This window comes from Salvelinus namaycush, chromosome 13 (assembly GCF_016432855.1).
Source record: "Salvelinus namaycush isolate Seneca chromosome 13, SaNama_1.0, whole genome shotgun sequence".
NCBI classification, from domain to species: domain Eukaryota; kingdom Metazoa; phylum Chordata; class Actinopteri; order Salmoniformes; family Salmonidae; genus Salvelinus; species Salvelinus namaycush.
In genome coordinates, this window is record NC_052319.1 from 17,564,980 (window position 1) to 17,709,158 (window position 144,179).

General features: G+C 43.1%; 2 protein-coding genes across 7 annotated transcripts; both read right to left on the minus strand.

Annotated features, from left to right (window-relative positions):
- Positions 1 to 5,701: 5,701 nt before the first annotated feature.
- On the minus strand, positions 5,702 to 15,060 carry LOC120058304 (UBX domain-containing protein 4-like). 2 transcript variants are annotated; one of them, XM_039006863.1, is made up of 13 exons: positions 14,904 to 15,060; positions 14,270 to 14,372; positions 14,111 to 14,139; positions 11,571 to 11,689; positions 11,188 to 11,356; positions 10,845 to 10,983; positions 10,703 to 10,757; positions 9,282 to 9,446; positions 8,976 to 9,103; positions 8,700 to 8,802; positions 8,430 to 8,561; positions 6,960 to 7,180; positions 5,702 to 6,490 (listed from the first exon to the last, which is right to left on the minus strand). In XM_039006863.1, the coding sequence occupies exons 1-13, from the start codon at positions 14,983 to 14,985 to the stop codon at positions 6,352 to 6,354; spliced, it is 1,584 nt and encodes a 527-aa protein (XP_038862791.1). In that variant the 5' UTR covers positions 14,986 to 15,060; the 3' UTR covers positions 5,702 to 6,351. The 2 variants fall into 2 exon arrangements, with proteins under 2 accessions (XP_038862791.1, XP_038862790.1); XM_039006862.1 differs by having other exon boundaries at positions 11,188 to 11,371.
- A 6,268-nt stretch (positions 15,061 to 21,328) lies between these two features.
- LOC120058305 (R3H domain-containing protein 1-like) lies at positions 21,329 to 100,890 on the minus strand. Of its 5 annotated transcripts, none has more exons than XM_039006868.1 (22): positions 100,790 to 100,890; positions 49,064 to 49,319; positions 47,925 to 48,131; positions 43,626 to 43,758; positions 43,172 to 43,250; positions 42,874 to 42,933; positions 42,347 to 42,487; positions 41,910 to 42,018; positions 40,927 to 41,022; positions 40,731 to 40,813; positions 40,362 to 40,579; positions 36,333 to 36,520; positions 33,331 to 33,588; positions 32,857 to 32,980; positions 29,054 to 29,205; positions 28,667 to 28,827; positions 27,610 to 27,719; positions 24,226 to 24,395; positions 23,807 to 23,960; positions 23,435 to 23,529; positions 23,036 to 23,129; positions 21,329 to 22,745 (listed from the first exon to the last, which is right to left on the minus strand). In XM_039006868.1, the coding sequence occupies exons 3-22, from the start codon at positions 48,114 to 48,116 to the stop codon at positions 22,594 to 22,596; spliced, it is 2,769 nt and encodes a 922-aa protein (XP_038862796.1). In that variant the 5' UTR covers positions 48,117 to 48,131; positions 49,064 to 49,319; positions 100,790 to 100,890; the 3' UTR covers positions 21,329 to 22,593. The 5 variants fall into 5 exon arrangements, with proteins under 5 accessions (XP_038862796.1, XP_038862795.1, XP_038862792.1 ...); XM_039006867.1 differs by having other exon boundaries at positions 42,347 to 42,484; positions 47,925 to 48,204; XM_039006864.1 differs by having other exon boundaries at positions 47,925 to 48,204.
- Between the last annotated feature and the right edge of the window lie 43,289 nt (positions 100,891 to 144,179).

Genomic DNA, 144,179 nt, shown 5'->3' on the forward strand with positions numbered 1-144,179 from the left:
CTGACAGAGCTGGTGTAACAGTCAGATTTGTAGGCCTCCTTGCTCGCACACGCTTTTTCAGTTCTGCCCACACATTTTCTATAGGATTGAGGTCAGGGCTTTGTGATGGCCACTCCAATACCTTGACTTTGTTGTACTTAAGCCATTTCGCCACAACTTTGGAAGTATGCTTGGGGTCATTGTCCATTTGGAAGACACATTTGCGACCAAGCTTTAACTTCCTGACTGATGTCTTGAGATGTTGCTTCAATATATCCACATCATTTTTCTTTCTCATGATGCCATCTATTTTGTGAAGTGCACCCGTCCCTTTTGAAGCAAAGCACCCTCACAACATGATGCTGCCACCCCCGTGCTTCACGGTTGGGATGGTGTTCTTTGGCTTGCAGGCCTTACCCCTTTTTCATCCAAACATAACGATGGTCATTATGGCCAAACAGTTCTATTTTTGTAAGTACGATCTTTGTCCCCATGTGCAGTTGCAAACCGTAGTCTGGCTTTTTTATGGTGGTTTTGGAGCAGTGGCGTCTTCCTTGCTGAGCGGCCTTTCAGGTTATGTCGATATAGGACCTGTTTTACTGTGGATATAGATACTTTTGTACCGGTTTCCTCCAGCATCTTAACAAGGTCCTTTGCTGTTGTTCTGGGATTGATTTGCACTTTTCGCACCAAAGTACGTTCATCTCTAGGAGACAGAACACGTCTCCTTCCTGAGCGGTATGACAGCTGCGTGGTCCCATGGTGTTTATACTTGCGTACTATTGTTTGTACAGATGAACGTGGTACCTTCAGGCGTTTGGAAATTGCTCCCAAGGATGAACCAGCCTAGCTAGCTAACATCAATATATTTAGTGCGTAAAGGCTCTCCAGGCTGTTTTTTTATGATTCATACTTTCCTAACTCTAAAATGTGCCTAGATAATCTACAAAATTGGAGTGTTGTAATCTACTAGTTGGCGCTGAAATGGAGACGAAGGTGCGTAGATAGCATTCTTTCATTGGTCCCTATTTTCTGAACCCCTTCTCTCAATGTATTCTAGTCTGTCGACAAACATCTAATTTAAGGTACACCGTATTTAAAGGAATGATAAGATAAATGTAATAAACTCCATGAGCAAAATCTGTTGGCCAGCAAGTAGGAGGGTTCAACAGTTGAATTCCATGTATGCGTGCACAAGGGACCCACACCTGCAAAGCCCATTATGCACCTTCAAAGGTGATTCTAACATGTATTGACTCAGGGTGTGAATACTTATGTAAATTAGATATTTCTGTATTGAATTTCCAATACATTTGCAAAAATCACTAAAAACATGTTTTCACTGTCATTATGGGGTATTGTGTATCGATGAGTGAGAAAAATAAATTTAAGAAATTTTGAATTCAGGCTGTAACAAAACGTGGAATAAGTCAAGGGGTATGGGCATTTGGGAAGTATTCAGACCCCCTTGACCTTTTCAACATTTTGTACGTTAGCCTTATTCTAAGATTGATGAAAGAAAAACAATTTAATCAATCTACACACAACCCATAATGACAAAGCAAAAAACTTATTGTAGCAAATGTATTATAAACTCACAAGTATTCAGACCCTTTACTCAGTACTTTGTTGAAGAACCTTTGGTATGACGCTGCAAGCTTGCCACACATGTATTTGGGGAGTTTCTCGCAGATCCTCTCAAGCTCTGTCAAGTTGGATGGGGAGCGGCGCTGCACAGCTATTTTCAGGTCTCCTCAGAGATGTTAGATCGGTTTCAAGTCCGGGCTCTGGCAGGGCCACTCAAGGACAATCAGAGTCTTGTCCCAAAGCCACTCCTGTGTTGTGTGCTTGGGGTTTTAGTCCTGTTGGAAGGTGAACCTTCTCCCCAGTCTGAGGTCCTGAGCAGGATTTCATCAATGATCTCTCTGTACTTTGCTCTGATCACCTTTCCCTCGATCCTGACTAATCTCCCACTCCCTGCCGCTGAATAATATTTCCACTGTAACGGTCGTCTTTCGGTGAGAGAGTGGACCAAGGCGCAGCGGGTGATGAATACATAATGATTTATTAGACAAGACGAACACTGACACGAAATACACTTGATAATTACAAAATAACAAACGCACGTAGACAGACCTGAACTAACGAACTTACATATACACGAAGAACGCATGAAACAGGAACAGACTACATAAACCGAACGAACGAACAAACAAACCGAAACAGTCCCGTGTGGCGTAACATACAGACACTGGAGACAATCACCCACAAACAAACAGTGAGAACAACCTACCTTAATATGACTCTCAATCAGAGGAAACGTCAAACACCTGCCTCTAATTGAGAGCCATACCAGGCAACCCAAAACCGACATAGAAACAGAAAACATAGACTGCCCACCCAAAACTCACGCCCTGACCAATAAACACATACCAAACAACAGAAAACAGGTCAGGAACGTGACAGAACCCCCCCCTCAAGGTGCGAACTCCGGGCGCACCCCTACAACTCAAGGGGAGGGTCTGGGTGGGCATCTGTCCGCGGTGGCGGCTCCGGCGGTGGACGAGGACACCACTCCACCACTGTCTTTGTCCCCCTCCTTAGCGTCCTTTGAGTGGCGACCCTCGCCCCCGACCATGGTCCAGGAACCTTCACTAAGGCCCCTCCTACATAGAGGAGACAGCTCAGGACAGAGAGGTAGCTCAGGACAGAGAGGTAGCTCAGGACAGAGAGGTAGCTCAGGACAGAGAGGTAGCTTAGGACAGAGGGACAACTCTGTACTAATGGCAGCTCCGGACTGGGTGGCAGCTCCGGACTGGGTGGCAGCTCCGGACTGGGTGGCAGCTCCGGACTGAGTGGCAGCTCATGACTGTAGGGCAGCTCATGACTGGAGGGCAGCTCATGACTGGAGGGCAGCTCATGACTGGAGGGCAGCTCATGACTGGAGGGCAGCTCATGACTGGAGGGCAGCTCATGACTGGAGGGCAGCTCATGACTGGAGGGCAGCTCATGACTGAAGGGCAGCTCATGACTGAAGGGCAGCTCATGACTGTAGGGCAGCTCATGACTGAAGGGCAGCTCATGACTGTAGGGCAGCTCATGACTGGAGGGCAGCTCATGACTGGAGGGCAGCTCATGACTGGAGGGCAGCTCATGACTGGAGGGCAGCTCATGACTGTAGGGCAGCTCATGACTGGCTGGCGGCTCTGGCAGCTCCTGACTGGCTGGCGGCTCTGGCAGCTCCTGACTGGCTGGCGGCTCTGGCAGCTCCTGACTGGCTGGCGGCTCTGGCAGCTCCTGACTGGCTGGCGGCTCTGGCAGCTCCTGACTGGCTGGCGGCTCTGGCAGCTCCTGACTGGCTGGCGGCTCTGGCAGCTCCTGACTGTCTGGCGGTTCTGGCAGCTCCTGACTGGCTGGCGGCTCTGGCAGCTCCTGACTGGCTGGCGGCTCTGGCGGCTCCTGACTGACGGACGGCTCTAGCGGCTCCTGACTGACGGACGGCTCTAATGGCTCGGGACAGACGGGCGGCTCTAATGGCTCGTGGCAGACGGATGGCTCAGAAGGCGCTGGGCAGACGGATGGCTCAGAAGGCGCTGGGCAGACGGATGGCTCAGAAGGCGCTGGGCAGACGGATGGCTCAGAAGGCGCTGGGCAGACGGATGGCTCAGAAGGCGCTGGGCAGACGGATGGCTCAGAAGGCGCTGGGCAGACGGATGGCTCAGAAGGCGCTGGGCAGACGGATGGCTCAGAAGGCGCTGGGCAGACGGATGGCTCAGAAGGCGCTGGGCAGACAGATGGCTCAGATGGCACTGGGCAGACGGATGGCTCAGACGGAGCTGGGCAGACGGATGGCTCAGAAGGCGCTGGGCAGACGGATGGCTCAGAAGGCGCTGGGCAGACGGATGGCTCAGAAGGCGCTGGGCAGACAGATGGCTCAGATGGCACTGGGCAGACGGATCTCTCTGACCCGCTGAGGCGCACAGTAGGCCTGGTGCGTGGTGCCGAAACTGGAGGCACTGAGCTTGAGACACGCACCACAGGAAGAGTGCGTGGAGGAGGAACAGGACTCTGGAGACGCACTGGAAGCCTGGTGCGTGGTGTAGGCACTGGTGGTACTGAGCTGGGGCGGGAAGGTGGCGCCGGATATACCGGACCGTGTAGGCGTACTGGCTCCCTTGAGCACTGAGCCTGCCCAACCTTACCTGGTTGCATGCTCCCCGTAGCCCGTCCAGTGCGGGGAGGTGGAATAACCCGCACTGGGCTGTGTTGGCGAACCGGGGACACCATGCGTAAGGCTGGTGCCATGTACACCGGCCCGAGGAGACGTACTGGAGGCCAGATATGTTGAGCCGGCTTCATGGCACTTGGCTCAATGCTCACTCTAGCCCGGCTAGTGCGGGGAGGTGGAATAACCCGCACCGGGCTATGAACACGTACAGGAGACACCATGCGCTCTACTGCGTAACACGGTGTCTGCCCGTACTCTCGCTCTCCACGGTAAGCCCGGGAAGTTGGAGCAGGTCTCCTACCTGACTTCGCCACACTACCCTTTAGCCCCCCCCCAAGAAATTTTTGGGTTGTACTTGCGGGCTTCCAGCCTTGCTTCCGTGCTGCCTCCTCATATCGTCGCCTCTCCGCTTTAGATGCCTCCAGCTCCGCCTTGGGACGGCGACACTCCTCTGGCTCTGCCCAGGGTCCTTCTCCGTCTAGAATCTCTTCCCATGTCCAATCCTCCTTGACCCACTGCTGCTGTCGTTGCTGTCCGTTAACCCGCTGCTTGATCTGGGTTAGTTGGGTGATTCTGTAACGGCATTCCTCTTCGTATGAAGAGGAGGAGTAGTGATTTGACCAACGTGCAGCGGGTTGTGAATACATAATGAACTTTATTAACAAGACGAAACTAAACACACGAAGAACACTTGATAATTTTACAAAACAACAAAACGACGTAGACAGACCTGAACGAGAGAACTTAGATAAAACATGAAGAACGCACGAACAGGAACAGACTACATATACTAACGACAACGAAACAGTCCCGTGTGGTGCGAACATACACTGACACGGAAGACAATCACCCACAAACAAACAGTGAGAACAACCTACCTTAATATGACTCTCAATCAGAGGAAACGTCAAACACCTGCCTCTAATTGAGAGCCATACCAGGCAACCCAAAACCAACATAGAAACAGAAAACATAGACTGCCCACCCAAAACTCACGCCCTGACCAATAAACACATACCAAACAACAGAAAACAGGTCAGGAACGTGACATCCACACATGATAATGCCATCACCATGCTTCACTGTAGGGATGGTGCCAGGTTTCCTCCAGACATGACGCTTGGCATTCAGGCCAGAGTTCAATCTTAATTTCATCAGAGCAGAGAATGTTGTTTCTGAGTCTTTAGGTGCCTTTTACTGAGGAGTAGCTTCCGTCTGGCCACTAACAGGATGCACCTGAGTTCAAGTTCGAGTCTCAGAGCAAAGGGTCTGAATACTTATGTAAATAAGATATTTCATTTTTGTATATTTGCAAACATTTCTAAAACCTGTTTTTGCTTTGTCATTATGCGGTGTTGTGTGTAAATTGTTTATTCCATTTTTTCTTTCTTAATGCACTGCAGGAGTACTTACTAATGTACAAGCAACAAAGATCTTTGGTTCACTGTGATATCACATAAAAGACCTGGCTTCCACTTAAGGCACAAAATGGTATAGAGCCAGCCAAAAGCTTGTTTATTGAAAAACATGTATTTTTATTCCCATAGTTAAATGAGAGCGGTACAGTGGTTTCCCATGTTCAACTAGTAGTAGAAACAACCCATTCTACTGCCAAAGGAGGCAGTTTATGCCAAGGGGGCCACAGCCTTGGTATAAAAACACACAGCTACACACATAGCCCCTTCCACCAGACCAGAGAGAGCCCTCATACATTTTCATTAAGTAGAGTTCTGTCATCTGGGTTACTGACTGTTAAATAAAACACAAAAAGGTTGTTAATAATGCAGCTGACAACATATCCTTTAGACAAGGACTTCAATCAACACCTCCGTCTCAACCCTTCAACACAGTACAGTAGACATGTTAGAATACTGAAGGAACCCCTGGCTGGTCGTATTCTAAGAGGCTGAATTAATCAAATAACAGTTTCAACACAAATCACCTCTGTTCCAAGCCCAACGGTCAGGAGGTTAACTTGATTACATCTACCCATGCAAGGGAGGAGCAGAGTACAGGCTTAGACAAGAGAAACATAACAGAAACATCATAGCCCTAATATCAGCATTATCCTCCGTTAGACCGACACGCACTCAGGAAACTCACCAGGTCAGATAGGGAGGACAGAGTGAGACAGTGTTATTGCACTACATCTGCTGGGTAGAGTTGCCGTTCCAAGTGTTATTCTCATCCTCACTGTCCTCGTGATTCCGTAGCCTGTGGATTTTTCCGTCTTGTTTGAAGTCTGCTGGTTGCTTCTCCAGTGTGCGTTTGCGAAGGGTTTCTCTGAGAAAGTGGAAATGGATGTGAAATAACCCAACTAGGCCTTAAAAATGTTTTACTGGTATGTAACTGTTATGAAAGTTGTATTGTCAATTTTGTTTTGTATTTAAACGCCACTTTAAACGTGTACATGACACTGCAACAAAATTTCCCCATGGGGACAATAAAGTCAGTAAGTAGGCTTTAGAGCACCCAGCACACAACCACACTGCTCAATCAAACCCCTAGATTCATTCTCCAAATTCTTTGCACTCTGGTTACAACAAATCATGTTAAAGGTGGCTGTTATGACCCCTGACAACAATTAACCTGGACCAGTATACCAGCTTAACCATTCAATTATATTGTAACAATCTGGCAACATTTTGTCACTAACTCCTAACCATAATGTACCACCACAACAATCTCAGCTACTCTTAAAAATATGCCTGTACACCATGAGTACATAGAAGACTGCTGGATGGGGCCTCACCTCTTTGGTTCACCAGATGAGGATGAGGAGCCAGAGGCAGTGTTTGGCCGCTGGGCTGGGCCTCTGGGGCCTGCTGCTCCAGGAATAGGGGGGCTGGTGAACAGGAAGCCACTCAGGAACCTCCACACAGCCAGCAGAGGGTAGATGATGGTACCCAGCACAGCCCAGATACCCCCTCCAGAGGTCGACTGGACTACCATGTTGCTAGGCCGTCCCGTTTGCTGGAAGGATTTAGAAGGATATGAAACACTTTATTCTCAATGATATCATTCTACTGGGGAAACAAGCAAAAAGTCCCCAAAACAAACATTGGGAGCTAGATAACATTTTGAAAGTATTCAGACCCCTTCCCTTTTTCCACATTTTGTTATGTTAGAGGCTTATTCTGAAATAGATTAAATTATTTTCTTCCCCTCAAATCTACACACAATACCCCATAATGACAAACCGAAAACAGGTTTAGAAAAAAAATTATTAAAAAAAGAACTTATTTACATAAGTATCGAGACCCTTTGCTATGAGACTTGAAAGTGAGCTCAGGTGCATCCTGTTTCCATTGATCATCCTTGACATGTTTCTGCAACTTGACTGGAGTCCACCTGTAGTAAATTCAATTTATTGGACATGATTTGGAAAGGCACACACCTGTCTATATAAAGTCCCACAGTTGACAATGCATGTCAGAGCAAAAAAAGAGCTAGAGCTCAGAGACAGGATTGTGTCAAGGCACAGATCTGGGGAAGGGTAACAAACAATGTCTGCAGCATTGAAGGTCCAAGAACACAGTGGCCTCCATCATTCTTAAATGGAAGAAGTTGTGAACATCAAAGACTCTTCCTAGAGCTGACCGCTCGGCCAAAACTGAGCAATAGGGGGAGAATGGCCTTGGTCAGGGAGGTGACCAAGAACACAATGGTCACTCTGACAAGGCTCCAGAGTTCCTCTGTGGAGATGGTTGTCCTTCAGGAAGTTTCTCCCATCTCTGCAGCACTCCACCAATCAGGCTTTTATGGTAGTGGCCAGGCGGAAGCCACTCCTCGGTAAAAGGCACGACAGCCCACTTGGAGTTTGCCAAAAGCACCTAAAGGACTCTCAGACCATGAGAAACAAGATTCTCTGGTCTGATGAAACCAAGATTGAACTCTTTGGCCTTGCTAAAATTTCAACACAACTGTTTTTGCTTTGTCATTATGGGATATTGTTTGTAGGTTGATGAGGGGGAAAAAACTATTTCATGCATTTTAGAATAAAGCTGTAACGTAACAAAATGTGGAAAAAGTCAAGGGCTCTGAATACTTTCCGAATGGACTGTACACAAAGAAACCTAAGAGGCGTAAATATAACTGTGCAGCGATTCTATGACACTGTCTTGTTGTGAATTCTCAAAATGGGAGATGTAGCTATGGACGCTAGATACCAGTAGTCATCAATATTAGCAGAAGTTTAGAGAGAAATAGGGAGCTCACTCACAGGCAGCAGCACTATTGAGGCACTGGGGGCCAGCTCAAGCGCCAGAAGAGTCTTGTCCAGGTCGTCAGCGGTAAACTCTCTGCGAGGGAACACGGTTGCCAGGGAGAAGTTGCCATACCTATTTCCTACTTCCTGAGAGGAGAAATAAACTCTTAAGTGACAGCCAGCGTTATGATATTTAATATCATATTCCACCAAAGAGGATAAACATGTTCTTAATAGTCACTTGTCCAACTCATGAATTATATTGAGTTAGAAAAAGTATCTTACATTGACAGCAAACTGCCGAGCTTCCTGCAGTCTGGCCTCTGAGGGGAACTGGTTGGTGAAGAATGAACCATCTGGTAGACGGAACTGTATTCTGGCTATGGCGCTGGAGGACAGTAACACACAGTTTGATGACAATCTAGAATTACATTAGTAGTGACATACAATATAAAACTTATTGAATAGTTTAAACTTTTTTTATTTAAAGTGACTACTTTAAAACTTCCTCATGGATATATAACTTCCCCCCAGCCCTGTGACTGTAGAATAGCTCCATACCTCCTCTCCCTTTGTGCATTCTCCTTCTTGGCCTCTGTCTCTGCCTGTCTGGCCTGCAGTGCTGCCAGCCGGGCTGCCTCCACCTCATCCTTGTTGTTGGCATAGCGGGCAGCTCTGTCAGCGCGGTCCTGTGGGGATAAAGGTGCATCAGCCAGCCACTACCCTCCTCCCACAACAAGCAATGGCTATTTCATCAAACCCTGCAGCGCTCATTTAGGCCACTAGAGGGAGTTATGGGGGAAAGTTAAATTAGAGAGGCCCAACCAGGGATTAGTTATGAGGAGTGAAAGTGTGATGTTTGTTTACCAGGGCGATCTGTGCTTTGACACGCTCCCTGGCAGCCTTCTCCTCTGCCTTATCCCTGTTCCGCTCATCCATAATGCGTTTGGTCTTCTCATCCTCATTCTTCCTCTTGAAGTCAAGCATCTCCTTCCCCATCTTCCTTCTCTCCATCTCCTTCTTTATTTCACCCTGACCATCATCACACAGAAATAGATACAGGTGCACACAAGCATTAACACCAGAATCGCCATAGGCGTTTGATTTCGTAAGTAAAAGGAATCGGCCCAAAAAATAAGCAACGTCCTGCTCCTTGACTTTTCTTAAAATGTTTGTCTTTTACATTGCTCAGTTGTCAGAATTTTCTAATCCCCCCACCTATTCCCACCTTAATTACATAGGCTAAATTGATGAATGGTTGATAGAAACTGATAATTGTGCACATTACAAATTAATTTAAATTAGGCCTAACTGAATGATGAGGGTGATTTAATTGTGTGTAATGATGGAGAATTGTGGCCATTGTGACTGAAATCGAGAGCATAGAGAAGAGAAGACGAGACTGATTCATGCGTAAAGGCACGGTTGGGGAACAATAGTCCGATACAATCAGAAACTAATTTCACACATAAGAGTTAGCCTAAAGACAAGATTAAACTGACAATAGTATGAGTTGTCAAATTGTACATGAAGATGGGCACATCTTGGAATTGACAGAGAAAGGAGCACCATTTTATCAAATTCTCCTTCAGAGTCACATTCAGGTAAAACTCTGATTGTATCAGCAATAGCATATTCTGCAGTTTCTAAGACACTTTTGTCAAATAACTCAATTCAAGAGCTGCAGCTCTATTTCCAAATATTACTTTTTCAAAGCATAACCGCGCTGTCCATGGGGCAGCATTGCTCAGGTTGCTAAGCAAAGACTAGTAACATAATAAACGTAAAATATGCTATTCTGTCTATTTTTATATAAATGTTATTATTTCCACAATGTTTTTTTTAGGCCTGCCCCCCCCAAAAAAAAGGTTTTCTTTGTGATGGATTTAACTCTTGAACTTGTGGTTTTTAATTTTTACTTATAGCCTAGAGTAACAAACTAATGAAAATGTCATTATGTTCTTTGAAATAGGTAACATTAGAATATGTAAAAAACTAAGACCTTCATAAACACAACCAAATGATTATTCTTCCCATAGCATATATGAAATGTATTTATTAGACTGTTAGAATGTTGACCCATCATTGGTTGGGAGGGGGTTCCAACAAGGCCGGGTGTATGGTTATGGAGCCGCCCGACAACGTTCTCTAGTGGATACTTATAGGCTGAAAGGCCCGGCGATTCTATTATTAATAGGCAGTTCTTACTATGTATACAAATTGAGATTAGGCTAAATTTGCATTACTGCGGTGTCAATATTGGACACCAATGTCTAGTTATTCTTTACCTCCTCCTCTCCTTTCTTTTTCTGCTCCCGTCTTTCCTCCAGTTTCTTTGTTAACCTACAGAAGGAAAGGTTTCAGTTTGAAAAGATAAAGCAAGTTTCAACCTTTTATCCCACCTCCGTTGTGTGTGTATATAGGTCCTACCTCTCCACCTTGGCATCGAGACCTTCGTCAGGCTGAGAGCTGGTTGACACGTCCTCTGATGATGCGCTCCTGTCATCCCCAAGGGTCACAACCTCTGAGGCCAAGGGTCCACCTTCTTCTGCTGGCCTGGACAGGGATTCTGGGTTGGACCACATCAACGCAATCATTATCAGCAATCATGACAGTGTCTCAACTTCAATCTCTCAATCAACAGGACACATATCAAATAACACGCACAGACATGCATTTAAATATAGCGCAAGTACTTGTAATTTTGTTACATTGCTTTTCAGGAAAATTACTTTTCATCAACATTCCAAAGTGACCCCTCACACAAACACACCTTTAGACATTGCTGGTGCTGCTGCACTGTCTGTGTCTGCTGGTGGTGTGTGGCTGGGCTGGAGCTCCTGTGAGGTTGAGGGGGAATGTGCTGGGGCTGGCTCTGAGGCTACCGTGGCTCGTGGGAGCCCCTCCATGGGAGCCCCTGCATCCGCTCCCTCACCTGCCATCTGCTGAGCGTGCATCTGTTAGGCACAAGAAATGCGTGTGACACGCTCTAGGCTGGCTGATGCGCAACGCACATGACTACACAGCGAGCTGGAGACTTCGAGAGCAGTTGTCAGCCAAACTAGATACCCTCTACCTTACATCTATCTCAGTGATCTTGGAGACCATTTACTGATGTTGTTTAAGTGTTTTCTGTGTTATAATTGGCTACCATACCTGTTTGACTTTGTTGATTCTTTTCATGAGTTCCTCTGCAGAGACACTCCCGGCAACAACTTCCAGGGGGATTCCATTCTCTCCGATAAAGAAACTGGACGGGATGCACACCACTGGGTCTTTTTCAGAAAGTTAAAGGCAAACCAACCATGCTCATAAAAATAATTTAAAAAATGGGATTGGACTTAATTGCATGATGTAGAACAGGTATTCCCAAACTGGGGTAGGCCAAATAAAAATGTGATTCACGTTTAAAAAAAATAAAATACAAATTTTTCTTCACATTTCCAACAGTACATTTATATTTTCCAATGGGGCTATACATTTGAGTGGGTTTTTTCCCCCTCGCCTGATTAGCCTCATTTCACTGCCAAAAATGTAACTAAACTGCCAAAAATGTAATTAAACCATCTAATGTTCATCGAAATAACAACACAATGTCAAATACAGGTAGCCTAGTCAAATAATTAACATCCAATCACATTAAACGTTACTCTCTCGCGGGACACCACTCTTGCACAGACATTTAGAAACATGACAATTTGAAAAATAAGCCACAGGAGTTTTTTGAGCAAGAATAAAGATGACTTTCGAGAAGTAATATGTATAAAAGCAACAGATACCATTAATAAGGGGCTAGAAGCATCTTATATGGTGAGCTACCAAGTGGGTAGGACAGGCAAGCCCCATACTATTGTGGAGGACTTAACTCTTCCTGCTGCCAGATATGTGTGGGACAATGCTGGGGGAAAAGGCAAAAAAAAACGACACAGACAACGCCTTCATCAAACAACACTGTTTCATGACGCATCAGTGACACGGCAGGAGATGTTTTGAAACAATTACTGCTTCGCATACAAGACAGTGAATTACATGCGTTACAGCTGGATGAGTCAACAGACGTGGCGGGCTTGGCACAGCTCCTGGTATATGTCTGTTACGTTTATGTGGGGTCAATTAAGGAAGACATCCTCTTTTGCAAACCAATGGAAACCAGGACAACATGAGAGGATATTTTTAAAGTACTGAACAGCTTTGTGACATCAAATGGACTTTGGTGGTGAAGATGTATTGGTATCTGTGCTGAAGCCGCAAAAGCCATGACAGGGAGACATAGTGGAGTGGTAACGCGCTTGCAAGCAGTTGCTTGCTCTGAGGCCACTTGGGTACACTGCAGCATCTACCGAGAGGCTCTTGCTGCCAAGGGAATGTCTGACATCTTGAAAGACGTTTTGGACACTACAGTGAAAATTGTTAACTTTGTTAAAGCAAGGCCCCTGAACTCTCGTGTATTTTCTGCATTATGAAATGATATGGGCAGTGACCATGTAACACTTTTACAACATACAGAAGTGCGCTGGCAATCAAGAGGCAAAGTATTGACATGTTTTTTATTTTTTATTGAGAGACGAGCTTAAAGTTTTCTTGACTGACCATAATTTTCACTTGTCTGACCGCTTGCATGATGACGAGTTTCTCATACAACTGGCCTATCTGGGTGATGTTTTTTCTCGCCTGAATGATCTGAATCTAGGGTTACAGGGACTCTTCGCAACTATATTCAATGTGCGGGACAAAATTGAGGCTATGATTAAGAAGTTGGAGATCTTTTGTGTCTGCATTAACAAGGACAACAGGTTTTTCCATCATTGTATGATTTTTTGTGTACAAATTAACTCAAGCTTACGAACAATGTCAAATGTGATATAGCGAAGTATCTGAGTGAGCTGGGTTCGCAATTACGCAGGTACTTTCCCGAAACGGACGACAACTGGATTCGTTATCCCTTTCATGCCCTGCCTCCAGTCCACTTAGCGATATTGCGGTTCTGTGAAAATTGAATTTAATCAGAAGCCACTGACAGATTTCTGGATAGGGCTGCGCTCAGTTTCTTGCCTTGGCAAATTGCGCTGTTAAGACATTGATGCCCTCTGCAACCACGTACCTATGTGAGAGTGGATTCTCGGCCCTCACTAGCATGAAAACTAAATACAGGCACAGACCATGTGGGAAAATTATTTAAGACTGAGAATCTCTCCAATACAACCCAACATTGCAGAGTTATGTGCACCCTTTCAAGCACACCCTTCTCATTAACCTGTGGTGAGTTATTTGTTCATAAGAAATTGTGAATAAGGTTTTATATGTAAGATGGCTAAATAAAAGAGCAAAATGATTGATTATTATTTGGGCCCTGGTTCTACAAGGGCTTTGTCGTCACTTCCCACGAGCCAGGTTGTGACAAAAACGTACACTCATTCTTATGTTTAATAAATGTATTGTATAGTGTGTGTGTGTGTATGTGTAGAAGGCTTACAATGATGGCAAAAAACAACATTTGAGATTGCGCTAAGGGGTAAGCAGCTGGAGGTTGAATGTTTGAAGGAGTACGGACTATAAAAAGTTAGGGAACCACTGATCTAGAATATGTCTGAAAGAGAAAGCTTGGTGAATAATCTAAAGGAAATCAAGCCTTAGGGACCACAAACACAACAGTCTAACTCTAGGGGTGATAAGAACCCTTTGGAGAAGAAGGATACAGATTTGGGAGAACTGTGTGCATGTCTCACTGCAAGAAAAGAAAAACATTAAACATAAAATGCATCACATTTGTTAGTATTTCCATTTTGATAGTGCTGTACAGAAATAGTGTACATCATATCCACACAAGTGTAGGAGGATTCCATTATAAAGGCCACCTCTTGGAATCAACCTTGATTGCAACACAGCAGTTGTAGGAGGCCTCGGCCACTCTGTCGTCCTCCCAACTGGACATCATTTGTCCTGACACCTCATCGTCGCCTAGTAGAGAACAAGAATGTCAGATTCAGAAGTGGTGAATCACTCGTCCTACGACACTCAATGCCCAGTTCCTACAATACAAGTCTGTAGTGTTGGTGTAGCGGACTAAACTCCACTCCGTGGTGAAGGAAGGAGTTTAGTCCGCTAGTATTGGTGGTGACAGTCGCCATCCAGAATAATTGCGACTCGTTAGCCTGCCAGTCAGCCAGTTAAATTGTCAGCTAGCGATTACCACACTAACGTTAGTAGGAAGCTAGCCAGAACTAACTATCTAAATCGCATTAACTAACGTTAGTTAGCTGCGATTTGACAGCTGTCATTCCTTTTTGTTTTGACAAGTTAGCATTGGCTACATCGACACTTCGAGTTTCATGTTGTTGACATGCATAGCTAGCTAAATAGCTGACTGACAATGACAGGGCTCGTTTGCTCTCCCGAGCTTGACACAGTTTTATTCGCTACTATGGCGAATCTTTCGACTGGTTAACGTTAGCTTTGCTAGCATACAAATCTGCGCTAGCAAAACAATACCTGTTATTACGACGACGAAGATGGAGCTCTGTTGTTTTGCGGAGATGATGGCTGCTGGAATAGAGCCTTCAAACCAAATCATTTTTATAAAATGTGTTGGCTTTTCCTGTTTAATCGTTTCAATCCTGTAAATGCCTAGAACGTTCAATCTCGTCACAGGAACTAACGGAGAATGATGGAAGTTGTAGTCCATAGATACGTATCATGCTTATGGGACTTGAAGTCCGTTCATTATGTCACCAAATTAACAGTAGATGGCGCTGTGGTACTGATGAAGTAATTGGTGCAGATAACTAACTCCCTCACGATGAACTCTGAGGGGGGACAGGATCTCGCTCAGTCCATTTGTACATAGTTAGTGACACGAGATCTCAGTCACCACAGGTACGATTTTGACGAAATTTTGTTAAATTATGCGTCTTGCCATAGAGATCCGGCATTTACAAAATTAAAGACTATATATTATAGTGACAAGATAGTCACATGACCACTATAACAATGGAAATAAAGTACTACAGTATGAGTCATAATACCCTTAAAACCTAGAGGTCAAACAGGGAAATGGTTCCAATCGTATTCCACCATTCATTCTTCCCATAGGATCTCTTAAATACACTTAAAATGAGGGCTGTGTTTCGTGTAGGCTTACCCTGGCGTGACGTTTTTATAACTGTGTACATCTCTCTAGGACTTTTATCAATATATTCGCCTTTATTTATGCCACAAAAATGAAACGCTAATTAGCTGATAATGTGGCTATGCTAAAGAACTAGAAATGACATGATAATCTGGACAAGACTGCCGAATCGAGGCAAAGGTAAGAATCTCTGAAATTAACTAATGTTAGATAAATGTAGTAATGAATAAATTGGCTACATCTCTTTAAATTGGCAATTCTGTGAACTGTCTTGTGTAAGTTAAAAATGGACAAAATACCTGTTAGCAAAGGTGTCAATTAGAGATGATGCGCAGGAGCCTGCAGGGATTTGCATGATGTTTGTTTTGATGCTAATTAATATTTTCGAATCTGAGAGTAAATATAGCTGAATATATTGATGTCACCTTGTCCGACATAAATGTACATGGTTATCAAAACGTCACACCAGGGTAAGCCTACACGAAGCACAGCCCTTATTTTAAGTGTTTCTAAAAAAAACCTATGGGTAGAATGAATGGTGGAAAAATTATTGGAACCATTTCCCTGTTTGACCGCTAGGTTTTATGGGTATTATGACACCTCCACTGAGGGGGTCTATACATGTCCTCAAAGATGGAAGGGAAGCGAGATCAGGTGGGACCATTCTAGCCCATGAGAGGGCAGATACGTGTGTGAACATGCCATAGAGATAGAGGACTCATTTTTGTATCTGTGCCATTATAGCGTCTGTAACACATGGGCAGTGCCATTAAGGCTATCTCCATTTTAAAGTAGTACATTTTTTTCTTCATTGGCTGATTGCTCCCAACTTGTAGAAATCCCCATCCAGTGGACTACTTTAAAATGGTGGAAGCCCTCAATGGCATTGTCCATTTGGATTTGAATCAAATGGACAATCAAATATGAGGTTAAAGTGCAGACTGTCAGCTATAATTTGAGGGTATTTCCATCCATATCGGGCGAACTGTTTAGAAATTACAGCACTTTTTGTACATAGTCCCCCACGTTTTAGGGGAGCAAAAGTATTGGGACAAATTCACTTATGTGTATTTAAGTATTCAAAAGTTAGGTATTTGTTCCGGTAGCATGCAATGACTATATCAAGCTTGTGACTCAACAAATGTGTTGGATGCATTTGCTGTTTGTTTTGGTTGTGTTTCAGATTATTTTGTGTCCAATAGAAATGAATGGTAAATAATGTACTGTCATTTTGGATTAAAAATCCAAACTTGGAGTATAGAGCCAAAAGAAGAACAAATGCTTCACTGTCCCAGTACGGAGGGCACTGTATATCAGTGGTGGGAAAAGTACCCAATTGTCATACTTGAGTAAAAGTAAAGATACCTAGAAATACTGTGACTCAAGTAAGAGAAAGTCCTCCAGTAAAATACTACTTGAATAAAAGTATAAAAGTATTTGGATTTAAATATACTTAATAAGTATCAAAAGTAAATGTAATTGCAAAAATATACTTAAGTATCAAAAGTAAAAGTATCAATTATTTCAAAGTGCTTATATTAAGCAAACCAGACAGCACCATTATATTGATATATATATATATATAACATATAGCCAGGGGCACACTACATGTAACAGTACTTTTGGGTGTCAGTGAAAATGTATGGAGTAAAAAGTACATTCTTTTCTTTAGGAATGTTGTGAAGTAAAAATTGTCAAAAATATCAACCGTAAAGTACAGATACTACTTAAGTACTTTACACCATTGTTGAATATGCAGCCCCTCATGAGCTACATGTTTCCCATAAGGACATAAACTACGCCCATTAGATGTTCAGCAAATTACTCGTTTTGTCCCGCACCAAACATATTATTTTTCGGTGACCATTTTTTGATTATTATATTTTTTTCACTGTCGGATCAAGCATAAATCGTATTTTATGGTCAATCTGGCTTCTGTATTGGCCCTACAGCATTTACGGAGATGCGTCCTTTGCAGAAGTCAGGTAAATCATACTTATTGCGACTCGTGGATGTATTTTCAGCATACCCCTATCTATCGTGAAGGAAGTTGTCAAGGAAGGGATTTTCTGTTTATACAGGACGTATCGCCTCCACCTACGGTCAAACGATTATCTCAATGCGGAGCTACATGTATATAGAGCCCTCCGCATCACTCGTGGGGGACGACATGTTTACTGTTGCCTTACTGTTGCCTAAAAAAACAAACGGGTGTGGTAGCTCACCAAACTCAACACAGAGATGTATTATGCAATGATTAATAGAACATTGCATTACTGTGCTAATAGATCAGCCTCCACTACATTACTTTGTAATGTCATATTAAGATAGTATGGGTTAAAATACGTGCACTATTTGTATTCTTACTTTATGGGGTTTTCACAAGGCAAATAGTCACAAAATGTCTGTCTTAGCATGTCAAACATCCCAGTGCTTTTCCTATAGATCATTTCCTCACACTCTAGAAGGCTCTGCATGGTTACTGTGATACAGTCTCTGCAGAAGTCAACGCATTCATACTTCTTGCAATTCGTGGAGCAGATCAGCGCTGTTGTCAAGGAAGTGAGTTTGTGTTTATGCAGGACCTCCCGTCCCCACCTAGCGTCACCCACTCATGTCAATGCGGAGCTATTGATAACAATTCACTAGCTTCGATTGCAGTCTGAGACCAATGTGTCCCAGGGGGGAGACTATACATTTTCACCACTAGTTTGCCTTCTCTATCAATAAGATGAGCATTTCAGTGACATGCATTTTGTTCTGGATGTTACATCAGGTTGATAAAGAAAATCTTATTTGATAGTCACCGTGTCTTTATGATTTTCAAAACGACAGATGAGAATTCAATCTAACCTTGTTCTTCATTAGGGTGGTTGTGGTCCCCAGATATCCAAAGAAGTGAATCCTGAACAAACACCAGATATTTACCCACTCATCTGTCAAGTAAACAAGCCCTCTGTGTTTATAGTTTAATAAAGGCGTGAAAACCTCCACCACCCCATTTTAATAGTAGGAATACAACCGAATTGGCACAGCTATTAAAGCTGTCTGTAACCTTATCTACTGTCTATGGAGCCCTTTCCAACCTGCCCTGATTTTAGCTTTACTCCTACTGTGTCTGAGCTGACCAAGTCATACAACAGTGGAGAGGGTAATGGCAGCAGGTTGTCACCCTTCTAACAGTGGGAAGGGCTGTTTTATAGGCTAGTACATACAGTATGCGCCGGGTGCTTCACTACACATCAGAGAAAAGGACCATTCTCAGGGAACGGGGTTGTATGTCATTTCCTTTCATGGAAAACATCCCCCTGCTCACAGCTTTCATTCAATGATTTATGCATGTCTAGGACTATAATGGAGGTGATAGTGAGTGCAGCTTTGTTCAATTGGTTTTGTACTGACTTACCATCAATTCTCCATGGTCTTCAGTGCATGTATACATTATAGAGCAACATTTATTATTACATTTGCTGCTTGAAATAACTTGACAATGCATAAATATGCTTGATATCAATCCCTGTGCTAGACGTCGACCCTTGGGCAGGAAAAAAAAAAGAGGAAAAAAAGGCATTGCAAATGAATATCATAAAAAAAGGGTAATTTATTGCTCAGAGAATTTCCGCAACGATGGCTCCATTTCACCAGCCTTGGCTGCAACACTGAGCTAGGTCCTCCAGATGTTGGCTTAATTATCTGTTAATAATCTCACTGTCAGTATGGAGATCCTTAATGCCATGACCGGACACCTAACAGGCTCCTTCACATCGCAGATATTAAGCGATCCATTTAAAACGGTTTCTGGCAACACTAACTCCCACAGGCTCTAGATGAGACATGGGGCAGGTGGTTAGATTTTTCTTGCGGTAAATTGCTTTATTGTTATTGGAAAGGAAAAATATGACAGTGGAGGAAGGAACTGTGTGGCATTGGGTGAGATGAGGTTGGTGGGAGGTTAATGTAGCAGACAAATTACCCTATAAAACCTGGATTGAGATGAATAGCACCAACCAAAGACCAAATTAGATAATGCCAAGTATAAAACCCACATCCCCACCAATAGCAAAATAAACCACTATCTGCTTACACTGACATCTGAGGTAGGACTATACTTAGTGTTGATGAAAAATAATAATTTTATCATAAGTTTAAACATCATGAAAGAGGCCATCCAAAGCAGTTCGGTGATGGACAGAGAAAGAGAAACCCAGAGGACCCTCATCCATTTCAAAGGACTTCTTGTGATCTGAAAAAGCACATATTTTGGTGTAAACATTTATTGGTTTCAAACTGAAATAAAAATGACTTGCACCAGCACTGAACAGTCTTTCAGAATCCACACATTTTTATCTTTGGAGAGAAATAAAAAGGATATATATATATATATATATATCTCGTACCAGTCAAAAGTTATGGTACCAGTCAAAAGTTTGGACACATACTCATTCCAGGGTTTTTCTTAATTTTTTGCTATTTTCTACATAGTAGAATAATAGTGAAGACAAACTATGAAATAACACATGGAATCATGTAACCAAAAAAAGCGAGATTATTCAAAGTAGCCACACTTTGCCTCGACAGCTTTGCACACTCTTGGCATTCTCTCAATCAGCTTCATGAGTTAGGTACCTGGAATGCATTTCAATTAACAGGTGTGCCTTAAGTTAATTTGTGGAATTTCTTTCCCTCTTAATGCGTCTGAGCCAATCAGTTGTGTTGTGACAAGTCAGGGGTAGTATACAGAAGATAACCCTATTTGGTAAAAGACCAAGTCCATATTATGTCAAGAACAGCTCAAATAAGCAAAGAGAAATGACACTCCATTACTTTAAGACATGAAAGTCAGTCAATACAAAACATTTCCTTCAAGTGCAGTCGCAAAAATCATCAAGCGCTATGATGAAACTGGCTCTCATGAGGACCGCCACAGGAAAGGAAGACCCTCAGTTCACTAGAGTTACCAGCCTCAGAAATTGCAGCCCAAATAAATGCGTCAGAATTCAAGTAACAGACATCTCAACATCAACTGTTCAGAGGAGACTGCATGAATCAGGCCTTCATGGTTGAATTGCTGCAAAGAAACCACTACTAAAGGACACCAATAAGAAAAGACTTGCTTGGGCGAAGAAACCCGAAAAATGGACATTAGACTGGTGGAAATCTGTCCTTTGGTCTGGAGTCCAAATGTGAGATTTTTGGTTCCAAATGCCGTGTCTGTGAAACACAAAGTAGGTGAACGAATGATCTCCACATGTGTGGTTCCCACCGTGATGCATGGAGGTGGTGTGATGGTGTGGGGGTGCTTAGCTGGTGACACTGTTGGTGATTTATTTAGAATTCAAGGCATACAACCAGCATGGCTACCACAGCATTCTGCAGCAATACGCCATCCCATCTGGTTTTGTGCTTAATGGAACCATAATTTGTTTTTCAACAGGACAATGACCCAACACACCTCCAGGCTGTGTAAGGGCTAATTGACCAAGGAGAGTGATGGAGTGCTGCATCAGATGACCTGCCCTCCACAATCACCCGACCTCAACCCAATTGAGATGGTTTGGGATGAGTTGGACCACAGAGTGAAGGAAAAGCAGCCAACAAGTGCTCAGCATCTGTGGAAACTCAAACTGTTGGAAAAGCAATCCAGGTGAAGCTCGTTGAGAGAATGCAAAGCTGTCATCAAGGCAAAGGGTGGCTATTTTGAAGAAACTAAAATATATTTTGATTTGTTTAACACTTTTTTGGTTACTACATGATTCCATGTATTATTTCATAGTTTTGATGTCTTCAATATTATTCTACAATGTAGAAAATAGTAAAATAAAATAAAGAAAAACCCTTGAATGAGTAGGTGTCCAAACTTTTGACGGGTACTGTGTATTCAGTTGTATAAATGTGCAAACTGTCTTTTTTCTCCAGTGACCCAGTAGGTATATAATTTAAAAAGACCTAATGAAAGATTTTAAACCATTGGCCTTGTAGGAGGAGAGGAGAAAGAGGGAGAACAGTGGTGGAGAGAGGCCATCCAAGCAGAGGATTGCTAAAATATGTAGTTGCAGTGGAGGAGTGTCATTTTTATCTCGACTTTTAAATTAAGTTAAAAACTAGGCGTGTCAAACAAAAGCCTTTCTTTGCTGCACTCATCTGTGCCCGCCTGTGACCAACACATACAGACCATTCACTGTGAAATGACAAGTGATTGAGATATTTAGTTACCAATCCTATATCAATTATTTACAAGGTGCAGGTCTTTTCATTTAACAATAGACTGACTGGGGTGTCATTTTGTGTTTCTTGGAGAATAAATCAGTAGACTCTCAAGAGAAAGGCACAAGAGACCCATTGTGTAGCTAAGGGCGACTCCATGATGTACTGGCCACAATATGGGGCTGGTGGCAGGGTGGCCGATAATCAGCTACCCTGGGGTGTGGGGAGGCTTTGGTTGTGTTAAACGGATCCAGGACAGACACTGCAACTGGGCTGGGGGAATAATAATGAGCTTTGGGTCTGACTCAAGATTAACAACTATAAAACAAATTAAAAAATAAAACAAAAATACAGACTGCCCTTTTGATATGTTCCGGCTGGTTCTCAAAACAGAGAGCAGACGGGTTTATAATATTTGGAACTTCAATAATCATGGTTTTTAAATGTTGGTACACGTTGGATCAGTGTTACGTTTCGCTCTTTTTCATCAAATCGTTAGTAAGAACATTACAAAATACAACACATTCCCCCGAAGCAAGTCTCTAGTGGAAAAACAACCCTTTACAACAAGCCAACTTAATGAGTGGGGCTGGGGGGAGTGATGGCAACAGGAAGTGACTGGCGGTGCTGGTGAGGGGTGAAAGGTCAAGCCAGGGGTCCTTAGCGCCCTCTACTGGGAGCTGGCCCTCTCCAGGGGGTGTCTGTGGCCCCTGCTCATAGTGAGTCTGAAGGAGGCTTGGGGGCCATTGTGGTGGAGGAGGGCGTCCTGCGCAGTGTATCCGGAGGGGAACATGGCCAGGATGGTGTAGACGAAGGCTGGGTCAGCAGGGGCTTGGATGGGGGTCACCGTTAGCCCCCCGACTGCCAATCTCGGAGGCTGTGGTGCTCTGGGAGCCATCTGACTACAGCCCCGGCTCTGGAGAGCTCACCCAGCAGAGAGTCCGCCTCGGTCCTGCTGATCTCTCCCGGCAGGTCAGTCACCTCCAGGACATGCCCACTCACTGTCACAGGCAGAGCAGCGAGAGACAGAGCAGCGAGAGGGGGGAGCAAGAGAGAAACTGTCAAAACCAACTTGGAGACAACCTTAGGCCCATGACCTAATTAGTTAACGTAGTACAGACTAACCCTAGCGTCCTTTGCAATCAGTTTTGTTCTATGTACAAATCTGTGGGAATTCAAATCAAAGAAAAATATAAGATAGATCTAAGAGTGAGATATGAGGGGGGGTTTTTTAGGCTTGGAGGTCCACATCTCTGTCCTCTAACAGACAGAGGGTGTTCCCTACCATTACCTGGATCACCTACACTGAGATCTGTAGACAGAGCTTTCCTTGTCTGCTTCCTCCCTCTGCCCCCTCCACCGCTGTGCCGCATCCCCATGGGTACCTGGGTGCAGAAAGAAGGACAAGAGCATGTTCAGATTACCATCTCTCGCAACTATACTTTCTTTGGACTCCAGCTTAAGGTATCGGAATGATATTGATTCAATTGGAAGACAAATGAGGAACAAAAGAATCAGAGACCAATGTTTGACTTCATCTTTTGTTTTATTTGCACAGTACTAAAGAGATGTTATGTTTCCAGGCTTTGCCTAGCATTTCAGAAGGGTATATCGAAATCCCCACATAATTCCTCCTATAAACAATAGGTAGCTTCAACTTAAGTGGATGATCTGTCTTGTGTAGACTCACCTGATGGTTGGGGACCATGGGTGGAGCGTGTAGAGGAGGACGGATCTGGGGGTTGTACTGGAGGGTCTGCCCTAGTAACGGGTACCGCGCATCTCCTGGGAAACACAGATGACAACACGCTTAATTTGGCTCAATTTCATTCGGGTTACAATTTTCCATAAAGATGGAGCAACTGAGCTGTCCTCAGGGACCCTGAGCATTCCACACATTTGTTGAATTTAGTATTAGCACACCTGATTCTTCTAGTCAACTAATGACAGCAAGCCCTTGGGATATCATATTCCTATATAATTGGAATAGATTAAATATGTAGAAATATCTGGTTGAAGGTCCCCCAGGACTGGGTAGAAAAACACTGGGTGTCTCCCTCACCTTGCCCTGGCATAAAGGGTCTGGAGAACTGGGGCATCATGGGTACGGGGGCGAGGCCTGGACGGATGCTCTTCACATTGGTTAGGTGGTGTGGGTGGGAGGGAGTTGGCGACTGGGCGGGGGAAGTTGAGGGACTGCCCAGCTGGGGAATGCTCTGTACAGACAGTTGGAGAGGACAGGGGAGGGTTAGTGGGTGAACACAGACCTCACAGACACCATTACATTTAGTCTCAGGGATACTCCCTTCTTAGAAAATTACAGACCATGGTCACGACTGTCCACGTCATCAAACCAAACCTCATTACTACATTTACACTCAGCATGTGATACTGATAAATATATATTTTTTAATTAAATTGTTTTTGTTTATATATATATATATTTTTATCTGCAGGTTCTCGCTGGGTCCCTGCACTCACCTGTGAGGTGTCTAGAGTGGAGAGCTCTGTGGATTTCTGTCCTCTCGTGTGGTCCAGAATGTAGTACTTGCTGTGTTTCCACTGCGGGGGCGAGTGAGGCCGTGGTTGCTGGCCGGGGGGCAACGTCAGCTGCATCATCACCATCCCACCGCCTGAGGGAGGGGGAACGCCTAGGGGGGCACAAAGACACCAAGAACAGACATTAAAATCTCATTAAATTCAATAAACGTTTATTTATCCCCTCAGGGGCAATTAAAGATTTAATGTGTATAAACATCTTGTCCGCCTGTTAACATGAGAATTCCAGTATGTTCATCCTGTGTGTGTAGCAGGTTTACCTTAAAGATATTTATCAAGTTCAATAGGATCAGCGTATGTCAGTGTGACTTAAATTATTTCCTTCTGTTTGTATTTCATTAGTGCATTATGAAGAAAAATAAAATGTCCACGTTTGCTGTCTCACCGTTAGAATCCTTTGTAATCTATTTGTGTGACATTAAATGAGTGGAGGTTAACATGTTATTAGTAACTAAATTCCATGTTTGAACAAAGTGTTTGTTGATATGCGTATTATTCTTGTCTGGTCGCGACTTTCCAAGGACAGCGCCGACCACTAATACATAATCATATCTAAAACCTTCAGCCGTCAAGCATCCATTTAAAGTTGTTTGCCCAACAATGAAGGGTTAGTGAATTTACTAGACCTGCACTTGGCCTTATTAAAAGAAGAGTTCTGACTGCACTTAGCCTGTCTAATTATTTTTGGCGGGGGTTTAAAAGTAAACAGTGTCTATATAATGCTCTTATCCTGACAGGGTGTAAACCACTGTATATGGCTAACTCATGCATGAAGAAAAAAAGTCTTCAAAGTGTGCCAAAAAAGCTGTACTTGTAATAGAAAACCAGGCAAAATATTAAATCTTTAGGCCCGTCTTGGTGCAATATGATGCAGTTTATTGGGATTTAATTGCAAATGAAGAGGCCACAGAGAAACAAAGTTGACCATAGAGCAGCTTAAGGACCAAAACACAATTCCACATTTGAACAAAATTATAAATGGCATTCTCTTTCTTTAAAGGACTTATCTAACTCCTTGTAAGCTGTTTCATATGAACATTTTGAATGATGCATCCTGTACACTGTTACCTTTATACACATAGTTTAGGAATGCACTCGTATCTATACTGAACAAAATAATAAACGCAACATGTAACAATTTAAGATTTTACTGAGTTCGTTCATAGAAGGAAATCAGTCAATTGAAATAAATTAGGCCCTAATATATGAATTTCACATGACTGTGCGGGCATCAACCACCAGGCCCAGTCAATCAGAATGAGTTTTCCCCACAAATGGCTTTATTACAAACAAAAAATATCCTCAGCAGAACTTTCCCTCCTCAGATGATCCCGCAGGTGAAGGAGCCGGATGTGGAGGTCTTGGGCTGGCCTGTTTACGTGGTCTGCAGTTGTGCCAGATTCTCTAAAACGACGTTGGAGGCGGCTTATGGAAGCGAAATTAACATTACATTCTCTGGCAACAGCTTTGGTGGACATTCCTGCCTGCAGTCAGCATGCCAATTGTACACTCCCTCAAAAATGGACACATCTGTGGTATTGTGTTACAAAACTGCACATTTTAGAGTTGCCTTAATGTCCACAACACAAGGTGCACCTGTGTAGCGAGCATGCTGTTTAATCAGCTTCTTGATATGACACACCTGTCAGGTGGATGGATTATCTTGGCAAAGGAGAAATGCTCACTAACAGGGATATAAACAGATTTGTGCACAAAATTTTAGAGAAATTTCTGGGATCTTTTATTTCAGCTCATTGAACATGGGACCAACACTTTACATGTTGCGTTTTATTTTGGTTTAGTATATATTCTTGGATGAAGTAGCTTTGATCTTGCCCACTGATGTCTGAAAATATTCCTGCATCTCCTTTCGTTTTACTTTTAAATTATTAATTTCTTTGTCAGTGGCACATTCTTCTTGCTGTTCTAACGGCTGCAAAGACAATTATTGCCGTATGATGGAAGCCTCCACACACTATCTGTCAATGGAATCCTTACTTTTTTGGATGTAATTTATATGGAGCTGTCTACCTCTCGCATTCATGGAGCTAAAGAAGTCACTTTGAACCAATGGCTTCTTGCCGCTGAAACACTTTGTGATGTGTTGCTTTGAGTTTCTCTTTTCCTATCATTTATTTTGATCCATGTATGTTTATTTAATTTGATACCATAGGTCCTCGGATGGGATTGGGATGGGGGGAGGGAGGTGTAACTTCATTTTGTATGTATGTATTCATGTTTGCTGACAATTATTATTACTAAATTAAAAAAACATTTAATCACAAAAAAAAGAAACAGAATACGCAACAAAATACATATTTTAATTTGATAGTATTTGCTACAAAAAAAATGAATGGAATTATTTTTCACTTGGTAATCCCTGCATGTAATTAAAACATTTACCACCTCACTTCTGAACGGAGCAAAATCTAATTTCAGGATTTGAAAGAACATTTCCCTTTCCATTTTAATTAGATATTCAAGGAGAAAAGACAAAAAGAGAGGGAGAGATGGAAAGATGGAAAGGAGAGAGAGATGGGGTGACTGACGATGGCTATACTGATTCACAGGGGCTTCGCCACAGAGAGGAAATTCACATTAACTGAAATTAGAACACCCATGAAAGCCCTTACTTTCTTAAGATGGCCATAACTGGGAACAAAGCAGCAGAGGAATTACTTTTTAATTACCAGCCTATATCTGTTCAATAATTAGATCGTTAAGACTTGGAGTGTCATTTCAATTAGCACCTTAACGCTTCACAGCTAACAATCGAGGGGGGGTGGGAGGGAAGGCTGGCAGGGTGTTAAGGCGTCTACATGACTACCTTTCTTTTGTTGTTGCCACGCCGTATAATTATAGCTTTGGCCCTGGGAGATGAGAATGCTGCCTGCCTGTCTGTGCCCCCTCACCCTTTTAGAATCGATTCAATTCCATTTTGAATTGCCAGAGAATTCAGTCTGAAGTAATTTCTCCTGATGACACCTGCCTCTATTAAGTGGGGTTCTAATTCCAGGGTTTGGTGAAAGGTTATTTTAGGCTATTAGACTCCAGTGTTTCACACAGGGGGGATTGGATTGAAGAGAGTATTAAAGCACAAAAAAATAGAGGTAGCAGAAAGGTTTAAAACAGGGTGCGAAGAGAAAGTCGTACAGGGAAGCTAGTGATCTGTTGGTTTTGTTCCAGAGACGACCTATACGGCAGCTAATTTTATTGACAGTGATTGATATTTACTTCCTAGTTGAGACCTGGTTGTAATGGATGCTGTGGCTCAGGCTGGCTCTGTGCTGTGACTGGGCTGTGTACCTGAGCACTGCTGTGCCTGATGGAGGGGCTGCTGGGAGCTGCAGGGGGAGGACGGCCGAGGGAACTGCATCTGCTCTGATCCAGGAGGCGGCAAGAACCCAACAGAGGAGCTGCAGAGAGAGAAACACACACACACACTTTTTAAAGCTGAGCAGCAGAGAGGCAAAGCTCTGGCAGCGCTTCACTCAATGTAATCAGAATTTGGCTCATCAGTTTAAAATGGGCTAAATTACTGAAGTGGAACACTGTACACAGGGGCATTAGAACTACCACTAATATCCTCAATCAGAAACGAGTAAAGGCTGGGAATCGCTACGGACCTCATTTTCTACCAAATCAAAACAAATCAAGGGCAATCATCATTTTTTACTGTGTCTCCGTAACCGAATTGCGGTTGCAGTGTGCAACTTTGGGTTTTCTGCTTTCCAGGCTCTTCTTTCGCTCATTTCAGTTGTGATTTAATAAGGATAAAAGCAAAGCGAAGGCAGGCAGGAGGCAGGGTGATGCGTCAGCCCAAAGCACAGAGGCAGGCAGCTGCTGCTGGAGACAGTCGGCTCTTCGCTCTGCTCGGCACCCTGAGGAATAGTGTGCGTCTGCACAGCGGACCAGAGGGCTGGCATGAAGGATGGTGTAGAGAGAGCAGCTCACCACATGGGACCAGCAATGTTATATTAAGACTCAGTAGATATCTGGCCTTATAAATCATCTTGAACATGGCCTACTAAAGAAGAGGCCCCATGAGGGGGAGGGAAGAGGGAGGTGAAAAGTGACCCCTTTCTTTGCCATGCATAGCCCAGCGTGAAGCATCACAGAGACGGGCTAGTTATCGGTTAAAACTAAAAACGTCTCACTGTAAAATCAGGAATATATTAATGGTCTGTAATATTGTAATTAGTCTAAATTCAGAGTATTTGAAACATTGGGATTTCCTACTACATGGTGTTTTGTTAAACTGGGAATACATTTAGAATCGGTATTCAACAATATAATGGGTCTACAATAAGTGTAATGGGTATAGGTATTTCCATGTTAAAACAGTGTGGTGATGATGTCCAACCTAATGGTGTTCTGTTGATTGGGTGTGATAACACTGTAGTAGACCTGGACACCAGAGCCAGGCATGGGCCCCTGGTTGGACTGGTTGTGGTTGGGGATGATGATAGGCTGCTGGTATGTCTGCTGTGGCACACCCTGGGAGCCTTGGGGCTGCATGGATACCTGCCAAGACAGACCCAGATTACACATGGTCAACATGGGATGCCAAAAAATATACAAGATCGTTATTGTAAAAGAGAATGGTTCTTAATGACCAAGATACTTGGCTAAATAAAGGATTAAATAAATATACTTTTTTTAACGTCTTAATAATGTTCATCATTGACAATTGTGTTTTGATATTATAGACTTACACTGACTTAGTGTTGGTGAAATACCAAGTACTCACCTGATAAGATGGCATGGAGGGATACTGGACCATCATGCCTTGCATCTGATTTCCCATATTGCTATGCAGGCCACTGACAGTGTTCTGACTCTGTGGCACTCCAATCATACTCTGATAGCTCTGTGGTTGATTTGGCATCACAGTTTGGTAACCTGGAGAAATAAAGAGAGCGAGTTGAAGTTGATACAATCAAAAAGTGGACACAAATGACTTGAGATTCTTAGATTTCAGCAGACTTGCATTGAAATGAAATGCAAAGTTCCTTGGCACAGGACAAGCTGTGTGCTTATTTATTTGAAAAGTGATCAATGAATGAAGTCAACATTAAATTGGCTCGGTGAATAAACAACCTTTAAGAGCCAAAGTAATTTCGATAGGATTTATCCTCCGCTGGTAAGATTATGGGAGACACGAAGAGAGAAAAAAACTTTTCATAGAGTACGTTAGAGAAATTATCCTCTTTTTTTCACTGGGTAAAATACATCAGTGTCAAGGTTACCAGAGTGCGTGTAAAGCTCTGAGAACGCCATTGAAAAACCCTCCAAAGCAGGCGCCCCGAGGAGAGGTATGGGGGATGGAGGGGAGAAAACTGCAGGAGGTAAAAAGGAGGAAGGGAGTGAGGTGGGGGCCTGGGCAATTTTCAATTTCTCCTGGCTTTTGGCCAGAGCGACAGCAATCAATTTGGTCCAGATGAGAAGAGAAGTGGGACAAAAGGAATGGATGGCCCCCGGCGGGGAATGAAGGAGAGGCAAGCGACGAGAGAGGCTGTTCGCTATTTTTAGTGCCATTCTCCCACCTCCACTTACAAACTGAGCATGAAGCGAATATAATATTAAACACTCTCTGCTTCGGCTGACTGAGCAGAGGAAGGAGAGGAGAAAGGAGACGCTTTGCACTATGGTACCACCCAGACCCTGAACCTGGACCTAGGGACTCAAAAGGTTTGAATTGCTTGCCTTGCTGCTTGCAGACAGTGTTGCCTGCCTGGTTAAAAAGGCACTGACTGTCAGGCGGCTATAGCAGATAAGATGAAACAGGCACGCCACCCCTCTCCTTGTTACAGCAGATGAGAAAGGCAGCAGAAGCCTCAGTTTAAGTTCAAAAGCTTAATCTTTGCTTACAAGAATAAGGGAAAGGACTAGGCTTTCTCAGATGCCTGGGGAAAGGAGTTTTCAGACGGTACTGGTGTCCTTCAACTCAGATCTACCACAACATTTTTCTTCCTCCCTCTTTTCACCAAAAAACATTTTCCTTCGGCTATATTTGACCACATGTGGAGAAGTATAGTACATTTTCACAGACAATGTCAAGTTTCTGCTGATATTTTATGATTACAACAATTGCACATATTATGAATATAATACTGTCTTCATAATTGCAGTTGAGACTCTTGCACAAGCCTTTTATAGTTAACAGAATCAGCTAATAATGAGCAGTATAATATATGTTAACAGAATCAGATTTTTATTATGAAATAATTGTAGAAGTGGAGCACACAAAAAAGTTGAAGTCTGATGTACAAGTCAAAACCAAAAATGAGGGCACTTTTTATGGCAGGAACATCGAGCATAAAAACAAAAATACACTGAGTCTTCACAAATATTCCCGGCGAGATACATTTAAAGTCTCAGTCAAGTCATAAGGCCTTCTGATTTGATAGTCAATAATCAAGAATACCCAGAAGACAGGAGGGTTTTAACGTGTGAGTTTTACAGCAGTTTGATTGATTGCGTAATCGTTAGTGCTGAGCGATTAACCAACATTTCTGTTATTTTTCATTTTTTAAAACAACTATTGTCCAACATCGGTTCAATTATTTGGATTCCATTTCATTCAGGGTTTTTTTGCGAGCTCAATGCAAATTTTATCACTGCAGATTCTCTAAAGATAAATATTCTATAGTTTAGCTCAGTGTTTCCCAATCCTGGTCCTCGAGTACCCCCAACAGTACACAATTTCGTTGCAACCCTTGACAGACACATTTTAAAATTTAACTAGGCAAGTCAGTTATAAGAACAAATTCTTATTTACAATGACGGCCTACCCCGGCCAAACCCTAACCCGGGCGACACTGGGCCAATTGTGCACTGCCCTATGGGACTCCCAATCACGGGCGGTTGTGATACAGCTTGGAATCGAACCAGGGTCTGTAGTAACGCCTCTAGCACTGAGATGCAGTGCCTTAGACCATTGTGCCACTTGGGAGCCTGATGATTAGTTGACAAGTTGAATCAGGTGTGCTTGTCAAGGGTTACAACATGTGTATTGTTGAGGGTACTTGAGGACCAGGGTTGAGAAACACTGGTTTAGCGCAGAAAACATAGCAATTAACTACAATGACCATAATCCAGTGCACGCCTACTTATCTCTACCTGAAAATACATTATCTAACTGATTAATAGTTCGTATTCAGCAGTCAAAAGTATGCCATATTTACTTTGATGAACAAATAAAATTGATATTTTGTCAGACAGCATAGACAGCCACTCTATAGAGATGAGATGACTAGGAATTTAAAAAATAATCAAATAAAACAAATGTAATATACACAACTGAAATATTAAATTAAATTAAAGTAATGTGAATAAAAGATGGGATTAAGTGATAAGCAGTAATTGTTAGTCACTACCATCATGGGACTTTTAATTGTTTTATTCTGTGTTACAGCATAATGCGGTGTGCTTCTGCTGCCTATCATTAAAAATGTCTACAAAAATTCTATAAACTGAAACCGACCTCAAAAAGCACTGATCGCTCAGAACTACTAGCGGTAGAGTGTGGTTGGCGAACAGTTCTGTCTGAAGAGGTGAGAGTGAGGGGCTGGAAAAGAGACCGGTTCACTGTGAGAATCATAGGCCTCTCAGACAGTGCCCCGGCCCCGTATCCTGAGCCTCTGGTTTTACCACGGAGGGCCAATACCTGGTTCCACCCATGGAGGGTCAAGATCCACCAGTATCCAGGACAGGCCTTTCGGTTATAACCCAGTCTGGAGGACTGATATCCAGGTAGGACACCCATCTAAACACCTGACTTTGGACCCACAGGCATATAAACTTTCTGACATTTCCCTGCTGGAATTCACCATCATTTAATCATTTCCCCATTTGAAATCCCCATCCTTTTCTCCACTGCCAACCTGCATGACAGATGCATGTACAAAGGCTGGCAGGTAATTAAAACAAAATTCCCCATTTCCTTTTAGAGATCAGATTGGCTTCTGGATTTCAGTGGTGCAGCGGAGCATCTGTTTCTCTAGACAGGCCAGTGAATAATGCCTCAGCGATACACAGTGGGGGGGAGGGAAACAATGCTAATAGTGTATTTGATTGGGAATTGTTATTATGGGGTAAAAGAGTAAGACAAAACAATGGCCAAAACTGCAGAGAAAAGCATTCCAACACAGTAGTTAGCTTTTCGCTCTGCCCCAGGGGCACTGTCTAATTTCCCCTCTGCAGTTTACTTAAATTAGCCTATTGTGTACCCGCCATAAAAGCAGATAACCGGAGAGAACAAAGTGCTGAGTGTAATAGAAAAGTAGTGTGAAAAGGGAGGGAGGAGCGGTAACAGCCATCTCCCCGCAGCTTGATATAAACTGTATTAAAATAAACACACAAGGAGGTGTGGTATAGGGTATTTTACCCCCCATGTAGATATCTTTAATGCAAACCACTCCACTGATGGTATTACATATATTCCACCAGAGAAATAACACACACCTGAAAGTAACACCTGTTTTTAATAGAAGAACTTGGCAGCTGAGATGGATGGTTGAGTTACTGGTTCAGCCTGTGCTAGATACCTACCTGTCTGTTGTGTGGGCGGGGGCATTGGCTGACTCTGTGGGGCGCTGTACTGCACTGTGCCCACAGGCCTGTACTGCTGGTTGGCCAGGGGGTACTGGCCTGGTGCACAGTAACATGCTGACATCTGTAGGCAGAGATAGAGCAGTCTAAAATGGCATACCATTAATACCAACACAGCTATCCATCTCTCTGAGGTCTCTGAACATACAGTACAGTACCTCTGCTGGTGTGTGGCATAGTTACCAATTGCCATTTAAATGCTATTTTAAGTAGAGAGAGAAAGTATTTATGAACAAATGTATTGTACATGTCTCTCAGATAGTAATGATGGAACATTACAATCATGTAGTTGAGGGAACAAAGATACTGGCCAAGCATTGATTAAGATAGTCAGTTAGATGGAACAAAAGTATATTAGTACTAATGTAACAGAATAGTGTAAAATCAGGTTAGGCTCAGATGTACAGAAACTACCTGCTGCATGGGCTGCTGCATGTAGCCCTGTTGCTGCATGACCGGCTGGTTGACAGGCGGAGGGGCGGGGGTGTTGTAGGCCTGGGGGGCAGGGACGGGCTGGACTGGAGGGGCCACCATGTAGCCCTGCTGCTGCGGGGGGGTCTGGAGCACGACGGAGGAGGGGTACATGGCAATGTGGGTGTCCCGACCTGGGCCCTCCCCAGAGGCCTGCCGGGTCAAGCTCATGTGGCTGAAGTGGGCTCCTAGGTTGTTTTGCTGTGGGAGCACACAGAAACGTGTTAAATTGATACATTATATTATTACATGTCTTTTATATATTTATTAATATAATGTGAGTTCAGGAATGGCTCTACTTGAACTACAACAGAACCTTGTATATAATTAATAATATATCATACTTTTATATAGCGATTTTCTGAAACCCAAAGACTTCTATAGAAAACTATAGGCTAGTACTACCGAACTACTACTGCTGGCTCCTTGTGTCGTCACAGTGTTCGCCGAACAGCCTACAGCAATTCAGTTGGATACAGCCAACCATGCAAAGCAAAAATCCGAAGGCCCTAACACTGAATTCCTCCTGACCTGTTTAAGTGTGGTTTGGTTTACTTTACAGGGTGGCGGGTGGTTATGGACTTTCAGCATTGCTATTCATAGAACATCAAATTCCATCATCTGCTGTGAAATTAATTATTCAAAGCAGCCTTCCACAAATGTAAAAATGTAATTAGTCATTAAGGGATGTTTATTGGTAGAGGGAGGTCAGGAAAGAGGTTAACGGAACACATGATTTGCATCAATGGATGGAGTGTGGTAGAAATACACAACACATGAAAATAAAACTGATTCCATTTAGCATTAATTGGCATATTAAGTCTTACTAAGGGGGAAAAACACTAACCATTAACTAACTGCATTCGATTAGCCTCGAGAAGTAACGCTAAGCAATGCCTGACACTAGTGAATATAAGTTAATTAAAGGAACTTTTGCAAATTTGAAATTCTGTCCTTGTGTGTATTATTTCATGAACATTAGCCTAAATGTTACATTCAGATCTTAATGTGGGCATATAGCAAGAACAGAACATTAGCTCCATTAATTTTGCTGTAGAGAATTTCTATATTTTATTCATCACAGTCATCTATCATATAGCTGGAAAATGACCCTATAATATTCCCAATTCGCAGTCTCGGGCACCTACAGTAGCAAACACCAGTTTGGCTCTGTACTAAGTTCACTATGCATTTACAAAAGTTATCAACAGATTTTTTGGCTCTGTACTAAATTCACTACACATTTACAGATTTTTTAAAACAAGCCATAAGAGGGAAGATGGGATAGAACCCAAATATTGAGGTTGAAGGAAGAGTTGAATGAAGGAAGAGTAAAGAGATGAAAGTCAAGTACCACAGTGTATTGTTGGTTAGGGGAGACGGAGAGCAGCTGAGGTGGGTAAGAGACAGATGAGTACTGGACAGGCTGAGGAGAAGGCTGGAGGGGCCGGACCGGCTGAGGAAGCGATAGAACAGACTGAGAAGAGGAGGAGAGGAAAAGAGGCAGAGGAGAGGAAAAGAGGCAGAGGAGGAGAGGAAAAGAGGCAGAGGAGGAGAGGAAAAGAGGCAGAGGAGGAGAGGAAAAGAGGCAGAGGAGGAGAGGAAAAGAGGCAGAGGAGGAGAGGAAAAGAGGCAGAGGAGGAGAGGAAAAGAGGCAGAGGAGGAGAGGAAAAGAGGCAGAGGAAGAGAGGAAAAGAGGCAGAGGAGAAGAGGAAAAGAGGTAGAGGAGAAGAGGAAAAGAGGTAGAGGAGAAGAGGAAAAGAGGCAGAGGAGGAGAGGAAAAGAGGTAGAGGAGAATAAAAGAGGTAGAGGAGAATAAAAGAGGTAGAGGAGGAGAGAAGAGGTAGAGAAGAGGCAGACAAGACAAGAGGTAGATTAAAGGAGAGAAGTAGACGTAGAAGGTGAAGAGGAGAGGTAGGAGGAGAGAAGTACAGGAGAGGAGAAGAGGAGAAGAGGAGAAGCGTTAGAGGGCAATGGGTTTAGTCAAAGACATTAGGCAGAAGATGCAAACACTGCAAGAGGAGAAAGCATTGCCATCTCATAAACAAAATAATTACAGTAGGGGAAAAGGATATTAGTTTAGTGCTAGCTCCTGGGGAAATACAACTAAACAGTAATGAAGTTAATTAAGACAAAGAGCTCAGTCAATAGATGACCATGGATATGAATATCCTCTATCCTCTACCAAGGTTGACTGGTGGAAATCAATTACAAGACATAAATATGAACACCATGGGACAGCTCTTAGTTCAATATAAATATCCTCCAATTTGCAAACCCCTCATCCCCTGTGTCTATAATGATGTCTTTATTAGAAAGGGACATTGCTGCTTCGCATCATCGGAAAGTCATCCTTGTCCGACCCCTGGGTTGTGCACCCACACTATCAGAGGTCAACTCATTTTCCTGCCCTGGTATTTTCACTAATGAAGCTCAACCCCTCCGGCTCCGTTTTTTTTTAAGGACCTCTCCATGACAGGTTGTGTTGATGGGGATCTTGCTATTAGAGATTGCTATTCCTACCACCGAGGGATTGTATAAATTCTAACGATTACCGTTTGGGCTGTGTGCTGCACCAGGGTCACAGTGTTTAGCCGACACTCTGAACTCAATTCATTTACTCTTGACAGGGGTGGCGACTAAGGAGAACGGCAGGTTGCAAAATTTCCTCAATGAATTACACCGTACGAATGTCAAGCACCGCCATGGTAATGTTTTGAAATGGGGGCCATGTCAATCACCAGGGTGTTTTAGGATGACTGAGTAAGCATCAGTTGTTTTCCTACTTTCCCTTGCCCTGCTAGGGGTTAAACAAACACGTTATGGTTTGTAATGTGTAGATGTTATGAATACGCCGGTGACATCTACATTTTCTCCTAGGCTTCAATTGAATTGAATTACATTTCAAATTAAATTCAGTGCCCTGCTAAAGGGTGTTAGCGGACCTGTGAGAGGACGTGGTTGTGATTGGTGGGCTGGTGTTGGTGGCGGCCAGGAGGGTGTGGAGGAGGGAGCATGGGCTGCTGGGTCCTGCCCTGCTGATTATGATGCTGATGATGTTGATGCTGAGGAGCCATGCTGTGGTTGGGGTTGTACACCACAGCACTGCCATCCGGGTTCACAAAGGGCTGGCCTGTAGGTAGAGAGGAGAGGGGCAGGGCTGAAACACACAAGAAAACCACCAGCACTGGTATCTCTATTAACACATTAATGATCATAATTTTCAGCATTATAATCAACACGAACCATCTTTTTAAATCACATCAATCATTATTGTCAACATTCTCTTCATCCCTATTGACATTGGCCCCATTATCAACATTAAACATATTCTTCCAACGCTTTGATACGAATTTGCCAAATTGCTAGGTATCCAGAAATGTAATTTGGCTAGCATTATCCTTACAGCAGTTGTAGACAGTATAGTGTCCAAAGGGCTTCATTTACATAGCCTATTTCTGAATTCACACAGTGAAGTGAGTAAATATTTATAAGAAATGTGTACCTTTGCATGAGCAGGAAAAAGACGAAGAATATTGTGTGCGGAGGCACCTTGTGTAGAGAGAATATGAAAGAAACATCTAGGATAGATTTCTGCTCTCATTCTTTCCTAGGGCTCATTTCTCCTCTGAATCGCTGGTGAAAAATGCATTGATGGTTCTATGGGGGTTTACTGTGAAATAGGCTGGCTCCGAATGCCGAATATCCTTTTGTGAAGGTATTTTTTAATGCAGAAAGGAGGTTATTGCCACGGAGCAGTGCAGAGACACTCAGCTCCAGTGTATGACTTATATATCACATTACCTGGTAAAATCTTGGGTGTTTATTCCTTACATTTGTATTCTACACACATCTAATGAAGTGCCTGTTGGTAATATACATTATCATAAGGATCACACTCCACAGACATGTTTGCTTTGTGAGCTCTACAGTTACTCATATACTACGAGGATTAGAGAGGGTTTGGTCATGGTCTTATTTTACTAAATCTAATATCGGTGAGTATCTACTATAGTTAGCATTTTTCCTACACATTTGGAGTCATAATAAATAGAGAAGAAAATATATAGGCTATACATTTGCACTCTGGGCTCATTTGCCAGTGGTGAGAGGATAGGTTTTCCTCGATTTTTTGCACGTGTGACGCCCACATGGACCTGAAAATAACTCCTCTTGAGTTTTGAACTATCAGGTGGCTAAATTAATTCCTGGGTGCTACACAAGACATTTTCCAAGTCCTTAAGAAAGGTCAATAAGCAATTACACACCCCTGGCTGGCTCTTGAAAAACATATTAGTGCCAGCTCCATATACCCAGGCTTATCAGCCAGACCCATGCATATTTAAGAACTAACCTTCTCTACGTCGGCCGCTGAACGAGCAGACTGAAGAGGAATGCATTATACATCAGAGCGCCGACTTAGACTCTCCAGTTTTTCTATATTCAATAACACCGTACAGTATGGCTCCATTATCCCTTGTCTCAGCAACACTTTAGGGAATTTGTTTTGACCAACGTCGGGAAATATTGATCTTGCGAGCGCGCTATCGTTTTTCAAAGTGCTTCTTCATCTGCGGGCGGCAGAGAGATGGATCCTCATTTGAATGCAAGCCGGCTAAGACAGCGACTCCCGTGTCAAATCTAAATAATTTGAGGAAAGCGATACACATTCTGTCGGTTGGGTTTACTATTTAAAAAGGACAATCAAAGCAAGTTCTAATTTTCACCTCCCCCAAAATACTCAGCAGCATCAGAACTCAAATACATCATAAATAATGCATGAAGAAATGCCTTGTGTTCTGCTGTGGCGTTCCACCACTTTCTTCCAGATACACCCCACACCCGAGATACACCACCCTCCCCAGCTGGCTCCAACATTAAACAACAGTACGCTGTCTGTCTCTCTATGCACCACAAGAAGAAAGCAGTCAAGGAATAAGCAGCAAGTTGTGAGAGTTTGTGAGTCGTGTTAGTTTGAATGAGAAGATATCGGTTTGTGAAAGAAACCCAATGGCAGGACACAAGACACATTTTACATCCCCCACGGCAAGCCCCTGTACTGTACAACTAACTTACACCTAACCAACCTGGTCCGATGGTAGGGTTAGAGGGTACCAACCTGTGTGTGGGTTGACCAGGATACTCCCTGGCGGTATCCCTGTGGCTTCCAGGGGAAGCAAATAGTAGCTAGTGTTAGCTGTATTTGCTGGTGGTGGCGGCACCGGGCCGCTCCTGCCTCCCGCCTCATAAGTCACAGTACTACTAGTGCAGGTGGCTGGGTAAGCCACTGGGCAGGGGGGCGCGGCGTGGTTGTGAGGGTGGCCAGCCTGGGTTAGAGCTGGGACGGTGAGGGGCAGTTGGGAGCGAGAGAGCGAACCCGTGGAGGACCCTACACTACTAGAAGACTCTAGGGAACCTAGGGAGGGGAGGGAAGGAAGGAAGGAAGGAAGGAAGGAAGGAAGGAAGGAAGGAAGGAAGGAAGGAAGGAAGGAAGGAAGGAAGGAAGGAAGGAAGGAAGGAAGGAAGGAAGGAAGGAAGGAAGGAAGGAAGGAAGAAGGAAAGCCTTAACCTACAGACACAGCAGAGTTAACACACCATGCTTAGAGTTGTTGTATGGGGATGGACAGGGAGAGTCGTAAGATGCATGCCAAGGGTCAAAGGAGATACTGATGGTATCTACTGGAGGAGAAGCTGCTTGAATTCATTGGGTATTTATATTAGTCTGGCTTAGACAATCACCTATAACTGTATAATGCATCAATGGTTGAGGCCATTGCCATAAAAACCTTTAGTTGACCCAAGTAGAAATCTAATGTTTTTCATTAAGAAATGCACTTCTTTGAAAGGTCAGTTTTGAAATTCCATACCTACACAACCTATGATCTATTCTAATTACCTGTGGGACTGATGCGGTCATAAAATAGAAAGAGGATGATGATATCGTCAGCAGCTCTAAATGACAAGTTAATTAATTTCTTGATTAACGTCTTCGTTTAGCTATTCACTTTGTGTGTCCAAGCACCACCACCATGTCCATTGTGGGCAGAACAGAACACAACACTTAATGAAACTAATAGATTCTTGAACTGTACATAATTAGATCATTAAGACTGGAATCTAATCACTGTCTGGTAAACAAAATAAAACATGATTGACTAAGACATTCTACTACAATTCTAAAAGAATAAGAAACCACTGATAGCATATTACCATAACATTTGTAGAACTATGGTTCAAAGAAAGGAAGAGAAAATGTATAAACGCTAAAATAATGCGTTGTTGAATTGGCTAGCTACTTATTATTAGCTATTAAACTGACCATTGTATGTTTGAGATGGGGCACTTCTTTTTTGTGAACGTAATAACCAATGAATTCACACTCCAGATACCAAATGGTAGTAATAAAATGAGAGGAGGAGCGGCAAATGTAATAAGAGGAGAAAGTATGCTAGAAAGGCACACATTAGAAAGCACACTGTCAAAAATGTACACACTGTCAATATGTGAGTGGTATGTTAAGTGCCAGCAAGGTGTGACAATGCACTAAGACCTGCATCAATGTTGCCAAATAGAAAAGAGGTGCTCCGTCAATATCTTGATCAAATCAAATGAGGGGGGGGGACACACACAAAAAGCATCCATTTCACCTGGCAGGAGTCTTCATAGGGAATTTGTCTCTTTAAATACTAAAAGCATTCAAACCCTTTGACAGAATGATGGGCATTATTCTAGAATCTGCCTTAGGTCATGTCACATGGCTTCTCTGATTGGACGCTCCTCTAATGGACAGGCCGTTTTGACAGGTGCTGCACTGCTGATTGGCCAATATAAAGGTGGAGATTTAGAGTGAAGTGAACTGTGATTGGTGGTTAGTTTGGTTAAACCAGACTGAACACTGCACTCACCATGGAGGGTGGCATTCAGTCTGGTTTAACCAGGCTAGTTGATAGTGGAAGTGGTGGTTATTTATTTACCAGTCTTAGAGAGGCGACCCATGCTCTTGCTGCTGCCCGAGCTGTCTCCCCTGATGAGGACAGAGATGCCGCTGAAGCTGCTTGCCTTGGTCATGGCTGGCCTCAGGTTACGGTTGGAGCTGTCAGAGTCTGTGCTGCTCCACGGCCGAGGGTCAGAGTACTTGGGTTCGTTCTCAGAGCTGCTCTGGCGACTGTTGGCCGGGCGGCCATCTTTTAACCTGAGGAAGGAGCCATTTTAAACCATTATGGGAATATACATTTATTAGCTATTATAAGAGATAGAAACTGATTAATAGCATAACCATTTCCTAAGCAGAGAGTAAGAGATAGGGAATTTGTCATGGCTATGTTACGGTGAGAGATAATTACCTAAACATTTGCCGCCTTTGCTGTGTGCTGTTACAAGCATCATCCTCCTGTATCCTTTTTTCAAGAGCAAAGCCATCTGGACCCTGTAATAAAATAAGCTCTGTTCGCTACTTGTATTTATTGACTCCAACTCTCATAATCTGCATTGAAAACCTATTAAATTAATATTAAGGGAATTCTATGGGATGGTTCTTACATCTTGAGCAAATATCCTGTCCCTGGCCCTCTGGTACTCCTCCTCTCGTTCCTCTATAGACTTACTCCTCCGGTCGTCCTTCAGCCGCATCCGCATCTAGACACGTCAACACAATGCTTTAGCACTAACATCTGACACATACATCAACTGTCTCCTTTAGCAATTGTTTGTTAGTTAACAGTAACAAAGGGCTAAGGGAATATACTCTAGGAAACACTGAACCAATCACCATTAATACATGATGACTCCTTGCTGTCCCCAGTCCACCTGGCCTTGCTGCTGTTCCAGTTTCAACTGTTCTGCCTGCGGTTATGGAACCCTGACCTGTCCACCGGACGTGCTACCTGTCCCAGACCTGCTGTTTTCAACTCTTAATGATCGGCTATGAAAAGCCAACTGACATTTATTCCTGATTATTATTTGACCATGCTGGTCATTTATGAACATTTTGAACATCTTGGCCATGTTCTGTTATAATCTCCACCCGGCACAGCCAGAAGAGGACTGGCCACCCCTCATAGCCTGGTTCCTCTAGGTTTCTTCCTAGGTTTTGGCCTTTCTAGGGAGTTTTTCCCAGCCACCGTGCTTCTACACCTGCATTGCTTGCTGATTGGGGTTTTAGGCTGGGTTTCTGTACAGCACTTCGAGATATTAGCTGATGTACGAAGGGCTATATAAAATAAACTTGATTTGATTTGAATACCATTTGTCCATTGACTACTGCTTTTACTTTGTGCATGGAGGAAAAACATTCTGAGCTGTGCTAGTAGTGAAGACACCATTAATAACATTTGGCCATTGACTACGCTTGGCGCATCAAGGAAATACACTTTTCAAAATGGGGTTTTGTTTTTTTAAACTTTACTGGCCTTCATGGAGAAAAGCTAATTATTTATTTTCGCATTTTAACTTTCTTTCTTGGAAGCTCATTGATCATAATGAGGACTAGTATTGGGGAGCCTCACATCAAATGACTATCTTACCATGTTTTCATCTTTGTCTGAGCCGGAGTTGTCCCTTTTGAGAATGTAGCGCTTTTGGAAGTCGTCAGTTTTGTCATCTTTGATGTGTTCTGAAAACTTTTGATCAGGGCTACAGAGAGAAAGAGAGAGATATGGGGGGGCAGAGAAAAAAAATAATAAAACTTGAGTTGTAGTACGAATTCGTTCCAAGAAACCTGAGATGTTTACACCATCTCCCTTCCGCCTCAAACGCTGTTGCTCTCCTCCCGACCTACATCACCCAATATTGAAAACGCAGATAATTACGTTTCCCCAAAAACTCATTTCGAGGGCTGCAAAGGAAAATCTCTTTTGCCTTGGCAGAACATTTCTGCAGGCTTAGCCATTTGAATTAAGAGTAGGGATGAACATTTAAATTATTGGTTGTGGCAGAGAGGGACGAGAGAGAGATTACTCACATTCTTGTATTGCTAGTTTTGTTGATGATTACAGATTTCCCGGTTTGGTCGACGTTGTGGTCTAGGCCAAAGTAGGCAGCGACGCGGTGCAGCAGCATTCTGTGGTAGGAGGTCATTGGAGGGAACTTTCTCTTCTGGCTTCTGAGGAGGAGGATGAGGAGAGGACAGGGAGGAGAGGAGGAGAGAGGACAGGGAGAGAGGAGCATGGAAGAGAGGACAGGGAGAAGAGGATGGGGGGCGAGTACAGGGGACCAAATCAATAATTCAAAGAGGGACTACAGGACAATTAGGAACAGTCGTTCTGTGCAAAACGGTCCAACATAGCCTGGAGTCAAATCTCATTAGTTCTCCCCAGGCAGAGAGAGACATCACACGAAATTATGCATGAGGCTTAATAAATGAACAGAAACAGCTTATTCTGTTGAAATGACCCCCCCCCCCAAATCCTCAACAAATCGAGACACAAGAGACTCGTAAATTCAGTTGAAATGCACCCCAAAAAATCTAGACTCAGCTGAACTACTCACTCGTTATTACTGATAAAGTCGAGAATGTCCTGTTCCAACTTCAGCAGCATCATTCTGTCCCTGTGAATATAATGGATTGAATATGGAGAGAATTAGTTTGGAGTCTGTTTAGTCATTTGAGCATCCATCATTACCTCAGGGTGTGAAAAAAACTGCAATTAGTAATCGACTGATGAATATGCCAAGTGTTCAAACCTTTTAGAGAATGAGTCTTTGCTTATTCACCAGTGAAAGAGAACAACAGCTGGGCTTGTGGGAACAAACAAAATATTTTTAAATGACTGGCATGGCTACACACCTGGGGTTGTTTTTCAATGTGTTTACTAAGAATTCATGGATATCGATCCCGGTAGAGTCTGTGTACTCCTGACTGGAATCTGGAGGGGAAAATAGGCATTAAAGAAAAACTTTTCTATTGTGTCTCCTCATTTCACAGAAACTTCGCAAAAGTTAGAGCATTAATGAGCAAGGAAGATTTTTTTTTTAAAGTAAGCTAAATTTAGAGGACATAAGACCATCCATTGCTTTTTCACTTAATTTTACAGAAATGTTGAAGGTTCATTGAGTGCTGACTGAGAAAGCTGTTATTTTGGTTTATTTTAAATAAACTTTACAACCTCTGAGAAACCTCTGGTTCCAGACAATAGCCGGTGTTTACCCACACAGGATGGCTGTGTCCCAAATGGAAACCTATTTCGTATTTAGTGCACTTCTTTGGACCAGGGCCCATAGGGGATGCAGACAATGCCTACCTCTGGACAGCATCTTCCTGGGCATCCTCTCAGTCTTTTCTAGCAGCTTCTCCACACCTTTGTCCTCCTCATCCTTGATGGGTGGCACCTCCTCTTTGTCAAATGACTGGGAGACCTGGATCTCAACTTCCTCCTGCAAAATAAAAGACAACTGTTGGAGTCACCTTTTATACTGAAACAAATGGGATAAGGTGATTTCTCTTTCTTAAGGAGCTATCCATCAGGATAATGATGATGACGACCCCCCCAACTTTCCAAATGTACAGATTATGTAGCTAGTGGGGTGGCATGGTAGGAAAGCCCATGTGTACTAAGGGTTATCAGTTTAATGCTATGATCTTGAGCATTCACACCCTACAGAGTAGCTAGAAACAAAGGTTTCCCGCCTACTCTTTCTCTGATTAAGAATCTGAAGCACCCAGAACGGCTTTCATTTAATATTTTGGTCAATACAAAAGTAGAAGTAAAACAAGCACACAACGAGGCCGAGGGACAGCAAATGTTTTTTTAAATGTTTATTTTATTTATTTAAATGGGGAAATCTGCCATGTTTACATTGGAGGAAAAAAAAATTGCACCGCCCCTGTAAAAAGTACTAGCCTAGGGGAGTTGCAGCTTGCTAACAACGCTTTGATGCGGCACAGACTGAGTGAAAGCGAGAGAGCGAAGGATGGTGAATAGAGTGGGGGGGGAAAACTCCTGGGAAAGAAAATCTCAATCACACACCAGTTCAAGGGCATAAATCTGACTGAATGAGTCTTAGAGACACCCTGCCAAGAGTATTCTTTCATGAGGTGGGAGATCATTTGACAAGCATTTGTTTAATTCACTCACACAGTCAGGGAGTTTCCATACTGCTCCTGATTTAGGGTTTTTATACAGTAAACCAGTTAAACGAGACACTATTTCATTCTATGGAATGGGTGGAATGAAAGAAAGTTGGCCTAACACCTAATAAAACAAACGTGTTCTACAGAAGCTTGGATTCAATTAATTCAACAGATTTGAACCCCTGCTGTCAGATTAAAACAAATTATTTTAATAGGCTAATTATAGTATAACCTTTTGGGTCTTAAAAATTCTGATTTCATGTTGAACAAAAAAAATGAGAATCTAGACCACAGCTAACACGGAACCCAAACCGGCTGCGCGTGTGCGCCATCGTGCATACATTTATTTTGTCCCCCTACACCAAACGCGATCACGACACGCAGGTTAAAATATCAAAACAAACTCTGAACCAATGACATTAATTTGGGGACAGGTCGAAAAGCAGTAAACATGTATGGCAATTTAGCTAGTTAGCTTGCACTTGCGAGCTAATTTGTCCTGTTTAGCTAGCTTGCTGTTGCTAGCTAATTTGTCCTGGGATATAAACATTGAGTTGTTATTTTACCTGTAATGCACAAGGTTCTCTACTCCGACAATTAATCCACACATAAAACGGCCAACCGATTCGTTTCTAGTCATCTCTCCTCCTTCCAGGCTTGTTCATCTTTGAACTTAAATGGTGATTGGCATCTACACTTTCATAGTATTACCACGACAACCGGCAAAACATTTAGTCTTTCAATCACCCACGTGATTGAACCAATGAGATGGCATGTGGGTACCTGCATCTATAAACCAATGAAGAGATGGGAGAGGCAGGACTTGCAGAACGATCTGCGTCAAAATAGAAAGGAGTTCTATTTTAGCCCTTGGCCTCGCAGACGCTCGTTGGCGCGCACGAGCAGTGTGGGTGCAATAATTGAATAACATTGATTTCTAAATTTATTTTGCGACGCTCGCGCACGCGACGTGTCCGGTCTGGTCAGCATGTAAAGCTAAATATGAATCATGTGGTGAGCGACCTGAAACTAGGTAGATGCTTCAATAGTCACAAATCCTTTCAAGCAACTGGAAACGTCGTGTTATTCAAACAAATTCCTTTCTGAAGCTTTTGTTGGGGGAAAAATGCTGTTCTGGAGGCTGAAGATAACCAAAGAGGGGAACAGTTGGTGAGGTGTGGAAACTACAGGAATTTCTTGTGAACCTCTTTCTTGACGTTTCACTATTAAAAGAGATGCACTTGTGGGGTATAAATATGCAATGAAATGATGATTTGACACCAGCTGATGGTTTGGGTAGGGGCAGTGAATTGTCATAGGAGGGGCGTGGGGGATTTGCGGTTTACCTTGTGTTCTCGAGGCAGATCAGTGGTAATAGGGGGAGGAGGAGAGGACTCTTCGCAAACAGCCAGGCTCCGAACTAACTTTAACTTTGAGTTAGACTGGGGATTGGAGTGGTGAGGGTTAAGAAGAGAGTCAGGATGGGTCAAATACGGTGCAGGTAGAGTTTGAAAACACACCACAAACCAAGCGCATGAGGGAGGAGGTATCAGAAGGAAAATTAAAAGGAACACATAATTCCCGTGCAAGCACAGCACACACTGGCATGGCAACCCAAGCTCAAGACAACACCATGCACACGGTCACCTAGGTTAGATTGACCATTAACTGGTCACTGGTTAGATCACTCGTCATGATTCTGATGCATTAGAATTTAAAATTTGCACTTGAATAACTGAAAACCACAAGCTTAAAAAAAGTGTAAAAAATATATACTACACAAAATGGGAGGGGGGGGGGGTGCAGGCAGTGTAAATTAAAAGGGAAAAACAACTCATTGTCAGCTATTAGCTGGTGGGGTTCATCAAGCAAACACAGTTACAGACATGCCTCTTGCCACTGTACCTTGGGCCTTTTTCCCATCTGTCCCGGTGTTTGCCGCTGTACGGTAGGCAATGAGACAAAATGGATCACATGAGACAAGGGTCTCATTGTCTGTAAGCCCTGGGATGAGTCCCCTTAATAACAAAATGACTGAGGACAATTACATGTAAAGATGGGAATCTGCTCTTGAAACCATTTATTCCATCTCTACAAAAACAGATCCATTAAATGTTTTTGTAATGAAGAAATGTTAAGATGCAACCTTTTCTTTTTCCTAAATATCCAACAGATTCTAACCTTATTTATAAATGGTTGATGCACAATAACTTTTAAATTTGTAAGTCTAAATAAGTCACTGCAGTAGAGGATTTGAAAAGAAAGCGTTCCTTGCCCTCCATGCTACTCTGAATTCTAGACTTGGAAGAACGGCCGCGGGGAATGGTAAAATAACTGTTCTCTCCTGCACACACATCTAAAACAGCACCTTGTGTGTAGTGAGGCGCCTCGATCTGCAAAGTGGAGGAGACAGATGGCAGTAAAGGCATTTGTTCCGCCTCCTCATCCCCCTAGGGGTGATACAGGAGAAGTTTGTGGATAAACTGGGATTTGAGATCGAGATTATCTGCTTTTCCGCTCTTGCATGGATCTCCTCAGCTGACTGACTGCATGGCTCCTGGCCTTTCCATTCCCTTACAGGTATACCCCCCCCCCCCCTTATCCCAACTGCCTTTAGTACTGTACAACCACCTTTACAAGGGGGGGCAGCCAGGCTAAGATACAACTGAAATGGCAATCTTTTCCATATAAAGTGCACTACTTTTGACCAGAGCCCTATAGGCCCTAATCAAAAATAGTGCACTATATAGTAAATAGGGTGCCATTTCAAATGCAGCTCTCCTCTGACTGCTGTAATACCATATATAACCACCTATAGACATGGAGTCAGGTTGAGAGTAGACTTGTGGTGCTGAGATATGAAAAGGGTCAAGGCTTTTCTGAAAGGGGGATAGCATGAGGGAAATGTTACAGCATGAAAGGAGACTAGCCTAGCTGTTCAAATCTTTCACGCACTACCTGTCAGAGGATGGGAGAGAAAAAACGATATAGGCCGCCTGCCATATAAAACCTCCACAAGGTTAACCTTCAAGCGTATGATAACTGAGTAGTGGTTTTGCGGTACACCGCTTCTGCGGGTTCTCACAACTCAATTATCTGACAATTGATTGGTTGTGCTTTGCCAGGGACTCCCCAGGGCCCCTGAGCCTGTGCTGTATCAGAAAGCAATTATTTCTCCCCGCTCTGCTAACCATTACAAAGCCAACCGATACCCCCAACCCTCACACGTCTGTCTCACTAGTCCCCTACCATTTCTCGCTGCATATACCTTTAGTGTAGTCCTCTGGTACATAACCCAACCCCGTCAACTGACATGCCATACTTTGATACGGAAATTGTGTGGGCATGGATGGTTGATTTTGTGGGAAGGGGGGGTTGTAGGCGTTGGTAAAAAAAATAAAACTGGTACAGGACGGTGTGGGGCCCAAGATGTAAGATAGATACAACCCTGCTCTGTGATGAGATTTACCTGAGTTTCGTTCTTGTCTTGGCAGCAGCTCTCTGGTTGAATCTCGGGTTGGAGCTGGGTTTGAGCTTTGGCCTGTGGCTGGGTCTCTGCCTGCTCCCTGCCGTTTGTCTTGGTCGGGCTTGGTTCTTCTCCCCCCGCTGGTGTCGGTGTGGCACTGGCATGGTGGCTCTCCTCCGTCTCCACACCTCTCATAGTGGCGCTAGTCTCCTTTACAGTGACAGTATCAGACATCCTCATTAGAGAAGGCTACTTGGAGCTTCGTCTACCAAGAGCTCGAGACCTAGAGAGCAGAGAGAGATGGACAACACACGACACGGTTGCTTCGGTCAGCCTCAGCCACTGCCTGTCCTCCCCAAGGCTACTGTTTCAGCAGCAGCTATTTGTACTAACAGATCAATGAAGTTTCCTCAATGACAAATGACCCAATATTATAGCCAACTGTGTAATAATGCATCATTGTAAACCCTTAACCTCTGCCCCTTTCCCTACACCCCTCCCTCGATCTAAATTGATGAAAACCGTGTCCCTGAGAGTGTGAGCAGCACCTGGCCCTCAGGAGAGCCCAGCCAGCTCAAAGGTGCTAATGAGAATCAGTGGCTTCTGAAGCGCTTCCATTAACACTTTAGAGGGTGAGATATGCTCTACTCCTGTGTGTGTGACGCTCCTCTACTCACACCGTGGTCCTGCCTGACATTGCGTGTCTGGTGCCAGGGCGGACGTCAGCATGGCCAGATGGTGCAGCGAGCTGTGACTGCTCTGCCTGCCAGGCTGCCTGCCTCGCAGGGAGAAAAGACACGGCGGTTGTGACACTCCCATATGCAGGCCTGTAGACGCTGTAGCTAGCAGCACTGAGGCCTCCAGGGATCCCAATCTTCCTTATCGTGAAAACGGGAGAAGCAATCTCCCTGCGTTATCTCCTATCTGGCAACCTGTCACCACACTGGCATCCTATTCTCTCCGACCCAGTCTCTCTGGCTGTCACTGCCCACTCTACCCTGCCTATCCAGTCTGCCATCTCTAGTCTGAAATGGACTGCCTTTTTAATGCTTTGTCCTGAGACATGGGCTGTGACTGTTACTGCAGAGGCTGTAATGTCTGTAATGCGAGTGATGTCTGATTGTGTGTGTGTGTGTATTTACCGGCTGCGGTGCTTGGCCTGCAGGTCAGTGGTTGCGCCGAAGAGAAGGGCGAGACCCACTGAGGCGGGGTCCCTCTGCGTGCTGCTGCTGTTGGTGTCTGGGTGGTGCTGGACCAGTTGGTGGCTGAGGCTCTGGCTTGTGTGGAGCTGGGTCGTGCTGGAAGCCCTGAGGAAGAGGCCCATGTCCCCGTCACCAGCACTGGGTCCGGCAAGCAACAGCGCTGGCCTCCGACAAGGCTCTCATGCCCCTCAGTGACCTGGGGAGAGAGACAGGTGGAGGGAGGAAGAGAGAGAATGGTTTGTTAGTATGTGTTCACTGGTGATTTATGTATTTAATTGTAAACGAAGTTATCACGTGCATACACACCTCACACAGAGTAGTAGTGATACTAAAACAAGCATTTTGAATCAAGTCTATTTGGCTGACCGAACGGCCACTGTCTAGCTGAGAAGACGTGGATTCGTTGCTTCTCTGATTCTTTTCTCTCCTGTGGTTGGAGGCCAAACTGCAGGGCAGGAGGCTGTCACAGAGAGCTAACGTTTCCATCTCTCAGCTCCCTCAGAGCTCCGCCACGCTCTAACCCCGCTAAACTCTGCTCTCTTCTGGGTTAAGAAGCTGTGTGGAGGAAGTCCCAGTCAGAGGGGTCGGCCAGGAGGTCAAGTGGATTTCCAGCTCGCTCCATAATCCAGTTAACAACGGCTCCAACTCACCTCTTAGCTCTACAGAGCCCCAGGTAACCGGGCACTGTGTCACCTCGTAGAGGTTGCCATGGGCACCAAGAAGCATGGTGTCATGGTAGCTAGTTCATCCTAAAATCTGGTCTCTCTCTTCAGTCCAGTTTACTGAACAGTTATCTGATCTGCTCTACACTGGCCAGGATGACTCTGTTGGTGCTTATCAATTCACATTTTTAGCACAATTGAGCAGTGTAAATACCAGTCCAAATAGAGGCCTGAGATCATTGGGACGTGTTGACTTGAGAATGGCAGGGCACAGCTAAGCAAACACTTGCTGTGTACCTGACTGACAACGTAGCACATTTATCAGGCTAATGGAGGTGGCGCAGAGCTGAAGCAGGGGCTGCTGCATTATTTAATCCTCCGATGGCCTCGCCTGATTGGGATTCATGAGATCTGTAGCCCAGGGCTGGTGGGGGGCTGTCAGTAGAGAGGACAGGTGTGTGCGCGTGTCTGGTTGGCTTTTAGTCTCACACACACACACAGTCACACAAATGCTTGTCAACACACACACCCCCGTCTGTCGGTGTGCGGCAGCCTCCTGTCTGTCAACAGGGCGTGTGGTGTCTGTCACAAGTCCCTCTGCTTCGTCTCTTTCCCCAGGCCTCCTGCTGTCTGGGCTGCCTGCCCTGTGCTTTTTGGGAGTGACAGCCTGCCATAAGCCCTCCGCATCTCAACTATGCGAGCTGCGCTGTGGGGGTCACAGGGACCAGACGTTGGCGAGGGGCTGAACGAGACACTCTGCATATTTTCCCACCTCTTCTCTAGGCGGACTCACACTCAAGGACAATTATGCTTTTAATGCGACCAGACAAGAGCAGTTCTGGAATTCATGAGAGCTCAGTAGTTCACCCCCCCTACCACCCCTCCCGTTTTTTCCGCAGCACATCCAGCGTCAGGAGAGCAAGGACGCCCATGCCTGGCCAACTTTTTCCCTCCCACGCCCCCGCTCTGGAGTGGCCACAGATGGAGGCTCCCCCGGGCTGAGAGAAGGGGTTGGTTGGTGGTGGAGGGCTGGTGGTAGAGAGGAGAGTACAGTACCGTCTCTTCTAATGAGGATCAACCTCCATTACACAAGTTCGTGGTGCGGTGGAACATCTAAGAAGCAGGTCTTTCTTGACCCTGGACATTGAGCCTTGTAGTCACATGACTCTTCAGGAACTTCTGGTCTCAGCTGGAGCACTGACTGGACGTTCCGTAGAATTTTCGGTGTCTGTCCATATACTTGTGGTTTGTGTTTTCTTATGAATTTATGAGTGCATCATTTCTACGGCAGATGCTCGTTCTCCTCACAAGGTGACTTGGTACACACAAATGCATTTGTGGATGACAGATGGACAATATTACAGAGGCAAAGGGCATTTTTATATTCCTTGGAGACAGAAAAAACGCAAAAGGTACAATTCATGGAGCTCTCATCTTCCTCCAGGGGCTTTTATTTTGTTACTTTTCCTTCTTTCCTCTTCAATGGGGGCGGGGTGGGGGGTTCCGTGTCCACATTTCGCAACTAATTGGCCAGGGTGTTCTATCCGAGCGGATAGCCGGAGCCAGACAGAGACAGCACCGGCCATCTCTTCTCCTCACAGTTGACTCGAGGAATGCTTAGGTGGTTAGGGCTTTACATTGAGCTGCTCAACCAACTGTGGCTGACCAGTGAGCAGAGGGAAAACTAAGAGTACAAATAAGGGTGGAAGTGGCGAGTTTGTGAGTGATTGTAACGTGTGTTTGTGTGTGTGCGTGCCTCTCTCTTTCCGATCGGTCATCCAGTCGGCGAATGGATGTTGGGAGATACAAATGAGATCTGTGTTGGTGTCAACGAGTGACAGCTAAGAGTGGAAAAGGTATTGATTTTGTCAGGCTGGATAAATAAGCTGTTTGCTGCTTCCTCATCCCTGCTGTGTACAAAACAAGAGGCAGGGCAGCATCCCAAATGGCACCTTACTCCTATATAGTGCACTACTTCTGACCAGGTCCTGTCCAAAGTAGTGCACTAATATAGGGAATAGGGTGCCATTTGGGACCCATGCAGGGAGGTGTCCTATTGACTTAAATAGTGAGGAAGCATGGCACGAACATGGGCAAGAGAGGAAAGCGGGAGCAGTCCGCTACGGTCGATCTGCAAGTTGACACCATAATAAACCAGAGGAGACAAATGGACTGATCTGTCTGTGACAGTCCAATCATGTGTTAACTAAGCATACATAATTTTATTTTCCAGAATATAAACTAGGTAAACAATATTTCCTTCTTATGAAAGCATGTGACACACCAAAAATAAATCTACCTTTTATCTGTGGGGAACATTTTTTGGGAACATCAAGTAACATTTTTTGGGGTCAAGAATTAAATAGTAAATTTTTATAATTCTGCAAGATTAGAATCCTTTGTGATATTGAAATAAGAACTGAGGGAGATGAAAACTTTAATTAAATTCCTTCCTTTCAACCTTTGTTATCTTTTAAGCACATAGACCTGGAGAGTTTCTCTTCTTTTTTTTACCACCCACACACAGGGGGATGGCGTCCTTATTAATAATCCCCATCAGCACTGGGTGAACTATTTTTTCATAGCCAATTATATTTACAGATGATTGACAGTTGGCTGGCGTCAGAACGGAATATAAATTGCAAGAGGGGGGGTGCTCTGAAGCCTGACACTACTGTGCATTAACTACACACACACACATTTAAAACACAAAATTAAAGACAAATACCATAGTGATGCCAACTCCGTAACTGCCCCTTTTTGCTCTTACCGTGCCCCCTTCCCTTACATACAGCACCATCTGAAATATGTCATTCCCTGGCTTCAGTTTGGAACTGCGCCAAGAAGTACACTGTTCTATTGACGGACTCTAAGATTCCGGTGCATTCAACACTCTGAAGGCTCAAAAGACAGTCCACCTCTAGCCCCAGGGTGCTTTCTTTAATGACGCTCTCAGAGTAAGGGGAGATTTTTTTTAAATGCCCCCGAGGCGGGAGGTTCAACTCTCAGACCCCAGTGGTGCTGTTCATTTCCATCTGCTTAAACACAAAGCCGTGATCAAAAGCAGAGTCTTGCCATCCGAACGTTTTTTTATTGAATGCAGGAATAAAGAAGTCTATATCTATGTCCGAGCCAGGGCTATCAAAAATGAGATGGGAGAATACCCAGTAGTGCGGGGCAATATGGACAAAAATCCATATCACCATCAATGCAATGAAATTATCACGATAACGATACATTGAACGATACGTTTAACATTAATGTGCACCAATTACTTTTTATTATATTACCCTTAAAACTACTACTACAAATGTGTCTATCATTGTCCTGTTAGCAATAGCCCATTTTAGCAGACTTATTTTATTTCAAACTTCACATTCCTCTAGTAAAGGCTACTTATCGTTCTTATTGATGTCAGTAAAAATGTCCTCGATAAATGGTCGGTATTGATACATTTTGATTGATCGTCCCAGCTCTAATTCACAGTACATCGAGCTACACTAATGACTTCAATAGCAAATCACAATATCCACTATCCATCATCTCATCCAGCAGAGAGAGGAGACATGGTGAATCTCTCACCTGCTGTGTGAGTTTCCTAACAGATGGGCCAGGTGACTTCAGGGCTGCCGTCAGAGGTGAGGCTACCTCTAGCTTCCTTTCAATTACCAATGGGGGAGAAAGAGGAGAAAGAATGAATGAAACATATAAGGAAAGGAAGGATGGACAAGGATCAAAATCCTGGTGCAGTTTTTTCCTTTGCTGGACGGCAGCAGCCGCCACTCAGCACACAAAGGAGCGCTACTTTTCACTAATGAGGACTTCCTGCGGAGGTTAGAGCGCAGTGCGCCGGGCTCCGCTCCCTCCCCGGCTACATCCATATAGCAATTACACCACTTAATTGCCTTCATGAGCCAGATATTCCCCTGCCTTTTGCCCCAATCATAATGCAATTACGCCAGGTTTCTGGGCAATGTTAAACGCCATCTCTGGAGTGCATCTCTGGGGCATTATGGCTTGCAGTAGCACTGGGTCCTGTTATGTTATTAATTTCAACCCCCTCTTAGAGTGAGGCTGGAGGAGACTGAACTGAATCATTAGCCAGACTCTGAAAACGACCCTCGTCACCTCGCTCCGGCCGTCTGGGACTGTGATAGGAGCCAAAGCTCACTGATGGCAAGTGACATTTGGGCTAGGCATCAAATTAGAATCCTTCACTTGTACCCTTCATTAGATGTACGATTAGTAGACATAAAAGGATATGAGTTGAAGACTGGGGGGGGAATTGATGAGAATGGCTGATGCAGAGTAGCCGTTAGGTGGTCTGACGGACTCCATTCCCATCGTAACCTTGTCCCACTTTACCAGAACTCTGATTGCCCCATTTAACAGAAATGAGATGCATAGTATTCCGGGAAACTAAATACAAGTGGCCCCACTCTACCAATTACGACACAGTTCGCACACACTTAGCATAAAAATGATTTGCTAACAGTCCCCTAAGGTATCATATGGGGAAATGGAATAGGTGCAATTACCAGTGAACTATTAGCAAATAAAGCCAAGCTCGTAACGCTATAGAATAATCTATGACAGGGATAATAACCAATTCATCAGCCAGCCAGAGGACGATTGAGGAAACAAACACACCTGGAGACACAGAAATGATCATGAAAATGCTGACAGAGGCACAAGACAAAAACAGCAAACCTCAACACTTCTAAATGGCTTATGAGCTGATTGAGCACTTATTAGCAGAATTGCAAAAATTACAGAAGAAAAATAGGAAGCACACTCCTACCAGACAATGTAATAATATTCAGAGTTGCAAAAGATCTGCATATTCCGCGCCCTATTAGAATCAACAACTTTTCCGGTGTGAAAAAAGCCACCGTGTCACAAATTGACAACGCCATTGAAGGAGAGATGGAGACTGTCTTACTGTTGCATGTATTTCCCTCCTGGTCCAAGCATGGCACAGCGAGTAAGGTTTTAGAGAGGGACTGAGCAGCTTGGGTCCGAGTGCCGTGGTGCTATTCAGCACACACCAAAAGATCTCAGCAGGGGATCAAGCGCACCGCTTCCTTCCCCCTCTCTAACCTAAGGGAAAAAGCCCTTTGGGAAAGAAACAACGTCGCAGCAGCGCAAATAACAATATTTTCAAAGGGGAAGTTAATGGGACTACGACCAAAGACAACCTTGGTGCAAAAAAATCACAAGCTCCAGACAGCTAATCATATTCCTCCTTTTTTCGAACGCAAAGCTTGTGAACTTCTAGAAAAGCCGCAGCATATCCCCGGCAAACTCTGTCTCTCACTGCAAAATGCTGAATACTACAGCCACGCTCACAAACAGTCTCAGGTTTATTTCTCTATGTACAAAGACAAGACCCACTTACACAGGGTGCTCATATATTGGACATTGTTCTGGTAGGTACTTGCACCTCTCGAGCGGAGCGTGCACAGCACATATCACTCACCTGCCACATTGTAGCCACCATTATTTCCATTGGTCAGGGGTTTAGTTTCCATAGTACCAGAGGCTGCATTGGCTGTGAAAGTTGCTGCTCGGAGAATTGTCCGAGACAGCCCCCTTCTTCCGCCCTTTCTTTCTTCCTTTCTTCGCAGCGCTAGCTCGCTCTGTCTGTGCCGGGCTGCCTAAGTGCCAGAGCCCATGGTTGGGTTGAGACTCTCACTCCGAAGCCTCGGAGACAGAGCCAAATCAACGACTGGGCTGTATGATGTCAGAGCCGAGCTCAGCCACTCAGGTGGCTCGGCTGAGCTCGCAGCACGTCACTGGCTAAATTGAGCTCTTTATTAGCGATACAGCCCGAGCCCACGGCGTTGAGAGGAGCCATGGGATGTTTACCTACCTCACCCATCCCTCCCCCTTCATAACCAACTACCCCCCCGCAATAAAATCACAACCCAACCAGAGTGTGTGTGTGGGTGTTTGTGTAGGAGTGAGTGTGTGGGAAAGGTGGGGGTATGTTGGACCACAGTATATGCCTTACAGAGAAATAGTGTAAAGAGGTAGTGCGATGTAAAGAAAGCTTGAGAGAATTCTACTGTCTATGTGTATTTGATTGATTGACTGTAGCAGTCAATTAAGGGGGAAAAACATCTAATTTGAATAAAAGTTTTGACCCGTCTCTTCTGCAAGTCTTTTAGTGAACAAAACGTGTTTCTAAAGAGATAGTTACTACAAGATAAAATATTTGATTATTCATTAGTGATGAAGAATTGTTCATCAAGGAATACTTGGCCTAATCAACCAAATAGGACAACATACAGATGCTCAGGCCTACCCATGGCTGCGCCCCTGCCCAGTCATGTGAAATCCAAAGATTAGGGCCTAAGTAATTAATTTAAATTGACATATTTCCTTATATGAACTGTAAAGCAGTAAAATCATTGAAATTGTTGCCTATTGCGGTTATATTTTTGTTCAGTATAGTTCTGTACGATGGCGAGTGGTGGGGTCGATAAACCAGGACGATTCTCCAACGTTTAAATCTCCAGTTAGGGAACATCGGTGCCCCCGCACATTGACTCTGTACCGGTACCCCCTGTATATAGCCCCGCTATTGATATTTACTGCTGCTCTTTAACTATTTGTTCTTCTTATCTCTTACTTAAAACATTTTTTGGGGGGGGATTTTCTTAAAACTGCATTGTTGGTTAAGGGCTTGTAAGTAAGTATTTCTGTTGTATTCGGCGCATGTGGCAGCAGATAGCCGAGTGGTTAGAGCGTTGGACTAGTAACCGAAAGGTTGCAAGATTTAATCTGACAAGGTAAAAAAAAATATGTTGTTCTGCCCATGAACAAGGCAGTTAACCCACTGTTCCTAGGCCATCATTGAAAATAAGAATTTGTTCTTAACTGACTTGCCTAGTTAAATAAAATTTTAAAAATATATTTAAAAATTGGCAAATAAAATTTGATTTGAATATTCCTACCAGCCAAGCAAGACGGAAAGGCAAAACAAAAAAAAGCAGCCGTTTGCAGGGGATTCTGACCAGGCCAAAGAAATAACAAGAGCGATAGTTAAGTTAATAGCTGGGGATATGCGCCCATTCTCGGTGGTTGAGAAGAATAACGGATTTCAGCACCTCGTGAAAGTGCTATAGCTACGTTATTAACTTTGCCCTCTCCAACCCATTTGAGAAAACAGTTAGTACCAGCTCTATATAAGCAAGCTAAAGCCACAGTTGTCAATGAACTGGCCAATCAATCAAATTTATTTATAAAGCCCTTCTTACATCAGCTGATGTCACAAAGTGCTGTACAGAAACCCAGCCTAAAACCCCAAACAGCAAGCAATGCAGGTGTAGAAGCACGGTGGCTAGGAAAAACTCCCTAGAAAGGCCAGAACCTAGGAAGAAACCTAGAGAGGAACCAGGCTATGAGGGGTGGCCAGTCCTCTTCTGGCTGTGCCGGGTGGAGATTATAACAGAACATAGCCAAGATGTTCTAATGTTCATAGATGACCAGCAGGGTCAAATAATAATAATCACAATGGTTGTAGGGGGTGCAACAGGTCAGCACCTCAGGAGTAAATGTCAGTTTGATTTTCATAGCCGATCATTCAGAGTATCTCTACCGCTCCTGCTGTCTCTAGAGAGTTGAAAACAGCAGGTATGGGGCAGGTAGCACGTCCGGTGAACAGGTCAGGGTTCCTTAGCCGCAGGCAGAACCGTTGAAACTGGAGCAGTAGCACAACCAGGTGGACTGGGGACAGCAAGAAGTCATCATGCCAGGTAGTCCTGAGGCATGGTCCTAGGGCTCAGGTCCTCTTGAATGGTTGGAGCTTTCCCGTCCATGGTGTAAAGACTGTGGGAACAGAACCCGGTTTCAACATTGGAGTCAGTGGCCACTAAGTGATCACTTGACACGGTCAACCGCAGCTGGTGTATGCACCCTGTGTTGCAATTACAACAGATGGAAGGAGCTCAAGGGCTACAGAGATAGCCCATCACATTACCTCGGAGTGGGAAATTAGAAGTACCCTGCTACAGACATCGGTGCGCATGTTTTTCTCTTTGTAAGAAAACATGGCATAGGCCTATACAATGTCTGAGCCATTTTTACATATTGATTTCATACACAGAATCCACTGTGTTTTAGTGTTGCAGATTAATCGTGTTTTCATTTCAGAAAATACAAAGTGTTGGTATTCCTGATTGTGCTCTCATCAGGCATTATATCACTCATGCTCATATATGGAATCAGGAATGCCAACACTTTGAATTTTCTGAAATAAACAAAAATTAACTACAGTACCAAAACCGAACAGTTACCCCAAAACAACAATACTACTGAACCGTGGGTTTGGTGAACCTTTACATACCTACGAAACAAGTAATTAAAATCTAGATGGTATTGAAATAAACAATGGCATTTCTCTCAAAGATAGGGCACAGGCAGCGAAATCCTTTCTTACCCCTCTGCCATTGATCTACGTGGGGTCCTCACAACTCCCTCGGGCAAACACACCGACACCTAAAAAAACATCCAATAAACAATTACCGCACATGCATGCGGCACCCTGCCTCTACTGTAAACAAATGTGATTCTCACACCTTCAGAATTATACAGCTCTAGCAGGGAATGAATGCTTACATCCTCCATCCTCCCCCAATAATATACTACAGATCCCTGTCAAGCAACCATCAGGAGTCTGTGTTCATTAAATGTGTTTACATTATACTGCAACGACGTGGGGAGTTGAGCCCAAAGAGATGGTGTTTGGCAATAACAGACGCTTTGAATGCCTCAGTAAGAAGCAGATGAGAAAGTTGGAGACAATTGGAGGGAGAGGGAAAGTTAGTAAAAAAGAAATGTGACCAAGTGTTTGTTTTTGCAAGCGTTTCCCTGAAACCTTGTCGCATTATCCCTGCCAGGGTCGAGTCCTAGATTAAAACATGTCCCTGGGCGTCCCTGACAATATTCATATTTGATGATAGCTCCTGAAACGATTGAAACTGCAAGTACACACACCTTCCCTAAGCTGTAGGAAAAATATAATTTGACTACGGCTTAAATTATCTTGAAAGATAAATTCTGCTGAAAGAGAGAAGAGGCTACTCCTGTATATCCAACCCAATATACTTTACTCTGTAGTTGAAGAAAACTGCTCCCCTGAAACTTGTGCGGACAAACAATTATTTCAGAGAAATAATGACATAAGGTCTAATTAACTAGATTGGTCAAAGAGACAGTTTTTTTTAAGCATCACACCATTGAGCTGCAAAGTTTCACTGTCACCTCTGGGTGGACGACTATAAGTGAAGGTGCGAGGGATGTGATGGGAGGCAGGCTGGGGATATAGTTGTCGTCGCTCGAGTTCTAGAGCAGGTCTGGTTGGGTGAACTGTGATAAGCTCACAGGGCTAATTGCATACACACCAACAGGCTACACAGTACACACACAGGCACACACGCTCACAGCATGGTGCGGTGGTAAGGAAACATCTAGGCACACAAGTGCTAGTGCCCTCAGCATTTCATACTTCACCAGTGATTGGAAGAAATTGAGTTACATATCGCAATATTATTTTTGGCAATATTATATTGATAGTTTTGACTCAAATGTTTTGCTAGGTAGCATTGACTAGAGCTAGTCGGCTGTACCTGAGGCAAAACTCGGGTATTTTTCATCCTATAGCTTCTTTGTCATCTTTTTAAATAGTGAGTCAACATGTTTTCAGCAAATTTCCTCATGCTCTCTCGTCTTTCTGTCGCCGACATATAGTGAGCAATATTTTTGTAATATCAAAATCGCAATACATATAGAATCTCAACACACATTGTTTTGGCACCTAAGAATTGTGATATCGTATTGTGAGTATCTGGCAATTCCCAGCCCTTCAGCTGAATAGATTGGTTAACAAAATACCTCTGGAATATATCTGGAAGATAAAATCCACCCGGTGCACTACACACCCCTGGCGAATAAGGTAGTTCCTTTCGCTGCTGTAATTGGAGAATATTCACTCATACTAATTAACTGAATGCATTGCAAAGCAAGCTGGGGTTGGAAATGGATTCAGATTAGGGCTGGCGATATGACCAAAATATCATATTACAATATTTCTCACGTTTTTGACAGTATTTTATGTTTTTGAATAATAAAAGTTGTACATTTGCTATTCTGATAGTTTTATACTGTTTAATTAAACTTCAACCAAAAATATTTTTCAGCATTATCAATTTCCTGCACTCATTTCAGATCACACTGCCACGTAGGGCTGGTACAGATGGGCAAAAAATCTAGACCTTATTTTAACTAAATATTGCAATTTGACTTGTGATTTTGAGCAAAACACTTAAGTGAGAACTGTTGGAATCATGGAAATAAAACAATTATTCTAATAAGTGGGCACCACCTAACGTAAGATTAGCATTAGCGTTTTACATAATTTGGCCACAAACTAGCTGTTTATAGACAGTAAGAAACAAAACAAACATTGAAATAAGGTTATAGAAGGTAAAGTAAAAACCTAAACCGGTCCTTGCATCAATGCCGGTATATAGTCAAAAATGGTATACCTCCCAGCCCTAATTCCGATTAGCACTGATTTAGTTCAAACTGACAAGTGAGGTAGTGGTGGTGGAGACAATGTATTTACAATGAGCAACCAACCCATGAGTGACTAATTCTAGTAGTGCAATACATCCTGCAGTCAATTTAACATGAGGAACATACAGGTAACTGGCAAATTAAAGGAAACACCAACATAAGTGTCTTAATAGGGCACTGGGCCTCCATGAGCCAGAACAGCATCAATGCACTTTGGCATAAATTCTACAAGTATCTGCAACTCTATTGGAGGGATGGGACACCATTTTTTCAAACAGGAAATTCCCTAATTTTATGTTTTGTTGATGGTGGTGGATGGGGGCATTGTCATCCTATGCAGGGATAGCCATGGGAGCCAAATGAATAGCCAAAATAATGGCCTGCTGTAAGGGTGGATGGTAGGCCCCTTACTTAATCTGGTGAGCAAGGAGAGGCAGGAAGCAGACGATCCTGTGCACCGTATTTATTTAAGGCTCTTGGAGCAGGTGCAGGTATTTACAAAATCTATAAATCATCCAACAAGATGGTGGACCAGGCTCAAAGTAAGTAATAAACTGAAACTAGACAAATGAATATAAAGACGGAAGATCAAACAACTCTACAGTAACAGTTGAGATACTATAACCTGTACGATACAGAAATATATATAGAATACTTTTAAAGAGCTGGACTAGAGCAGAAACTCTCCCCCCCCCATTAGTAATGGAGTGTTCCTTCTTAATGAGCAGACCATGGCCACGCCAAACATTTGTAGAGGCAGATCTCACACACATGTGTAAGTAATGCTTCAGACTAGCAACATACAGTGGGGAGAACAAGTATTTGATACACTGCCAATTTTGCATGTTTTCCTACTTACAAAGCATGTAGAGGTCTGTCATTTTTATCATAGGTACACTTCAACTGTGAGAGACGGAATCTAAAACAAAAATCCAGAAAATCACATTGTATGATTTTTAAGTAATTAATTTGCATTTTCCCTAGGCGTTATGGTTTCTGTTTCAGTGTTTCATGTCTGTACGCTACACGTGTTTCTTGTTTTGTTCCTTGTGTTATTTATTATTAACGTCACTCCCTGTACTTGCTTCCCGACTCCCAGCGTACAGGTTACAGGCTCCTTCACTTCGGCTGTGTCTGACAAAGTTACTTGAGGTCAAATCCTTGCTTTCGTTCTTGTTTCTATCAATTCTTTTCAAATCTCATTTGGGAGTGAAACATGGATGGAAGAAGCAAGGACTTGATGCCAGCAAGTAAAGTTTTCAGACACAGCCTTGGAGTTGACCAGAGAGACAGTAAGTGGAGTTGACCAGAGAGACAATAAGTGGAAGAGATAGACAACACAAATGCCATTTCTTCATCCAGGCTCTGCCATCTAATTGCCCCTCGCCTTCTTTCTCCCAGATGAAAATTATCCCCCTCTCCGTTATTCAATTAGAAAGAACATATGTCACGGGCAACTCAGCATTGGCAAATTATAACCCTTCTGACCATAAATCAGAAGTAGCGTCACTGCACTGCTAATTACAGACACTCCAGAGGTTCGGAGAGTCAACCACACCGTGCCACCCTACTTCAAAATAATTAATGGACGGACACTATGCACACTCACTGGTTCATCAAGATTATATAATCCCATGGAAAGAACAAGAACATTTGGGGGAAATAAATGGCTGGAAAATTGTGAGTCATTTTTGACAGAGGGTCGCTTATAATGGCCAACAGTAACACAATCACAATGCTTCCTGGACCCCGACCTGTCAACCCATTTCCCAAGATGTTTACAGTGACAACTGGGTGTCTTGAGGTCCAACAAAATAAATGTAATAATATTCAAGCACACACAATCAAAGTGATAGAAACCTCATCTCTCAAATGCCAACCCAACACTTAAATAGCAGACATCTTGCCTTTTTGAAGTTAATAAATCCAATGTGAAACGTCACTTTGAAAACATCTACAGTCCTATTGATCTGATTGGTTACTGATCTGATTAGTTACTAATAATATAATTTACAATCCCTCAAATTGTGTCCCATATGTGTTTAGACACGGCGACCATTTACGGGAAGTTTTTTTGAAAAAGTTACTTGATTGTTCTCCAATTAAAAATCTCTCCCTAATCTCTGAATCACACCTGTAACATCAATAGCTACAGTAGAATATGCATGCTTCGGAGGGAGGGGCAGGTGGCCTACACACACACAGGCAAAGATGTTAGGCTGGTAGTCTCTGGAATAAGTTTGAGAGACAGTGAGGGCTTTGTTGTATTTTTTGTGGGACTGAAAAATCCAAGAACGTTAAAGAAAGTTCACTGGTTTCCATGCTTTAAAATAGTAGTGCTGTTCCGGAACATTATAGTCCACTTTCGTTCTCGGTTCTGTTCTTCAAAATAATATATTTTCCAGTTTTCGCTACCGCTCTCTGAACTGGTTCCAACCCCAGTGATTTACATTTTTGGGAATCTGTTTTAAAAAATATTCACATGCATAATAAAGAGATACTGTATGTGATCATGTTTAAATTAAAATCTGTTTGGGCTTCTTGCAGTCAACAAATTATTTGTATTTATGTTCCGGCCTCCTGACCATGCCCTCAAGAAAAAAAATAGTCCCACAGCTGAATAAAGTCGAGATTACCCTGGGTTATTGGCTGAGCGGGATATATACATTTTTCTTTGATGGTCGTTCCGAGGCAAAATAGCTTGCATTACTTTGCAGTGTTTTACAATGTTAAGAAGAGCATACCTTTTGCCAACCAGACAAGAGTCAGATGCCAATGGCAGGGTTTTTCATGCCTATTTGTACAGTTATAAAACGCATTGTATATCTATTATATTACATTGCTCCCCACAGTGATATGCTGCTGGCCATTATTCTGTACACTTTCACAATGAAAAGCCCAATCAAAAACAGCAAAGGGGTCTCATTGAAGTGACTAGATCAAAATCCTCCCAATTGACGTCAATCCAAATTACACAGGGGAGTGGGTCTTCAACATCAAGCCATTTCAAGTATGAGTTTTGGAATGAGGGGGTTCTTCTAAGCAATAAATGCACTTTAAGTGACTTGGCAGAGCTGAATGCGCTGGCTCAGCTTGGGAAAGGAGAGCAAACGGAGAGGCAGATCTAACAATGTTGTCACACCCACTATTCCCACTGTCTCCTTTTCACAGAGATTTTGAGATTGAGCCATTAACAGATGGTATTCTCAATACAAAGCAGTAAAATCAAATGTTTTATCATTTGACTCCATCCAAAACATTTAATGAGGAGACCACCAGCCAACTATATTCCTGCCTGCCTTCTGTAGTTTAATAAGCTGTTCTCAGGTCCATTCTTCCACTACCCATGCAATGGATCCACCATCAGATGTGGAGGTTTGTGGCTGGCCTGGTGGTGGAGGTTTGTGGGTTTATGAAAAGGAGGAGAGGAACCGGAGAAGGCGTGTCAGGGAGCCCTAATCTCCCTATAAAAAGGGTTTCAATATTAAACGACTGATAACACCTGCAGGCTATTCAGCACTGCAGTTCAGGCACATTGCACTCTGGATTCATGAGTATCAATTTCCACGTTTGGCAAAGATGGTTTCCCGGGAAAAGGGCAGAGAGCGAGAGGGTTCCTGAATAACTGAATGCTGAACAGCAGTCTGTCCAATACGCACTCGACAGCCACCACTATGCACCCAAACTGTAACAAAGGATACTAAAGTAGCCCGTCACTCATGTCTTTCCAGCACTATAGCTGGAAAAACTGAGGGAAAACTAATCTGTCAAATAATTATAGCTTGTCCTATGATTTCACAGTGCAGTTGTCTTTTTGATTCTTTCACATGCAAAAAATAAAAGAGTCCCCGGCATTCAGCTTGGAAACACCTGGCACGGGGCTTGTGAGACAACACTTCCAAACCGCTCGACCAATTCATTTGCATAATAAAGAAAGCGTAATGGCAGCGTTTACTAATTAAGCCTCAAATTGCAATTTGCTCCCAAGAAAGAGGACGATGGAGAAAAAAATAAGAGGGAGGAGATAGAAGTGACAAATGCGTTTATAAAAAATTCCCCCCAAGGACATCCTGCACATTCTAGGAAGACAAAAAAAAAAAAACTTTCTAATGAGGTCCCTTGGCGTGTAGGGAGAGCCTTCCCGCTCTCCCGCTTTCTCCCCTCCCTCTCTCTCCTTCCCTCTTTCTCCCCCTCTCTAACGTGACAGAGCTACTGTGGACACGGTTCTATCCTTAGAGCAGAGGCAGAAACCAGGGCTGCACAGACACTATAGGTTCCGCATATGTCAGACGGTGACACATCCTCGCACTGTGAAATGCTTGTGCCGAGACGAGAGGACTGGTGGTGGTGGGGGGGCAGCAGTGCGAGCACGTAATGGATTCTGACAGCCCAAACCAACGTTAGCGTACATTAGATTGCCAGTGCGCTCTAGCCAATAGAATAATATTGGTCTAAACTTTGTGATTGGCTGGGTCAATTCAGGCAGCTCACAAATATTGCATGTCAACAACGGCATACAACTGCAAAGTTGTAAATTGCTTTAAACAATGAAAATTATGTGTTTGCAGAACACAGGTCTGGGGTGGTTTGTGATGGCAAACTTTGATCCTCAAATGACGACCTCTGGTACACATCTATTGATCTGAAGAGCACGGTTTCCTCTGGGCGTTTTATAGGACACCGTGTTTCTTAGCAACCGTTACATCATTGTTGTTTTTTTCTTTACCCAAGCCGGCGGAGCAAAGCCCTAAAATGATTATGCGACTCCAGACAGTTTCCCAAGCCCAGACTTCATAAACAAACACAGCATATTAATGCAGGAGGCGACAGATCACTGCTCACATTTATTGATTCCCAGAGCGGCAGGCAGGCAGTACGAAGCACATATCCAGATTGGCATCTTCACACACACACAGTGCATTGTCAGTCTCCTCCACGGTTGCTTAAGGTAATAATCTCCATGCAACCCCCCCCCCAGTGATTGACCTTTTCTATTGAATAGGTATACAGAGCAGCAGAGAATCCTCTCCAGGGAAAGGGCAACAGTGTTTGTAGAGCAATATTAAACCCCTATAAGGACCAGACCGCAACATTTCTCTACATCGCTCCTGCTCTATCCACAATCTGCAAATGTGTGAGAAATTGCTAGGGGAGAAAAAACTAATTAGAAACACACGGGACAGATCCGTAGCAATTAGAGGGGAGCTCGTCAGCTGTGAACCTCTACTTGCAACAGTGGCTCTGCAGCTCTGCCGTGCACAGATGACAAGGTGAGCTCTCTGCACAACTGACGCTCTGTCTGCCCGCCTGATCTCCCTCTATCCCTTTCTTCCCCGCTCTCTGGCGGCCCTGAGCGTCGGTGGAAAATATGCAGGACTAGGGTCAGGGGCGCGGAAGAAAGAGCGGGTAAGCGGGGTTTCGCCAGGCATATATGTTCTTCCTAGGTCAACCCTCGTCCTACTAGTCGACCTCTACCATGATTTTACAGAACCAGGTGCTGGTGGACCCCCACCTGGCTCACAGACTGCAGGGAGAGGGGGAGGGAATAGAGGGAGGGAGAAACATCGAAGGGGAGGGTATCGTTCAAGCCCAGACGAAGGACTACCAGACAGCAAAACAAAAATAGATTACCGTCTGGCGAGAGTAAAAGTTTACAAAAACAGGTTTCTCGGGTTTCCACCCTGGCTTTCAGTGCTTTATCGCTTGTATGTTGCACTTGCAAGCTTGCTTACAGGGAACTGAATGCAATAGAAATACCTGACATTGTCCGAGAGATGTCCTCATGCTGTGTAGAATGATATACATCACTAGCCAGCCATCGCAGGTTATTCCATAATTTTGAGGCAATTTAATTGGCTCTGGGACACTTTTCTGACGACGGACAACTCCGGATTTGGAGAGCATTCAAACAATGAGAAAGACTGATCAGAGTCTAATGGCTTAAAAGAGAGCACTTGGGTCACTGCAAAGGTGGATAGATGAAACTGCCGTCTGCCTGCCTCAAAGGAAAAGCTCCAACAAATCCTGTGTCAGGTATTTCACATTTGGGTGTTTTCCAAATAGGACATTGTGTCTTTTTGGGCAGGAGTACCGGCACCTCAAATTTTCTTCTGCTTGCGCTACTGCACCATCTATAGAAAATTAGCTCAAAATTATTAAGTTCCTGCACACAATATTTGTACCGGTACATATTTGAAGTCAAGCACTGGCCTAGACATGCATACACTATCAAATATAATTCATAGCAAGCAGTAGGGAGGGAGTGGGACAACGAAAGGTATATACACTACATGACGAAAAATATGGGGACACCTGCTCATTGAACATCTCATTCAAAATTTATTGGCATTAATATGGAGTTGGTCCCCCTTTGCTGCTATAACAGCCTCCACTCTTCTGGGAAGAACATTCCACTAGATCAGTGGTTCCCAAACTTTTTATAGTCCCGTACCCCTTCAAACATTCAACCTCCAGCTGCGTACCCCCTCTAGCACAAGGGTCAGAGCAATTTCAAATGTTGGTTTTTGCCATCATTGTAAGCCTGCCACACACACACTATACAATACATTTATTAAACATAAGAATAAGAGCTCTTTGTCACTTCCCACGAGCCAGGTTGTGACAAAGCTCTTATAGGACCAGGACACAAATAATAATAATAATCAATAATTATGCTCTTTATATAACCAGCTTACATATAAAACCTTATTTGTTAATCGGAAATGGTGAATAACTCAACACAAGTTAGTGAGAAGGGTGTGCTTGAAAGGATGTCCTCTACAACTCTACAATGTTGGGTTGTATTGGAGATTCTCAGTATTAAGTCATTTTCCACACAGTGGAAGGGCTGAGAATCCACTCTCACATAGGTACGTGGTTGCAAAGGGAATCAGTGTATTAACAGCGCAATTTGCCACGGCAGAAAACTCTGAGCGCTATCTGATCCAGAAATCTGTCAGCGGCTTCTGATTAGATAAAAACATTCACAGAACAGCTTGTTGCAATTTCGATGAGTCTCTCTTGTTCAGATATCGGTAAGTGGACTGGAGGCAGGGCATGAAAGGGATAACGAATCCAGTTGTTTGTGTCATCCGTTTCGGGAGAGTACATGCGTAATTGCGCACCCAGCTCACTCAGGTGCTTCGCTATATCACATTTGACATTGTCCGAAAGCTTGAGTTCATTTGCACACAAATAAATCATACAATGATGGAAAGACCTGTGTGTTGTCCTTGTTAATGCAGACACAAGAGCTCCAACTTCTTAATCATAGCCTCAATTGTGTCCCGCACATTGAATATAGTTGAAGAGTCCCTGTAATCCTAGATTCAGATCATTCAGGCGGAAAAAAATATCACCCAGATATGCCAGTCGTGTGAGAAACTCGTCATCATGCAAGCGGTCAGACAAGTGAAAATTATGGTCAGTAAAAAAAACTAAGCTCATCTCTCATTAAAAAAAAATGTGTCAATACTTTGCCCCTTGATAATCAGCGCACTTCTTTTTTTTTTACCCCCTTTATTCTCCCCAATTTCGTGGTATCCAATTGGTAATTACAGTCTTGTCTCATCGCTGCAACTCCCGTACGGACTCGGGAGAGGCGAAGGTCGAGAGCCATGCGTCCTCCGAAACACAACCCAACCTAGCCACACTGCTTCTTGACACAACGCACATCCAACCCGGAAGCCAGCCGCACCAATGTGTCGGAGGAAACAGTACACCTGGCGACCTGGTCAGCGTGCAATGCGCCCGGCCTGCCACAGGAGTTGCGCGATGAGACAAGGATTTCCCTGCCGGCCAAACCCTCCCGAACCCGGACGACGCTGGGCCAATTGTACGTCGCCCCATGGACCTCCCGGTCGCGGCCGGCTGCGACAGAGCCTGGGCTCGAACCCAGAATATCTGGTGGCACAGCTAGCACTGCGATGCAGTGCCTTAGACCACTGCACCACCCGGGAGGCATCAGCGCACTTCTGTATGTTGTAAAAGCGCTACATGGTCGCTGCCCATATCGTTGCATAGTGCAGAAAATATACGAGAGTTCAGGGGCCTTGCTTTAACCAAGTTAACCATTTTCACTGTAGTGTCCAAAACGTCTTTCAAGCCGTCAGGCATTCACTTGGCAGCAAGAGCCTCTCGGTGGATGCTGCAGTATACCCAAGTGACGTCGGGAGCAACTGATTGCACGCAAGATACCACTCCACTATGTCTCCCTGTCATGGCTTTTGCGCCATCAGTACAGATACCAACATAAGCAGCAGCTACGTTTGGCTACATACGGACCGTTAGTGGAATTCCCGCGAGAGAGTAACGGTTAATGTGATTCGATGTTAATTATTTGACTAGGCTACCTGTATGTGACATTGTGTCGTCATTCCGCTGAACACTAGATGGTTAAATTTAATTTTTGGAGGTGAAACGAGGCTATTCAGGCGAGAAAAAAACCATGCGGGCTGCTGCAGCATTCTGTGGCACGTTATCCATTTGTCAGCCATTTTTTTCTGTTAATGCAAGTTATTGCTAGTTTGACCACCAGAGGGCATCTTTGAGAAGCATTTGATAGTCTTACGTATTTGGCATTTTGGTATTTTATTAGGATCCCCATTAGCTGTCGCAAAAGCAGCAGCTACTCTTCCTGGGGTCCACACAAAACATAATACAGAATGACATAATACAGAACATCATTAGACAAGAACAGCTCAAGGATAGAACGACATACATTTTTAAATGGCACACGTAGCCTACATATCAATGCATACACAAACTATCTAGGTCAAATAGGGGCGAGGTGTTGTGCCACGAGGTGTTGCTTTATCCGTTTTTTGAAAATCAGATTTGCCGTTTATTTGAGCAATATGAGATGGAAAGAAGTTCCATGCAGTAAGGGCTCAATATAATACTGTATGTGTTCTTGAATTTGTTTTGGATTTGAAACTATGAAAAGACCCCTGGGGCATATCTGGTGGGATAAGTGTGTGTGTCAGAGCTGTGTGTAAATTGACTATGCAAACAATTTGGGATTTTAAACACATTAATGTTTCTTATAAAAGAAGAAGTGATGCAGTCAGTCTCTCAACTTTTAGCCAAGAGAGACTGGCATACATAGTATTTATATCAGCCCTCTGATTACAATTAAGAGCAAAACGTGCCGCTCTGTTCTGGGCCAGCTCTTTCCTTGCAGCACTGGACCACACGACTGGACAATAATCAAGATAAGACAAAACTAGAGCCTGCAGAACTTGCATTTTGGAGTGTGGTGTCAAAAAAGCAGAGCATCTCAGAATTTGTTCTTAACTGACTTGCCTAGTTAAATAAAAGGTTACACTAAGAGCATAACATTTCTGCAACCTAATTTTCTAATTCTTGTCTAACCAATACCCAAACGAAGATTAAGTGAAAATTTAAAAAAACAGTCCCCATGCTTGCCTCAAGAGCAGAGCGAAACGGTGCTAAAATAGTTGTAGGCTTTTGCTTCTATCCTCAATATGCTCTTTAAATAAGACCCACACCATTTTTAACAGCACATTAACTCAACACTTGTGACACTCATTTTGCCTATGGTAGGCCTACAGTATATCGGAAAAATATTTTTTCCACTGATGTGACTCTCCGCCAATAATTACATTTAGAGGATTGAATGACTCTAAATTAATATCTAAGGGGCGTTTTCTGTGAGATATTCTCAGATATTCTCACAGATCCTAAGGGGCTTTTATAAAATTCTAAATGAATTAATAATAGTAGCTTTGTTTAAAAATTAACAGTATTTCAGAGTTTGTTTTCATTTAACTTAGAGCGAGAAAAAGGCAATTCTTGAACATGGGGTGAGACAGTCGCACTCATTTGTAAATAAAGCCAGTGTGTTATTTAGAATTTTCTATTTATTGAGAAACCTAACTTGATTATTTTGCAGACATCACTTGCTTATATTCATGAAGATGATAAAGGCAATCTAATCTGCTAACATCACGGCATGACATCGCTCTAATTACAGTCAGAAGACAGTTGAAGAAACTAGCATGGACTTATGGAAACGCTCGGTAAGAAACAATATATATATTATTTTTTTTATTATCAGAACATTAACCGTGTGTTCGCTTGTTTTGTACTGTTCTGTAGTTTCGACCCAATAATTCATCTGACAAACAAAGCATCAACCATGGCCCTTGAGCAATTTGCTCAAAATCGCTACAGAAAAAAAGGAAGAAGATCAAGCAAGCCGAGTCCCAAGCATCCGCTCAAACTCCATGTGTGGGGGGGGGGGGGGTAATATCTCGCCAGGGACCAGGCCCATATTTGATTTTTGATGGTAAGTTTGGCTATTTAAAAAGCAAACGGTACATAAAATATTGTAGCATACACCTCACGGACTGTTCCACAATAATAGTGTTCCACAATAATTCACTCTTGCCTCCTTTTTCAGGTATCATGGCTTGAGATTTCTTTGAGGAAGAAATCAAGAGATATGCTGGACCCAATGTCAGAGAAGTGTTTCTGGGTACACACGGTTTCTTTCAAGGTAGGATTATAGCAATATTTTGTTACGTTTAGGCCTATTACATGTATAGCTATATTATTGTACCTAATTTTGGCTGTTAGGCTAAATGTATTTTTTTCTTCTCCAAATGCAGACAATGACCCAAAACACACTACCGCCCGGGTTTGCATTGCTCGACTGGTGTAGGTTCTCCCTCTGTTGGTGTGCAACACTTGCATAACAAGTTCGCTATATTTTCAGCACCAGCCACTGTTCACCTCCTATTGATTGCGCTATGGTTGCCACCAGTTTTTTTTTTTTATTAAACCTGTATTTATTTAACTAGGCAAGTCTGGTAAGAACAAATTCTTATTTAGAATGAAGGCCTACCCCGGCCAAACACGGATAACGCTGGGCCAATTGTGCGCCGCCCTATGGCACTCCCAATCACGGTCGGATGTGATACAGCCTGAATTCAAACCAGGGACTGTAGTAAAGCCTCTTGCACCGAGATGCAGTGCCTTAGATCGCTGCGCCACTCGGGAACCATGACCAATTATGTATGTATGTATGTATGTATGTATGTATGTATGTATGTATGTATGTATGTATGTATGTATGTATGTATGTATGTATGTATGTATGCATGCATATACACTGCTCAAAAAAATAAAGGGAACACTTAAACAACACAATGTAACTCCAAGTCAATCACACTTCTGTGAAATCAAACTGTCCACTTAGGAAGCAACACTGATTGACAATAAATTGCACATGCTGTTGTGCAAATGGAATAGACAACAGGTGGAAATTATAGGCAATTAGCAAGACACCCCCAATAAAGGAGTGGTTCTGCAGGTGGCGACCACAGACCACTTCGGAGTTCCTATGCTTCCTGGCTGATGTTTTGGTCACTTTTGAATGCTGGCGGTGCTTTCACTCTAGTGGTAGCATGAGACGGAGTCTACAACCCACACAAGTGGCTCAGGTAGTGTAGCTCATCCAGGATGGCACATCAATGCGAGCTGTGGCAAGAAGATTTGCTGTGTCTGTCAGCGTAGTGTCCAGAGCATGGAGGCGCTACCAGGAGACAGGCCAGTACATCAGGAGACGTGGAGGAGGCCGTAGGAGGGCAACAACCCAGCAGCAGGACCTCTGCCTTTGTGCAAGGAGGAGCAGGAGGAGCACTGCCAGAGCCCTGCAAAATGACCTCCAGCAGGCCACAAATGTGCATGTGTCTGCTCAAACGGTCAGAAACAGACTCCATGAGGGTGGTATGAGGGCCCGACGTCCACAGGTGGGGGTTGTGCTTACAGCCCAACACCGTGCAGGACGTTTGGCATTTGCCAGAGAACACCAAGATTGGCAAATTCGCCACTGGCGCCCTGTGCTCTTCACAGATGAAAGCAGGTTCACACTGAGCACGTGACAGAGTCTGGAGACGCCGTGGAGAACGTTCTGCTGCCTGCAACATCCTCCAGCATGACCGGTTTGGCGGTGGGTCAGTCATGGTGTGGGGTGGCATTCCTTTGGGGGGCCGCACAGCCCTCCATGTGCTCGCCAGAGGTGGCCTGACTGCCATTAGGTACCGAGATGAGATCCTCAGACCCCTTGTGAGACCATATGCTGGTGCGGTTGGCCCTGGGTTCCTCCTAATGCAAGACAATGCTAGACCTCATGTGGCTGGAGTGTCAGGAGTTCCTGCAAGAGGAAGGCATTGATGCTATGGACTGGCCCGCCCATTCCCCAGACCTGAATCCAATTGAGCACATCTGGGACATCATGTCTCGCTCCATCCACCAACGCCACGTTGCACCACATACTGTCCTGGAGTTGGCGGATGCTTTAGTCCAGGTCTGGGAGGAGATCCATCAGGAGACCATCCGCCACCTCATCAGGAGCATGCCCAGGCGTTGTAGGGAGGTCATACAGGCACGTGGAGGCCACACACACTACTGAGCCTCATTTTGACTTGTTTTAAGGACATTACATCAAAGTTGGATCAGCCTGTAGTGTGGTTTTCCACTAATTTTGAGTGTGCCTCCAAATCCAGACCTCCATGGGTTGATAAATTTGATTTCCATTGATAATTTTTGTGTGATTTTGTTGTCAGCACATTCAACTATGTAAAGAAAAAAGTATTTAATAAGAATATTTCATTCATTCAGATCTAGGATGTGTTATTTTAGTGTTCCCTTTATATTTTTTGAGCAGTGTATATATATATATATATATATATATATATATATATATATATATATATATATATTTCCCCCTCCCCCAGAACTTTAACCGTGTGTAGGTAGATGTGGAAAGATCGATACAAATTATTTGTTGCAAGTTGGGGGGTTTCACACCTAGCTCGGCTATTAGACAATTCTTTAAGTAAAGGCTGATTTGTAATTCATATACAGTGATCCCTCGCCACTTCGCGGTTCACTTATCGCGGATTCGCTATTTCGCGGATTTTCATAATGCATTTTTTTTTTTTTTTTGGTGCATTGTGCTCTGCATTCTGATTCGCTAAAAACTCACTCCCGCTTCTTGTATCAAAACATGCTACGAATTGTGCTATCATTTTGTCGTCTCGTGCAGTTATGTGTACGTACATAAAACAGCTTGGCAAATTTACATTAAGTTGGCCAAATTATCTTGTAATTTCGAACATCTCCTAAACCCATAATGTCGACGAAACGGCCTACACGTGAGTCACTGTATTTGTATACATGTAATAGTTGCTAATTGTAAAAAAAAAAAAAGTTTTCTATTTCGCGGATTTCACTTTCACTTCACTTACGTTCCGGTCATTTTCGGAACGTAACCCCCGCGATAAACGAGGGATTACTGTATACAGAATAATAAAACAGTACATTCTGCTGGTACTCCGGCAAGTGAACCACTCAGGCGGAGAATGACATGTGGAAGAGTGCAGGAACGAGATGGGAGTAACAATCCAGGCTATTTGCTCTGAGACCGGCATAATAATGTAATGAAACAAGCATGGAGGAGGTTTTGAACCCTCAACATTCTAGCACAAAGTCCAGCACGCAATCAACTATGCCCAAATGTATTATTTGGGGCTGATTGTAGCTAAAAACACTTTATCAATTGGAACCTTTAACATGTGGAAAGGGGGAAAAGTATTATTAGTTTTTCACAAGCGTAGCAGGATGGGCTATTAGCTGAACAATAGACTATTCAACCTTTACTAAATCAGGTTTCTAGTAAATTGCATAGTTACAATGTGTAATCATTGATGTCCCTTGAGCAGGGGTGGTACACTGTTGACGTGTATAATTGTAATATATACATGCAGACACAGCATCATTCAAAGAATGGAGTTTGATACACCTGGTATTGGAAAAGACTGATAAAAAAAACTTGCTAAATAGCGATTTTCATAAATTAACTTTGACAAAAAAATATGCACAATCGTTTATCTCTACAATAACATACATTAACAATTGTTTTCCTTGACTGGTTATGACGTTATAATTACTTAAATTAGCTTCACTGTAATGTTTTGTCAGTCATCTTTGCTGAAGAAAGTCACAAGGGACGGTTGGCTTGTGTCAAATTCGTCATTGGAACCACTCGCTATGATTGGTCATATAAAAACCTTGGGACCCAAATGCATAATGAGAGCTCTAATTCCCCCTTGCGGTGGTCTGGAGTAGAGGTTGACCGATTATAATAATGCATATTATTTTATTTTTTTGCATATTATGCAAGGAGCAAGGAGGCCTACAAACCTGACTCAGTTACACCAGCTCTGTCAGGAGGAATGGGCCAAAATTCACCCACCTTATTGTGGGAAGCTTGTGGAAGGCTACCCGAAACGTTTGCCACAAGTTAAACAATTTAAAGGCAATGCTACCAAATACTAATTGAGTATATGTAAACTTCTGACCCACTGGGAATGTGATGAAAGACATAAAAGCTGAAATAAATCGCTACTATTATTCTGACATTTCACATTCTTAGAATAAAGTGGTGATCCTAACTGACCAAAGACAGGGAATTTTTACTAGGATTAAATGTCAGGAATTTTGAAACTGAGTTTAAATGTATTTGGCTAAGGTGTATGTATACTTCCGACTTCAACTGTATGTGCCATGTAAAAAAGCTAACGTTTAAATTCCTTGCTCAGAACATGAGAACATATGAAAGCTGGTGGTTCCTTTTAACATGGGTCTTCAATATTCACAGTTAATTAGTTTTAGGTTGTAGTTATTATAGGAATTATAGGACTATTTCTCTCTATACCATTTGTATTTCATATACCTATGACTTTTGGATGTTCTTATGGGCACTTTAGTATTGCCAGCCTAATCTCGGGAGTTGATTGGCTTGAAGACATAGCAATGCTTGAAGCACAGCGCTGTTTAACCTTTCTAGTGCAGGCGTTCCGCTAGCGGAACCCCTCGACAACATTCCGCTGAAAAGGCAGCGCGGGAAATTCAAAAATATTTTTTTAGAAATATGTAACTTTCACACATTAAGAGCTGCTGGCTAACGCAGTAAAGTGCTGTTTGAATGAATTCTTACGAGCCTGCTGCTGCCTACCACCGCTCAGTCAGACTGCTCAAATCATATACTTAATTATAATAAAAACACAGAAATATGGTAACATCCGGAAACCATCATTTCGAAAACAAAAAGTTTATTCTTTCAGTGAAATACGGAACCGTTCCGTATTTTATCGAACGGGTGGCAACCCTAAGTCTAAATATTGCTGTTACATTGCACAATATTCAATGTTGTGTCATAATTATGTAAAATTCTGGCAAATGAATTAGTCTTTATTAGGAAGAAATGGCCTTTCAACAGTTCACAACGAGCCAGGCGGCCCAAACTGCTGCATATATATACACATACCCGGACTCTGCTTGCACTGAACGCAAGAGAAGTGGCACAATATCCCTAGTTAATATTGCCCGCTAACATGAATATCAAAAAATGTATACTTGTGTACTGCTTTTAAGAAAGGCATTGATGTTTATGGTTGTGCTTTTTTCGCAAAAGCGCTTTTATTAAATCATCATCCGTTTGGCGAATTTGAAGTAGGCTGTGATTTGATGATATATTAACAGGCACCGCATTGATTATATGCAACGCAAAGTCAGATTACAGATTGTAATGAAAACTCGGCCATTCCGATTAAATCGGTCGACCTCTAGTCTGGAGCAATGAGGCATTGACGCTGGGTACCTCTAAATCCCGCGGTGTAAACTCGCAACTTTTAAAAGGAGGAACCACTGTATAAAATAAAATAAAATGGACCGTTTAATCCCTGACGGGATTGCACATACCCCAGTTTGGGAATACCTGCACTAGATGTTGGAACACTGCTGCTGGCCCATTCAGCCACAAGAGCATTCATGACGTTGGGCACTGATGTTGGGCGATTAGGCATGGCTTGCAGTCAGCTTTCCAATTCTTCCCAAAGGTGTTTGATGGGGTTGACGTCAGGGCTCTGTGCAGGCCAGTCAAGTTCTTCCACATCGATCTTTGCAAACCATGTCTGTAGGGATCTTGCTTAGTGCACAGGGGCATCGTCATGCTTAACTTCTCTAGGATAGGGGGCAGCATTTTCACGTTTGGAAGAAAAGCATACCCAAATTCAACTGCCGCTACTCATCCCCAGAAGATAAGACATGCATATTATTAGTAGATTGGATAGAAAACACTCTGAAGTTCCTAAAACTGTTTGAATCATGTCTGTGAGTATAATAGAACTTATTTAGCAGGCGAAACCCCGAGGACAAACCATTCAGATTTTTTTTTTTTTAGGTCACTCTTTTCAATGAGTTTTCATTGGGAATACAGATTTCTAATTGACCTTCTTGCAGTTCCTACCGCTTCCACTGGATGTCAACAGTCTTTAGAAATTGGTTGATGGTTTTTCCTTTGTGTAATGAAGAAGTACGGCCATCTTGAACGAGGGTCACTTGTTGTGTACTGCTTGTTAGAGGCGCGTGACCAGAAAACTAGCTACAGTTTGTTTTATTCCTGTATTGAACACAGATCATCCTGTCTTCAATTTATCGATTATTTACGTTAAAAAAATACCTAAAGTTGTATTACAAAAGTAGTTTGAAATGTTTTGGCAAAGTTCACAGGTAACTTTTGAGATATTTTGTAGTCACGTTGCTCAAGTTGGAACCGGTGTTTTTCTGGATCAAACGCGCCAAATAAATGGACATTTTGGATATATAGACGGAATTAAACGAACAGAAGGACCATTTGTGATGTTTATGGGACATATTGGAGTGCCAACAACAGAAGCTCGTCAAAGGCATGAATTATATTTTTATTTCTGTGTTTTGTGTTTTGTGTCGCGCCTGCAGGGTTGAAATATGCTTCTCTCTCTTTGTTTACTATGGTGCTATCCTCAGATAATAGCATCGTTTGCTTTCGCCGAAAAGCCTATTTGAATTCTGACATGTTGGCTGGATTCACAACCAGTGTAGCTTTAATTTGGTATCTTTCATGTGTGATTTAATGAAAGTTTGATTTTTAATAGTAATTTATTTGAATTTGTCCCTCTGCATTTTCTCTGGCTTTTGGCCAAGTGAGACAGTAGCGACCCGCCTAAACTCAGATTTTTGGATATAAATATGAACTTTACCGAACTAAACATACATGTATTGTGTAACATGAAGTCCGATGAGTGTCATCTGATGAAGATCAAAGGTTAGTGATTAATTTTCTCTATTTCTGCTTTTTGTTACGCCTCTCTTTGGCTGGAAAAATGGCTGTGTTTTTCTGCGGCTATGTACTGAGCTAACATAATCGTTTGGTGTTCTTTCGCCGTAAATCCTTTTTGAAATCAGACATGTTGGCTGGATTCACAACAAGTGTAGCTTTAATTTGGTGTCTTTCATGTGTGATTTCATGAAAAGTTTGATTTTATAGTAATTTATTTGAATTTGGCGCTCTGCATTTTTACTGGCTTTTGGCCAAGTGGGACGTTAGTGTCCCACATATCCCAGAGAAGTTAAACAGGAAAGGGCTTTCCTCAAACTGTTGCCACAATGCACAGAATTGTTGAGAATGTCATTGTATACTGTAGCATTGTATACTGTAGCAACTGAGGACAGATGATTTTTACGCACTACATCACTTGCTTGTCCTATTCTGTCAGCTTGTGTGGCCTACCACTTCGCAGCTGATCCGTTGTTGCTCCTAGACGTTGTCACAACTTTTGTAAATATAGTGTACACTGACAATAATAATTTTAAAAACATTTTATTTGGCAGATGCTTTTCAGGTCACTCAAGGACATCTTAAATATAGTGCTGTACAAAAAAATATTTAATTTAGGCCTAGGCTTATGTAATGAATTTGAATAATGCTTGATTATTTACTAGGGAAGATATTTATTTTTTATGTAAAAATAAATTATCCGCTTATCAATTTCAAAATAATGGTTGGTTTTTGTCTAGGGGTGTGACCGTTTAACCTGTTAAGGCTAGGGGGTGCTGTTGTCACTATTTATGGAAATCGTGTAATTTTTGAAACGGCTTCCTACAAACTTCTTGATCGTACAATATGCATATTATTATTATTATTGGATAGAAAACAGTCTATAGTTTCTATAGCCGTTGAAATTTTGTCTCTAAGTGGAACAGAACTCATTCTACAGCAATTTCCCTGACATGGAGTCAGATTTCACACATTTTGGCCCCTGTTCTGGAGTCAGTTTTAAGGCCACTGTTATTCCTATTAGTATACGGACACTGCTTACGTCTTCCCCTGGATGCCTTTACGTGATGACGCTTTGAATGGTATCGATTGCCCAATCACAGCCACTATAAATGAAAAAATCCTGTAGGTAGGACCTCTTTTCTAGGTGCGTCATGCGCGCGGAGGATACCGACCTACTGTTTTTCCAAGCATTAGTGTAGCCTGTTATATTTCTCCGGTCATATTTTTACTCGTTATAGGAGTTAAAAACATCATAAGGTAGTTAATTTAAAGCGTTTTATAGCAATTTATATCCGTTTAGTGCGATTTTGGGACATTTATTTCTGAGCCACTGTGAATCTCTGGGCACCGTTCCAGTTCATGCCGAACGCAATGTGCATTTCTGCATGGCAAGAGGACAGCTTTCGACCAAAAGACGATTAGACCCAAGAAAGGATTCTTTGCCCAAGATTCTGATGGAAGAACAGCTCAAAGTAGGAACAATTTATTATGATAAATCGTGTTTCTGTCGAAAAATGTTAGTGGCTTAGGACGCCATCTTTTTTGACGTAGCTTCGCTTGGCGCAAACTGTATTGAAAAGTAAGGATAATTTAAAAAATGTAATTCCGCGATTGTATTAAGAATTAAATTGTCTATCAATCGCTGTCCACCCTATATTTTTTAGTCACGTTTATGAGTATTTATGTATACGACTAGATCACTGTCTAATATGGAGCACGGCATTTTCTGACCAGCTCGGCTACTTTTCTCATTGTATAACCACGATTTTGGTGGCTAAATATCCACATTTTCGAACAAACTGTATATGTATGTTGTAATATGATGTTACAGGAGTGTCATCTGAAGAATTCTGAGAAGGTTAGTGAAAAAATTAATATCTTTTGGCGATGTTGACGTTATCGCGCTCTTTGGCTAGAATCAATGCTGGGGTAACGTTTGCATATGTGGTATGCTAATATAACGATTTATTGTGTTTTCGCTGTAAGACACTTAGAAAATCTGAAATATTGTCTGTATTCACAGGATCTGTGTCTTTCGATTAGTGTATGCTGTGTATTTTTACGAAATGTTTTATGATTAGTAATTAGGTAAGACACGTTGCTCTATCTATTTATTCTAGTCGATTTGTGACGGTGGGTGCAATTGTAAACTATGATATCTACCTGAAATATTCACATTTTTCTAACAAAACCTATCCTATACCATAAATATGTTATCAGACTGTCATCTGAGGAGGTTTTTTCTTGGTTAGTGGCTATCAATATCTTAGTTTAGCCGAATTGGTGATAGCTAGTGGTGTTGGTGGACAAAGAAAAAATGGTCTCTTTTGCTAAGGTGTTTACCTAATAGATTTACATAGTGTCTTCCCTGTAAAACATTTTAAAAATCGGACATGTTGGCTGGATTCACACGATCTGTATCTTTCATTAGCTGTATTGGACTTGTTAATGTGTGAAAGTTAAATATTTTAAAAAAATATTTTTTTTGAATTTCGCGCCCTGGCTTTTCAGTGGGGGGGGGGGGCGCTAGCGGCACCCCAGTCCTAGACAGGTTAAATAACGTTTGAAAAAATCCTTAAAGAAAAAAAATCATTGAGTGATGATTACCAGCATCATAGCATACATAGATGAATCGTTGTGACATGAAATACGAGTGATAGTGTAATCAATGTGTAATAACTATGTAAAAAATTAATGTGACATGCAATCATATTCATGTCCTGATTGGTCAACAACCTTATTTGACACGTCAAATAGTGTTATTTGACGTGTATCTTTGACACGCAAAAGATCTAAACGGTGTTCCATAGAAATCCTGGTTGAGAATGAAACGACTGAATAACAAAACAGAATAGCAAGTAAGTAGGAAATAGGTTTTGATTATGTTTTACTGGTAATGGGGACAAACGTAAATGCCAACAAATTAACTTTTTGGTCAGTGTGGTGTGTAACCTTTATTTAACTAGGCAAGTAATTTAAGAAAAAAGATCTTATTTACAATGACGGCCCGGACGACACTGGGCCAATTGTGCGCCCTATTGGACTCCCAATCACAGCTGGATGTGATACAGCCTGGATTCGAACCAGGGACTGTTGTTACACTTCTTGCACTGAGATGCAGTGCCTTAGACCTCTGCATCCATGTGTGTATGTTAACTATTTAACTGTACTAGAATGCTTAAAAAGGCCGCTAAAATTGTAAATATTGGTTACCAGTATCGCTTTTATTTGGCAAGGAAAATATCAGATATCGCTATCGTCCAAAAATGTCATATCGGTGCATCACTAGTCTGAATACACTGTATATGAAAATAGGGTATTTACATTGACAGTAAATACATTTTCCTATAACTTTCGAGAATTTAATTTAATATAGAACTTTGCCCTGTGCTTCTTTGCCCATGCACTATAGTTGGACCCTATAAGCTATTGATCATTTAATTGATATCCCACAATACATTCTTGGCGCAGTTGAACTCCCGCGCCCAGCAGAGAATGAAACTCGGCTTGCATTTTGACTCAGTGATTTTGACTAAAGAAATGTTGGTGACCACTGTTCTAGTCTATATAGGCTATGGCTGCCTATTGTGATTTATTACTGTTATATTAGGGCATTATGTCCTAGTCTCAGTCTAATTATAGGCCTATGATTTATTATGTGTAGCCCTATGTGAATCACATTTTAAATGCAAGAGTCACGGATTTTATGTAGGCCTACAAGACTATTTGGTCTGTAATGCGAAATCACTTTAGATGGTTAGTTGTGTATGATTGATTACATTAGGGTATAGGGTAGGCTTTTATGATAATTGAGTGATGATTTGAATACCCACATTTTGGCCCACCTACATTTTTGCTGGCTCTGCCATCAACAGATTGCTGCCTAAGCCACTGCATGGGAGACGGAAAGACGGGAAGTTGAGATGAAAGCCACATGAAAAAGGTGAAGGTAAACTAGGGATACGGTGCTTTAACTTTTACACAAGGTATTGAAAATTCAGAATTCTGCCATTCACATTTCCATAAAAAAAATCGAAGGGAAAGAAAACCGAGAGAGAGGGATAGGAAAATAAATGGTAAATAAAAATAAGATAAGAAAAAAAGGCACAGGTTGTCTGTGGAGGAAAGATTGCTACAAGCTACTGTACTACAATAAGATCAGAACAAGGTTGTTCTGAAATGTATGTATACACATACTGTGTCATGGCTGTATTTCAGTTTCATGACAACAGAAAGAGAATAAAAAGTTAGGACTTTATGAGCTTAACAAAAATCACTGACATGTTTTCCTGTCTAAGTGCAGGTACAAGCTCCATTTCTCTTTCCTCTGGGCTTACAGCTCCCTGCAATGCAGCAGTTTCCCTAGGAGAATTAAACTAGCAATAATCCATGCCAAACATTTGAGCTGTACCATTTCCATAAACCAAAAGGGACAAATTAGTCAGCTACTCTATTTGTATGATTAAAGAGCGAGTACAAATTAAAAAAATACGATTCAATTAGCCTGTCAGTCACACAATGATGATAGGCTAGGCTAGAGCTCAAAAGCAAGGACACTATTCATCAGTCCCTCTGTCCTACAGTCTCATTCCAGAGGGGATGGGAGTTGTCATCCTTCTAGAACCTGGGGCCTTGTTACCTCAGTGCTCCATTCTCATCACAAGGAAGTGTAATTTAGCTGCAGCACCCGTGACTCAGACAGCACCATAGGTGTGATAAAGAGATAAATCGAACTCAAACAAAATAATGGAAATGCCATGGCAACACCACTCAAGTGTCCCACCGAAGGGGACAAGATTCAGAATCTCCACATTGCCCCCCCCATCAAAATTAACCTACATTTAGGCTATTGTTTGTGTATTTATATTATCTATTATGACTGTATGGAAGACTACATTATAAGGCTACTCCTGAACTACTATTTTAGTGTGTGTGCGCTTTCTGGTGCCCGTGACTGCCGTAGTATCACCCAAGTGGGTGCTGCATTTTGGTAGTAGTGAAGAGTAGTTGGCTAGCTACTAATCCATTGGCTAGTATGGAAGTCTAACTTTATCTGACTGAGTTCTACTATGAAGCCAGATGGCATGGATGGCAATACACAGGGATGACAGCGTGCTGCCTGCTCTCCCCTTTGACCACCTCCTCCATCCTCTGACCTCACTCAAGCAATGAACTTTCTCCACCTTCTGTCTCTTGACTGTCGATCTACCCATAATGATTAATGTTGTTTATTGTTGTTGCTTTACAGCACAGATTTATTTATGTAATGAATAGCGCTACTAAAGTTGAATTACTAATATTTCACACTATTTTGGGGTAAAAATCTGAGTATAATGCTTGTATGGGACGTCAACCCCAATACATGTTTATGTCATCACCAATCAAACATATTACACCACCAATTTCTATATATGCTAGCTATGCTACCAGCTTATACAGGTGGGAGTTAGAATTTACCATAAATGTTTTCTAAGCACAAAAAGGCTAATTTGTAAATATTATGCAGCAAAAACAGCCAAATGTATCCCAATTTGATTTTAGTAAGGAAATTGTGGGCCTATTAGAACACAAAAATCATGATGGATTTGAAGAATATCCACTTTGCAAGATCATATTTTTTGTATGTGTGCCAATGACAGTCTCCTTGTTCTTTCCCCCACGGTCTGTGTTCCATTGATCTCTTTATGGCATGCATAGGGACCCAAAGGACAGCCACCAAACAGATGGGCTAACTCTTGACTTGCAACTTGGCAGCGAACCGTATGCGTCGCAGGTAAACTACTCCATTCAACACCACAGAGCCTGCTTGCCTCGCCCATTATACCACTTAAGGCTTTTCAAAACAACATGATTAGAGAACAGGAAATGTAATGTACTATATACTATGTAAGATAATATATAAAATACATGTTCATCTTCCAGATGATCAGTGGGGGAAGTGAAATGAGGTCATGCACAACATGCAGGTCAATAAAAATGCAGGCTGTATCCCAAAACAACAAGGATAATGCATCCTAAAGTGTGTTTGTTTGAAGTTGGGCAACGCTACCTTATTGCTGTGTTTCCAAACACGAGCTGTGCAAAGCCAGGCAGTTACTCAGGTGGGAGCCTCCTGGGGCCTAATGGAGACTGACGTTTGTTTCTGTTTCTCATTCCGCAGGAGCCCATATGGGCTAAGTCGCAAATGGCACCCTATTCCCTATGTAGTGCACTCCTTTGGACCAGGCCCTGAAGCAAGCAACTCATGCATCACATCCCCTCAGTCCCATTAATATCCCCCTGACAGATACAGGCCAGGGAAAAAGAGACCATTGCCAAACAATACTGAGACTGACATTAGCTGTAATGCAATTAGACAGCCTGACAAACCTCGACCAGAGAACATTACAGTCAGGGACGTAGCCTATCTGGAGGAAGGTGAGACTCATCGGGTGGTTCTTTCTCCTTTCAGTGTTTTTTTTTTTTTCACCTGACAGATAATCATGTTCTCTCGATAAGGCAAGGCATCGTCCTGACCGCATGGCACACGGCAAAGCGGCTGCTCTATGCTTTGTCCAGCTTCACTTCAGTTGCCACTAGAGAGGACCGACTTATGATCACACTTGTTTGAACACCTTGTCTTGGTGGAGTGCTTTGCAAATTGGCATAATGCTCTCGAGTAAATGGATGTCCTGGTGGATTAGTGTGTGACCTAACCCTGAGAAACAGGCAGAAACGGTTCAGCAGTTTGACAGTCAGTGAGTGTAGCATTGCTGAAAACCCACATGTATCTATTATGAACCACTCAAAGGCAGACGGGTGTATTAACACGGAGGTGCCGCTGGGCAGCCCTGATTAAAACGAGCCAATAATGTGGTTTGGAAAATTGCAGTAGTTGCAGGACCCGGAGAAGAGAGGAAGATCTTCCCTCAGGTGATCAACTATTTATTGCTTTGGAACATGTGCCATTTCCCATCATGTGTGATATCATTCTGTAACCACGTTTCCACCCACAGTTTTTATGCGAGTAAAGTCATACAGCATTAAAAAAAAAAAAATGACAGCTGTGATGGAAACAGAACTTGTATTTATATTTTTGGGGGGGATAAATCAGCTTTAATATTGCAAATAGGATTGTGGCTTCCATCAATGTAATTGTCTGAATCATTTCCAATCCCCCATATACAGTGCATTTGGAAAGTATTCAGACCCCTTGACTTTATCCACATTTTGTTACATTCCAGCCTTATTATATATATTTTTTTATCATCAATCTACACACAAGACCCTTTACTTTGTTGAAGCACCTTTGGCAGCTTTTAGAGCCTTGAGTCTTCTTGGGTATGACACTTCAAGCTTGGCACAACTGAATTTGGGGAGTTTCTCCCATTCTGCAGATTCTATCAAGCTCTGCCAGGTTGGATGGGAAGTGTTGCTGCACAGCTATTTTCAGGTATCTCCAGAGATGTTCGATCGGATCAAGTCCGGGCTCCGGCTGGGCCACTCAAGGACATTCAGAGACTTGTCTCGAAGCAAATCCTGCGTTGTCTTGGCTGTGTGCTTAACTTCTTATGGCTGCAGGGGCAGTATTGAGTAGCTTGGATGAAAGGTGCACAGAGGTGCCCATAGTAAACTGCCTGCTCCTCAGCCCCAGTTGCTAATATATGCATATTGTTATTCGTATTGGATAGAAAACACTCTGAAGTTTCTAAAACGGTTTGAATTATGTCTGTGAGTATAACAGAACTAACAGAATATGGCAGGCAAAAACCTGAGAAGTTCCACTTCCTGTTTGAATTGTTTCTGAGGTGGCAGATTTTCAACCAAGCTCTCATTGAAATTACAGCGAGATATTGATGAGTTTTCACTTCCTACGGCTTCCACTAGATGTCAACAGTCAATAGAACTTTGTCTGATGACTAATGTGAAGGGGGGCCGAAGGAGACAGGAATGAGTAATCACTGCCACGAGCTGACCATGCTTTCACATGCGCCATCACATGAGGAGGACCTCCGTTCCACCGCTCTTCTGAAGTCAATCTAATTCTCCGGTTGGAACGTTATTCAAGATGTATGTTAACAACATTCTAAAGATTGATTCAGTACATCATTTGACATGTTTCTACTGACTGTTAAGGAACTTTTGGACATATCGTCAAGTTATAGTGGATGCGCTTTGTGACTTTGTAATTGTTTACCGCTAACGCGCTAACCAAAGTAGCTAATTGGACATAAATAACGGACATTATCGAACAAATCAAGCATTTAGTGGACCTGGGATTCCGAGGACTGCATTCTGATGAAGTTCATCAAAGGTAAGGAAACATTTATCATGTATTTTCTGGTTTCTGTTGACCCCAACATGACGGCTAATTGGCTATTGTTCTGAGCTCCGTCTCAGATTATTGCATGATTTGCTTTTTCCGTCAAGTTTTTTTGAAAACTGACACAGCGGTTGCATTAAGGAGAGGTATATCTATAATTCCATGTGTATAACTTGTATTATCATCTCCATTTATGATGAGTATTTCTGTTGAAACGATGTAGCTATGCAAAATTACTTGATGTTTTTGGAACTAGTGAATGTAACACGCCAACGTAAACTCAGATTTTTTGTTATAAATATGACCTTTATCAAACAAAACATGCATGTATTGTGTAACATGAAGTCCTATGAGTGTCATCTGATGAAGATAATCAAAGGTTAGTGATCAATTTTCTCTCTTTCTGCTTTTTGTGAAAGCTATTTTTCGCTGGAAAAATGGCTGTGCTTATTGTGGTTTGGTGGTGACCTAACAATCGTTTGTAGTGCTTTCGCTGAAAAGCATATTTGAAATCGGACACTTTGGTGGGATTAACAACAAGATGACCTTTAAAATGATATAAGACACATGTATGTTTGAGGAATTTTAATTATGAGATTTCTGTTATTTGAATTTGGCGCCCTGCACTTTCACTGGCTGCTGTCATATCGATCCCGGTAGCGGGATGCAGCCATAAGAAGTTTTAAGGTCGTTGTCCTATTGGAAGGTGAACCTGCGTCTCAGTCTAAGGGCCTGAGTGCTCTGGAGCAGGTTTTCACCAAGGATCTCTCTGTACTTTGCTCTGTTCATCTTTCCCTCGATCCTGACTAGCCCCTACTGCTGAAAAACATCCCCACAGCATGATGCTGCCACCCCCATGCTTGACCGTAGGGATGGTGCCAGGTTTCCTCCAGACGTGACGCTTGACATTCAGGCCAAAAAGTTCAATCTTGGTTTTATCAGACCGGAGAATCATGATTCTCATGGTCTGAGAGTCTTTAGGTGATTTTTTTTCAAACTCAAAGTGGGCTGCACTATTGGTTAGAGCCTGTAAGTAAGCATTTCACTGTAATGTCAACACCTGAAGTATTCGGCGCACGTGACAAATATACTTTGATTTGATTTGTGCCTTTACTGAGGAGTGGTTTCCATCTGGCCACTCTACCTTAAAGGCCTAATTGGTGGAGTGCTGCAGAGATGGTTGTCCTTCTGGAAGGTTCTCCCATCTCCAAAGGAACTCTGGAGCTATGTAAGAGTGACCTTTGAGTTCTTGTTCACATCCCTGACCAAGGCTCTTCTCCCCCGATTGCTCAGTTTGGCCGGGCGGCCAGCTCTAGGAAGACTCATGGTGGTTCCAAGCTTCTTATGGAGGTCACTTTGTTCTTGGGGACCTTCAATGCTGCAGAAATGTTTTGGTACCCTTCCCCAGATCTGTGCCTCGACACAATCCTGTCTCAGAGCTTTACAGACAATTCCTTTGACCTCATGGCTTGGTTTTTGCTCTGACATGCACTGTCAACAGTGGGACCTTATATAGACAAGGGTGTGCCTTTCCAAATCATGTCCAATCAATTGAATTTAACACAGGTGGACTCCAATAAAGTTGTAGAAACATCTGAAGGATAAGAAATGGAAACAGGATGCACCGGAGCTCACCTGAGCTCAATTTTAAGTCTCATAGCAAACCGTTCTGAATACGTATGTAAATCGGGTATTTCTGTTTAATACATTTGCAAAAATGTTTAAAAAACGGTTTTCGCTTCGTCATTATGGGGCATTGTGAGTAAATTGATTATTTAATAAATTTTAGAACAAAGCTGTAATGTAACAAAATGTGGAAGGGGTCTGAATACTTTCCGAATGCACTATATTTTTCGTAAATATCTATATTTTTTATATATTTTCCTTTATTATTTTCCCCTAACCCTACCACCACTCCCCTAATTGGTGTAAACTAAATGGCCCAAAAACACTTAAGCTTCTACTTCCAGCTAATACATAATACACATTTTACAGACACAGTATATTTTATAATAGTTATCTTTTGTTTGTTTTTAGTTCCATCGTTCAGCTACCCTCAACCCCTCCGATCAATCTCTGAACACCCCCCATTTCTATTTGCCATATATTTTGTGCATTTGACATTGTGGGCTCTTTTTGTGTCTGTAAAATTAATTATGCAAGAAATGGCAGTGGAAATGCTTTTAAGCGCAAATATTGATATAATAACCATCAATCGAAGTAAAGTTGGAGTCAAGCGATGATATGGTGTGCGGTCCTCCCACTACGAATCGTAAAACTATGCAGTTTATTAGGCTACAGAAAAAGTAAGTTATTAAGTGCACAGTGATTGCGTCGCAGCGCTGAGGCGCCACAACAGCCTCATGTTCGAATCTAGCCGGCCGTGACCGGGAGCACCATAGGGCAGCGCACAATTGGCCCAGCGTCGTACGGGTTAGGGAAATGTTTGGGGGGGATTTTCTTGGCTCATAGCGCTCTAGCGAATCCTTGTTGCGGGCTGGGGGGGGGGGGGCCTGCAAGCTGACTTTGGTTGTCAGTTGAACGGTGTTTCCTCCAACACAGTGGTGTGGCTGGCTTCCGGGTAAAAGCAAGCAGTGTGTTAACTTCTTATGGCTGGGGGCGCTATTTTCACGTTCGGATGAAAAGCGTGCCCAGAGTAAACTGCCTGCTACTCAGGCCCAGAAGCTAAGATATGCATATTATTAGTAGATTTGGATAGAAAACACTCTGAATTTTCTAAAACTGTTTGAATGATGTCTGTGAGTATAACAGAACTCATATGGCAGGCAAAACCATGAGAAAAAATCCAACCAGGAAGTGGGACATCTGAGGTTTGTAGATTTTCATGTATATGCCTATCCAAGATAGTGTAAATTTGGTCTGATTGCACTTCCTACGGCTTCCACTAGATGTCAACAGTCTTTAGAACCTTGTTTCAGGATTCTACTGTGAAGGGGGAGCGATTTTTTTTTTTTTAACCTTTATTTAACCAGGTAGGCTAGTTGAGAACAAGTTCTCATTTGCAACTGCGACCTGGCCAAGATAAAGCATAGCAGTGTGAACAGACAACAACACAGAGTTACACATGGAGTAAACAATAAACAAGTCAATAACATGGTAGAAAAAAAGAGAATCTATATACAATGTGTGCAAAAGGCATGAGGAGGTAGGCAAAAAATCGAATAATTACAATTTAGCAGATTAACACTGGAGTGATAAATCATCAGATGATCATGTGCAAGTAGAGATACTGGTGTGCAAAAGAGCAGAAAAGTAAATAAATAAAAGCAGTATGGGGGGTGAGGTAGGTAAATTGGGTGGGCTATATACCGATGGACTATGTACAGCTGCAGCGATTGGTTAGCTGCTCGGATAGCAGATGTTTAAAGTTGTTGAGGGAGATAAAAGTCTCCAACTTCAGAGATTTTTGCAATTCGTTCCAGTCGCAGGCAGCAGAGAACTGTAAGGAAAGGTGTCCAAATGAGGTTTTGGCTTTAGGGATGATCAGTATACACCTGCTGGAGCGCGTGCTACGGGTGGGTGTAGCCATCGTGACCAGTGAACTGAGATAAGGTGGCACTTTACGTAGCATAGCCTTGTAGATGACCTGGAGCCAGTGGGTCTGACGACGGAACATGTAGCGAGGGCCAGCCGACTAGGGCATACAGGTCGCAGTGGTGGGTCGTATAAGGTGCTTTAGTAACAAAACGGATGGCACTGTGATAAACTGCATCCAGTTTGCTGAGTAGAGTATTGGAAGCTATTTTGTAGATGACATCGCCGAAGTCGAGGATCGGTAGGATAGTCAGTTTTACGAAGGTAAGTTCGGCGGCATGAGTGAAGGAGGCTTTGTTGCGAAATAGAAAGCCGACTCTAGATTTGATTTTGGATTGGAGATGTTTGATATGAGTCTGGAAGGAGAGTTTGCTACTTATAGATGTCCACATATTCTAGGTCGGAACCGTCCAGGGTGGTGATGCTAGTCGGGCGTGCGGGTGCAGGCAGCGAACGGTTGAAAAGCATGCATTTGGTTTTACTAGCATTTAAAAGCAGTTGGAGGCCACGGAAGGAGTGTTGTATGGCATTGAAGCTTGTTTGGAGGTTAGATAGCACAGTGTCCAAGGAAGGGCCAGAAGTATACAGAATGGTGTCCTCTGCGTAGAGGTGGATCAGGGAATCGCCCGCAGCAAGAGCAACATCATTGATATATACAGAGAAAAGAGTCGGCCTGAGAATTGAACCCTGTGGTACCCCCATAGAGACTGCCAGAGGACCGGACAACATGCCCTCCGATTTGACACACTGAACTCTGTCTGCAAAGTAGTTGGTGAACCAGGCAAGGCAGTCATTAGAAAAACCGAGGCTACTGAGTCTGCCGATAAGAATATGGTGATTGACAGAGTCGAAAGCCTTGGCCAGGTCGATGAAGACGGCTGCACAGTACTGTCTTTTATCGATGGCGGTTATGATATCGTTTAGTACCTTGAGCGTGGCTGAGGTGCACCCGTGACCGGCTCGGAAACCGGATTGCACAGCGGAGAAGGTACGGTGGGATTCGAGATGGTCAGTGATCTGTTTGTTGACTTGGCTTTTCGAAGACCTTAGATAGGCAGGGCAGGATGGATATAGGTCTGTAACAGTTTGGGTCCAGGGTGTCTCCCCCTTTGAAGAGGGGGATGACCGCAGCAGCTTTCCAATCCTTGGGGATCTCAGATGATACGAAGGAGAGGTTGAACAGGCTGGTAATAGGGGGTGCGACAATGGCGGTGGACAGTTTCAGAAATAGGGGGTCCAGATTGTCAAGCCCAGCTGATTTGTATGGGTCCAGGTTTTCCAGCTCTTTCAGAACATCTGCTATCTGGATTTGGGTAAAGGAGAAGCTGGGGAGGCTTGGGCGAGTAGCAGCGGGGGGGGGGCGGGGCTGTTGGCCAAGGTTGGAGTCGCCAGGAGGAAGGCATGGCCAGCCATTGAGAAATGCTTGTTGAAGTTTTCGATTATCACGGATTTATTGGTGGTGACAGTGTTACCTAGCCTCAGTGCAGTGGGCAGCTGGGAGGAGGTGCTCTTGTTCTCCATGGACTTTACAGTATCCCAGAACTTTTTGAAGTTAGAGCTACAGGATGCAAATTTCTGCTTGAAAAAGCTGGCCTTTGCTTTCCTGACTGACTGCGTGTATTGGTTCCTGACTTCCCTGAACAGTTGCATATCGCGGGGGCTCTTCGATGCTATTGCAGTTCGCCACAGGATGTTTTTGTGCTGGTCGAGGGCAGTCAGGTCTGGAGTGAACCAAGGGCTATATCTGTTCTTAGTTCTGCATTTTTTGAACGGAGCATGCTTGTCTAATATGGTGAGGAAGTAACTTTTAAAGAATGACCAGGCATCCTCAACTGACGGGATGAGGTCAATATCCTTCCAGGGTACCCGGGCCAGGTCGATTAGAAAGGCCTGCTCGCAGAAGTGTTTTAGGGAGCGTTTGACAGTGATGAGGGGTGGTCGTTTGACCGCGGACCCGTAGCGGATACAGGCAATGAGGCAGTGATCGCTGAGATCTTGATTGAAGACAGCAGAGGTGTATTTGGAGGGCAAGTTGGTCAGGATAATGTCTATTAGGGTGCCCATGTTTACGGATTTAGGGTTGTACCTGGTGGGTTCCTTGATGATTTGTGTGAGATTGAGGGCATCTAGCTTAGATTGTAGGACTGCCGGGGTGTTAAGCATATCCCAGTTTAGGTCACCTAACAGAACAAACTCTGAAGCTAGATGGGGAGCGATCAATTCACAGATGGTGTCCAGGGCACAGCTGGGAGCTGAGGGGGGTCGGTAGCAGGCGGCAACAGTGAGAGACTTATTTCTGGAGAGATTAATTTTTAAAATTAGAAGTTCGAACTGTTTGGGCATAGACCTGGAAAGTATGACAGAACTTTGCAGGCTATCTCTGCAGTAGATTGCAACTCCTCCCCCTTTGGCAGTTCTATCTTGACGGAAAGTGTTATCCTCAACTGACGGGACACAGACTGTGTCCCGTCAGTCCCGTCAGAATAAGAGCGGTTTGACTAAGGGGTCTGGCAGAATGCCATGGCTAAGTCACGTGTGCGGCCGTGAAAGCGAGCTGCGTTCCCTTTCATTTCTAAAGACAAAAGGAATTGTAGATTTATGATAAAAACATCAAAAATATTGATTCTATACATCATTTGACATGTTTCTACGAACTGTAATGGAACTGTTTTGACTTTTCGTCCTGGACTAAGTGCCTGCGTCATGGGAATTTGGATTTGTGAACTAAACGCGCGAACAAAAAGGAGGTATTTGGACATAAATTATGGACTTTATCGAACAAAACAAACATTTATTGTGGAACTGGGATTCCTGGGAGTGCATTCCGATGAAGATCAAAGGTAAGTGAATATTTATAATGCTATTTCTGACTTCTGTTGGCTCCACAACATGGCGGGTATCTGTATGGCTTGTTTTGGTGGCTGAGCGCTGTACTCAGATTATTCCATGGTGTGCTTTCGCTGTAAAGCTTTTTTGAAATATGACACAGCGGTTGCATTAAGGAGAAGTATATCTTTAAGAAGCAGCGCAGATTGCAGATCATGTTTCGGAGGATGTATGACTCGACCTTCGCCTCTCGACCTGTGACCCATGACTCGACCTTCGACCCTGTTAGGGAGTTGCCGCGACGAGACAAGATCATAACTACCAACTGGATATCACAGAATTGAGGAGGACAAAAGGGGGTAAAATTCACCCCCATCAAAATAAGTGCACAGCTTGATGCTCTTTTCAAATAAATATTGAGGGTCTTATTCTGGTCACATGATGATCGATGCTTGACTACAAACAATATATACACTACAGTTCAAAAGTTTGGGGTCACTTAAGAAATGTCCTTGTTTTTGAAAAAAAAAAAATTGTTCACTAAAATTACATCAAATTGATCAGAAATACAGTGTAGACATTGTTAATGTTGTAAATGAAACTGCTGATTTTTATGGAATATGTACATATGCGTACAGAGGCATATGAGAGGCCATTATCAGCAACCATTACTCCTGTGTTCCAATGGCACGTTGTGTTAGCTAATCCAAGGTTATCATTTTAAAAGGCTAATTGATCATTAGAAAACACATTCGCTATTATGTTAGCACAGCTGAAAACTGTTGTCCTTATTAAAGAAGCAATAAAACTGGCCTTCTTTAGAATAGTTGAGTATCTGGAGCATCAGCATTTATGGGTTCGATTACAGGCTCAAAATGGCCAGAAACAAAGAACTTTCTTCTGAAAGTCGTCAGCCTATTCTTGTTCTGAGAAATGAAGGCTATTCCATGCGAGATATTGCCAAGAAACGGCAATATCTCGCAAGAGACTTGCTTGGGCCAAGAAACATGAGCAATTGACATTAGACTTGCGGAAATCTGGTCTGATATATCCAAATGTTTTATTTTTGGTTCCAACCACCGTGTCTTTGTGAGACGCAGAGCAGGTGAACGAATGATCTCCGCATGTGTGGTTCCTACCGTGAAGCATGGAGGTGTGATGGTGTGCTTCACTGGTGATACTGTCAGTGATTTATTTAGAATTCAAGGCATACTTAACCAGCATGGCTACCACAGCATTCAGCAGCGATACACCATCCCATCTGGTTTGCGCTTACTGGGACTATCATTTGTTTTTCAGCAGGACAATGATCCAACACACCTCCAGGCTGGGTAAGGGCTATTTGCTCAAGAAGAGTGATGGAGTGCTGCATCAGATGACCTGGCCTCCACAATCACCCGACCTCAACCCAATTGAGATGGTTTGGGATGAGTTGGACCGCAGAGTGAAGGAAAAGCAGCCAAAAAGTGCTCAGCATATGTGGGAACTCCTTCAAGACTGTTGGAAAAGCATTCCAGGTGAAGCTGGTTGAGAGAATGCCAAGTGTAAAAAGCTATCATCAAGGCAAAGTGTGGCTACTTTGAAGAATCTCAACTATAAAATAGAGGTCGACCGATTAATCAGGGCCGATTTCAAGTTTTCATAACAATCGGAAATCGGTAATTTTACACCTTTATTTAACTAGGCAAGTCAGTTAAGAACACATTCTTATTTTCAATGAGGGCCTAGGAACGGTGGGTTAATTATGGCTGCAATCCCGTTAACGGGATGATATGTCAACAGCCAGTGAAAGTGCAGGGCGCCAAATTCAAACAACAGAAATCTCATAATTAAAATTCCTCAAACATGCATGTATTTTATACCATTTTAAAGGTAATCTTGTTGTTAATCCCAACAAAATGTCCAATTTCAAATAGGCTTTACAGCGAAAGCACTACAAACGATTAGGTTAGGTCACACCAAACCACAATAAGCACAGCCATAGTCACAAAAAGCAGAAATAGAGATAAAATTAATCACTAACCTTTGATGATCTTCATCAGATGACACTCATAGGACTTCATGTTACACAATACATATATGTTTTGTTCGATAACGTTGATATTTATATCCAAAAACCTCAGTTTACATTGGTGCCATGTTCAGAAATGCCTCCAAAATATCCGGAGAAATTGCAGAGCCACGTCAAATAACATAAATACTCATTATTGATGAAAGATAGATGTTTTACATAGAATTAAAGATACACTTGTTCTTAACTTCTTATGGCTGCAAGCCCGACGTCGGTACACTTATGACAACAGCCAGCTCAAGTGCAGGGCGCGAAATTCAAAATATTCTTTTTTTAAATATTTAACTTTCACACATTAACAAGTCCAATACAGCATATGAAAGGTACACATCTTGTGAATCCAGCCAACATATCCGATTTTTAAAATGTTTTACAGCGAAAACACCACGTATATTTATGTTAGCTCACCACCAAATACAAAAAAGGACAGACATTTTTCACAGCACAGGTAGCATGCACAAAGCCAACCTAACTAACCAAGAACCAACCAACAAACAACTTCATCAGATGACAGTCTTATAACATGTTATTCAATAAATCTATGTTTTGTTCGAAAAATGTGCATATTTCAGGTATAAATCATAGTTTACATTGCAGCTACAATCAGAAATTGCACCGAAAGCAGACAGAATAATTACAGACACCAACGCCAAATAACTAAATACTCATCATAAAACATTTCTGAAAAATACATAGTGTACAGCAATTGAAAGACAGGCATCTTGTGATTCCAGACAATATTTCCGATTTATCAAGTGTTTTACAGCGAAAACACAATATAGCGTTATATTAGCTTACCACAATAGCCAAAAACACAAGCAATTTCCCAGTAGCAAAAGTAAGCGATCGTAACAAACAGGCAAAAGATATATAATTTGACTAACCTTGATTTTCTTCCTCAGATGACAGTCCTATAACATCAGGTTATACATACACTTATGTTTTGTTCGAAAATGTGCATATTTAGAGCTGAAATCAATGGTTACACATTGTGCTAACTTAGCTACTTTTTCCCACTACGTCCGGATTTTTCCTGACACTTTTTCTGACACATATTCTGACCAAATAGCTATTCATAAACATAACTAAAAAATACATGTTGTATAGGAAATGATAGATCCATTAGTTCTTAATGAAATCGCAGTGTTAGAATTCTAAAAATAACTTCATTACGATATGCAGCTTCGGTATAGCTAGAGTACCCAAATGTTGGGCGCCCACGACTAGTTCACATGTACGACAGATATATGAAATAGCATCATAAAAAGTTTCTTACTTTTGCTGATCTTTCATCAGAATGTTGGACAAGGTGTCCTTTGTCCAGAACAATCGTTGTTTGGATTTAGAACGGCAACTTTCCCTCTTGATTTAGCACGCGCACTAGCCAAGTGGCACGGATCTCTCCATCGTCAACAAAGTCAGAGAACGGAACACGGCAAAACTCCCGAAAAAATTTCAATAATCTGACTAAACTATATTGAAAAAACATACTTTACGATGATATGGTCACATGTATCAAATAAAATCAAAGCCGGAGATAGTAGTCGTCCATAACGGCAGCTAAACAGAAGGCAATCCCACTGTCCACCTCGCGCTCCCCAGAGTACCGGAAATGAGGGACACGTCATACAAAGAGCTTGTATTCCACTTCAGACCAAGATAAACACTAAATTTCTTCTCTCACAGCCTCTTGACATCCAGGGGAAGGTCTATGAAGTGCACGTAGACTCTTACGTATCATGCCCATTTATAGGCAGGAAGAAGAACAGAGCCTCGATTTCAGACTTTCCACTTCCTGGTCAGGAAGTTTGTGCCAAATGAGTTCTGTTTCACTCACAGATATAATTCAAACGGTTTTAGAAACTAGAGAGTGTTTTCTATCCAATAGTAATAATAATATGCATATTGTACGAGCAAGAATTGAGTACGAGGCCGTTTGAAATGGGCACCTTTAATCAGAGCTACTCAATACTGCCCCTGCAGCCATAAAAAGTTAATGCAACCGCTGTGTCAGATTTCAAAAGCTTTACGGCAAAAGCACAATATTCAGTAATCTGAGAACAGCGTTCAGCCACAAAAGGAAGCCATACTGCCATATTGTGCAGTCAACAAAACTCATAAAAAGCATTATAAATCTTCACTTACCTTTGCTGATCTTCATCGGAATGCACTCCCAGGACTCCCACTTCCACAAGAAATGTTTGTTTTGTTCGGTAATGTCCATCATTTATGTCCAAATAGCTATTTTTGTTAGCGTGTTTGGTAAACAAATCCAAAGTCAAGAAGCGCGTTCACTAAAAGCAGACGAAATGTCAAAAAGTTCCGTAACAGTCAGTAGAAACATGTCAAACTATGTATTGAATCAATCGTTAGAATGTTTTTAACATAAATCTTCAGTAACGTTCCAACCGGAGAATTACATCGACTTCAGATGTGTGATGGAACAGAGCTCCCTCATGTGAACGCGCATTGTCAGGTCATGATAGACCTGACTAATTCCTGTCTCCTTCGGCCCCACTTCACAGTAGAGGCATCAGACAAGGTTCTACAGACTGTTGACATCTATTGGAAGCCGTACGAAGTGCAAACTCATCCATATCCCACTGTGTATTCAATAGGGTCTTGGTTGAAAATTGACCAACCTCAGAATTCCCACTTCCTGTTTGGATTTTTTTCTCAGGTTTTTGCCTGCCATATGAGTTATGTTATACTCACAGACATCATTCAAACAGTTTTAGAAACTTCAGAGTGTTTTCTATCCAATATGAATAATAATATGCATATATTAGCAACTGGGACTGAGGAGCAGGCAGTTTACTATGGGCACCTCTGTGCACCTTTCATCCAAGCTACTCAATACTGCCCCTGCAGCCATAAGAAGTTAACTGCCTTGTTCAGGGGCAGAACGACAGATTATTACCTTGTCAGCTCAGCGATTCAATCTTGCAACCTTACGGTTAACTAGTCCAACGCTCTAACCACCTGCCTCACGAGGAGCCCGCCTGTTACGCGAATGCAGTATAAAAAACTATCAGTCAATCAATCATAATCACTAGTTATAACTACACATGGTTGATGATATTACTAGTTTATCTAGCGCTGTCCTGCGTTGCATATAATCGATGCAGTGCGCATTCGCGAAAAAGGACTGTCATTGCTCCAACGTGTACCTAACCATAAACATCAATGCCTTTCTTAAAATCAATACACAGAAGTATATATTTTTAAACCTGCATATTTAGCTAAAAAAAATCCAGGTTAGCAGGCAATATTAACCAGGTGAAATTGTGTCACTTCTCTTGCGTTCATTGCACGCAGAGTCAGGGTATATGCAACAGTTTGGGCCGCCTGGCTCATTGCGAACTAATTTGCCAGAATTTTTCATAAGTATGACATAACATTGAAGGTTGTGCAATGTAACAGGAATATTTAGACTGATGGATGCCACCCGTTAGACAAAATACGGAACGGTTCCGTATTTCACTGAAAGAATAAATGTTTTGTTTTCGAGATTATATTTTCCGGATTCGACCATATTAATGACCTACGGCTCGTATTTCTGTGTATTATTATGTTTTAATTAAGTCTATGATTTGATAGAGCATTCTGACTGAGCGATGGTGGGCATCAGCAGGCTCGTAAGCATTCATTCAAACAGCACTTTCGTGCGTTTTGCTGTTTATGAATTCAAGCCTATCAACTCCCGAGATTAGGCTGGTGTAACCGATGTGAAATGGCTAGCTGGTTAGCGGGGTGCGCGCTAATAGCGTTTCAAACATCACTCGCTCTGAGACTTGGAGTAGTTGTTCCCCTTGCTCTGCATGGGTAAGACTGCTTCGAGGGTGGCTGTTGTCGATGTGTTCCTGGTTCGAGCCCAGGTAGCGGCGAGGAGAGGGATGGAAGCTATACTGTTTTACTGGCAATACTAAAGTGCCTATAAGAACATCTAATAGTCAAAGGTATATGAAATACAAATCGTATAGAGAGAAATAGTCCTATAATAACTACAACCTAAAACTTCTTACCTGGGAATATTGAAGACTCATGTTAAAAGGAACCACCAGCTTTCATATGTTCTCATGTTCTGAGCAAGGAACTTAAACGTTAGCTTTCTTACATGGCACATATTGCACTTTTACTTTCTTCTCGAACACTTTGTTTTTACATTATTTAAACCAAATTGAACATGTTTCATTATTTATTTGAGGCTAAATTGATTTTATTGATGTATTATATTAAGTTAAAATAAGTGTTCATTCAGTATTGTTGTAATTGTCATTATTACAAATACAATTATTTTTATTAATTTTTTTAAATCGGCATCGGCTTTTTTTGGTCCTCCAATAATCAGTATCGGCGTTGAAAAATCATAATCGGTCGACCTCTACTATAAAATATGTTTTGTTTTTGGTTACTATATGATTCCATGTGTTATTTCATAGTTATCATGTCTACACTATTATTTTACAATGTAGAAAATAGTAAAAAAATAAAGGAAAACCCTTGAATGAATAGGTGTGTCCAAACTTTTGACTGGTACAGTATATCCATAAAAATTATACCAGCCGATACATTATTTTGACTGGTTGAGAAGCACTACCTCCCTGTCTGTCTGGTCCCGACACCTTAATTACTATGGCACAGCTGGAGATGGAATTTGAATATTGAAACAATGTTGCAAATGTCAGAGACAGACAGCAAGGTTTATAAAAATCTCCTCTGTTGAAAACTAAATGTTAGTCTAAGAGAAATGTGATATAATGTCTAGATGCTTTTTATAGTGGAGATCAAGTTTAGAACGTGCCTGGCTGGGCTGATGAGATAGTGGATTACGCAGTCTGATGGAACAGAGTAAATAGGCATTTTAACTTCATAGATTTAGCCGGTGGCAACTTGTTGAATAGACACCGGCTGGAATGCAGTTTTAACAAGAATTTAAGCTTTCAACCGATATAAGACACTTGTATGTACCTAAATGTTTAATATCCATAATTGTATGATTATTTGATTGCATGTACAGTATTGCCATGATTTATGAAAGTACCTTCAGCATCCAAAACATTGGGAGAGGGGGGCAGGGTTGGGCGACACATCAATGTACATAATTGTATTCACACCACTATTTAAGCATTCACATAACATCTGTACATGGACCAAAAAGTGTTACAAAGTTCTCCAAGGACTCCAATTCCTTACTACTCAGGCTCTACTCCCCCGTTTCAAATCTCAGGATTAGCACAGTAACCAAGTTTTGTTAATTGAAACATTTTCAATCCAATGCACCAAGGCTGATTTTGTGAATCCGCACATTTTCCAGTTTCACTCAAAGTTCAGCATTCAGGATTAGACCCACCCGTTGTATAATGTGCTTTATAAACTGAGTGATTTGAGCCCTGAATTCTGATTGGCTGACAGCCGTGGTACATCAGACCATATACCATCAGTATGAAGCATTTATTTTTCTATCTAATTACGTTGGTAACCAGTTTATAATAGCAATAAGACACCTTGGATACCAAGGCTAAGGGCTGTATCAAGGCACTCCGCAGTGCATAAACACAGCCCTTAGCTGTGGTATAAAATGGTCATATACCACACCCCCTTTGATAAACTAGGCATCTTAGTCTTCAGAATGATAGTTGCATCATGGTATTCTAACTCAATTGGTTAATGCCATGATTAAAACTGGTTTCATGAGAATCACCCAGTCAATGTTGCATGTGCATAAACTCGGCTAGCACCGCAAGCTCTCCGCAAAAACATTAAAGTTACACTTAGCTATCTTTCAACGCAATACAAAATCCAACCTCACAGGCTAGCTTGCGCGAGTCAGTTTCAAAGAGCATGAACTTGTTAAAAATGAACTTTGCTAGCAACTCGACCAAGTCACATCTACCTCGACTGTTTTATTCATATACAGTATTACTGCATGCAACTAGCTAGCTAGTTAACTAACTCGTTAGGCCATTGTGCACTGACACTAGCAAGAAAAATGTGCAACCTGGTGACTAGCTACCTAACCTAGTCACCTAACGTTACCGCCCCCTTGCCTTAGTGCCACAGAACGCGATTATGGCAGGCCTCACATGGTTAGCGAGCATTTGCTAGCCACATAGCTAGCTAACTATTTCTGTAAAATAACAGTTAAGTTAGCTGACTAAGTTACAAAGGTTAGGCACCAGTTTAACAAAATCCATATATGTATGTATACTTTTTAAAAAAAATTAATAACGACTATGCTCGCATGACACGTGCTTACAAAAAACTTGTCAGGGAGAATCCCTTGTTTTTATTCGTCAGGTTAGCTAGATAACGTTAGCTATAATTAGCTAGTCTTTCAGCTAGGCCAAAGCTTCGTCAACGTTGCCTTTCTCGCCATTGGAAGCCGTTTAGCTAGCTAACTTGGCTGCGCTAATTACGTTCATAGAATATTCAAGAAAATAGTTAACGTTACATTTATAAACCATTAAATTGTCCTTACCGGCTGCGTTAGGTTGTTAGTTAGCGGTGTGTATATTTATGTTTCTATTTCCAGTCAGTCGGCAACATGAGGGGGAGGCAGCGCGTCTGCAACTGACTGACAGATAGGGGGAGGTTGCCTAATCAGACAGACTATGATCCAAATTATTGTTATATTCAAACAAAACTCTGCCAGAATGTTGAATAACATTTAATTTGAATGTACTCTACCCTACCGGTTGGTATTTCAGCTGGGCAACATTTAAAACAAAATATCCACATGAAAGTATTATTTACCCGACTTTTTAGAGTGCCAGTAGTGCAATTGAAATTTCACCTGGCACATGCGCAAAACCACGTCAACACCTGCAAGACTTCGTTGGTTTGCATTCATTGCGCGCATGTGCTTCTGTCTTGTACACGTACATTAGGACATGAGCAAATACATCTTGATTGCCATAGACAGATACCTTTTTTTATCGGTTTAAAGGTCCAATGCAGCCGTTTTTTTCTCAATATCAAATAATTGTTCGATGACAATTAAGTACCTTGCTGTGATTGTTTTCAATTAAAATGGTCAAAAATAAATTTCTCAAGTAAGGATTTTGCTGGGAATGGTCTGAGTGGGGAGGGGAAAACTGAAAACTAGCTGTTATTGGCACAGAGGTTTGGAATTCACTTTTTTATTGGTCTATAAACAATTTTACCGTATGGTGATGTCACCAGGGAGGCCAAAACCATCCCACCAAAAGAGGCTGACATTTCAGGCGGTCTTTTCAAACAGCTCTTACACTATAAGGGCATCATAATTTTCACAATTTCACAGTATTATTTCAACCTCATATTCTGGAAAAATATATAAAATACAGGAAAGTCACATTTTGACTGCACTGGGCCTTTAATAATACTGTGCTGTGGATATTTTTGTCTCAGATTTCAACCAGCTGAAGGATCAACCCCATGGAAAATCGGCAGAGTACTTTCAAATATAATTGTATTCAACAGCCAGGAGCAGAAAATGGATGTTTAGGTTTCTTTTAAATTTGCCATGATGTACACAATGGAAGGCATTGCCACATTTGGGACTGGTGGGATGCAGAGTGGAACAAATGAATGACACTGAATCTTGTCCTATCACTAACTAGCTAGCCACAAGGTGTGGGGAAAAAAAGAAAACTATTATAAATTGTTGCTGTCATGAGAGAAGTCAATTATTTGAAACTTTTTTATTGAAAAAGTAACTAGTCAGTTGCTCTCTGGAATCTATGGAGAGGCAGCCATGCTGAAGTCAGATAGTCATTGTAAGGTGAGTGCAGTCAAGAGCAGGCCGGGGAGAAGATGCCAAGAATTAAAACCATCCAGGTAAAATCTGTGTGTGTTTTTCTATAATTTAAATTGTTTTTAAATTACGGATAAAATGTAATGTTTTTCATACAGATAATGAAAAGTATAACGCAGTATTTTGACAGGACAGGTGGTGGCAAGCATTTGGACAATTTGAGAAGAGTACGCATACTTTAATTTCACATATCCTTATCACCATCCTTAGATTACTTCCTTTGTGAAACGCAAAAACTTTTGAAAAACATTTTACATCTGTTCTAGCCAGGGCTGTTTTCAGGGTTACAGATAAAAGACAAGTTTCTTCAAAGTTAGCCTCAGCTGATTCTAATTCCTGTGGGGTTGTAAGTCTGCCCAGGGACACAGTAGGTATCCCAAATGGCACCCTATTCCCTATGCAATAGTTTTGACCGGGGCATTGGTCAAAAGTAAGGTACTATAAAGGGTATAGGGTGCCCTTTGGAACAAACTGAGTTGGTGGATTGAAATCAATTCCCTGGGATGTAACAGTCGCTTCTCTGGTTAGGTCAGTCAGTCAATTGAGGGAGCAACATGGGACACAAGGGCCTGCGTTCCAATGGTCTTCTTTTTTCCCTGCTGGCTTCTCAGTGCGTTAGTAAAGATCAGGTTAGCTAAAGCCTAGCAAAGGGTATCGATTTGAGGCTGAGCACTCAGACAATGCCTTTCCTTACAGCAAATTTGTTGATGTCCTCTCTGACTTTACCTTCTGAGCCAATAAAATAATCCAATGTTTTATTGAGTGCCTGGATAATAGTGATCTCCAAATGTACAGTATATTCATGATAAACAAGAGCAAATACATAAATAACCCAGCTTTAGAGCACCACTCATTGCTCTTGCCCGTGACTCTTTTCAACCTAAAATGTTCCTCTTCAGACAATGGCACAAGCTCTTCAAACCTCAACATACCCCCAAACAAAGCAATACACAAACAAGTGAACTTTTAAGCACCTTGTTATGTGCTGAGTACAGTATGCTCATATTCAATCAACCAGTTTATCCACCCCTCTTTCTCCCCCTCTCTCTCCCTCTTTCCATGTACATAGAAAATGGAAGTACATGGAAGTATTCAGACCCCTCTACTTTTCCCACATTTTGTTACGTTACACTTATTCTAAAATGTAATAAATAATTTTTTCCCCCTTATCAATCTACACACACACTTCCCCACAAGTTTTTATAATTGTTTGCAAATTTATACAAAAATAAACAGAAATATTACATTTACATACAGTACCAGTCAAAAGTTGACACACCTACTCATTCCATTCTACATTGTAGAATAATAGTGAAGACATCAAAATTATGAAATAACATATGGAATCATGTACTAACCAAAAAAAGTGTTCAACAAATCAAAATATAAGTAGCCACCCTTTGCCTTGATGAGGAACTCTGGAGCTTGTTCCCCGATTGCTCCGCTTGGCCGAGCGGCCAGCTCTAGGAAGAGCCTTGGTGATTCCAAACTTTTTCCATTTAAGGATGATGGAGGCCACTGTGTTCTTGGGGACCTTCAATGCTGCAGACATTTTTTGGTACGCTTCCCCAGATCTGTGCATCGACAAAATCCAGTCTCGGCGCTCTACGGACAATTCCTTCAACCTCATGGCTTGGTTTTTGCTCTGACTGTCAACTGTGGGACCTTATATAGACTTGGGTGTGCCTTTCCAAATCATGTCCAATCAATTGATTTTACCACAGGTGGACTCCAATCAAGTTGTAGAAACATCTCAAGGATGATCAATGGAAACAGGGGAGGCAGGTAGCCTAGTGGTTAGAGTGTTGGGCCAGTAACCGAAAGGTTGCTGGATCGAATCCCTGAGCTGACAAGGTAAAATCTGTCATTCTGCTCCTGAACAAGGCAGTTAACCCATTGTTCCCTGGTAAGCTGTGATTGTAAATAAGAATTTGTTCTTAACTGACCTGTCTAGTTTTTTAAAAAACAGGATGCACCTGATCTCAATTTCATGTCTAAATACTTATTTAAAAAAGGTATTTCTGTTTTTATTTTTAGTACATTTGTCAACAAAAAAAAATGTAATCTATTTTCGCTTTGATGAGGATTTTTTTTAAAGTCCATTTTAGAATAAGGCTGTAAGGTAACACAATGTGGAAAAAGGGAAGGGGTCTGAATATTTTCCATATGCACTGTATCTTTATTTACCTGCATAATATCTCTCTGTTTGTCGCTGTCTGATTCGTTTATGTGGGGAATTGCTTGTAAACCTCCATGGCGTCAATGCAGCAGAGAGAATGGCCAGGTTCAGGTAAAGCAAATCCTCTCCCTGTAGCCCCAGACTGATTGATACTTTACAGAAGCCAGTTACTGACGTTCATGTTGCCTACTTCTGTGAAGTGACAGGTTTTCTGATACCCTGTTATCTTTACATAACTGCTGTGTGGGAGGACAGGCAGCGTTCATCAAGAGGAGGGCCAGTGCCACAGCCCTGCATATGCAGCTGAAAAAGGAGAGCTCTGTTTGGAACTGTTGAGATGTGTAGGCAGGCACCCTCAAACTGGAATCTGGCTTACTGAGGGGAGAACTAAAAATGAAATTATGTAAAACACTCCAATAAACTCATAAGACAAACCGGGAATAGAAATGGACTCTATGACTTTGAATTAACAAAGTGGGGTTTAATTTGCAATCAAAAAGGATATTATGGAGTAGTTATGCATTTTCAATCTTTGCTGTATGGTTCATGAAGAACATTCCTGCCGGTAATATACTGTAGTTTTAGCAAACAATCTTATATTTAGGAGATTTAATTAGACTGAGAACATTTATGAATTAAGATTATGAATTAAATAATGCTCAACTGGTGAAAAGTGAGACATAGCCATGGCCTATAAAGATGCAATTTTAAATATTGTCTAATGTTGACATTAATATCAGTAAATATCAATTAATATTTTCCCTTTGAAAGATAAGCTACTATTGTAATTAACCAACCAACAGAGGACAGGATCAGAATTACAATTAAGGTATTGTTGCCTCAATGCAAGATAGCTGAAGATTGTATTCTATATTGGCCATTCAGTGAGAAATCCCTTTAGTGGCCAGAACAATACAGTCCTCAACAAGACGTGACAGCTTTTGGCTTATCTCCCTGGCCCATGTTGATGGCTGTGCTGGCTGGCTTTACAGCTGCAGACCAATAGACTGACTCCCCAGGTGCATGCGGAGGTTATTTCCCCCTGATCCTCCACTGACAGTGCAAATCCACAGCTGTGTCCCAAATGGCACCCCATTCACTATATAGTGCACTACTTTTGACTCGGGCTCTATGGACCCTGCTCAAAGTTGTGCACTACATTGGGAATAGGGTGCCATTTGGAACGCACACTATGTCGAGGCAGCAGGCAGTGTCCCTCGGATCTCACAACAAAACCAGACAGAGCGGATTTCGGATGCTCCATCTCCTTAAATATGGCTGCTCCCTGGGGGGTTTTGTGTCACATTTTGCAGCGTTTTTACTGTGGATAGAGTGTAACCCTCCTCACCACTCTCCGACCTGGTTATTAATCTGTAAATTGATCGCAAACCCTCTTTCCCTGGGAGGTGTTTGCCGCTGTCTCCCTGGTTTAAATTGGGGTGTATAGGCTTTAGCCCTGCTCTTATTTAGCCCAACTTTAGCCTGGTATAATGGAGCAATCTGCTCCCCTCTGAATATCCACCACCAACCCCCAGATGGGCTCTTGCCATAGTATTCATTGCTGTATTGGCTCCCTGAGACTACACTTTACTGGCCAGTTGACCCTGCCTCATTCATATTTATCCCAGTGTTGATGGGCTCCTATATCATCCCGTATTGCTTGAGTGGTTTCGATTTTATTTTTCTCCAGGGCAGTTAGACCTTAACTTAAAGTTATTTTTTTTCTTCCGAATTCAGGAAAATAAGGTGTTTCATTGAAGTATTGAGATTGCATTTATGCTGCGGTTGATGATCCATTTAGTCTGAATGATGCCTGCACATTTGTGTGGGTTTGCTGAGGTTTTGTTGCTCATGCTAATCGGCATCACTCCTGCACATTTTAATCATCATTATTGGAACTAGTTGTATGACAGGTTGTATCTGAAAACACACAGTGGCATTCATGGCAAACCATGTTAAAAGGATTTGCTAGAAAATGCATCAGATGATGATGCCAAGCTGTGTTGGGCCTTTGGGAAAGTCAGATCTGAACAGTGCGTGCGTCATACCATATGAAGAAAAAGAGCAACAGCCTAGCATTAAGGAGAGGAAAAAACATCCAGAAAATGTTTTATAATTGTAAGATTGTTTTTTTGAAGACCCCCCATGGGCGAGGAAGAGTTTGAGGAAGAAGAGTGAGGTGGCTCTGCTTTGTGGTAAGTGAGTGAGTGAGTGAGTGAGTGAGTGAGTGAGTGAGTGAGTGAGTGAGTGAGTGAGTGAGTGAGTGAGTGAGTGAGTGAGTGAGTGAGTGAGTGAGTGAGTGAGTGAGTGAGTGAGTGAATGAATGAATGAATGAATGAGTGAGTGGGAGTAAGGGAGTTGAGCGGTGGTGTGTGTGTATGAGCTCCACTTCAAGCCCTGCTCTGACTCACCCCAGTGGGTGAGGGCCAGGAGAACATAGGACACCCACGCCCTCAGCCCACACTCCCCACAGCTCAGCACTCTACTGCTACTGCCCTGGAAGCTGAAGAACACAGAGGGAGGGGGAGGACAGAGATGAAGAAAATAAGAAATACATATTTCCTTTTAAACTATTAATAGTCCACAGTCATCAATGTTATGTATGTGTTCCTTCGGATGCTGTGGGGATCATAGGTGCGTGGGTAAAGTACCAGACCTAAACTGCAGATTATTAGTGGACACTGACTGAAAGGAGCGGTCTTTGAAATAAACATCAGGGTCTGAAATAGACAAGGGTGTCCTGGCCATGAAAAAACTTTGGCTGATGATGAAGGTCTTTCTTCCTGTTATATCATACACCTGAAGAAAAAAAGCCTAATGGAAAAGTTCTAAGAAAAGTACGTTGTGGCTTGCAAGTGACCTCCACCTCCTAGTCTGCTCGCTTTGCCGGTTCTTCTGCATTGTAATCTGAGGCACAACAGTCAAACAGATGAGATCCACCTTTGTGATTTGCGATCTGTGTTTTGAAACTTGCTGGCTGTCACCATACTCACCCCCCTCATCCCCCTGACAGATTACAATCTCAGCCCCAACTGGATGCAATTTAACTGTGTGGAGAAGCTGTGCCAGGGAATTGGAAATGACATTTCCAGTAATATTGCCTTACCCCAGCCCGCTTTCATCCTACCAGCACACCAGGAACACAAGTGGATGTTGGCTTTCATGTGGCATAGATTTTTCTTTTCCAGAGATAGGCCTATGGCAAACCAGCTTCCCAGGGGGTCTGTATTGGAAGGCAATTACAGGAGGGAGAGAAGTCCCCAATACTGTGTTATTTGGCCTTTTACCCTACTGTAGGCTACCTGAATGAGACTATAGTTTCTTGTCCCAGGTACAGAGGCGGTGGCGCAAATTTGTTTCTGCATATACCAACGCCACACAAACAAGGTCTACAGAAGCTACATGTTTCTGACCTTTGGCTTTTTACCCTACCTATATAAGGCTACCTTCTTGTCCCAGGCACAAAGGCAAAGAGGCACACACTCGTTTCTACTTCTTCCAACAAACAGGACCGACAGTAGCTACATGTTTCAGACACCTTTCTCCACTCCAACAAATATTAACCAGCACAAACAAAGCTGGTAATAAGACCACTGTAACAAGCATGACATGAGGCGTCATTGAACCTGAAAGGCACAAGGAAGTGGAGGTAATGCACAGCTGTGTTCACAGTAAAGATAAAGTTACATTTGTGAAGGCCAAGGCAGGTGGAAATTGAGGCGCGGCCAATTATGGAAGAGCATTCAAATGCAACATTTTGTCTAGCTCCTCACACCACAAGGTAATGAAATGCACACTGAATGCAAATTGGTGCACGCTGCATTCACAAAATCATCTGTGGTTAGTGTGGTAATGCATGCAGATCACGTACCCAGTAGGGGATGCGAGGGGAGGGGAGGGGAGGGGAGGGAGGGTCAGTAACAATTAAGGTAGATAATTAACCCATGTCGCAAGCTGAAGTTGCCGTGGCATTGATGGCTATCTTTGTTACGAGAGCTAATGGATTGTAACGTTTCACGTTAAGACATCAAGACGGCCCCTCATCATACATCAGACAAAAATGTGTGCGTGATGAATTGTGTGTTTATCTTATTTCCACTGTCCTTGTTCCCTGTCAGGCCTGTCACAGCGGTGCACCAAATCCTATGTAAAAGGCTAATAAAGAAGCAAAGACTGGCACCAGGGGCGGACCACAGTTGATGCTGGTGCCACTTTTCATTTAGCATCATTACTCAGCAGCCAACTACTAAAGCACTCTGTCTCTTACAGAGCTCTGTATCAGAAGGAATAAGAGATACAGTTTAAAGCCATAAATACACCACAGGAATTCATCATGTATCTTCCCTTCTTCAATAGGGCATGGATCATGATAAAACTGTCACGTTCTGACCAGAGTTCTTGTGTGTTGTGCTTGTTTTAGTGTTGGTCAGGACGTGAGCTGGGTGGGCATTCTATGTTGTGTGTCTTGTTTGTCCGTTTCTATGTTTGGCCTAATATGGTTCTCAATCAGAGGCAGATGTTTTGTGTTGTCTCTGATTGGGAATCATATATAGGTGGCTTGTTTTGTGTTGGGGATTGTGGGTGGTTGTTTCCTGTCTCTGTGTTTTCTCTGCACCAGATAGGGCTGTATCGGTAAGCCACGTTTGTTATTTTGTTATTTTGTAAGGTGTTCACAGTTTTGTCTTGTTTATTAAAATCATGTTGAACACGAGCTACGCTGCGTCTTGGTCCGATCCCTGCTACACTGTAACGGAAGGCTGCCGTTACAGAACCACCCACCAATCTCGGACCAAGCAGCGTAGCAACGGGCAGCAGCGGCAGCAGCAGCAGCAGCGGGACCAGGAGAAATGGACTTGGGAGGACGTGTTGGACGGAAAGGGTTGCTACACATGGGAGGAGATCCTGGCTGGTAAGGATCGCCTTCCATGGGAACAGGTGGAGGCAGCTAGGAGAGCGAAAGCAGCTGCGAAGGGGAACCGGTGTTATGAGGGAACACGGCTGGCCAGGAAGCCCGAGAAGAAACCCCAAAAAATTCTTGGGGGGGGCTAAAGGGTAGGTCAGGTAGGAAACCTGCGCCCACTTCCCATGCTTACCGTGGAGAGCGGGAGTACGGGCAGACACCGTGTTATGCGGAAGAGCGCACGGTGTCTCCTGCACGTGTGCTTAGCCCGGTGCGGTACATTCCAGCTCCACGTATCGGCCGGGCTAGAGCGAGCATTGAGCCAGGTGCCATGAAGCCGGCTCAACGCGTCTGGTCTCCAGTGCGTCTCCTCGGGCCGGCATACATGGCACCAGCCTTACGCATGGTGTCCCCGGTTCGCCAACACAGCCCAGTGCGGGTTATTCCACCTCCCGCACTGGTCGGGCTACGGGGAGCATTCAACCAGGTAAGGTTGGGCAGGCTCGGTGCTCAAGGGAGCCAGTACGCCTGCACGGTCCGGTCTATCCGGCGCCACCTCCCCGCCCCAGCCCAGTACCACCAGTGCCTACACCACACGCCAGGCTTCCAGTGCGTCTCCAGAACACTGTTCCTCCTCCACGCACTCTCCCTGTGGTGCGTGTCTCCAGCCCAGTACCTCCAGTTCCGGCACCACGCACCAAGCCTCCTGTGCGTCTCAAGAGCCCTGTACGCACTGTTCCTTCTCCCCGCACTCGCCCTGAGGTGCGTGCCCTCAGCCCGGTACCACCAGTGCCGGTACCACACACCAGGCTTCCAGTGCGTCTCCAGAACACTGTTCCTCCTCCACGCACTCTCCCTGTGGTGCGTGTCTCCAGCCCAGTACCTCCAGTTCCGGCACCACGCACCAAGCCTCCTGTGCGTCTCAAGAGCCCTGTACGCACTGTTCCTTCTCCCCGCACTCGCCCTGAGGTGCGTGCCCTCAGCCCGGTACCACCAGTGCCGGTACCACACACCAGGCCTATAGTGCGCCTCGAGAGTCCAGTGTGCCCTGTTCCTGCTCCCCGCACTAGCCTTGAGGTGCGTGTCTCTAGTCCGGTACCACCAGTTCCGTCACCACGCACCAGGCCTACTGTGCGCCTCAGCAGGTCAGAGTCGGCCGTCTGTCCAACGCCGCCTGCACTGCTCATCTGCCCAGCGCCGCCTGCGCTGCCCGTCTGCCCAGCGCCATCTGAGCCATCCATCTGCCCAGCGCCGTCTGAGCTGCCTGCCTGCCCAGCGCCGTCTGAGCTGCCTGCCTGTCCAGCGCCATCTGCGCCATCCGTCTGCCCAGCGCCATTAGAGCCGCCCGTCTGTCCCTAGCCATTAGAGCCAGCCCGTCAGTCAGGAGCTGCCAGAGCCGCCAGCCAGTCAGGAGCTGCCAGAGCCGCCAGCCAGTCAGGAGCTGCCAGAGCCGCCAGCCAGTCAGGAGCTGCCAGAGCCGCCAGCCAGTCAGGAGCTGCCAGAGCCGCCAGCCAGTCAGGAGCTGCCAGAACCGCCAGCCAGTCAGAAGCTGCCAGAGCCGCCAGTCAGTCAGGAGCTGCCAGAGCCGCCCGCCAGTCATGAGCCGCCTTCCAGTCATGAGCCGCCTTCCAGTCATGAGCCGCCCTCCAGTCATGAGCCGCCCTCCAGTCACGAGCTGCCCTCCAGTCACGAGCTGCCCTCCAGTCACGAGCTGCCTTCCAGTCACGGGCTGCCCTCCAGTCACGGGCTGCCCTCCAGTCACGAGCTGCCCTCCAGTCACGAGCTGCCCTCCAGTCACGAGCTGCCCTCCAGTCACGAGCTGCCCTTCAGTCATGAGCTGCCCTTCAGCCCGGAGCTGCCCCTCAGTCCGGAGCTGCCCCTCAGTCCGGAGCTGCCATTAGTCCGGAGCTGCCCTTCAGTCCGGAGCTGCCCTTCAGGCCAGAGCTGCCCCTCTGTCCTGAGCTACCTCTCTGTCCTGAGCTACCTCTCTGTCCTGAGCTACCTCTCTGTCCTGAGCTGTCTCCTCAATCTAGTGGGGACCTTGGTGAAGATTCCTAGGCCAAGATCGGGGGCTAGGGTCGCCACTCAAAGGACGCTAAGGAGGGGGACTAAGACAGTGGTGGAGTGGTGTCCTCGTCCAGCGCCGGAGCCGCCACCGCGGACAGATGCCCACCCAGACCCTCCCCTAGAGTTTTAAGGGGGTGCGTTCGGAGTCCGCACCTCAGGAGGGGGGTACTGTCACGTTCTGACCAGAGTTCTTGTGTGTTGTGCTTGTTTTAGTGTTGGTCAGGACGTGAGCTGGGTGGGCATTCTTTGTTGTGTGTCTTGTTTGTCCGTTTCTATGTTTGGCCTAATATGGTTCTCAATCAGATGCAGATGTTTTGTGTTGTCTCTGATTGGGAATCATATATAGGTGGCTTGTTTTGTGTTGGGGATTGTGGGTGGTTGTTTCCTGTCTCTGTGTTTTCTCTGCACCAGATAGGGCTGTATCGGTAAGCCACGTTTGTTATTTTGTTATTTTGTAAGGTGTTCACAGTTTTGTGTTCAACATGATTTTAATAAGACGAGCTACGCTGCGTCTTGGTCCGATCCCTGCTACACCTCCTCTTCAGACGAAGAGGAGGAAGGCTGCCGTTACAAACAGAACCAAGAGAATATACAGAAACTGATTTGTATCATCTGACCAAGGAATACTGCAGAAGAAAATCTGAAAAGAAGAAAATATATAATATGAAATATGACATTTTGGACCTGAAAAGAAGCTGGGGAATTAATTATACCCCTTTAATAAATTCTCTATTCAGAGGAGGCACGATTATCTTGTATAGTTCAATTATGTCATTGTCACCAGATGGGATCCTCTGTCGTCCTTTCGGGGATGCTTGTGCTCCAGGCCCTTGTGGGTTTGGAAGATAACATTTAGGAGTTCTGCATGTTGCTGTCAGGCAACCTTCACCTAGGATGCCGTGCTGTTTGGCGCGTGAGCCCCTGAGTAGACACAGATGATTAATGCTCGGCGAGGCAGCAGGCACCTGACTGAGTCTTATCCATTGTGTGTGGAGGCAGGCCAAGAGGGAGCCCCAGCAATTAAAAAAGGACACCACTGGCTATGATGATATTACTCAAATAGCTTCAACTAACTTCAAATAAACCCCAGTGTCTGCGATAGATAGGCCTAATCAGGGTAGTTTTCTTATTCCTCAAATCAGCACTAATGCCAGTTGTGTCTGGGACTTTTCGGCTTTGTTTATAAAGGCGACACAATTCTGATATTTTTTTTCAGTAGTCTTTTAAATAATCAGATCACCTCTGAAAAGATCTGATGTGATTGGTCAAAAGACCAATTAGTGGGAAAAAATATCAGAATTGGGCTGCCTGTCTAAACGCAGCCTTAGAGACACAATTGGTGAATAAGAGGATAATAAAATAGACCGTCGTTATAACCTAGACAACAGAAGTCAACAACACCATCAGCGTCGATTTGCACAGCTCTGCCAGATACATAATTGCAGCGCTGTAAGGGGGAAAATATAGGGTTAGAAACAAATAATGATGAAAATGATCATCTATAGTTTGCAGAGAGATTTTCATGAATGGCAAAGTGTTGATTTTAATTAGATACCCCCGGCCTCAAACTGTTGGAGCCAAGCATCACATTATACATCCATTCGCAGATGGGTCTTTGATGAGCAATCAGGTCAGATATTTCAATTGACGCACGTATCTCATGGTGTATTCAAAGTGTTAATTGTTACACTGAAGAGGAAGTGATAATTAAGAGATCTCTTGCTTTTCTTAATGGTGTCAGGATGCAACCGAGAGAGGAGGGAAAAAGGGATGGGGGTGTTTCAAAGAAAACACAATTCTTATCATCATTTGTTTGGAGATGAGTTGAGAACATGCCCAGCAGCTCACTGTTATGTCTGTCTCTGACTGCTGTTTAGGAGTTTGTGTTTGGTAGAGGCATTGTCAGAAGGTTGGCTGGACCTTTCTTAAAGCTGCAATATGTCACTTTTTTGGCGAGCTGACCAAATTAACATAGAAATGTGTGTTATAGATCTGTCATTCTCATTGAAAGCAAGTCTAAGAAACGGTAGATATGTTCTATGTGCGCTATTTCTATGCTTCCGTTCTTAAGTTTTGTTTTTGTGTCTTTTACTTTTGATTTTGTACACCAGCTTCAAATAGCCGAAAATACAATACTTTTGGTTATGGAAAATATGTTTCACATCGATGGTACAATGATTCTTTATACTACACTTGTTTGTTTTGTCACATAAACTAAAATCAAGCGAACTATTAGAATTTTAGCAACCAGGAAATGGCGGAGCGATTTCTACATATTGCATCTAGATCACTTCACTTCTCCCTTTTTGTTTACAAAGCTTTTCTGCAGAAGCTTCCAACATATCTCACTTCTCCATAAAAATAAGGGGCACCAAACCCCCTCACAGGGTTGGTTAACTCTTGAGGTCCCTATTCTCTCTACTACCAACCTAGGTAAATCAGCCTTTAGTTTTAATGCCCCTCCCACCCCATCCCTGGTGCCAATAGGGCAGTTTAGAACACTGATGAGGGATGAATTCAAATCAAATCAAAACAAATGTATATTTGTCACATGCACCAAATACAACAGGTGTAGTAGACCTTACAGTGAAATGCTTACTTACAAGTCCTTAACCAACAATGCAGTTTTAAGAAAAATACCACACAAAATTGTTTTTACAAATAATGTTTTGTTTTTATTTATATTTTTTACTTATTTTTTTATTTTAATAATTCACTGAGGTTTGCAAGTGTTTTGGTTGATTGTGGTGCTTTATTAGGTTTGTTGAGATGTTGTGTGCCTGTATCTGCTGTATCCTGTAGTTAATACAATTCTTTCTGTTTTATTGATTTATTTAATAATCATGTTGTGAGTTGTTTGTAATCAGGGCACCATCTGGGCACCATTGTTTTTGAGGCTGGAGTTGGTAATAAACTGTAACGTCTGCTTCCAACTCACACTCTCAAACACATAGATCCCCTGAATGCAGCTCACTCTCCAGATCCCAATCACCTGAATTCTGATTCTACTGTTCACACAGCTGTATGTCATTTACACACCCTATTTAGTTCAGTTCTTTGCACCCTATCATTGTGAGGTATTGTTTGTTTTGATACACATTTCTATTCGGAGTGCTGGTTTTCCCGTATTAGTCCTCCTGTGTATCATCGTTTGGCCTGCCTCAATAACGACGCCGTTTTGCCTATTCCCTGCCTGTACTTTTGCCTATTGGATTTCCTGTTACCAACCTCTTGCCTGATCTCCTGGAGTACGTTACTAGCCTTTTCCCTGCCTGTACTGTTGCCTTTTTGGACCCCCTGTGTATGACCTTCTGCCTGCCCCTGGACCCAGCTACCTGCCTCCTCCTGTGGTCCTGTACAAATAAACACCTGCTGCGCCCTGCGCTTGAAACCAGCTCTCTGTCTCCCATCGTATTCATTACAGAAACTTCTGTCGTTTTCTCATTAGGTTCATATGGATTATCGTCAAATTGCATGCCTGCGTCATACAGGCCGGTATTTCTGAGTTAATTTAGTTGTTACGTCCCACACTGACCGAATACGTTTCAATTGTTAGAATTATATGTTGAAAATGAAGCAAGAAATTCCATCCCAAATTAGACTTGAAGACACGTCCTCAGCTGTCAACTTTTGTAGCTGATCAATTTATATCAGTTTCTGCAGTCTTTAATGATGAGCAAGTGTCAGTAGAGTTGGCTGTCATATGTTAATAATCATTCATTCACAGGCCCACATTCTGTAGATGTCCTGCTGTTGTTTGTTTGATTAATTTTGGAGGCGTCGCTCGCCTCTGAGGAAAACATAGAAGCACCGCATCCAGAAATAGTTTAACGCAACCCAGGCCTAATCTGTTCTCAATCCAAACTGATTCCTCCTCATTTGACAGGCTGCCGTATTCTCTGTAATTAAGTAAAATCATTCATTAATATTCGCTCACCATCAGAGTGTGAGTCTCATGAACGTGGACGTGTTCAGCTGCCAGTGGTGTCTTCTTCCATTACCTCATAAAGATCCCTGAAAAGTACAGCGTCTTGGAAGTTTAAGCGCCATGATGGAGATATTGTGTCGACAATACAGCTCCTGCTCCTCCTAACTTTCTTCTTCTTGCAATTTATTGCTTATTGCTTTTCAAAAATGTTGTTCTGACGTTTGGCTTGAAACACTGCCTGTAGACAAGGTGTTCTCTTTCTTGCCTCTTATTTTGTCAATCCCACCACATTGTAGAGGACAAATCATTTGAGAAGACATTTGACTTTGTTCTCATACACTGACTTTATCAATATTGATCAATATACATCTGAACGGTGGTGGTGGAAGGACCCATCTCTTGGAAAATTGTCCTGGGGCTCTGTGAGGAATGGGAAACTAAACACGCTTGAACTTATCCTTTGCAGAAAAAACTGTACTGTATCGAATTCCACAGGAGCGGGAAAGCATAAAGAATCAGAAAGAAACAGCTTCCCTGGGACAGAGTAAAAATGGTCATGTTAGTTTTAAGTAAAGATCAAGAACAAGTGATTCTCGTTAATGAGTATCTGAAATGTCGGGGGATTGGCAGAGGGTACACGAGCAAGGTGACATTTATTCTCTCATACTTAATAGCTCTAGTAACATAGCCATCCTTGACTCCTGTCTCCTTCTCTCTGTCATTTAATTAACCTTTGCGCAGATTAAAATGTTATCCGGTGTTATCTGAAAGCAGAGGGTGCAAAGAACAGCTTCTCGCTGAGTTTTAAGCCTATATGAAGTGAGACGTTCGGTTCGCCACAATCTATTCCCTGCACACTAGGGATACCGGTATAATATGTGCTTTGATATTCAAAGGAATTATCATTGGGCGATGAAAAGGAGAGTGAACAGGTTGGCTGGTCTGTCTTTTCAGAAGCCAGCTGATTAGCATGGCAGCCCTGTGACAAATCACTGGGGCTAGATTAAACAACTCAGCTGCTGATCGTAAGGCCACTGCCTGTTGTTTCTGTCCTGCTCCCATCGTGTGGTCTATGCAACACTGGCACATCTGAATGGGCCAATTGTCATCATAATGTGTGGGAAGAAAGTCCCACAGCATAGGAGGAAAATCAATGCAACAATGCTTGGTTGTCATGCTGTGAACTACACATTCAAATCCGAAACTGAACTATATTATTTTTATCATTCAGGAATTCATACTGTTTTCTGAAAAGATCCATCCACATAATTAAAGTTTTTAATTGTAATTTAACCTTTATTTAACTAGGCAAGTCAGTTAAGAACAAATTCTTATTTTACAATGACGGCCTATCCCGGCCAAACCCTCCCCTAACCCGGACAATCCTGGGCCAATTGTGTGCCGCCCTATGGGGCTCCCGATCACGGCCGGTTGTGATACAGCCCGGGATCGAACCAGGGTCTGTAGTGACGCCTCTAGCACTGAGATGCAGTGCTTTAGACCGCTGCGCAACTCGGGAGCCTCCAAATGACAAGTTGACAAGCTGATAAGATGACAAGTTATCCAGCCAATTTGCAAACTTACAAGAAAACCCTTTATTACTGTGTCATAACGCATTTGTTACACATCTGTAATACAATACCCCATATCGGCTTGTGTGTCCGAAGGAGTTTCGATACCGAAGGGTGTAACAAACCCTCATCCAACTGATTTTTTTTATTAGAACATTTAATTTTTCTACCATGTTTACCACCCATGAGAGAGGATGGCAGAGGCTACGGTAGAGATGATTCGGCTCCAGGATTCACAGGCCTATAAAGTGGGTTTATTGTGATTTGTGAGCTCCACATCTCCTGATATCATGATTGCCAGGATGTGCCTGGGAATAGACAGACCAGGTGGATGTGACGGAAGCAATTTAGGCTAGTGAAACCATACAGCTACTGTAACTGCTTGCATTGTACTAACCATAATTGGCAATAAGGTGAGGGCTGATACCGCACCATCTCTTGTACCTCATCATTGTCCTTCCCTTCCCTGCGACTGATGGCTATAAGCTATAAGCTTGGGTTGTCAGGGAGCAAAAACAGAATCGGCTCTGAAACCGCTGACACTCAGGTTTATAAAAGATTGATGTGATGCCTCCCAGCCCTGCACACTTTCTGTGTTGTTTGTCGGCAAGGAAACAACCAAGTACAATCCCCATGTGATATCTGGCACGCTGAATGTTTTATGACTCCGGAGTGCATCGGGACAGAGGTGCTACGACGTTTGGCTACTTCAGGAAATTGTCTTGTGTTGCCCCATGGGACGAAAAGGGAATCATGAAAGAGATGCCAGAAAAAGACAAGAGATAGCAGCCACTTCTGCGTTTCTTCTGTTTCTCAATTTCTGTGACACAAAAGCTTGCTTGCACATTGACTCTGTACCGGTACCACCTGTATGTAGCCTCGTTATTGTTATTTTATTGTGTTACTTTACATATTTTACTTTAGTTTAACTCTATTTCTTGAACTGCATTGTTGGTTAAGGGCTCATAAGTAAGCATTTCACGGTAAGGTCTACACCTGTTGTATTCGGCGCATATGACAAATACAATTTGATTTGAACAACAGTAGCCTACTGTCTCACACTTATTCATTTTTAAGATGTTAACAATTGGACCCCTGCTAACAATGAATGATTCATAACTATAACAAATGTTTCTATACATTGACATAACCAATTCATATAGTTCATGACAGGAATATAACAGAAATAATTGTCATAATGTTTCATTCAAAAGTGGGAAAATGCTGTTGGGAAGTTATTTTGTCAAGTTTTGGTGGACTGTCTGTCCTGAAATAGCAAAGAACAGTAAATATGTGACAAGTTCCTTTGTTCACGAGAGGATGAATTTATGTTGCTAAAGAAAGATTCTCACAAATGAAGGAGTTCTTGTTGTTCTGGCAGTAAACCGTCCCTGAGAATTCCAGCAGCACCAGTTTAGGTGGACCTGTGTTGCTGCCATGGTAACATTTAGAATACATCTCTGATGTTGCCTGCTAGGCAGTATGCATGCATGTTATTTATATTGTATGTCTCCATACCTTATGTTAAACTATTAACCTCTTCCAAGAACAGGATGTTTTTCTCCTTCAAGAGAAAATAAAAACATTAAACATGTCAATTACACACAATGAGATTTTAAAGAACCCCCACTGTGCATCGCACGCCACCTACGTATGTGCAAAGAAATGATCTTAATCATTGGAAGTAAATTCAACATTTTATTGACTCAATTTAGTTTGTACAGAAATATGTGTATCTCTTTGTTACGTCACCTGAAGACTAACTCTCTACTTAAAGTTGTGTATAGAGAGCTTTACTCATACTAAGTGTTCTTGCTGTGAAAATGTGAATAATCTTTGCTTATTTAAAATAGTCACAAGCTACCCTGTTAGTCTCTTTATCAGGATATATTGTGCATCCAATATTGTCATCGTTGTGTTCCTTTTGATTATTAACTTTAATACCCATCTTTTTTTCTAATCATTTGATGTTTGAGTTGACTTCTACTGACGAGCTGTCACTTTTTGAAACAAACATAGCAACCATAATTAATAACAAGCAAGAGTCTATCTGTCAAAGACACCATTCACAGTGTTGTTGTTTTTTTCTCACATTTATTGGTTATGCTTCTTGCTACACGCTCTTTTTTCCTAATTAACAGCGCATATGTTATAGCTTTAATTACAACAACAAAAAAGGCACATACACAACAACAAAATCTAAAGTATAATGTTACTTGATTACCATAAGCTGTGCTATGGTGTGTGGGATACTTCTCGAGTTCTCATTCGGAACGTTCATAATCAAATGATCATGTACAAATTAAAACAATCTCACACCTTAAAAGTGTTCACAGACTGTTTAAATGAACTCCCACACTAAGCTGAGGTGAGAAGAACAGCTCTGAGAATAGCTCCGGCTTTGTCAGATTGCCTTATGTTTGACTTTATTTCCACCAAACTTTTATATTTTATGAGCACATATATTCGTTTAACCTTTACCCTCCTACTGCAATGTCACAATCTAGAGACGTGTTCATGGGCTTTTACAGTATGATTTAAAAAAAATGCTATGTACTTACATATGGTTTTTCAAAATCATTTAAACATGTTGCATGGTAGGATCCTATAGGACCAAAACAAGCCATTTTGTGACCAAATTTTTATTTAGTTTGTCATTTTTTCAGAAGGGGGGTTACAGGTACGTGTGAACTGAGTAGACAAAACATTAGGAACACCTTCCTAATATTGAGTTGCACTCCCTTTTGCCCTCAAAACAGCCTCAATTCATCGTGGTGTGTAGTCTACAAGGTGTCGAAAGAGTGCTGGCCTATGTTGATGCCAATGCTTGATGTCCTTTGGGTGGTGGACCATTATTGATTCACACGGGAAACTGTGGTTGTCGAACATCTCATTCCAAAGTCATGGGCATTAATATGGAATTGGTACCCCCTTTGCTACTATAACAGCCTCCACTCTTCTGGGAAGGCTTTCCACTAGATGTTGGAACATTGCAGCAGGGACTTGGTTCCGTTCAGCCACGAGCATTAGTGTGGTCAGGCACTGATGTTGGGTGATTAGGCCTGGCTTGCAGTCGGCATTCCAATTCATCCCAAAGGTGTTCGATGGAGTTGAGGTCAGGGCTCTGTGCAGGCCAGTCAAGTTCTTCCACACCGATCTCGACAAATAATTTCTGTATGGACCGCGCTTTGTGCACAGGGGCATTGTCATGCTGAAACAGGAAAGGGCCTTCCCCAAACTTTTGCCACAAAGTTGGAAGCACAGAATCATCTATAATGTCATTGTAAGCTGTAGCATTAAGATTTCCCTTAACTGGAACAAAGGGGCCTGAACCATGAAAAACAGCTCCAGGCCATTATTACTCCTCCACCAAACTTTACATTTGGGGCAGCATTGGGGCAGGTAGCGATCTCCTGGCATCCACCTAACCCATTATTCATCACTCCAGAGAATGTGTTTCCACTTATTCAGAGTCTAATGGCGGCGAGCTTCACACCACTCCAGCCGACGCTTGGCATTGCGCATTGTGATCTTAGGCTTGTGTGTGGCTGTTGGGCCATGGAAACCCATTTCTTGAAGCTCCCGATGAACAGTTCTTGTGCTGACGTTGCTTCCAGAGGCAGTTTGGAACTCAGTAGTGAGTGTTGCAACCCGAGGACAGATGATTTTTACGCGCTACATGCTTCAGCACTCAGCATTCCCGTTCTGTGAGCTTGTGTGGTCTACCACTTTGCGGCTGAGCCGTTGTTGCACTTAGACGTTTGCACTTCACAATAACAGCACTTATAGTTGACCTGGGAAGCTATAGCAGGGCAGAAATTTGACGAACTGACTTGTTGGAAAGGTGGCATCCTATGACGGTGCCTCATTGAAAGTCACTGAGTTCTTCAGTAAGGCCATTCTACTGCCAATGTTTGTCTATGAAGATTGCATTGCTGTGTGCTCAATTTTATACACCTGTCAGCAACGGGTGTGGCTGAAATAGCCAAATCCACTCATTTGAAGGGATGTCCACATACTTTTGTAAATATAGTATATCTCTATGACTATCACCCCCACTTATAGATGTTGGAGTTTCTAATAGAGCTGTAATACTAGTGACAGGCAGTGGGTATGTGTGGTGATGCTGGGATCCTTTGATGAGTGCAATCAGGTCTCTCTGTTCTGCACGTGGGCAACACAAAAGTAGCGTCTCAGTAATTGCTAGTTATTAAAGCTGATAATCAGCCCCGGTGTGCAATGAAGTATAATGACCATCGTTGATGGACCTATCTCTGAGGATGTGAAAAGCCCTCATGCAGACGTACAGTATGGGGGTGAAAACATAGGGAGTGCGGTCGTGTGAGAATTAAACTTCAAACCGTTTCTCAGAACCACAACGACTGTTGTGATCGACTGTCATTTACTCAACAAGTGGGGACTTCAGTGGGGTCTTCAGAGATGGAGTACTGCATTAGGGAAATTACCTCTTTACTTTGTTATTCCAAATTATATTCCATATAGAAATTCTAGTGCTGTAAGACATACAGTGCCTTCGGAAAGTATTCAGATCCCATGACTTTTTCCACATTTTGTTACGTTTCAGCCTTATTCTAAATTTGATTAAATAGTTTTTCACATCATCAATAAACACAATATACCCCATAATGACAAATCAAAAACAGTTTTTTAGAAATGTTTGCTAATTTATAAAATACAAATAACTGAAATATCACATTTGCATAAGTTTTCAGACCCTTTACTCAGTACATCGATGAAGCACATTTTGCAGCGATTACAGCCTTGAGTCTTCTTGGGTATGTCGTGACTATACTTTCATTCATCTGATGACTGTTATTTATTGAATCAACTAACTACGTGTAATTGTTACCCAATTTAAATGAATCATGTAACAATTAACTCATTAGGAATTTGGGGCACCACGAGAGCGGTTGTTTAAAGAGTTACCATCTCCTGAATTAAACTCCAAAGGTCTTTACCTATCACATCCATAAAACTGTCAAAGCATTAATCATAACTTCTTATCATATCATCATTCAGTACTACACAAATTGGTTTATTTACAAATATATTTATTTACTAGCTAACTAAATGATAACACAGGATAGCATACACACTTAATACATTAGGAAAAGGTCCCAAGCGGACTGACACAAAATGGTGGCTTTTTACACAACGACATAGAGAGAAAAGAGAGAGAGAGACACTTATCATTGATACATTTTAAAAACTATTCTCACAGTAATCATATACTTTGCACATGAACCACCGTCCGTTAGGAGTAAGAAATCATTCATGTATTTACGTGTGAATGCCTTCGTTCACCGTTTATCTCTGTCGGAACCAGCCATCCTTAGGAAGGGTGATGGGTTTTTTAGCGGCATGCGTGTAAGGCTCTGATTGTCCGAAAGGGTCCAGACCGGTCTCTTCTACTGTTGTTCACTCTGGACGATGCTCCTGTCGTGGAAATTCTTACACAGGGACACTCAAAGTCAATCTTAAATGAATCATTGTTTATTGTCAGCGCTGGAGAGGTTCCAACCAACACCATAGTACAGATGTTAATCAGGAGCTCTGCCTGGCTGTCCCAGCAGTTGTCTTATATACAGCTATACACAGACAAGTTATATTTGCATGATTTAGCATCATTAATGAATCATTACCGTTTTGTTTCATTTGTGTGACAGACCAATACTGGTTCATAACATGTGACAGACCAATACCTCACAAGGCTTCTTCTCTCTAAACTGAGACCATGAAACTGAGATATCTTTCGTTCGTTCTCAAAACAAGGTCTGGGCGTACTGCCAAATTGCAGCTAAGCTACTGATAGTGAGGATTTGGGGAGTCAATCACATGCATGAACACAGACATTGATTTACAGAACAGCACATGAATAGAACACAGACATGAGTTATAAGAAAAACATAAACATTAAAATTCCCATTACACTCATTTGAAGATAGGCTAGCCAGCCATGCTGATGGTTCCCATGGGGTGATGAGAGTAGTGTACTACGGTGATTTGAGAAGAGTAGTACAGTGGTCCCACTTAAATTTGGTTTTCAACATGCTTATCTTGGGACAGCTAATCCGCTGTACCAGTGATTGTCTGAGAGGGGAGTTTTCTTCTACAAATCGTGTTGGTATTCAGGGTTCAAACCTCTTTGTACGTGAGCTGCAACTCCCCGTTTTTCCTGGTCTAAATGTTAATTCATTTACGAATCCTTTTATGCACTCTGGTAGAAGGGGACGGTTCCGTCAGGCTGACACACTCTCTGACCTCACTCGGGAAACAAAGCACATTCCTCTAAACAGGGTGTGAACTGTCAACCCCCCAGCAGCTCCCTCCTCCCCTCTGTGGGTGAGAGAGGGTCTTTTTACTGTCATCCATTGCCAAGCTGATCTGACCCATTCGCATTCTCACAGGACAGTCATGACAGGTATGACACTTGGCACACCTGTATTTGGGGAGTTTCTCCCATTCTCCCACTCTGCAGATCCTCTCAAGCTGTGTCAGGTTGGATGGGGAGCATTGCTGCACAGCTATTTTCAGGCCTCTCCAGAGATGTTCGAGCAGGTTCAAATCTGGGCTCTGACTGGGCCTCTCAAGGGCATTCAGAGACTTGTCCTGAAGCCACTCCTGTGTTGTCTTGGCTGTGTGCTTAGGGTCATTGTCCTGTTGAAAGGTGAACCGTCGCCCCCACAGTCTGAGGATCTCTCTGTCTTTGCTCTGTTCATCTTTGCCTCGATCCTGATTAGTCTCCCAGTACCTGCTGCTGAAAAACATCCCCATGGCATGATGCTGCCACTACCATGCTTCACCGAAGGGATGGTGCAAGGTTTTCTCCAGACGTGACACTTGGCATTCAAGCCAAAGAGTTTGATCTTGGTTTCATCAGACCAGAGAATCTTGTTTCTCATGGTCTGAGAGTCTTTAGGTGCCTTTTGGCAAACTCCATGTGTGCTGTCATGTGCCTTTTACTGAGTAGTGTCTTCCATCTGGCCGTTCTACCATAAAGGCCTGATTGGTGGAGTGCTGCAGAGATGGTTGTCCTTCTGGAAGGTTCTCCCAGCTCCACAGAGGAACTCTAGAGCTCTGTCAGAGTGACCATCGGGTTCTTGGTCACCTCCCTGACCAAGGCCCTTCTCCCCCGATTGCTCAGTTTGGCCAGGCGGCCAGCTCTAGGAAGAGTCTTGGTGGTTCCAAACTTCTTCCGTTTAAACATGATGGACTGGGGGTCCTCCAGAGTGGCGCAGAGGTCTAAGGCACTGCATCGCACAGCTTGAAGCGTCACTACAGACCCTGGTTTGATCCCAGGCTGTGGCACAGCCAGCCGTGACTGGGAGACCCATGAGGAGGCACAAAATTGGCCCAGCGTCATCCAGGTTAGGGGAGGGTTTGGCCGTCCGGGATTGCCTTGTCCCATCTTGCTCAAGCGGGTCAGGCGCCTTCAAGCTGACTTCGGTCGCCAGCTGAATGGTGTTTTCTCTGACACATTGGTGCGGCTAGCTTCTGGGTTTAGCGGGCAGTGTGTCAAGAAGCATTGCGGCTTGGCAGGGTCGTGTTTCGGAGGACACATGGCGCTCGACCTTCGCCTCTCCTGAGTCCGTAGGGGAGTTGCAGTGATGAGACAAGACTCAGTACGACAAAAGAATGATGGAGGCCACTGTGTTCTTGGGGACCTTCAATGCTGCAGAATTCTGTTGGTACCTTTCCCCAGATCTGTGCCTTGACACAATCTTGTCTTGGAGCTCTACGTACAATTCCTTCGATTTCATGGCTTGGATTTTACTCTGGCATGCACTGTCAGCTGTGGGACCTTTATAGACAGGTGTGTGCCTTTCCAAATCATGTCCAATCAATTGAATATACCACAGTTGGACTCCAATCAAATTGTATAAACATCTCAAGGATGGTCAATAGAAACAGGATGCACCTGAGCTCAAAGTCTCTTAGCAAAGGTTCTGAATACTTATGTATATAAGGTATTTCATTTTTTTGGCAAAAATGTCTAAAAACTTGTTTTCGCTTTGTCATTATGGGGTATTGTGTGTAGATTGCTGAGGATTTGTATTTATTTAATCCATTTTAGATTAAGGCTGTAATGTAACTGTCACGTCGTGTATGTAGGTGGCAGGGAAGTCAAGCGCAGGAGAATTAAACTTGGTATAAATGGAGTATTTTAATAACTTAAAACATAAACTCCAAAACCAAAGTCCATAATAAAATAAATGTCGGTACAAGAACCTGTTGCACACCAATCCATAAAACATGAACATAACAATAAACAATCTCTGACAAAGACATGAGGGGAAACAGAGGGTTAAATACACAACAATTAATGAATGGGATTGGAACCAGGTGTGTAAGAAGACCAGACAAAACCAATGGAAAATGAAACATAGATCAATGATGGCTAGAAGACCGGTGACGTCGATCGCCGAGCACCGCCCGAAACAAGGAGAGGCATCGACTTCGGCAGAAGTCGTGACAGTAACAAATTGTGGAAAAAGTCAAGGAGTTTGAATACTTTCTGAAGGCACTTTATGTAGACACCCACACACAGATAAAGCTGAAAATGCTTATATGTCTCTAGGAATGGTATGTTTTATTCCTCTCAGAAAGGAGAGAAAAATAACCAGTCTGATTGATTGGAGTTTGGACACACCTACTCATTCAAGGGTTTTTTCATTATTGTTTATATATTCTACATTGTAGAATAATAGTAAAGACATCAAAACTATGAATTAACACATATAGAATCATGTAGTAACCAGAAAAGTGTTAAACAAATCAAAATATATTTTATATTTGACATTCTTCAAAGTAGCCACACTTTGCCTCGATGACAGCTTTGCACACTCTTGGCATTCTCTCAGCCAGATTCATGAGGTAGTCACCTGGAATGCATTTCAATTAACAGGTGTGCGTTGTTAAAAGTTAATTTGTGGAATTTCTTTCCTTAATGCGTTATTTAAAAAAAATATATCGGCATTATCTTTATGTGTACTTTATATCTGGTTTAAGTTTTAAGTTTACACCAAAAATGGTTTATCATTGTAACGGTCGTCTTGTGGTGAATGAGCGGACCAAGGCGCAGCGGGTGATGAAGACATAATGAATATTTATTAACAGAACGACGAAACACAAAAACTCTTAAACAAACTACAAAACAAATAAACGACGTAGACTGACCTAAAACATGAGAACTTACAAATACACGAAGAACAGGTACAGACTACAAACAAACGCTACAGTCCCGTGTGGTACGAACATACATACAGACACGGAAGACAATCACCCACAAACAAACAGTGAGAACAGCCTACCTTAATATGGTTCTCAATCAGAGGAAACGTCAAACACCTGCCTCTAATTGAGAACCATATCAGGCAACACATTAAACCCAACATAGAAACACAATACATAGAATGCCCACCCCAACTCACGCCCTGACCAACTAAACACATACAAAAACAAGAGAAAACAGGTCAGGAACGTGACAATCATCCCAAATTATTATTTTTATTATTATTATTTTTATTATATAGTATACAGTACAAGTCAAAAGTTTGGACACACATACTCATTATATATATATATATTCTGGCATCCTCCAAGTTACCAACTAGTGAATAAATGATAGCTGGGAAGGTAAAGAACTTGAAAGGAACTTTGTTTCATGGGGATGCTATTTGAAAGTTCCTCTGTGGTTGCTGAAATTGTAGGAACGGTTTTAGGCAAGTGCAGACTATAACGCTACACTTAAAGTGGAAATGTAAGATTTTGCCACTGTTACCATAAACAATCCATATTAATTATGTGTGATTTGAATAGTATGTACATTCAATTCAGTTTGAAAGATGTAAATTGTGTGCTGTCACCTGTACTAGGGATTGATACAATCTCACCAGGGATGTCAGTAGGTGTCACGCCCTGACCTTAGAGATCCTTTTTATGTCTCTATTTTGGTTGGTTAGGGCGTGAGTTGGGGTGGGCATTCTATGTTTTGTTCTATGTTGTCCTTTTCTATGTGTTTGGCCTGGTATGGTTCCCAATCAGAGGCAGCTGTCAATCGTTGTCTCTGATTGAGAACCATACTTAGGTAGCCTGTTCCCACCTGTGTTTGTGGGTAGTTGTTTCCTGTTTTGTGTTTTTTCACCTTACAGGACTGGTTCGTGTCGTTCACTCTCTTTGTTGTTTTTTGTCATTCAGTGTTCAGTTTATTTGATTAAATTTACTATGAACACTTACCACGCTGCGTGTTGGTCCGATGATTCCTATTCCTCATCATCAGACGAAGAGAAGGAGTGTTACAGTAGGCCTATGGATAAACATTCAGAACATTAAAACTTTGCTCATCAGAACCGGTATTATTCTGTTGCAGTGTGTAGCCTTGTAGAGAACTTTGCCCATCACTACAGAATATTTATGTTTGCAACATTTCTGGGCATTTTCTGCAACATTCCCTATGATATACAGTCAGGTCCAAAGTTATTGGCACCCTTGAGAAAGGAGCAAAAAATACTGTATAAAATAAATAATACAAATACTACATTTTTCTCCACAAAATTTTTACTAGTACCATTTCTCAGAGAATGAGTGCCAATAATATGTTAATGTTTTTTGTTGTTATATTAGACTGTTACAACACAGATTAAAATGCTTTAGTTCCATTGCATTTATTAGGTTTTCTAACGACCATGCAACATCACACACTGATGGCTTTCTATTCATTATTGATTTATAATTCATTATCAAATAAGTTACACTCATTTCATTCCAGCTAGGATAATTGATTTGGTAATGTCTTTGTGAAGTGTTTAATTGATAGATCCTATTTTTTTCTGTGGTTGGGTCTCTCCTTTTTATATGAATGATTAAAGAGAGAAAATGTAATCAGTCTCAGAACCCTGCAGTAGATTTGCGTACAGTACTTCCATCTGACTAACCAAGTGGAGCGAGTGACGGCATCCCAATGGCCCCATATTCCATACATAGTTCACTACTTTTTACCAGAGCCCTATGAGGAATAAGGTACCATTTGGGACACAGCCAGTGTCTTTGACCAAATGGCCAACTAATCGCCTCCCTCCCTCCTCCCTGTTCCAGATGACCCAATTGACATATCACACTTGGCACCTCACAGTATTAATGAACGTGTTTCATCATCTGTGATTAAATTGGATGCTTTATGATTCATCAGCAACATTTTTTGTGGGAATTAGAGTCTCTCCGAGGGGATTGACCATTTTAATTGCCGGTATGTGCACGGCACAACAGAAAAGAGAACGCGGGAGTTGCCTGCTGCCCACATAAATTCACCTGTGCATCAGCATTTTCACCAAAACCTGCTAGCAGAGGTGATACTACTGTAGCAAAAAATATTATTTTCAACATTACCAGCACTTCAATATCAGCATAATTTTGAACCCACGTACAATGGCTCCCTCCTTCAAAGCAGTTGTTGAGTGTGGCTGCATGGAGAGAGACAATCTGTTTTGTTCTTCTAAGTACTTTAATGGCTCTTCAACAAGCACACATGCTTCCTAATTCAATCTCTATGGAAATGGAGAATCACATTTTAATTTATGTAATACTCAACTGCCTTGCGAACATGCACAGCAATTTATGGAAATCAGACCCTTCTATTGAGCCAAAATTAAGAAATGATTATCCTTAGCTCCGAAGTGTGTTTTTCGAATAACCCGGTGTGGATTACACATTAGTAATCCATGTTAGTGTCATTTAGAAAACGATAGGCAGCTGAGCTTTTTATATTTCTCTACATATTTATGGAACGTCACTACGATGAGTGCTGCTGACATCAGGGTTTCCGAATCAAAATATAGCTGTTACTTTGTGAAAGAACAAAATGTTCTGAGTCCATACAGATTCTTTTGATGTGATAATATGGCTTTGGGGTAAAAAATGTAAATGAGGCGTGGATTCCCTTTTAGAATGAGATCTGAGGCAGCAGCCCTGTCTGTCTGTCTGTCTGTCACACACACACACACACACACACACACACACACACACACACACACACACACACACACACACACACACACACACACACACACACACACACACACACACACACACACACACACACACACACACACACACACACACACACACACACACACACACACACAGAGGCAGGAAGGCAGTACTGCCACTCTGGCCTTTCCTGTGCCGCCCGAGCCTGGCTATGGGACGACAGGTGACTGGCATTGCCTCCTCTTCCTTTGCCTCCCCTCATAAAAGTTTTGAGCTGCACCTGAATGAAATAATAAAATCCACCTCTAGCTAGATATGAGGAAAAAGTCTGATTGACCCACAGCTTAAAGGCAGTTCTGCAAACCTCTTCTTTACTCTTTGAATCCGCCTGTGGTTCGCCTGAGAGGTAGTGGCGTGGCCAAATCCTTCTCCGGTACTGAGGGTGGGGGCAGAGGGAGAGACGGAGGAGATAAAAATAGAGCCTCATTACTCCATTATTGCAGCCCATTGTCTGTTGCTAGGCAATGGTATCAGATTAACACTAATTATCATTTTATCACACTTTTCTTTCCCCTGTCGTTTTTTCTTCTGTTTTACTCTACCTCCCTCTCGCTCCCTCTCTCTCTGTCTCTCTGCTGTAAAGTTGAAACTGTGATTTTGATCATTTGCACTGAGGAGTTACTTTAGGAATTCACATTAAGATATTTACATTCGGAAGCATTTCATTTTCTGATATTATGAGAAAATAATCAATAAGAGCGATCCAATATTGGTGAAGGGCTGATATAACGTTAGTCCCTTTCAGAAATACCAGTCATTTGGCACATCACATTAAAACACCACTGATATATCTAGTTTGGGAAGTGCAGGACACGAGCAGAATCCAGAGAGTAATACAATTGTCTTAATCTGTTAGTCTGGAATAACTCAATTCAAGGTCACCTACTGGGCAAAAACTGGTTGAATCAACCTTGTTTCCACATCATTTCAACACAAAATAAAAATATGTGATGATGTTGAATTAACATAGAAAATTGATTGGACTGGCAAAAAGTTGTCAACGTGAAATCAAGGGCATTTAATCTTTTTTTTCACCCAACTGTTAACCTAAATCCAATGACATGGTGACATTTGTTGTTGATTTCATGTTGAATGCACGTTGGTTGACAACTAAACCAAATGTACAGTACCAGTCAAAAGATTGGACACACCTACTAATTCAAAGGTTTTTCTTTATTTTTACTATTTTCTACATTGTAGAATAATAGTGAAGACATGAAAACGAGGAAATAATACAAATGGAATCATGTAGTAACCAAAAAAGTGTTAAACTAATCTAAATATATTTAACATTTTTGATTCTTCAAAGTAGCCACCCTTTGCCTTGTTGACAACTTTGTACACTCTTGGCATTCTCTCAACCAGCTTCACATGGAATGCTTTTCTAACAGTCTTGAAGGAGTTCCCACATATGCTGAGCACTTGTTGGCTGCTTTTCTTTCGCTCTGCGGTCCAACTCATCCCAAACCATCTCAATTGGGTTGAGGTCGGGTGACAGTGGAGGCCAGGTCATCTGATGCAGCACTCCATCACTCTATTTCTTGGTCAAATAGCCCTTACACAGCCTGGATGTGTGTTGGGTCATCGTCCTGTTGAAAAACAAATGATAGTCCCAGTAAGCGCAAACCAGATGGGATGGCGTATCGCTGCAGAATGCTGTGGTAGCCATGCTGGTTAAGTTTGCCTTGAATTCAAAATAAATCACAGACAGTGTCACCAGCAAAGCACCCCACCCCAAAACAGCTCATCCTCCATGCTTCACGGTGTCACGCCCTGACCTTAGAGAACCTTTTTATGTCTCTATTTGGTTTGGTCAGGGTGTGATTTGGGGTGGGTATTCTATGTTCTTTCGTTCTATTATTTGTATTTCTATGTTTTGGCCGGGTAGGGTTCTCAATCAGGGACAGCTGTCTATCGTTGTCTCTGATTGAGAACCATACTTAGGGAGCCCTTTTCCCCACCTGTCTTTGTGGGAAGTTGACTTTGTTTGTGGCACTAAAGCCTTTAGCTTCACGTTTTTTTGGATTGTTTATTGTTTTTGTCGGCATCATATAAATAAAGTAATATGTACGCTCACCACGCTGCACCTTGGTCCTCTTCATTCAACGGCCGTGACAGAACTTCCCATCACCAAGGGACCAAGCAGCTTGGTAAGGAGTAGCAGCGCTATCTGGAGAAATGGACATGGGAGGAGATACTGGACGGTAAGGGACCCTGGAGGCAGGCTGGGGAGTGTCGCCGTCCACGGGAGGAACTGGAGGCAGCAAAAGCAGAGCGGCAGCGTTACGAGGGAACATGGCCAGCAAGGAAGCCCGAGAGGCAGCCCCCCCAAAAATGTTTTGGGGGGCACACGGGGAGTTTGGCTGAGTTAGGTTGGAGACCTGAGCCAACTCCCCGTGCTTACCGTGGCGAGCGTCGTACTGGTCAGGCACCGTGTTATGCAGTGGAACGCACGATGTCTCCAGTACGCGTTCTTAGCCCGGTGCGCTACATTCCAGGTCCCCGCATCTGAAGGGCTAGGGTGAGCATCCAGCCAGGACGGGTTGTGCCAGCCCTGCTCTCCAGACCTCCAGTGCGCCTCCTCGGCCCAGTATATCCTGCGCCGGCTCTGCGCACTGTGTCTCCGGTACGTCTGCACAGCCCAGTGCGTCCTGTGCCAGCTCCCCGCATTTGCAGGGTGAAGATAACCACCCAGCCAGGACGGGTTGTGCAGGCTCTAAGCTCGAGACCTCCAGTGCGCCTCCACGGCCCAGTGTATCCGGTGCCTCTGCCTCTGCCAAGGACAAGGCCTCCTGTATGTCTCTCCAGCCTGGTGAGGCCTGAGGCAGCTCCACGTACCAGATTGCCCATATGTCTCCTCACTCCAGTGATGATCCATGGCACGAAGCCTCCAGTGATGATCCATGGCAAGAAGCCTCCAGTGATGATCCATGGCACGAAGCCTCCAGTGATGATCCATGGCACGAAGCATTCAGTGATGATCCATGGCAAAAAGCCTCCAGTGATGATCCATGGCACGAAGCCTCCAGTGATGATCCATGGCAAGAAGCCTCCAGTGATGATCCATGGCACGAAGCCTCCAGTGATGATCCATGGCACGAAGCCTCCAGTGATGATCCATGGCAAGAAGCCTCCAGTGATGATCCATGGCAAGAAGCCTCCAGTGATGATCCATGGCACGAAGCCTCCAGTGAGGAGTCATGGCACGAAGTCTCCAGCGACGGTCTCCAGTCCGGGGCTTCCAGCGAGGGTCTCCAGTCCGGGGCCCCCAGCGACGGTACCCAGTCCGGGGCCCGCAACGAGGGCACTTGAAGAAACGTTCAAAGTTCTTGAAATGTTCCGTATTGACTGACCTTCATGTCTTAAAGTAATGATGGGCTGTTATTTCTCTTTGCTTATTTGAACTGTTCTTACCATAATATGGACTTGGTCTTTTACCAAATAGAGCTATCTTCTGTATACCACCCCTACTTGTCACAACACACGTGATTGGCTCAAATGCATTAAGAAGGAAATAAATTCCACAAATTAGCTTTTAACATGGCACACCTGTTAATTGAAATCCATTCCAGGTGACTACCTCATGAAGCTGGTTGAGAGAATGCCAAGAGTGTGCAATGCTGTCATCAAGGAAAAGTGTGGCTACTCTGAAGAACCTCAAATATATCATATATTTTGATTTGTTTAACACATTTTATTTGGTTACTACATGATTCCATGTGTTATTTCATAGTTTTGATGTCTTCCCTATTATTCTACAATGTATAAAATAGTAAAAATAAATAAAAACCCTTGAATTAGTAGGTGTGTCCAAACTTTTGACTGGTACTGTAAATCAAAACTAAACGTTGGACTGGCATCTGTGCTCAGTGTGAAGGCACCAATTTTCCGGTTAACATCCCAGAACCTACAGTAAGCTAATAGTGTACTCTGACTGCAGGTTTTTCTCTGAGATGGAACCCATCCAGAGGACTGAAGAAAAAACTTTCCACCTGTACACGGAGTTCCTCCTCTGTTCTTTGAAAATGTGTTTTCCTGCTTAGGAACTAGAATGGGAGGTGTATGTAATGTAAGCTGTGTTTTTGTGTTAAAAAGAGAATCCTGCTGCTCACCCTAGTCATAGTGATTTATTCCTGTGGATCTCTGGCACCCGTGTAGGCCACAGCTCGGGGGCACACAGCATTCTTCCAGACCTGCCCATTGTTTCTCTATGCTGGCAGTAATGAGAGCTTCCATAGGAACAGAGCCCATCTTTCCTGTCAGGGTGAAGAATGCAGGCGGTGTGCTGTGTGCAAAAAGCCCACACACAGATGCACACAAACACACATGCACGAGCACACACAAATACACTACAGAGAGGCAAACAAGTAACACATGCACATACATACACACAACAACACAAAGAAAGATTTGCCGGAAAATGTAGACACACGCACGCATGCACGCACGTACACACATACACACCTTCCAGCGACACAGACACTGTTCAAACACCTCAACAGCCCATAAATCACAGTGTCATTTCACACTAGCCTCCTGCAGTTAAGGCAATTAGGAGGAGGAAAATGCACTTATTTTTCCCTACATTTAGCATGCAAGAACATAATAAATATAACATTATGCATATGTAAGGTCTACATTTCCTGAAATATAATGTGGCTATCTGTATATGTACAGTACCAGTCAAAAGTTTAGAGACGCCTACTCATTCAAGGGTTTTTCTTTATTTTTACTATTTTTGACATTGTAGAATAATAGTGAAGACATCAAAACTATGAAATAACATATTAATGGATTCATGTAGTAACCAAAAAAGTGTTAAATCTAAATATATTTTATATTTGAGATTCTTCAAAGTAGCTTCCCTTGTTGACAGCTTTGCACACTCTTGGCATTTTCTCAACCAGCTTCATGACGTAGTCACCTGGAATGCATTTCAATTAACAGGTGTGCCTTGTTAATTTGTGGAATTTCTTTCCTTCTTGATGCGTTTCAACCAATCAGTTGTGCTGTCACAAGGTAGGGGTGGTATACAGAAGATAGCCCTATTTGGTAAAAGACCAAGTCCATATTATGGCAAGAACAGCTCAAATAAGCAAATAGAAACGACAGTCCATCATTACTTTAAGACATGAAGATCAGTCAATGAGGAACATTTCAAGAACTTTGAAACTTTGAAAGTTCCTTCAAGTGCAGTCACATAAACCATCAAGCGCTATGATGAAACTGGCTCTCATGAGGACCGCCACAGGAAAGGAAGACCCAGAGTTACCTCTGCTGCAGGAGATAAGTTCACTAGAGTTACCAGCCTCAGAACTTGCAGCCCAAATAAATGCTTCTCAGAGTTCAAGTAACAGACATCTCAACATCAACTGTTCAGAGGAGACTGTGTGAATCAGGCCTTCATGGTTGAATTGCTGCAAAGAAACCACTACTAAAGGACACCAATAAGAAGAAGAGACTTGCTTGGGCCAACAAACACGAGCAATGGAGATTAGACCGGTGAAAACATGTGCTTTGGTCTCATAGGTCCAAATTTGAGATTTTTTGTTCCAACCGCCGTGTCTGTGTGACGCAGAGTAGGTGAACGGATGATCTCCGTATGTGTGGTTCCCACCGTGAAGCATGGAGGAGGAGGTGTGAGGGTGTGGGGGGGGCTTTGCTGGTGACACTGTTGTGATTTATTTAGAATTCAAGGCACACTTAACCAGCATGGCTAACATAGCATTCTGCAGCGATACGCCATCCCATCTGGTTTGTGCTTACTGGGACTATCATTTGTTTTTCAACAGGACAATGACCCAACACACCTCCAGGCTGTGTAAGGGCTATTTGACCAAGAAGGAGAGTGATGGAGTGCTGCATCAGATGACCTGGCCTCCACAATCACCCGACCTGAACCCAATTGAGATGGTTTGGGATGAGTTGGACCGCAGAGTGAAGGAAAGGCAGCCAACAAGTGCTCAGCATATGTGGGAACTCCTTCAAGACTGTTGGAAAAGCATTCCAGGTGTAGCTGGATGAGAGAATGCCAAGAGTGTGCAAAGCTGTCATCGAGGCAAAGGGTGGCTACTTTGAAGAATCTCACTTTTTTGGTTACTACATGATGCCATATGTGTTATTTCATGGTTTTGATGTCTTCACTATTCTATAATGTCGAAAATAGTAAAAATAAAGAAAAACCCTTGAATTAGTAGTGTGTCCAAACTTTTGACTGGTACTGTATATTAATTGAGAACAAGCTGGATTTGGGGCAGAATGAGAGTATTGCTATTCCAATTAAGAAAAATTCTAATAATTTGTGGCACAAACTGTTCAGGACAAAATGATGGGAACTTACACCATGCAATTTTTCAAGTCAACCATATTCTACTGTAGGTGTTTCCTTTTCACTGTAAGAGTTTCACTGTACGTGAGATGTGTAACGGTCAATAAACTCTCATCCATTCAGTGATTTCAGAACTTCTGTTCTTCCTTCTCTCTCCAACGCTCTAGAATCCTGGTTCTCCTTCCGTAATGTAATTCTCTGACTTTCCAACTTCCCTAAATGTGGATGGCTCTTCACCTTAAGAGGAGCTATCCATCTATGATTTATTACGGTGAAGCACTGAGTTTCCATCTTCGCCCCTGGGTTGTCACTGCTGTTCTATAATTGGGCGAGCCGCATGACTGACCTAGCCAGTGTTGATGCTTCAGCCACGCGATAGCTAGCGCCAGCACCGACGCTGTCTTTCTTTGGGAGATTACCTCCCTTGTCTTCTTTCGTTTTATTTTTCACCAACAGAGAGTGAAAGTAGGACGCCATTTGCGTCTCCTTCATTAATTGCTCTGCCCTTTCTAGCTCAACCACAAAACAACCCCCTATAAAAGTGACGAAGTAAAAGGAAAGCAACAAACAAACGAAAAAATAAATAAAGAACCGCAGCCAGTGCTGGACCCAGCTTTGAGGAATGGGTCAAATTAATGAGCCTGTTGTATCTTGTGAGCTGGAGGGAGGTGGAGGCAGCTCACTCCTGCTCGCCCTTTGAGAAAGTCATAATGATGGTGCTCTGTCTCCCTCACTGTTCCCGGTTCAAGGGGGGATGCTGCTACAGGCTCTGGACTTGACCTGACCCCTATGACTGGCCTCAAAATGTAATTTGCCCTTGTGACCCTGTTATGTCTCCTGCATCCTCCAACCATCCTTCCAACCTCAGCGTGTCATCCCTTCCTTTTTTTACCTGGCTGAGAAGACCTCTAGAAAGCTGGGGTGGAAACCATCGATCTCTCCCCTCTACCTCTCCCATCTCTCCCCCCTTTCTCCCATAGCTGTGTATGTCTCTGTCAGGGGAGGAAGTCTGCTTCCAGGTAGGCAGGCCAGTTTGTTTCTCACCAACTCCACCCCTCATTTCCTTTCACTGTAGACAGTCAACACACAGAGCTTATGTAAAGCAATATTTACCTTTATAGGCTATGTCTGTGTTGGGCATCACTTATTAATGCATGGATCTCAATGGAAATGGAGAGGCATCCCGGGTCATGGGTGAGTATTTATGTCTCCCAGGGGAAGAACAGACCAATTAGCCAGGAAGACAACAATGTATTTCTGCTAATTACTCATGCTTCCTTTATGTCTGAACAAGAGGATCAACATTAAACAAAAAAAAGTGGGGGGGTAGCTGAACAAAACAACACTGACACAGAAAAATAGTTTAAACTCCCTGTATGCTATAGGACTGGGAAGTACTGTAAAGGTGTTTTGAAAGAGGACTGTGTGCTTATAAGACAAGGATTTCCCCTAGAGGCCAGTATCTCTATGTTATAGTGTCAGTGTTCCATCTTTGAGGAAATGTGTTGCCTATAACAGGAACATGGTTGATTAGCATCTCCTTGATTATCTGCTAATAAAAGGTGTGTAGCCACCGGTATTAAAGGTGTGGACCAACCAACAGTAAAGGTGTGGACAGGCTCTGTCGACCCCCTGCCATTTGGGCTTTACACCTCCCTTTCCTCAACTCCTCTCGGCTCCTCTCTGTTCCTGATACCACCCTGGAGCCCGAGCTGCAGAAACCAACCTTCCTCTTCCAGCCATCCTCTCTGAAGCAGTGGTTTCCATGACAACCTCGGGAGCTCAGCTCGCAGGAAAGTTTCTATCTTCACTTCTCGAAAGTCGGGTGCTCCGGGAGTCACAGAGGTGCTTTAGCTACAGGTGACATGAAGAGGAGCACTAAATATGCAGAAAAACAAAGCAGGGAGGGAGCGGCTTGGAGACGGATGGTATTTTTACGCTCCGTTCACCAACTCCCAACCCTTCTCTCTCTTTGCCACGAGGAGTCATGAAGTGGTCTCTAATGAGTGGAAAGGGATAGGCGTCAGGCACGAAGACATTGTCTATTGTGATAAGACACCCCCAATAAGAGAGTGGCTGCCATGGCAAGGCTTACTAGACTCCTACCAGAAAATGTGCTTTCTTAATCTGTCATTTTCAGATTCGAAGTCACCAGGCAGTTGATGAATTTCACTGCAGTTTGCCTTATCCTCTTTAAGTCCTATTCTCCCACTGTTGTTCACCAATGCAGATACCAACCGTGTTTCATTCCCTCTCTACTTTCTTAACATTAACCACACTGCCAGTTAACCAGAGGGGTGAAATAGGACATTGTGAGGAGCACGTCTGCAATTCCCCTCCACACACACATCCACGCCGGACGCACACACGCAAACACACACTAACACACACACGATGTTCTATCTACTGGCTCTCTGCAACTGAGAGAACCCAGTGAACGTGTGATGTAGCTAACATATTTTGCCTGACTCTTTACGGTGGTTCTGTTCTACAAGGCAGACATTTTGCAAGGAACAGATTGGGAGCTCAACGCTCCAATTAAGGATCGGAGCGAGTACAAAAGCAGGTTATGGTAAGAGCTCCTGTATCGCACATCACGAAAGACTTCAAGTTTGTGTGTGTGTACCTTTGTTCCCCCCACCCACACTCAAACCCTTTGATATTTAGTGGCTCTGCACCTTTGCAGCAGCCACCTGCGAGAGGAAGCCTGAGCCAGATGATGTGTGTATATTGACAGGCAGCTTCACAGCAGGTAGCTAGCGCATCAGCTTGTTACAAAGGGAATTTCAGGTCTGTGCAGTGTGACACTTGGGGAATGTAAGGTGCTCAAAAGCACTCACACACACACACACACACACATGCGGCACACACACGCATGCACGTACGCACACAGACACACACATACATGCGCAGACACACACACACACACACACACACACACACACACACACACACACACACACACACACACACACACACACACACACACACAAAGCTACAGTTTTTTGGTTTTCACCTGTCATCCCAGCACAGTTGAGGCGTACGTTCACCTGGGCCAGGAGCAATCAATGCTACCTGCAATTATACTGCCACCTTACCCTCCCCATCATGGTTGCTGTCATAGGTTCTGTTGTCTGCTTATTAGACCAGAGACAGGGGCAGGGTGGGGGAGCAGTGGAAGGGGAGGGGAAGCAGGTCCATCCCCAACCCCTTCATGAGGCAGAACACAGATGTGTAGCATGGGCATCACCTGTCAGAGCCATCATCACATGACCTCCCCACCTGCCTCTCTCTCTCTCTCTCTCTCTCTCTCTCTCTCTCTCTCACTCTCTCGCCATGCAATTACTGATCTCATCACATGCTCGAGCCTTCTGCTCAGAAAATCCCATTGTCTTAAATTTGCAAGACCTTTCTGACCCGTCGTGAGGATGGGGAGTGGAAGGTAGAGAGAGACCAGGAGTAATGAGGTGAGAGAAAGAATTAAAGTACACTGCATGACCAAAGTATGTGGACACCGGCTTGTCAAACATCTCATTTCAAAATCATGGGCATTAATATGGAGTTGGTACCCCCTTTGCTGCTATAACCGCCTCCACTCCTCTGGGAAGGCTTTCCACTAGATGTTGGAACATTGCTGCAGGGACTTGCTTCCATTCAGCCACAAGAGCATTCGTGAGGTTGGGCACTGATGTTGGGTGATTAGGCCTGGCTCGCTGTCGGTATTCCAATTCATCCCAAAGGTGTTCGATGGAGTTGAGGTGAGAGCTCTGTGCAGGCCAGTCAAGTTCTTCCACACCAATCTCGACAAACCATTTCTGTATGGACCTTGTTTTGTGCACGGGGGAATTGTCATGCTTAAACAGGAAAGGGCCTTCCCCAAACTGTTGCCACAAAGTTGGAAGCACAGAATTGTCTATAATGTCATTGTAAGCTGTGGCGTTAAGATTTCCCTTCACTGGAACTAAGGGGCCTGAACCATGAAAAACAGCCCCACACCATCATTCCTCCTCCTCCACCAAACTTTACAGTTGACACTATGCATTCGGGCACGTAGCATTCTCCTGGCATCTGCCAAACCCAGATTCATCCGTTGGACTGCCAGATGGCAAAGCAGGATTCATCACTCCAGAGAACGAGTTTCCACTGCTCCAGAGTCCAATGGCGGCGAGCTTTACACCACTCCAGTCAACGCTTGCCATTGCACATGGTGATCTTAGGCTCATGTGTGGCTGCTTGGCCATGGAAACCCATTTCTTGAAGCTTCCGATGAACAGTTTTTGTGCTGACATTGCTTCCAGAGGCAGTTTGGGACTCAGTAGAGAGTGTTGCAACCGAGGACAGACGATTTTTACGAGCTACGTACTTCAGCACTCAGTAGTCTTGTTCTGTGAGCTTGTGTGGCCGACCACTTTGCTGCTGAGACGTTCTTGCTCCTAGACATTTGCATTTCACAATAACAGAACTTACAGTTGACCGGGGCAGCTCTAGCAGGGCAGATATTTGACGAACTGACATGTTGGAAAGGTGGCATCCTATGATGGTGCCACATTGGGGGTCACTGAGCTCTTGAGTAAAGCCATTCTACTGCTAATATTTGTCTATGGAGATTGCATGGCTGTGTACTCAATTTTATACACCTGTTGTTACGTTCCCCAGTTTCTGTGTTGTAGTTTGCGTATTTGAGTGTGTGTGTTTCAGGAGATGGCTTCCTGAATTCTCCCCAAGCAGCTGATTGGTCAGCCCCATTGATGATTGGAGCTGACCCCGCCCCCTCGTCAAGTTACAGCTGTATCCCGTTAGACTCCTTCTCCAGCTATAAAAACCAGTGTTCTATTGCTCAGAAAAAAAGAGATCATTGCTGAGAGATGATTGCTGAGAGAGGAGGCTGATGGCTGAGAGAGGAGGCTGATGGCTGAGAGAGGAGGCTGATGGCTGAGAGAGGAGGCTGATGGCTGAGGGTGATATACTGTGTTGGTTGTTCTCAGAGGGAAATGATCAGTGTGTCCTGTATTGGTTGAGTGAGAGAGCTGATTGGTTATGTCTGTTGTGTGTAAATTGGACGCAGTTTTTTGATCATTGTGAAATTGTTTGTAAAATTCTGTTTCGTTTGTTCCCAGGGGGGAAGGGGAAGGCACCTAGGGAGTGCTTAGGCAAGAGGTCTGCGGGCATACATATACCCGTAGTATATTCACTGTATAGGCACACTAGGTAAGACCTGGGCGGACCACCTCCTGTATTTTGGTTAGCGCACCAGGTGGTGTTAAGTTAGGTAAGTAGTGGGTAGGCAGGTAAGGTAGGAGAGGGGGCTTTGATATTTACTTTCTTTGCTTTGGTTCCATCCAGCCCCTTTTCCCCATATTACCGTGTGAAGGAATAAATTCCTAGTAAACGGTAAATTCTCTGCCTTTTGTCATCCTTACTCGCACCTACAGTCCCATACCTCTTTCACTTCACGGAGTTGAGTTGTAGCAGGGTGTTGCGTTCCCTCTTCTTAGAGGCGTGCGTAACACCTGTGTCATGACGTTGGCCTGGGGGTAGGTTTATGACAGTCATAAATACCTCTTCCCCCCCCTTTCCTCTCCCTACTCTACTGATGTGACATTAGCAAGCCCCTTTGGTTAACATAGATTCTGGGAACATCAGAAGTTGGGGGGAAATGAACTATATTCTGGTAATCCGACCAACTGAACATATGCGGTGGTACTTAAGGTATATTATGTCAGTTCGGTTGTCCTCTGGCACATTCTCATCAATGATAGAATGACAAAGTCTAAACATCAGAGGTATCGGATTCACATGGAATTGTTGTTTAGTTCAAATGTTTGAATATGAAATTATTTGTGAAGAGTTGAAATGTAATTTTAGCTTCCAAATGAGAGATTTGGGTTTTCATAAGTTTAGGGCTCTGCTCAACCAGTGGCCCGCCCCTGTGAAGAGACATGGGTAATAAACTTTTCAGACACACCCCTCTCCCTCCACTATATAAGCCATTAACAAAAATTTAACCTTCTGTTCCGGGTACATTAGGATGATGATCCGATGTCAGAAGGGTTCAGGTAATAACTACAGAACGAAACCAACCTCAGCATAAGCTTTGGTTGCGACTGGTCTGAACTTTGAAATCTTATTGACTATAGAAGTGATACCTCCTAGACGTTGTTAGCAACAGCAGCTGCAAACGTAAATTAGGACAGAAAGAGTATCCAGTCTACCACTCTGCAGCAGCAGAGACATTCTTCGAAGGACAACGGACCCGGTTGGGCAACACGGCCTTCCATCTACCACCAACCTACCGAAGCACAGCTCAGAGTAAATATTTATTGCATTTTCCTTTTTCAAATGGGCGGTAATGTAGAATGCATAAGATATTGTATTTACGATAGCACAGCTTCGCCCCTTTGTTCCTCAGTCTTCCCGCTCTTTCACTCAAACCCAGCCCTTTTCTTTTGCGTAACAAGCTGTCATATCTGTTCCGCCCGCTAGGGATGTTTTCCTTTATGACGTAATTTGTAATCAAGGTATGATTCTTTCCGTGTATATGTAATTCTGTGTGATTTAGTTAGGTATTTAGTAAATAATTAAACCCAATTTTGTATGTCTGATTCAACTTGTTAGCCAGGGTTCGTGAAGATAACCAAGAATTTACAACTTTCAGATGAGACTGAAATAAGGTGACGATTAATATTGACGTAAAATATTATTAGTTCTTCATGAGTTTATTCGGAAGATAACAGCTCTAAATATTATTTCGTGGTGCCCCTCTCTCTAGTTAGTTACATTTACATGATTAGTTCAATCAGGTAATATTAATTACGGAGAAAGTATTTTATAGAATAGCATGTCATAACACTTAATCCGGCATAGCCAAAGACAAGACACCTGTCAGCAACGGGTGCGGGTGAACTAGCCAAATCCACTAATTTGAAGGGGTGTCCACATACCTTTGTGTATATATAGTGTATGTCTGGGGTGCTTTGTGGGTTTGTGGCTGGAAACACATTGGAAGTTGAGAATCCTTGTCATTCCTAGCTGTCCATTCAGTGCTACTAGAGGGCTTGAGAGTTTCAGCACCATGGAAAGCGTCTATACTTTCCCTGCTTTGTTGAGTTTCCATCAGTGCTCTGTTATGCAGTTGGATGACCTGTGCAGTTGGATGAAGTTAGCATTGTAAGGTAATACAGGATATTATAATTTTATGACCAACTAGAGCATAGGAAAAGCATATTTTAAAGCATACTATTACATAGCACCTTTGTATTTCTGCCCCTTGCCAGGGAACAATAGACAGCAATTACCATTAAACAAGAGTAGTATCTCTTAAACAAGCTTCAGTTTAAGAAATGTTTTGATTTCTTACTTTACTTTCAGCTTGGCTATTATGAACTTTGGCCTGAATGTCTCTGTTGTCAGGGGACTGTGAAAAGCTAGTCTTAAAATAAGGAAGAAAATTAGATGTTTTATTGCTGTTGTGTTGCGCCGTGCTCCTCTGAGAGCGGTCTCCGCAACTCAGGAAACTAATCTTCTCCACGCGCTCTCAATAACACGCCAGGAAAAGGTGTGAAAAAGAAAAAGGAGAAGACGAGAGGAGAAGACAGCAGGAAACAAAACGTCTACCGTAAAGTACGCAATTTCACCTCCCCATGCGAACATTTTCACACGTTCAGATTCCTCACCTCCAATAAGCAAGGAAATGGAGGCTGAATTTAGATCTCCCAGAACACACTCAATCTGATCACAACACATGGTTGGTAAGAGACCCCAAGAGCAAATCTGTATCACAAATGGCACCCTATTGCCTATATGGTGCAATAGTTTTGACCAGAGTCCGATGGGCCCTGGTCAAAAGTAGTGAACTATGTAGGGAGAAGGTTGCCGTTTGGGACACATCTCAAATGAACGTGATTACAGTTAGCTGACGGAATGAAGCCCTGGTGAAAAGGAGGTAAAGTTAGTTAGCTGGGTTGCTGGATGACTGGCGCCCTGTGGTGTGGCCAGCAGTGCCTTCCACCAATCTCATCAGCAGCTCTCGGTGGGAGACAATCAGAGGGCTTTGGAGAACTTTGTGTTCTAGAATTGTAGAACGAAGGAAATGATTAACTATTGTGCTGTTGACAATCTGGCTTAGGGTATGGCATGGGTTGAGTGCTATGTGTGTCTGTCCGCCATACAGTTGGGTGGTATTATTGTCCTTTTTAAATCAGGCTCTTTAGTGATGCCATTTCCTAATGATGACAATGTATCACACTGTGAATGGAATGTAGCACTTGAATAGACCGGTATGACAATACAATAGTAGCCCAGTAAGACATCTATTTATCTTATCACAAAAGGAATGGCCTTCGACTGAAATCGCTTTACTGTTTCATCTATGTATAAAGGTTTCCGCATGCTTCCCATCCGAAACAGTTCTTAGCAGTTTGTACATATATTATGATGACATTTTGTAACTTTTTTTGTTAGTTTTGGTCTTCGGCAAGGTTTTTTTTCCGGCTGTTCGTGCACATAAAAATGTTTCTCGAGGCAAGCTGAAGTCGGCACCCGAAGTTTACACTCCTTTGTTGGTGATTGGTCAATAGTAGGGATTCTTTAATGAAGTGTTTGTTGTAATTCAACGAGGGACGACTTGTTTTCATGCAAATCTTTTCACTTGAGTAATACTGATACAAAAAAACGTCAAAATGAATTTTTTGAGTTATCTTATATTAATTCTGACTATTTTGAGAAGGTGTATACTGGCTACGGTGTCTCAAGATGTACGAACAGTACTACTGCCACTTTCTCATTTTTCAAGCGAAGGTATTTTAAGAGAGTATGCGAGCACACTCGCTCGGTTCGCCTAGCCGAGTTTGGAGCATGCTAATGCCTTAAGAGTTGTGTCTGCGGCTCAGTGTCTGCATGCAAGCCCTCAGAGTAAAGATCAATTTGAAAGCTAGTGAGCCATCTCATTGGACTCTCGTCTCAGGATAGGGATGGAGCATCCTAAGACATGCACAGCTAGTTGGCTACACCCCCCTGGGCACTGTTGTTGTCTATG

What these genes read in the sequence shown, in the direction of transcription:
- LOC120058304 (XM_039006862.1), bottom strand. Translation starts at nt 14,985, where the DNA reads ATGATTTGGTTTGAAGGCTCTATTCCAGCAGCCATCATCTCCGCAAAA. An exon ending in CTTCGTCGTCGTAATAACAG is followed by an intron (nt 14,373 to 14,903) that starts GTATTGTTTTGC and finishes GTTCTCTACTAG; the next exon opens with GCGACGATGAGGTGTCAGGA. An exon ending in CTCGATGCCAAGGTGGAGAG is followed by an intron (nt 10,758 to 10,844) that starts GTAGGACCTATA and finishes TTCCTTCTGTAG; the next exon opens with GTTAACAAAGAAACTGGAGG.
- LOC120058305 (XM_039006864.1), bottom strand. Translation starts at nt 48,161, where the DNA reads ATGAGGATGTCTGATACTGTCACTGTAAAGGAGACTAGCGCCACTATG. An exon ending in ACATTGAAAAACAACCCCAG is followed by an intron (nt 42,934 to 43,171) that starts GTGTGTAGCCAT and finishes TTATATTCACAG; the next exon opens with GGACAGAATGATGCTGCTGA. An exon ending in GGGTCGCCTCTCTAAGACTG is followed by an intron (nt 36,521 to 40,361) that starts GTAAATAAATAA and finishes CTCTACCTACAG; the next exon opens with GCCAGCCCTTTGTGAACCCG.